We start from the raw sequence: 126,059 nt of genomic DNA on the forward strand, positions 1-126,059 counted from the left end.
GTAAAATATAAGGATATTATAAGTTACCGAGGAATTGCATGACCATATAAAAGCACAAGGCCGACATAAGTCATGTTACTTGACATAGGTAATGTTACTCCAAGGTAACTTCTAATATCCCCATATTTTCCAGCAGGGGGTACATTATTTATTGTAATACACATATCTTGTGTATTATAACACAAACAACACATTTTAATGCTATTAACAGAATATTATTTTTGCATGCTCCAGCTGCAACATCTATGTAAAAAACTATAAAGAAAAATAAACAATACAAGAAGTGATTTGGCAATTCCCATTCAGGATTTATTCATTTAGAGCCAACGCTGATTTTTACTTACTGAGAAAATATATCACCATGAGAGCCTTGATGTCCATCCTTTAAACCCTCTTCACCATATGTATCATATTGCTTTCTTTTTTCCTCATCTGAAAGCACCTATGTGAGAAAATCATAAAATCCGAATATGTGAGTTTCATAGGTCAACAGAATCTTAAAAATACTAGAACATATACAGTGATTAAAGGGGAGTTCAGTTTTGTTCCTCCAACTTCAGTTTCAAACATAGTATTATCAACATATTCCACAGCTCTGTGCAATAAATGGATGTATACACTAAACACAGATTATATAGAAAACTACAACTTATACAAAAGGTAAAGGGGGTTCTACTCAATAGAGCTTACAATGTACAAAAAAAAAAAAACTATTTTGGGCCTTACGCATATCACCAATCACTTGCATTAAAAATGTTGCTCCATTTAAGAAATAACTGCTAAAGTTTGTTCTGCTTCCCCGAGAGCCGTTTTATCTTTTGCCAGCTGTGCTCAGAAGGAATTTCTGGAGCTACAACAACACTGAACTTCATTTGTCATTTATTATATTTACTTCCACTCTTTGCAATCGATACTATAGTCCATTTTCTATCCAAGTACAAATTAAAAAATAGAATATCACATAACTTTAGTATCCTGTGTGCCGTACGCCCTATCCTTAACATCCAGTGAGGACATGGCACTTGTATGATCCATAAGTCAGTGAAAACAATACATTTTCTTGGTTGAACTTTTTCTGCATAGTGACTATGTACAAAGGTATCCAACAGACTCTTCAACTTTTTTTGCTGCCAATCAAATGAAATCTCATTCAGAACTGCACACTATTTTACCAATATCTCCCCAATTTCTGTTTACTGGTAGTTATAAGTACCTATGCACCTGATGAATTTCTCAGGTGTTGATTTTTCTATTTTCTTTTAATAGTTCAGTTCTCTAAGACTTAATGGCCATTTGAAATGCTATTTTCAGCCAATTATTAGGGTATCCTTATGTCTTGCATCTCTATTGCAACTCTATTTTGCTTTGAACTCCTCAACATCAGAACAGTTATGCCTCAGTCTTAGATATTGTCCTCAATCAAAGCTGATGAAGTGCCAGAAGGGGGCATGAAACGCGTCAGGTGATATCACATGTCATAGGGTAGGAGTACATCTGTTAAAGTGGACCTGTCACCCAGACACAAAAATCTGTATAATAAAAGTCCTTTTCAAATTAAACATGAAATCCAATTTCTATTTTTCATTAAAGCATTCATAGCTGTTCTAAGCTCATTTAAAAGTCTCAGCTGTCAATCAAATATTGTCTGCCCCGCCTCTATGCCATGGGCATAGAGGCGGGGCAGACAATTACTTTCACTTTCCATTCAGCACTTCCTACATGTCACTGCTCTCCCCACATTCCCCCGTTCTCTTTACCATTTAATTGTGTAACCAGGACATGGGGATGGACATCAGGTCCCCCATTCTGGTGCACAAACAAGATTCTGAGATGATACAAGGCTTGTCTTAATAACAGTGTCCACAAAATGGCTGCTGCCTGCTTGTTATAATTATGAATTCCCAGACTGAAGGAAACAAGATTCAAATAATTTATATAGTGTAATTAAAGTTCATTTTGCTTGACTGATGTGATAAAATAGGATTTTGAATAATTTTTTTTGGGTGACGGGTCCCCTTTAAGGATGCCTGTTTGTTGTTTTAATTTTTTCAATAAAGCTGGACAGTGATTTTTTACCCCAAGTGTGTGGAATGGCTTTCTCACCCACCAAACCCCCTACATATGATGTCCACTGGATTGGAGACCAGTAAGAGGGAACCAGCACACTATTGGGACTGGACACAACGAAAGAGTGGCCACGATATGGACCTGTGAGTTTTTCCTTTTTCTCAATCAAAGATGATACTAAATATAACTTTATTGAGACTTTTACACATCACATGGAAATAGCCTGCCTTACCCAGCAAAATTATATATAGATAAAAATACATCATGAAATAAATCATTCTGATTTTGTAAGAGGAATGCCATACAATAAAATTAGCTTGCGTTGTTCATTTTGTAAACCTAACCAGATATTCACATTTAAATGCTGATCAAGTCTATTTTCTTGTGATGTGTAAATGTCTCAAAAAAAGCAGAAAAAAGTTGTTTTGTATCAATTTTGCCAGAGGGTCATATTAAGTGTCACAATAAATGTCAATAAAACACCTGCTAATTAGCTGCAGTGTTAGATTTGCCGCGCATCCCCACTAGTGATGGGTGAAATTCGCGAAACGGCGAAAAATTCGCAAAAGGGCGCCGGTGTCTTGTTTTTGACGCCGGCGCCCGTTTTTGTCGCTGGCGTCCATTTTTTCGAAAAAAAAACAACAATTTTTGACGCGAATTTTCGCGGGCATTTCGCGAATTTATTCACTGGCGGCGAATTCGCGCCTGGCGAATAAATTCGCCCATCACTAATCCCCACTACAGTCACGTGGTTAAGATGCAGAACACCCCCAACAACCCTAGTACAAAAACATTGTATGTAAATGTACAACATTCAACTTTTTTGTTGTTGGCAACAGGAGGGACTCACCACAGTATCCAAGAATACTGGCAAATATATTATATGCTAATGAAAAGCCAAACACGCACAGACCATTTGTAAATATCTTTATAAAAAGATAGACAATGTATGGGAAGAGGGGTTTTCCATACTTCTTATGACCTGCCTTGCCAAGATCTCAGGAACATAAATGTGCAATACACCCCATTTTTAACTTGTGTTCAATGACTAGTGCTAAATTACATTTTGCCTATTGTTTAAATTGCAAAAAATGATGGTATTTGCCATTTGGTCATTGCAAGATAGATAATTAGATTACCAATACAGAAAAAAACAAGTCATTATGCAAGGTGATTGGTTCTTTCAAGGTAGATAATTATATATGACCAAAACACAGACAGACAGAGTAGTTTCATTTTACCAGTTTAGTTTAAAGGGGTGGTTCACCTTTGAGTTAACTTGCAGTATTTTATAGAATGGCTAATTTTAAGCAACATATCAATTGGAACTTCATTTTTCCTTTTTTTATAGTTTTTGAATTATTTGTCTTTTTACCGACTCTTTCCAGCTTTCAAATGGGGGGGTCGTTGACCCCATCTAAAAAACAAATGTTCTGTAAGGCTACAAATGTATTGTTATTTCTACTTTTTATTATTCATCATTCTTTTTGTGGCATCTAATATTCATATCAATGCATGGTTGCTAGGGTAATTTGGACCCTAGCAAATCTGACTGCTGTAATTGCAAACTGAAGGGTTGCTGAATGAAAAACTGAAAGAACTTAAAAACCACAAATAATAAAAAAGAAAACCAATTGCAAATTGTCTCAGAAAATCACTCTCTACTTACTAAAATGTAATTTAAAGGTGAAAAACTCCTTTAAAAAATAACAAATTTTTCATGCATTTTCATATATATTCAACAAAAGCCGCAATCATTGAACTTATGTTGAAAAGGTATACTGTGTCTTTAAAGAGTATCCAAACATGGCCTTTAGTTATAGGCTATCTTCAAATCAAGGGAATAATTACATCAGCCTATTTCTGTGCTCTCTACTTAATAATAAAAACTGTGACCTAGCTGAATACTAAAAATAATTATGAGTTCCTGCTCTCACACTGGCCTTTAACTAGTAGTTTTCCAGTTGTAGCCCTTGACCATTATTTTGAGACACCATACCATACTAAATGATATAGATAGTATAGGCATGTGTATATATAATTTATGTGAGGGTATGGAGGGTGTGTGTATGGATGCTGGGTTTTCCTTTGGAGGAGTTGAACTTGATGGACTTTGTCTTTTTTGAACCCAATTTAACTATGTAACATCCGTTGACTACTTGACCAGATCATTCAACTATTTCAGTTGTGGCTATTCTTCCCCTATAATGCAGCCCCAGGTGCAGTCTCACCTTGTTACCCTGCATATTGACCATATGCATTATATTTTAGAATACCTTGTTCCAGCTTGTGTAACTGCCCAGCATTTTGTCTAGAGACAAAAAAATAGCCCAGATTTCACCAACTACAGGGGTACCCAAACCTTAAGGAAGAGATTTATCAACATTATAATAATAATAGACTTTAGGCAAAATGTGTCTTCTATTAAGGAAAAGCTATAATTTGTGTGGGGGGAGAAGGATCAATTTTTACAAACCTCGTAGGCAGCCCCCAAGTCTTGAAATTTGTCTTGTGCATTAGGATCATCAGGGTTTCTGTCTGGATGAAGCTGCAATGCGAGCTTTCTATAAGCCTTCTTTATCTCCTTTACAGTAGCTCCTCGTGACACACCCAAGATTTTATAAAAATCACGCCTAGAAGAATAATAGGAGTGGCCAATTAGATTGTAGAAGATGGGAAAAATTAAACTAATACAAAATAAATGAAATGCAAATTGGAAATCATTTTTGTGTAAAAAGTGTGTTAATTACTAAACATTTCATTTTAGGAATTTACTTCATATACAAGTAACAGTTCATTTGTTTTGTGGTAGTCTAGGTTAGCCTTATGTGGTGATAAAGCGCAATGCGAAGATTGTCAGGAATGTCAGTTTATACTCTTTATTCCATGAAACCTGTTTTCTAGCCAACCCCCTCACAGTATATGAAACTTGTTGCTTCCACTTCAGCCAGTGACAGGAAAAAGGACCTGAGAAATGACTCATACATAAAGAATTAAAAGAGAGCTAAACTTTAAAAATGTATGTTGCTAGAAATGTTGTATTTTATATACTAAACTTACTGCTCTGGTCTAAAGGTTCAGCATCCCTATAACAATAAAAAATCAAAGCCTTTAAAGCTGTGCACAGGAGATCTACTTCTTGGTGTGTCAGTGACCCTGCACATACTCACTCTGCTCTGGGCAGTTGTTGAGAAGCTACGCTTAGGGGGTCATTGCAAATCATTAAGTGAGGTTTGTCTGTCGTAGCTAATGCTACAGAGCTGCTTGTTAAACTGTGATACACACAGTGGTTTCAGAGCTGCTACGTAATGAGAATCTAAAGAAATTACTAATCATTCTTGTATTATGACTTTTAAATTATATATTTAGATATATAGTGAATAAAAGTACACCCTTTTGTAAATTATAAGGATATTATAAGTTACCAAGGAGTTTCATGACCATATAAAAACACGAGGCGGAAGGCCTTTCCATAGTCGGGCGACTATAGAAAACGCATCGCCGCGTGTGCATTAGCGCAGGCCACTTTACATTGTAAACTATGGGGAAAAACGCTGAGGCAGTTCGGGAAGATAGTCGCTCAAAAGACGAGCCGATTAGTCGCCAGGCGACAAAATATCCCCGAATCTCCTCGTGAGGCCTTACCCTAAAAGTTGCATTTCTGGTTACAATTTCTGAAAAAAAACCCTATTAGTCCAGCCCATCTGTTCCACTTCCTGCTGCCTCCTTTCCCAGGCTGTGCGGGGGAGCCAGTGGCACTCAACACTGTAGGACAGGAACCAATCGGCAGCTAGGCTGACCTGATAGGGAACTGAAGCCTGTCAGTGCTTGTGTGACTGCAGGACTGTGATTGGCTGTCCCCCTCCTACTGTGCTTCTGGCAGGGACCGTTAGGACACGTCCACCTCTGGACAGGGACCAGAGAACATTAATGGGGAGCTCCAAAATTTTGAAGAAAATATTAATTTACAGCCAAATCTAAAACCAGCACCATATAGTATATATAGGTGTCTACAAAATTAGGGAGGGTCTCATTTATCTGTCTCCTTTATGAAGAGCACCCTCTGGGAGAAGGACACATTTCTGTCACACGAACATGTAATGTACTGTATATAAATCTAGAGCAACAACATGAATGGATAATAAAATGAAGACAGAAAAGTGTAAAGCAAAGAAAATACACAGTGAACATGTCAATAAAACGTGAAAAGTGAGTGTGCAAGGGAAAATAGGGGAGAGCTTAGGGGCAGGTGGGTCTGTGAAACACACGGTAAGACACACGTGAAACTCTAGTAAAAACAAAAGCCAAATGAGACACGAAGGGTTAAAAACATAAGCCTAATTGAAAACGAAAAATATGACTCGAGGAAATGTACATGTTATTGAAGGAAATATGCTCTTCCTGTTAAATGAATGGGAAAGCAGTGTAAATAAGACCAGCCTTACCCTCCACTCACAACCACCATCAGGTAACATATTAAGAAGCCGACGCCGGTAACTGAGGCGAACTTCATGTTTCAGATCATATATACTGTATAAATGTCTCTACGGTCCGCCTAGGACAATCACTGAGCTGACTAAAACGCTCGCGGAAGGAAACGTACACACGGTAGCGCCGCAGCCAATGACAGTCGAGGACGTCAGCAGAAAGGCGTACAGAAACTGCCAATGAGAGGATTTCGCTGTGCCGTTTCCGCGTTCTTTAGCCCAATGGCGTTGATAGACATGGCACATGTACAGGCTTAGTGACACAGCCAATAGTCGCACGTACGTTGTCACGCTTATAACCCGGCCACTCGGGGAAATGATTCGTGATGCCAATGTTATTGATACAGAAGAAACATAGACTGAACGGAAGGATGATGCATATTTCTATAGCTAATTCCCCAGTATAACGCCTTTCCTTATTTGTAATAAAATGTGCAAGTCCATCGCTTTGGTTCTCATTAGGACCTTTCTCAATAACATAAACATCAGTGTTCAACTAAACATTACATAGCAGTAACCATACAAGAAGGTGACAAAATGATGTCATTGTGCTAATGTGTGATTATCCAATCAGATCATGACATGTCAATCCATTACTACTACCATTGAATCTTGCATTTCACCAACAGGTGTCGCCATTACACCCCTCTTAAAGGGGTTGTTCACCTTTGAGATGAATTTTAGTATGTAGAGAGTATATTCTGAGACAATTTGCAATTGGTTTCAATTTTTTTGTTATTGAGTTATTTAGCTTCTTGTTCAGCAGCTCTTCAATTTGCATCTTAACCAATCTAGAAACTAGGGTCCAAATTCCCCTAGCAACCCTGCATTGATTTGAATAAGAGACTGGGATATGAATAGGAGAGGGACTGAATAGTAATAAAAAATAACAATACATGTGTAGCCTAACAGAGCATATTTTAGAAGGGAGTCAGTGACACACATTTGAAAGCTGCAAAGAGTCAGAAGAAAAAGGCAAATAACTATAAAACTATAAAAACATAAATAATGAAAACCAAATGAAAAGTTGCTTAGAATTGGCCATTCTATAACATAATAAAAGTTACCTTAAAGGTCAACCACCACTTTTAAAATGGTGTACATTTAAAAAGTCTATTTATGACATTACAATGTAGTGACACATCTCAGCATAAATAGAAATATCCTAATAAAAGTGTAAATCTCAGATAATTTCCGATCTACATGGCTATTGATTGGAGAGAAAAGTATCCCTTCTTTATCAAACAAGACATATTGTAATTCCTTAAAAACTTATGTAAAGCGACTTCTTAAGAAGAAAAAGGATGATATATAACACTTATTAATAAATCATTATTATGTTCAACGATTCGAGAGGTTATCTCCTTCCATACTGCTTAATATCAAAAAAACTTTTATTTAATAAAGTGCCAGTGCATTCAGTTAATTCACTTGAGGCTTAAAATGGCTAAGGGGCTGATTCACTAAGCTCGAGTGAAGGATTCGAAATGAAAAATACTTCGAATTTCGAAGTATTTTTTGGGTACTTCGACCATCGAATTGGTTAAATTCGTTCGAATTCGAACGAAATCGAACGAATCGAACGAAAAATCGTTCGACTATTCGACCATTCGATAGTCGAAGTACTTCCCCTTTAAAAAAAACTTCGACCCCCTACTTCGGCAGCTAAAAGCTACCGAAGTCAATGTTAGCCTATGGGGAAGGTCCCCATAGGCTTGCCTGTGATTTTTTGATCGAAGGATTTTCCTTCGATCGTTGGATTAAAATCCTTCGAATCGTTCGATTCGAAGGATTTAATCGTTCGATCGAACGGAAAATCCTTCGATCGATCGATCGCAGGATTAGCGCTAAATCCTTCGACTTCGATATTCGAAGTCGAAGGATTTCAATCCGAGGGTCGAATTTCGAAGTATTTTTAACTTCGAAATTCGACCCTTAGTGAATCGGCCCCCCAGGTGTACAGATAATGGTTAAAATGGCTTAGTGCTGAATTGATAACCAACTAAAATAAATGAATTATAAGTTTTTAACGAATTAAACCTTAACAAAAAATCCCCCCCCCCACTGGGTGCAGCTTGAAATATGCAGTTAATAAATATCAATGAATACATTTTAAAGTGATTATGTGCCAGATAATTTAAATTTCCCAATTCATCCAATGAAATTAATGTAAATGCTCAGATTTCATCAGTATGTAGGAAAAATTAGAACGTGGAGAAGTCTTTTGCTACCTTCGGAACTCTACAAAGATGGAGAAGTCAGGGCTTCTGGGACTGTGGTCTTAAAATTACCTTGTCTAACTAGTGGGAAGAGCTAACTTTCCTGTAAAACCACAAATCCCAGAGCACTTAATAGGGAAAAGAGATTGGTAGAATAAGATTTAGATTTCTGAGCAGAAACAACAGAGAGCAAAAAAATCGCTTCCAGAAAAAAATGTTAAAAAGACCCCCCTAAGGTTTCTAGTAAAATGGTATGAACCATCAGTATAAAAAATCAGAGGCCTCTGATTTTTATACTGGCGGTTCATACCATTTTATTAGAAACCTGTTATTAAGTAGTATCGAAGGAGACAACCTCTCCAATTGTTGAACATAGAAGTTGCTTTACATACGTTTTTAAGGAAGTATAATATGTCTTATTGAATAAAGAAGGGATACTGTTCTCTCCAATCAATAAATTTGAACACACTCACGTAAGTCAGATCCCTTCTTTAATCAATCTAATAAATATATCAGTGGATAGATCTTTCTCTCAACCAAATAAGATATACATGGCTGTCAACTCCCCTGGGTTTCCCCGGGGTTTTAGTCCGCCTGCCTCCTGTCACTGTATGCCAGTCCCCCAAGTTTTTACGTTTCCCTGGATGTGTGCATGCACAGTAATTGTGCACCATGGATGGGCTTATGCAGGGCCAGATCTCAAGGTGCTGTGCCCCACCACCACTTGCACCCAACCCCACTCACATCCCCCCAACCTCCCTCCCATGGCTCACAATCCATGCACCAACCTGGTTCCCCCACCAGCTCTGCTTCTTAGGGTCCACTGCAATCTCCACTGAGCGTGGGTGGGAGATCAAAACTACTGTCAAAATCTTCCGTCCAGACCCCAGTGGTGATGTGGTCAGCGGGCAGCATGCCCTCTCCAATTTCTAGGTCCGGGTTTTGTGGCCTGCCCACATATCTGGGCCTATGCAGTACCTCCGAATTGTCCCATTTTTTGCAGGACAGTTCTGATTTTGAGAGCTCAGCCCGCAGGCCTGGTTTCTTAGTGAAATGTCACAAGTTTCCACTGACTCCAGAAAAAGATAGAATGTTTCTACTTAATTAAATAAGAGACTTTTTGGCAGAGCGTAGAACATGCAGCATCTACACTTAGATACATTTGTAACTATTAACAATGAGCAAAGATACAATTGTAACTATTTAAGATAAGCAAGTCTCTTGGTAGAACTGAACCTTTCAGTTTAAAGTGCAATTCACCTTCATTAGCAAAACTGTAATAACACATAAAACATTAACCTGCCAAATTTTTTAAACTGAACATGGTATTTAGGCGGTGTGCCCACAAAATGGGCGTGGACAAAAAAAATTGCTTTTTAAATGTTGGGAGGTATGGCCCATGTGCATGTACATACATTAATCATTCTAGGATACTAGAAGGGTCCTGTGTGCACATGCAGTGATGTCACATTAACTGATTTTGCTAAACCACTCCCATAGTCTTTCATTTTTCTGTTAATCACTCACTGCCAGTTGAAGTCTCTGTCTATATAATATATTTATATAATATAGTAAATAATGTACCCCCAATTGTAAATTATAATGACATTATAACTCACCGAAGCGTTCCATGTGTTTTTATACACAAGTTCCAGTGAGTCATGTGACAGAAATGACATCACTAACCACAATCTATAAGTATAATTGACATGATATGGCTCTTGTGTATTATATAGGGTTACCAGATCTCTTGAAAATTCAGGGACCTTTCCAGAATCCAAATGGGCTGCAATTATATTTAAGGCTAAGGCCACACTAGGCGATAGCGCCGCGATTTGACTCACGGCGACTTTTCGCCGCGACTTTTAAGCCGCAATCGCTGGGGAAACTTTTGCGCTGGCGTCTATGGGGAATCCAGCGTAAAAACACACGCGGCGATCTTTTTTCTATTGTCGCTCGAAATCGCCTAGCGAGGCAATTTCGAGCGACAGTAGAGAAAAGATCGCCGCGTGTGTTTTTACGCTGGCGATTTTTTGCGATTCCCCATAGACGCCAGCGCAAAAGTTTCCCCAGCGATTGCGGCTTAAAAGTCGCGGCGAAAAGTCGCCGCGAGTCAAATCGCGGCGCTATCGCCTAGTGTGGCCTTAGCCTAAATGCAATCAGTGCAGCCTTGCAAAATGCATTTGTTAGATGTGTCCCTAAATTTACTAAAGGTGATTTTGTAACCCTATTTGTATAGATAAATACAGATAAATTATTTAAATTTTTATACCAAAAAATATTGGCACCTTTGCAATTTTTTTTCAGTCAAAGTAAGTTAAGTTAAATGTAAGTTAAAGTAAGTTAAAATAACAATGCAGTGGTATTATACAGTAATTTAAATACTACGCTGTCCATTAAGTTCACTATTTTTGTCTATATGAAACCTGCCTAACTGCTAGTTGATACCAAAAAAAAGACATCTAAAGCCTCTACAAAACAAGATGGTAAAAAAACAAACTTAAGTCAATACAGCACATCCACAAAAGGTTGTATATGCTTTTTTTGGGGGCAAAGAAAAGTATTCACAGAGCTCTAAAGACAGCGGAATACAGAAAAAAAATAGGAAAATTACCAGCTGTGAAATTCTTATGAGCATAGCGGGAATTCAAGGCCACATATTTGCTTCACATGCATAGATCAAAATAAAATAAGAGAAAAAAACACTTCATCCATTGCTACTTTAACCCCTTCTAGGGTTGTTTAACTGTAAGCATATGATATAATCTAACTTTTCATTAGCCATTTTGTTCGGTGTACTGCACATGCCAGTATAATCACTATAGAAAATGAACAATTAGCATATTAACTCCAGACATCCCAATATAACAATAATTGGCGGGTTAAGAACAGGGGCGTGCGCCAATGAGGCGAGCTGAGCCGCTCGCCTCAGGCGGCAGCACCTGAAAGGATTCCAGGGGCGGCAAAAAGCCGCTCCTGCACCTTTAAGAGCCGAATTTCCGGTTTTTGAACTGGAAATTCGGCTGTACTATTGCGAGAGAGAGCAATTGCGCTCTCTGCAATAGTGTTTCTACCTCCCCTCCCGAATCGTAAATTGGTGAGGGGGGGCGGCATTGCAGGAGCCGCCTCAGGCGGCTCCTTAGTCAGAATCGGCGCTGGTTAAGAACACAATCCCTTTTTAAATATTGAAATTACATCAGCTTTCCTCCAGTCCACCAGATGCCAGGAAGTCTAAGAAAATCAGATAAAGTGGCCTGGCTAAAGTTAAACTAAATTCTCTAAATACTTGAGGATGTTTATACCATCAAATCTTGACCCTTTGTTCGTATTTATTTTGCTTAAATATTTAAACACTGGCAGGACCAGAACAGCTTGACTTGGGCATAATCACTGTAGGAAAATGACAGTCCACTGCTGCTTTTGTTTACAAAGAGAATTTCAGTAAAGTGTGCCATTCTCCTGGTCTTGTGGCAGCAACTTGCATTATACAAATGATTATCCTGCTAAAGACAGTTTTTTCAGTGTTCCCTGCAAATATGAACAGAAAACTAACATTTCCATTATGCCATACATGTACCAATACATGTCAGGGTATACCATGCTTACACACTGATGATTATACATTGTCGGGCACGTGGAGCACAATTAAATGTCTAAAGTCATTGGCTGTGGGCTGCAGATTGAGGAAAATTATTAAAATTAGGCACTTGTACTACTGTTATGCTTTTTGAAAAACTTGACTTAGAAATCAGTTTTTCTTGGTATTGAAAACCGGTAGCTATGGCACAACCAAAATTATAGGTAAGAAGGCTTGCAAATGATCATGAAAGAGAATTTTTCATTCTGTTCACCAATGAACTTTACTTAGGTCGGGGGCCCTGACCACCAATTTTTTTTAACTTGTAAGGGAACATGCAATGTTTACTTCCATTTCTAATGCACATGTGGTCTTGCCCCTTGGTCTTTTGCATAGTCTGACTCTTCCTCCTCCTAAAAGACCTTGCAGCTCCTTCTCCATGCATTTTATTATTGAGCTCTCACCTTCCAATTGCTTTAATACTTTATTCATGGTGGCTCATCTCACTTTATTCAGTATTCACAGCTGCCCTCTGTTGTAGTTACAGCAGACATGTATCATGGACCCTCCACGTGGTGGTGACATAGACCCGATGCTGCTCCAAAGGGAGGCATTTTGGACTTATGAACTTAATTGCGTTGCCCCAAAGGGCTTGAATAGTTCTCTAGCTTTGAATTGTTTTCTGTATGCATATCTGTCCTATATGAGTTGCATAAGATTTAAAAGGATTACGAACAGAAAATGGTATCCATATAGTAACTCTTTCTTCGTTTTGTATTAATCTGTAGTATATGGTATGTGGCCTAACGTATTGATGCCTAGCTGTGGTTTAGGTGTTCTTATCAGTATATCCTGAAGGGCTGATCAGTATTTGTTTCTTGTCTTTCTTGCATATGGTGCATTAGATGTACTTTAGTTATTGATATGATTTTACTCTACAGCCTGAGGATTACAGTTTGTTTGCTGTATTATTTATACCTCTAATGGCAATTTGCCTGGTTTTAAGATTTTTAGTATATGCCACACATTGCACAGTATATGAAAGTCTGAGACATAATAGCACTACTCTTTTGCAATATATATGTTACATATTGCACAGTAGATAAGATTTGAGACAGAGTAGCACTTTTTTGCAACAAATAAAATACACACATAAATTGTTTTTAACATTTTTTATTACAAATGTTTATCACGTGACTTATACTGTGGGACTTTGGGCACTTTTACAGAGATTTTGACACTTTATACACAACTCCTATGAGGCTTTTAACGATGCTGATGTCACTTCCTGTTCTTGGACCTTTGGGTTCATGGGTATTTAAATGCATTTGGGGTTAAACATGGTTGCCTTGAGAAAGGTCCCTGTGTGGACCGAAACGTCATGTCGGCTTGCATGTGATTTCACAATACAGATTTGAGTATATCACAAGAGATCACGGTGTTGCTGGTCTTCTTTTTGCTTATATATATACTGTATATATATATAGTTGGTATTGGCACATGTGAAAAACATGGGACTTTCCGAATAAGTTGTATTTTTGACACATTAAATGATACATGTTTATAATATGTGTCTGTATTATGAAAAAATATAACTTTTTAGGTATTTAGCCTATACGTTGTTATAGAAGCAGAAAAAAATGCTTAACAAATGCATAAATCACATTTAAATACACTTTCTGCCAGCAGTTAACTGGCTAATTAGCATTCAAATTGACTTTTCCTTTCAGTACACAAAGGGGCACATTTATTAATGGTCAAATATCGAGGGTTAATTAACCCTCGATATTCGACCCTCGAAGTTAAATCCTTCGACTTCGAATATCGAAGTCGACGGATTTAGCGCTATTCGTTTGATCGAACAATCGAAGGAATAATCGTTCGATCGAACGATTAAGTCCTTCTAATCGAACGGTTCGAAGGATTTTAATCCATAGATCGAATGAAATTCCTTCGATCAGAAATTGGCTAGAAAACCTATGGGGACCTCCTTATAGGCTAACATTGATGCTCGGTAGGTTTTAGGTGGCGAAATAGGGGGTCAAAGTTTTTTTTAAAGAGACAGTACTTCGACTTTCGAATGGTCGAATAGTCGAATGATTTTTAGTTTGAATCGTTCGATTCAAAGTCGTAGGCGAAGGTCGAAGTAGCCAATTCGATGGTCGAAGTAGCCAAAAAAAACGAAATTTGAAGTATTTTTTATTCTATTTCTTCACTCAAGCTAAGTAAATGTGCCCCAAAGAGTTGACACACACTTTCTTCTAGGCAGGGATCCCAAAAGGTAGATCGGGACCTACCAGTAGACTTTTAGCTGGTGATTAGTAGATCTGAAGCCACTGCCAACAAACAGTTGTCTAAATCACCCTCCTGTTTCATGCTTTTCATTCAGATATTTATTTACATTAAAGGGGTTGTTCACCTTTAAGATAACTTTTAGTATAGTGTAGAGCAGTGATCCCCAACCAGTAGCTCACGAGCAACATGTTGCTCCCCAACGCCTTGGATGTTGCTCCCAGTAGCCTTGAAGCAGGTGCCTAGTTTGGGATTCCAGGCTTGGAGACAAGTTTTGGTTGTATAAAAAACGTGTGTACTGCCATACAGAGTCTCCTGTAGTCTGCCTGTCCACATAGGGGCCATAAAATAGCCAATCACAGCCCTTATTTGGCACCCCAGAAACGTTTTGCATGCCTGTGTTGCTCCCCAACTATTTTTATTTTTGAATGTGGCTCATGGGTAAAAAAGGTTGGGGACCCCTGGTGTAGAGGGTGATATTCTGAGACAATTTGTTTTCATTTTTTAGTCAGCAGCTCTTCAACTTGCATCTTAAGCAATCTGATAACTAGGGTCCAAATTTACCTAGCAACTAGGCATTGATTTGAATAAGAGACTGGAATATGAATAGGAGAGGGCCTGAATAGAAGGATCAGTAATAAAAAGTAACAATAACAATACAGAGCATTTGTTTTTTTTAGAAGGGAGTCAGCGACATCCATTTGAAAGCTGCAAAGAGTCAGAAGAAAAAGGCAAATAACTATAAAAAAATAATAAAAACCAATTGAAAAGTTGCTTAGAATTGGCCATTCTATAATATAATAAAAGTTACCTTAAAGGTGAACCACCCCATTAAGGTTACATAACAAATAGTTATTTGTTAAATATAGCAATTCACATTTCTCATAAATCAATATTTAAGTACTATTCTCCATGGAACATAATGCTAACTATGCTTTTATGGATGTAGAACATATTGTCACAACATCACTAAAAGTAGACTTTACAATAGTAAATATGGGCAACTCCTGCATTAGAGCATATTGTTTAGTATTATTAGGAAGCATGTGATCTAAACCAATACATGAGGGCCCTGTGTATAACATGTGCTCTATCAGGAGTTGCAGGGAGTTGTGACTGGGCAAGTCTGAGGTAACCCATCTAACCCCATCTTTCTAAATAACATTAAAGGAGACATATAAGATAAATGAAAAAACCCTAATTTTGTAGGCAATTATAAGTAATATATGGTGTTGCCCCTTTATCCCTATAGATGTTCTCTGGTCCCTGTCTGTGTTTCAAATGAGGGTGCGTGTGCCTTAACGGTCCCTGCCAGAAGCACAGTAGGAGGGGGACAGCCAATCACAGCCCTGCAGTCACACAAGCACAGACAGGCTTCAGTTCCCTATCAGGTCCTGCCAGCTGCTGATTGGTTCCTGTCCTACAGTGCAGTGAGCTGAGAGCAGTTGGCTCCCCTGCACAGCCTGGGAATTCAGGGAGCAGGAAGTGGCACAGCCTGGGAATTCAGGGAGCAGGAAGTGGAAGAGAAGGGAGGAATTATTAGGGTTTTTGCAGAAATATTCAATAAATCAGCCTGAAACACTACTTTTTTAAGCACAATTCTTCTATATATAAATGAGTATAATGTACTGGTACATTCTTATTTTTTAGACAAAATGTCTCCTTTAAGCACAAATATATATATTTTTTTTATAGAAGACATTCCAACCCTAACTTCTGCTCTTACAGGCCACTTGGCATACAAATAAACAGAGGTTCCTTTCCTCCCCGCCCACAGCGCCACCCGGCTGACACAAGCGCCTATAAGTCCAAAGCCTTGGCACTATTAATTCGTAAATCTGCACGGAAAGTTAAAAAAAAAAAAAATGAAAGCATTGCGCTCGCATTCAAATCTGCCGCTCATTATGCCATTTCAATTATTACCGCAGGCTTCACATTTCTTGTTGGCTGCGGGGTCACGTGGTGCCAGTGATGTCACGGGCAAGGTTGCTTGATCCGTTCCAGTTATCGGAAGTAGTTGCTGCCTAGGTTACAGGAGTGGGGACAGGTCGAAAGGGACTTCAATCTGAATATAAACTTTTTGTTGTTTGGTTCACATCTGCAGACAGGCTGATGGATGGTAGTAGGGTCCAGCTATGGGCGAAAACCGATCCTTTTCTGTTGGGCGCGTTGCAGATGCCTCCCCCTGCTAAGTTCAGCATGCATTATTTGCGGAAAATGGCTTCATACGTGAGAACCCGTGCCACTGAAGGCTGCTATCCAAGGCTCTATTGGGCCATGTGGCGGCACATCGCCTGTGGCAAACTGCAGATTGTGGAGGAGACAGCCTGGCTTTACTTTGAAACGTTTCTCAGCGTTTTTGAGCGCAGTGTCGCTCAGAGCCTGGATTGGGCTGAAGTTGCTTCTACTTGTCCATCGTCAGAGAAGTATGAGGAGATAAAGAGTCAGGTAGAGTGAGCAGGCACTTCCTTCTACTCAATTAACTATAGACTTGCAAGTGCATCCAACAGGGAAACCTCACAAAGCATATTGGTTCTGAAAGAAATGGGGTCATGCACAGAGAATTATGGAAATGGCTGTGTAGTGATTCTTGCATTTGTTTTATATGTTGCTTTTATGGACTTGCTTGCCCCTTTTTTTATATGTGCATCTACTGATGGGTAGGTGGATATCGCTGCAGTGTAACAGCTAGGACCTCCAAAATTGTTAATGTCAAAACTTAAAGCACAACTAATGAAATATTTACATAAATGTTGTACATTATGTGTTGGGCTTCTGTACCAACCCAAGGCAGCTCTTTAGCAGTAAAGATCTGTGTCTCCAAAGATGCCCCAGTAGCTCCCCATCTTCTTTTCTGCTGATTCACTGCACGTGCTCTGTGCTGCTGTCACTTAAGGTGGCCATAGGCGTAACAATTGCGATGTTTCTTGGAAAAGATCTTTTCAAGAAAGATCATTCGATTCAATGCAGACGTGTAGAGCTGAATTGTCAGATATACATATAGAAACAATAGAATTCTAACAATAGATTTCTACCTGTATCCGACGATTCAGCACTAACAATAGGTGATGTTTGGGTGTCGTCAAAGGCGAGCCAACCAATATCCAAGTCTTCTGCCGATATCGGTCGGCTCGTTTCCCAACATACACACACCGAATATCGTACAAAAATTAGTTTCCTACTATATTATCTGTGCATCTATGGGCGTAGGGACCCACTCACACTATACTGAATAAATGGAACATAAATGTCACAATATGAGGCTGATTTGTAATTAATTCACGTTATTAGTACATTGTAGCTCTGAAACCAGCTGAACTAACATCAGAATTCAATAACCAGCCCTGTAGCATCAGCTTATATTACAGACCAACCTCATTTTCTGCTTGATAATGTGCAATGACCCTTAAGTTTAGCTACTCGACAGCTGCTCAGAGCCCACTGAGCTTGTACGTGCCACTGACCCTTGTAACAAAATCCAAGATGGGAAACTGCTGTCATGTACCAGATAATTGCTACTATAAAGATACTGAACCTTTACGCTGGTGCAGTAAGTTCACTATATAAAGGGTTTTGTTCTCCTTTAACAGTTTCTCCTTTTCTTACTGGTCATTTTCTTCTCTTGTATTTTCAATTTATTCACGTATAAAATCCCTTGGCAGTGGTCCATGGGCTGAGCTTGTACTCTATACCAAAAAAAAAGCAACCCCCAGTACAATCTACTAGATTTATTTTTCTTTTACAAAAGAGCATGTGGTAGCTATAGTACTGTATCTAAAGTTAGGTTTACACGTCATCTTAAAAATAAATAAATAAAACATTTTTTTGCTAATAGAATACATGGGAAATGTGGACTTTTACAGTCATTATGATTTCATGTATACAAAATATTTTACCATATATTTTTCTATTTCTGAAAATGTGTAATTTTAAATGTTTAGGTATTTAGAGACATATATAAATATGCCATATAACAGAAGAAGACTTATGCACAAATTCAGGCACATTTATAAAGTTGATGTTGTCCTGAAAAATATTTTCTAAACCTTCTCTCCTAAAATAAAATAACTTAAAATGCTGAAAATTACTTATAGCTGGTCATACTTGGAATACTTGGAATACGCCAAATACGCGGATCTTTGCCTGTGGGTGATATCGGGCTGATCCAGTCGTCTGGTTCTAGGCACAAGAGATTGGGTATAGGCTTTCAGGATGAGGACTGCACCAACAAGCCAATGTGGTCCTTGCCCTGATGGGATTTTTAAATCTGCCTGATTCTTGGCCGTGTATTGATTGGGCAGGCCCATTGGAGGACCCCACACAAAGGCAGATAAGCTGCCTATTTGGTTCAATTATTTGTGGTTTATGAGTTATTTAGCTTTTTATTCAGCAGCTCTCTAGTTTGCAGTAATCTGGTTGCTAGGGTCCAAATTACCCTGGCAACCATGCATTGATTTGACTGGGGTCTGAATAGGAGAGGGCCTGAATAGAAAGAGGAGTAATAAAAAGTAGTAATAACTATATATTTGTATCCTTTCAGATGGGGTAAGTGACCCCCATTTGAAATCTGGAAACTGTAGGCAAATAATTAAAAAAACTATAAAGAAGAAAAAAGGCCAAATAAAAAGTTGCTTAGAATTAGCTACTCTGTAACATACCAAAAGTTAACTTAAAGGTGAACCACCCCTTTAAATACTAACTACATGGTAAACTAATACTGAGTTTGATTGTTTAAAAATGAGCGTGTGTGTGTGTGTGTGTGTGTGTGTGTGTGTGTATATATATATATATATATTAAAAAAAGATACACACACGTGTAATTTTTTTTATGCAGCAAAGTAATAGTGCAACATATTATATATTTTATGCAACAATGTAATGGTGCAACATAGTACAAATGTCATAGGAATCTGGTTTTAAAGGTTATAATAATTTCATGCATGCACTGAACATTGAAAGTTCTAAAACATACACAGGATATGCATTTCCCAAAAATACCTGCTTTGTGAGTGTTTTGGATTAGGACTAATTTATTTTTGAAATTTCTCTTTTCTTGTTAGCTTTCTGTGGATACCCTGAAGTTCATCCTTTTCCTCTACATTCAGCAAATAAATAAAATTTCTTTGCGGGCACCTATGATTGAGAGTGAGTGGCCCAGTCCAAGAAGCAGATCTCCTACTCCTGATTTTGTTGCACAGTCAAGCATCTATAATAAGGTAAAATTGAAGTTGATTATCCTTGAAAATGTTTTTACTGTATGTCACTGCTACTTGAATAGATATTTTTTGTAGGGTTTGGTGGTGCAGGAAAATTGCTGATATTTATGGGGTTATTTACTAAAATCCAAATTTATCTCATAATTAATATAAAAAAGCTCAACCAAACTCCCATCCCTGAATTTTCCTTATTTATTAAAATAAATTGGGGCGGGAAAAAACCCAGTAAAATTGAGCAGACTTTTTCCAGAATCTCTCAAATTAGTTTCTGTTTTTTTGCCTGAAAACCCCGCATTTATCAGATTATCAGATAAACTAAGTGCAGACCACGATATCTTCCAGTTGTGATAAGGACATCTCCCATTGACTTAAGCTCCCCATAGACGCGACGATTCTTCTTGCCGAACGACCGATTTTAGGGAAGCCCGACCAATTATCGTGTGGTTAGTGGTATTCGAACGATCGTACATCTTACGATTTTTCGGCCGACATCTGTCGGGAAATTGATCGGCCAGGTCAAAAAATCTTTGTCGGTCCCAGTGCAATCTCTCTATGTTTGCAGGGCCAAGCAGGCAGCTCCCCTTTGTTTTCCTGGTAAATTGGTCTTTTTAGTTGATGGTAAATTCGTACGATCGTTCTGAGAAGATCGTGGTCTCACGATCAGGATCTGATCTTTTAAAAATCTCAACATCTATGGCCAGTTTTATACATGGCCTCGACAGGTCTGAGATGGCAGGTTTTTGTTTTGTTTTTTTCCACAAAAAATTCAAGTTTTTGCCCAAAATGGAATGTAAGGTAATCAGACCTTATATTATATTGGACATTACACCCCATCACCTATCACATCAAAGTCTAAATTAGCAAATAATTGCACTCCTCTTCACTGCGTTTCAGTGGACCAACTGATATTTTCCATCCGGACAGATAACTATCTGGATTATCTCTCAAAACAGCTTCCAACTTGCCATACAAACAAAGGTGGTTGGGCACTATGATCAAAATTACCAAACTACCCAACCAAATCTAGGCTTGATGATACAAATAGGTTGGTTTGGGAGCACCTTCCACCACAGAGAAACAACAAATAGTGTGCAAGATCAAATGAGTTAATGTAAGATAAAGTAGCTAGAGAAAGGTTGACCTTTAGAACTGCACCACCAATTCCATTTCCAAGATGATATTAAAATTTGAGTCCAGAGTGAAGTTAAAATTACAATTAGGACAGAGCTTAATCCCACATTAAGCTCTGTCCTAATTGTAATTTTAACTTCACTATCACACTGGACTCAGATTTTAATATCATCTTATTAAAAGTTATGTTTTAATTTCAATTTGGTTTTGTTCAAGGGAATCATTGAATAATGGAAGGGTGGTGCAGTTCTAAAGGTCAGCATTTCTCTAGCTACTTTATCTTACAAATCTAGGCTTGTACTGCCACCTTCAGCCCTTTTACATTCACCTAGCGCCAGTAGGAACACTTGATAAAGAAGCCCTACCATTAGATGGATTACATGCCAATCATAATATGAAACAAATTTAATCACCACTGAATTCATACTTTTGATACCAGAAATGGAGATTTGAAGAAGAGAAAGTTGAACACCACTGTTTGGTTTTTCTGAAACCAGCATAACATTTTATGAAAGCTGAACATATTGTAATTGCTCTATGTTGCTCAGATACAGATTGTGTTACATTATTGATTTAGTTTCATTATTGATTTACATTTCACAGTTCATGAAAAAGTACATCCTTCCATAACCTCTGGAAATAAAATTTTCTGTGAAATATAAGGGTGGCGCTATGGATACTTTTTAGAAGTTCTGCACAAGTACCCCATGAGCAATGGGCAAAGTACTTACCAGGGTTAAAAGGCAAAGCCCTGAATGCTTTATTTGATCATCCAACTGTTTGGAACTATGATGCTAGAAAGAATGCTCTGATCAAAAGGTTTTACTGTATTTCAGGGTTATATATTTCAACAATGGATTAAAGAACTTTGTGTTACCAACTTTAGAGGGCTTGGAAGAATCTGATGATACAGTTTCTGTAGTATGATAGCTCATTATGGACCTTGAGCAAAAACCAGCAGACCAGGCATCTGAGATTACAGATACATGTGCTGCTAGTAGGATATCTGACCGTTGCAAAACATATATCTGTAGTTGGAAACAAACAGACTCATCACCTGCTATTTTATTTGTTTCTAGAAAAGAGGAAAATGCTGACCAAAAATTTGGAATTTACTAGTGGCACAAAAACAAGAATGGAAATTGTTGAAGGAAAGGCTTTTTTTTCCCACTTCTAAAGCCAATAGCAATGTTTACATTTAGGGTTGTGTCACATGGGGCTGATTATACTCAGGCTTAGAATCAGCCAATCCGCAGGCCTCCATTTGTTGGTGTGTCTGCACTCATAGACACTGCACAGGGTGTACAACAGCCTGTAGCAGAGGGGGGCCCTAGGGACACAAGTATCCAAAATGTGGGCTGGCAAGGAGCATAGTATGAGGGGGAGAGTTAGGTTGCATTGTGTGGCAGGTTTTCTCGTAATGGGGCATGACCAAGGTGAATGTGTAGCAAGGTGTGCAGGGGATATTTTTTTCTATATTAGTGCCACCCTCTACTTGTTAGCAGGGCCCACTGCCGAAGGGGCCCAGGTAACCATCCGGCTAGTAATTTGGGCCCCCTGCTAACTTAATAGTGGCAGGCCCCATCATGAAGGCAACCCTGATTGTCAAATGTGTTTTCTAAGGTAGGTAGACTTCACAAATGCCAAAGTTAGGAAAAGGGTAATAGTATAGGATCTTTAGAGAATAGGAGCATTCTTGGCAATCTTTGAAAACAAGTTTATTTTCTGGCAATAATGTTTATTTAGAAATGTGAAATGAATGCTTTCTGTTTTTATTTTCTGTATATTTTTCTCCATTCAGGTCTGGGATGATTATAGTCATTATAACTTCATACACAATCATTTAACGTATATCCTGGAGTTGTTGATGGAACCTAAACAGCTCTCTATAGTAACCCAATCCTCTCACTGCATCCTGATATCCGCTGAAGTTGTTAATGCCCTTGGATTTCTAATTGAGGGAACAGTGGACAAGAACAGGGCAGTTAATCATTTTTTGGATTTGGCTGTGTGGCAGCCTGTGCAAATCAAAAGTGGCTTCATTGAAACCTCAGGTGCATTTTCCTTTCAAAAGTTACAAGCATGGATTAAGGAATGCCTTGTAATTAACCCATTTGGAATAACAGCATGTATCAAATCAGGAACAAAGTTGTCATGGGCTCAGCAAGGTAATTATGGCTACCCTTATCCAAGTATTAAATATATTGTGCACTATAAGAAGAAAATATTGTGTTATATACTGTGGTTTATGAAGAAATAGGGTTATGCTGATAAATGAATAAGCGTCTACATTTTTGAATATGTGTGTGTATTAGTGTTTTAGTAACAGGGCTAACTCATCTATGTGGAGGTGCAGATTGTGATGAGATAAGGCTATACATTTAAAACTCTATCTTACTCTTTCTATCCAAACTAGGGAGGTGTAACTTCAGGAACCTGGCCCCTTCTGGGACTTTGGGAGGGGGGTCTCGGGTGACTACTGATGAAACAGGGCCCCCTCTGCAGTAGTTACACCACATGATGTGGCATGTATGAATGGAAAGATGTACATATACATTTTCCTGACTGATACTTTGGGACACATTTATTAAAGGGGTTGTTGATTTTTAAAATAGTATTTAGTATAATGTAGAGATTCTGAGACAATTTGCATATGGTTTTCATTTTTTACTTGTGGGTTTTTGAATTATTTAGCTTTTTATTCACCAGCTCTCCAGGTTGTGAATTCAGCAGTGTAGTTGCTAAAGTCCACATTGCCCTAGCAACCATTGATTGATATGCATAAGAGACAGGAATATGAACAGGAAAGGACCTGAATAGAAATGACTTTGACAGGTTTTAGCTGGAGTATTTTCAGATTTGGGCTTTTAGCAGCTTTGGTGCATAATAAATAACATTCGTGGTTTATTTATCCTGAGAAATATGAGTTTTTAGTGAAACTGTCCTTGAAAAACTACCGTATTTTTTTTGGGAAAACACAGAGCATTTTTTAAAAGGAGTCCGTGACCCCTATTTATAAGCTGGAAATTCAAAAATTCAAAAACTGTAAAAAAAAAAAAAGAAAAAATGAAGGCCAATTGAAAAGTTGCTTAGAATTACCATTCCATAACATACTAAAAGTCAATGTAATGATGAACCACCCCTTTTGGTTATAATGGCTAATCTTGTATTCCTATGACTATTGAATTCCATTGCTCTCGGTATTACGGTGGTTTTATCATTTCACTGTTTTTCTTTTAGAAACAAAATGCACAAATTCAAGATCTCACCAGATTTATGATAAAATAAAGGGAATTGTTTGGGTGGTTAATTTCTACTTCTATATATAGATATATAGATGTAGATGGACCCATTTATTCTACATGTTTAACAGCAATGTACATACTTGTTATCAAGTATAAGCACATAATAATTTCACAACCTCATATACTGTATTGGGCTACGCCATCTAGTGGTGGAGTCCTTATAAAACAGTTCAACAGATGTAACAACCACATTCTGTGAATTTGCTAAAAGGCACCTATAATAGAAAATAGTTTCACCCACCAGATGTGCATGGCTGCCCACATGGGGGAGCTCCTTTCTGGTGTGGGTCGCATAGTACTCCCTTGGAGCAATTTTTGACCCAAATATTAGTGGCTACGGTGACCTATCTACAACCTGATGGACACATCAATGACAAGAGCAGTTATGTTATTAGCATGTCAGCTGCTGTGGTTTTTAAATTCAGACCACCAGTGTCATGTTCGTCTTCTCTGCTGCTTATGGATGTCATAGGAGCATTACTGCTGTTTAGTGCATACCAGTGATCCTTGCTAATGGGATCTGCTAAGCAACCATGCTACTTTGCAGCGGTACTGCAGTTCGTTAAAGGAATTGTTCAGTGTAAAAATAAAATCTGGATAAATAGATAGGCTGTCTAAAATAAAACATGTTTCTAACATAGTTAATTAGCCAAAAATGTAGTCTATAAAGGCTGAAGTGACTGGATGTCTAGGAAAAGAACACTACTTCCTGCTTTTCAGCCCTCTAACTCTGAGTTAGTCAGTGACTTTAAGGGGAACCACATGGGACATCATTAATCAGTGAGTTTGCAATTGATCCTTAGCATGCAGCTCAGATACAAAAGCAACAGATATGACCCATGTGGCCTCCCTAATAATTAAGAGATTTCGTCTTTCTTTTTGAGGTTTTTTTCCCTCAACTTTACTTTTGACATTGTTACTGTGATGGTGTTTTAAAATTGACCATAACTCCTGTTTAGGCCTATGGGTGTCATTTATTTTTCTGTTTTGTTTAAATAAATGTTCTAAAGTTCCCCAAGTATGACAGTATATATTTGGGCAGGGCCCTCTTTACTTGTTGTATTGGTTATCGTTTTTTTTTTCTTTTTATAGGTTTGTATGTTATGTTTACACCGATTTATTGTACAGCTCTGCGGAATATGTTGGTAATTATTTTTATAATGATAATCTGTGATATTGATAATCTTGTTGAATGTACTAATTCTTTAAACAAAAAGCAAAAATGAAAAGGTTTTTGATTGGTTGTCACTTGTTTGGTATCGGGAAAAGGGATAATCCTGCAAGGGTAGGATTTAGGTGGTGTAGGAGCCGGAAACCCCTTGAGTCACCGGGGCCCAGTTAACCTTTTGGTAAAGATTTATCAGTTGAATTTGTAAGTGGTCATATTGAAAACTTGGGTTCATATAACAAACACGTATGTAAGTGAACAACTGTACAACAAAGATTGTTGCCTCTGTGTTCCCCTCTCCCTAAATTCTCTATTTTCTTCTCATCACTTATAGTAGATTCAATTCTGGATCAAAAAGGTTCAAATTCAGTAGTGTCATTTTATGGTGTGTATGAAGGAAGGGCTTAGCATCCTTTTTGTAAAGTAATCCCTATGGCAGTTCTGTTCCACAGTTGTAAGTCTTGGACCAGATCATATTAAGGAAAATTTAGGAGCCAGGATTTGCATCATCTGCCCAAGTCTAAGTCAAATGAGTCTAGTATTCAAATTTAGAAATAATTTTCCATTTGAAAAGTATGTTTGGGTCCGACCAAAGAGGTAGGGTTTTCTGAGCCGAGTCTTCATGTTTTTTCAAATTTACTTTGTACTAATACTTGTTAATTTTTCTTTACCAGTATCCAGTTCATTTTATTCTTAAGCTGTTGAATTTTGTTGACAATTGGGATTTCCCATGCTTTGGCTGACAGTTTGGCAGCTGTAAATATTTTTGTGGCAAGATAAACTTTGTGTTGCGTTTGTTATAAACTCTCTTGATGTTATCCTATAGCATTATCAGTCCTGATGGAAATTTTCTGTTGGTTAGCCAAAAGGAAGTAAAGAGAGGCCGTAGCTCTGTGGTTTCTCTTTACTTGTTTTAATCATTCATGTGGTCGGTTGGACAAACAGGGCAGCGCATAGATGGCCATACACACAAGTGACTCCTAGTACGATATCCGTCCAGTCAGTTGGAGTACAGTGGGAGATGTACCACCCATCTTTAGGCAGCACATTTTCACTTTTGGAAGCAGTGACAAGGGGATTTGTCTTCCAGCCCCTTCCAATAATCTAGTCTACTTGCTCCACCACATGTCAAACCCTAGCACCAGACAAGCAGCAGTTCAGTTTGTAGGGTTCAACAGATTACCTTATCCACCTAATAATTTAAACCGTCTATAACCACAACCTGCTTTTCCTTCCTGTCACTCATCTTCCCTGTTGTAGTAGAGCAGCTGCCCACCCATGGTGCTTTCAGAGTCGGCTTGCTCCAAAGTTCAGAGCTGTCGTCCCTAGCATCTTCAACCAAAATTAGCAAAATCTGTTGGAATGGAGCAGAAGATGTGGATCAGCCACCCTGCTCTTCTGTCCCCTACTCCCCCTTTTAAAGTGATACTGACACTAAAAAATTTATTTTAGCATATGAATGTACATTAAATGTTACCTATAGGTCATGTTGATCATTTTTTGCTGAGAGGTTTGTTTTTGTATATAATTGTTAGTTGAAGTTCCTAAGCCTGACTCTCTGACACTCTGACTTTGCCAACCTGACTGTCCCATCTCAGCCTGTTAGTTACAGTTTCTAATGCTAACGGACTCCTGCTACACAAATATGGCAGCCCCCTCATACAGGAACATGTGGGATCAGACAGGTAATGGAAAAGCATCATGCAAATACTTTATGGCAAAGTTAGAAGTAGCTTGCAAAGCCAATATTATAATAGATGTAAAAAAAAGTTTAATTTCAGGTGTCAGTATCTCTTTAACTGTAACAAATTTGTCTGCCTCATTTACCTTAACTTTTCTGCACCCCCCCAACCACACTTCGCTGACCCCTTCCAGTGCCTGCCCATGTTGAACTAATGCAAACAGTATAGTATGCAGTTTATAAAGTTCTTGGACTGTAATCAGTTTTCTGGACTACTGCTTAAAGGTGCTGACAATTTAATATACATATCTTCACCAACTATGCAATAATGGGATGTCCATTTTTCTTTATATATACAGTACAGATGCCATCTTAGATGCAATGTAAGAAACATATCTGTACAAGATTACTTACTCAATATTTTCTTGTTTTGTTTTCAGTTGATGGATTAAACAAAAGAGCAAAAGTTGCGTGCAACACGTACAAGGTTCCGCATACTCATCGCATGGTGGTTATGAGCCAGATCTCTAAGCAGACTTTGGCTAAGAGCTCCAAAACTCTGGTTGATGCGCGAGTTAAAATTCACCGCTGCAGTGATTGCTATATATATCTTTTATCTCCATTAAGGTACATTTTGTCACACTTCTACATTTCATTCTTTTGCCGTTTTGTTTAATGACCACATTTTCCTGATTTGTATTACAGTAGTTAGATGTTTGCATATTTATAAAGTTAGATTTGTAATCTGTGGTTCATGTAAAGTATAAGTAAGCTTTTTGTTTTAAAATCCCCTAAAAAAATTCCAAACAGAACCCCAGAATAACATACTTTGCTCAGTCTTATTTTGTTTCTAAATATCAAGCAGCTACATATGACTCTTTCTCCGTACCTTTTTTTTTTCTTCTGATCTCTCCTTCTGTCTTTAACTGTGAAGACGGTCTGTCTGTAGCTATGTATTGTGCATACCTGCTTGTAATAGAGAAAGTAAATACAATTGAATTCAGGGAGAAAGGTATGTTATTCTGGGCACTAGTTAGGGCAGGAGTGCCCATACTTTACTAATGTGGGGTCTACTTTTTTGTGATTTTGTCCCTGTAACAATCACGTTGTCTGGAACCTTGAGAGGTAAACAGTACCTTTGGATGCACAGGTTCCGGTGTTCACCGACGCCCTTTTGGGGCCCTGTGCTTTCTGCTGCGGAAGCTAACAGGAAGTGCGTAGCCAAAAGCAAGGTACCGGCAGGGATGAAGAGAAAATGTAGTCAGGGTCAGGCGAAGCGTTCAAGGCAGGCGGCAGAAGTCGGTAAACGGGCAGAAGTCAAAACCAGGAATAACAAACCCGATCAGATGCTTAGGCAGGAACAGAAAACTGAAACCAGCTTGGGCATCAGCAAAATGGTGGACAGGCCTGTTACTCAACGCAGGCGTCAATACACCTGTGACTCGACACCTGTGACTCGTCAATACGCCCAGTGTCACTTTGAATGCGGAAGTGCGTGCATGCGTGTCATCATTAGGGGAGACGCACCGGGAGGTAAGAAACCGAAGGAATCTCCCGGCTCGTCTTACAGTCCCATTATGATCTACATCCATAAAAGCATTGTTAGCATTCTGTTCCATGGGAAATATTACTTAAAGGAGAAGGAAAGGCTAAAATTAAGTAAGCTTTATTAGAAAGGTCTATATAAATACACCAGTAAACCCTCAAAGTAATGCTGCTCTGAGTCCTCTGTCAAAAGAAACACAGCATTTCTTTCCTTCTTTTGTGTACACATGAGCTTCTGTATCAGCCTTCCTGTTTTCATCTTAAACCTCCAGGGCATGGCCTTGAGCATGCTCAGTTTGCTCCTTTCCCCTCCCTGCTGTAATCTGAGCCCAGAGCTATGAGCGAGCAGGGAGAGACTCAGGTAGGAAGTGATGTCACAACAAGCCAATATGGCAGCTGCTATCCTAAACAAACACAGAACACTTCAAGAGCTGTTTACTCAAGTATGGTAAAGCATTCTGCATAATAAATATAGTGTTATAGCTTGCACTATTGTGGCTGATCTACTGGCAATAAACTGCTCCAGTAGCTTTCCTTCTCCTATAAATATTGGTTTATGAGAAAATGTATATTGCTATATTTAGCAAACAATTATTTCTTATGTAACCTTAACATATTAAATATCTGAATGAAAAGCATGAAATAGGAAGGTGATTTAGACAAATTTGTTTTCTGACAGTGTCTTGTCCATTTCCGGATAACGGATCCCTGAACTGTGGCATGTTCAAAAGTTTAGTAATTCATTATTTAGTAACTCATTTGGAACAGATCTCAACTTGTAAATTCCTTTTGTATCCAGCTAAGCATATTTTAATTCTTGTTGTAGGGATTTTTGCCCAATCTTGTTTGGAGATCACTTCTATTTCCGAGATTCTTGGCCCATCTTCCATGATTAAGATCTACCCACAGATTTTCAATGATGTTGTTTAAGTCAGGGGACTGTGAGGGCAATTCCCAAAATTGCAGCTTGATTTTCTTCAGGTAGCTCATGGTGACTTTAGAGGTATGTGATTATTACCCCCTTTTCACCTTCTTGGCTGACTGTTGCTGATATTTATTGAAATCCCCTCAACATGCACAATTATACATCTTTTATTTAGAATTGTTGACCTCAAATGTTGACGTTGGTGTTGAGATTTCAGGCAAGGCTTTCTTCTTTTGACTCTTCCATGCAGATCCTGGTTGTAGAAATAGCGCTGCGTCCTGGAACGTTGCAACACCACTCTTGTGTCAGTCATAATTTTATGCAGGTCCTTTGCAGTCATATTCGAGTTTTACCTTTCTGGCCAGCACATGGACATTTTTGTCTGAAATTTTTTTTGTTGTTCTACCTCATGCCTTGCCTGTTACAGTTGCCCTTAGCTGATGACATTTAGGACAGTGGAAATTGCAATCTGAAAGTGTTTTGCAATCTTTTCCCCTGAATTTTTAGGCATCAGTTAGTTTCATTTTCAGATCCCCACAGAGGTGCTTAGAGAAGCCCATGGTTGTTTTCCAACAGTCCAAAGTTTGGGGTGTTAGAAAATATAATTACAATTTGCAATTAAATTAAGCTTCCTTAAGGCCTAATAAGGGAACTGTGGTTATGGATCCTGCAAAAACAGTGTTTATTGCAAAGTAGAAGGGTAGCCAAACTTTTGCACATGCCACAATTCATATTTTCTTTGTACCTATGTTATAACATTTGTGAAATAAAATGTAACTGTGCATCAACATTTGCACATATTTTGTTAATAAAGCAAGGGTACCAGTAGGGCACCTGAAGAAGCAGTACCAGTTCCTGTTTTGGTTAAAACATTTCTGCTATTGCCTATGGACTGAATTGGTAAGAAGGTTTGACTTGTTAAAGAGTTGATAGGTTAGCACTGAAATAGGGATCATTTTGTTTAATTAACATGTAATATTATAGGACATAAAAATAAGAAAAAAAAAACTTCTCATGGTTTATCATTCTTCTCCATTCAGATCTATGTGAAAATCTGGAAGTGATTTTGGATGTTTGTCCTCAAATTTTCAGAGTAATTGAATTCAGTTTTTTGTGTTACTGACTTTCATATTCTTCTGTATAAAAAGTTTTTTTTGTTTTTTTTTGTTTTTTATTTCTGGGGGGTTGCGAGACTTTTTTTTTTTTTACATTTACTGTTTTTATAATTGTTTCTTTGCAGATCTGTGACTGTTGAGAAATGCCAAAATTGCACAATCATCCTTGGGCCTGTGCAGACTGTTCTTCATATTCAGATGTGTTACAATGTAAAGATCATTGCTGTTTGTCAACGTTTGTCTCTTTTATCTACAACCAACTGTACTTTTCATATTCTGACTCCTACCAGACCTCTTTTTTATTGTGGGAATCAAGGTGCTGTACTTGCTCCTTTTCATATTCGGTATTCAATGCTAGAAGATCACATGGCACAGACCGGACTAGCTACGGTACCAAACTCGTGGGATAGACCTTTCCTTTTTTCTACAGAGAGCAATAATTCCAATATTTGGAGACTTATGCCACCTGAAGATTTTTTTACTTTTGTTGTACCTTTTGAAATGGAAGGCGACACAACTGAAATTCCTGGAGGCCTTCCTCCAGCCTACTCAAATTCTGTGCAGCAAAGACAACAAAAGATACACACATGGCAGAAAACAGTCAAAGATGCTGGTTTAACAAGGTGAGTAAACTTTGATATATTTGTGTTTTATAACAAAAATGTTACATATATATTGTCAGGATCGCTGCTCGGCGCTTTACCTCTCGGCGTCTTCTCCAGTGGGCGCATACAAGATGGTGCACCCATGGCCGCCACGTTGTAGTGGCACAGGCGTTTCATCACAGGCGCAATGACGTCACACCCGGCGCGAAGATTTGAAATAAAAAGACGCTGAGGTCACGGGTTTGATGCCCGATAATAGGAATTCCTGCTTTGTGTTCCTGGGTTCCCTAAATTCCTATCCTTCTGTCTCCTGGTTTCCTGACTCCTGCTTGACATTGATTCTGAACCTTGCTGCCTGCCTGATTGAATACTTTGTCTGAACTGACTACGATTTCGCCTGACCCCTTTTTGGACACCACGAAGTTGGACTTTTTACCCCTAACTTCCTCCTTGGTCCTTACTACTCCCTGGCGGGAGCTGATGGGCCCCTGACATTTATTACCCTGTGATAGTGGAAGTGCTCCACAGCCACCAATGCGGGCAGGAATTTACATTGCCCAGTAAAAGTACAGTAAATACAATCCATAAGTACTCTACCAGATGAGAGCAAGTCTGAGAAAATCAGAAAAATAGGCCTGGCTAAAACTGAACAAACTTTTCAAGGTACTCGAGGGTGTAGTCCATCAGGCCCTGGTGCCTTATTCACAATAATTTTGAGTAAACTTTTATTTACCATATCCTGCTTCAGCCACTGACTTGATTCAGCTGAGTCATCTGTACCCTATGAAGTGGGTCTTGAAACATCTCTATTGTAGACACTAAAGAAAAAACAGATTTAAGCCCATTTGCTTTTTCTGTATCCTTTATAACCAAATTGTTTCCATTGTTTAATGGCGCTACACTCTCAACCTGCATCTTTATACTATTAATATACTTTAAATCATTTAATGGGTTAGTCTTAGCCTATTCCTCAATTAGTTCCTCATTTTCTATTGTTGCCTGATTGCTGTTTTACAACACAGGAGAAGTGCAGGTAATTTAAGAGACTTGAAATATTGCAGGTAATTTAAGAGACTTGAAATATTGCAGAACTTTCTTCATACTATAGAGGTGAAGTGGAGATGTAGCAGAACTTCTCCAACTTTTGGATTATATTATTTCCTATCCCAAGATTATTTGGATGCAGACAGGTATCCACATTTGGGACTCCCCTCTCATTTTGAAAACAAAGAAAGGGATACATTGGTTCTATTTTAAATGTTTGTTTTTTTTATTCCGCAGGGAGCAGAGAAAACAGTTTCAAGCAGTCGTGGAAATGAAATTTAACGAATGGCTTTCAAAGACAGAAAATAGACACCAGTTGGACAGCCTTGTTTCCTGATCCGATATTTGAAAAGCTGTCTAGTTAGCAGAAAAAATATAATTATTATTTAAACCTGAAAGTATATTGTACATTTTACCAAATAAATCTATACATTTCTAATTAAAATGTCAAAATATGTAAACCTTTTGCATTAAAGGAAATTTGTGATCTTATTTTGAGTACTGTGTAGTTTTATCCATAACAATGTTTTCTTCTTTATTTCGCAAGCAAGAACCGTTACTACAAGTATAGTTTATTTTGGCATTTACACACATTTCTCTCTAAACTTACCTAGTGGAAACACAGGTGATGTTTTATCTGTAGTTTAGCTTATTGTGCAAGGGCCCTAAAGCTGGCCATAGATGTTGAAATTTTTAAAAGATCATATCCTGATCGTGAGACCACGATCTTCTCAGAACGATCAAACGATCGTACGAATTTACCATCAACTAAAAATACCAATTTGCCAGGAAAACATGTGATTTGTCCTGCTTACTACTTTATATTAATCTAAATTGCTAGTTGTAGGTCAGAAGATTGCCACGGACGATTATTCATCCTACACAGGCTATAATCTGTACGTCTATGGCCAGCTTTACTGTAACTATTTGTTTCTTATTTCCTGTCCATGTTCTCTATAATCTAGAGGCATGAGATGTTTTCTTAATCTTGCCTTTAAACATCTATGTGGCCTCCCATCATATAGTTTTGCATGGCAAGGTACACAACACATTTGTGTAAAAATGTATGTAAATCCTTATACTAATTTTTTTTTCTAGCACCTGCAAGGACAGGATGAATAACATGAGTACTACTCCTGCAATATTGGACTGAGGTGTACCATGTGGATAGCTGCTGTGAGCATGTAGCAATGTTTTCTCCTATCTGTGTGATGTACCAGCCCAGTAAATAGATTTACAAAATCACAAATATGCATAATTTTTATAGAGGACTTAAATTCATTACCGGAATCCGCCTGCTGGTTTAATTAAACCTGACTCATTGCCACTCCAAATTAAAAACAATTTGCCAGTGTACCAGCTATAAACCCGAATGTTGCTATATACTATAAATTGCGTTTCATGAACGAGTATAAAGAGACTAATTGATCTATGAGTGACATTTGATCCTATTGGGGTAACAGTGGTTTAAAGTGAGATGTACCTTCAAATATGAAGTCATTATTAGAGAGGACTTTGTCCAATAACTAAGACAAATGAGTTGTTCAAAATGTTGTAAGAAAGGAGTCTAAAAGAGCCAAACCCTGCTGCATGTAAGATAACTTGTGAAGGCTATGAACATCCATTGTCATTAAATGACACATCAGGAAGGGTAGGAGAGCACAAACCTAACAAGGTTTTAGTATGAAATCAAGACATTGTGATCCCCTAGTAGAGAATATTGGGGCTGAGGTGGGAACTGATTTTAATGTATTTTAGAGAGTATAGTACTGGGCATACCACAACCTTGACTTTCAGAAATTTGACCATTTTGTCATTAAGCCAATGATTGGAATGTGCATTATCAGACCATTAATGTCTTAAAGGAGACATAGGATAAATGAAAAAAAACAATTTTGTAGGCAATTATAAGTTATATATGGCGTTGCTTTTACATGGTGCTAAAAAATAATGTTATCTTTAAAAAAAAACCCTTTATTGGAGCTCCCTATAGATGTTCTCTGGTCCCTGTGTGTGTTTCAAATGAGGGGTGGGTGTGTCCTAACTGTCCCTGCCAGAAGCACAGTAGGAGGGGGACAGCCAATCACAGCCCTGCAGTCACACAAGCACAGACAGGCTTCAGTTCTCTATCAGGTCCTGTTTGCTGCTGATTGGTTCCTGTCCTACAGCGCAGTGAGCTGAGAGCCGCCGGCTCCCCTGCACAGCCTGGGAATTCAGGGAGCAGGAAGGGAAGGATTATTAGGGGTTTGGCACAAATATTCAATAAATCAGCCTGAAACACTACTAATTTTTAAGCAAAGTTCTTCTATTTCTAAATGAGTATAATGCACTGGTACATTCTTATTTTTTACACAAAAGGTCTCCTTTAAATTCCAACTTGGAACACTGATCACAAACAAAAATATAGTTCACTTGTAATTAAGTTCACTCACTTGTATTACCCAATTTCAGGCTCTGTAGAGGTATATAAACCAGAATAGGGATACTAAAAACAAGAAAAAGCAGTAAAACCCCACACTACCTTACTAAAATGAATTGAGATGTAATTATATAAGTGCTTAGTGCTATTATAATCATATGCTCAGTTCTCAATCAATTAAGCACCAACATACAATTAATGGTATTTCAATTGATTGTGTTATATACAAACAATTAAAATGATTGAAGTGCTTAAATGCTATAAATTAGGTGCTGTGACTTTCAATTATCTACACACAATTGATGAATAATCTAAAAGTTCATGGTTCTTATATGAATTAAATAAGGTGCTAGTGCTGTAGTTATAATTTTAAAGTGAGTTCATGGTATCAAACAATTAAAAATAAAGCGTCAGCAATTCATGAATAAAAGTTAGAAATGAGAAAATAGTATAGAGGTGGAGTTGTCCCGAAGAAACTAGCTGCGTTGTGCTAAGCCCTGGGACACCACACGTGGGAGAACGGCAGAACACTGAGGACTGTGGTCTCGTTACTACGTTTAACTGTCTTGTAAGGAGAGCTCACTTTGCTATAAAACCAACAAATCCTCAGTGCCTTAGAGATAAAAGAGAATAAAAGGAATGAATGCTGCACTAGTAGCGATGCAATTCCATTTAAAAAAAAAAAAGGCTCGCCGACGCACGTTTTGCATACGCTTTATCAAGATGAATGGGCTTTTCATCTGTCACATGGCTTTTTAAAGCTTCAGCGTCTGACATCATAGAGTTCTCGTGGAGATAGCGCGAGATTCTCACACGGTGGAGCCTCATTGCTGCACACCTGTCAGCATGATACTCACAGCTTTCCTAACATGTCAATCACTCCAGTTTGTACAACCGGGCTCAATGATTAGGTAATCTCCTCCCATAAGGGGAGGATGTCAGGGTACCCTCTTTGTTTTAATCTGGCTTTAATTTCCCCGGCCTGTTCCTTAAATATTTCAAAGGAAGAGCAATTTCTTTTCAGGCTTAGGAATTAGGGATGCACCGAATCCAGGATTCAGCCAGGATTCCACCATTTTCAGCAGGATTCGGCTGAATCCTTCTGCCTGGCCGAACCGAATTTGCATATGCAAATAAGGGACGGGGAGGGAAATTGCGTGTCTTTTTGTCACAAAACAAGGAAGTAAAAAAGGTTTTTCCTTCCCACCCCTAATTTGCATATGCAAATTAGGATTTGGTACGGTATTCGGCTGAATCTTTCGCGAAGGATTCGGGGGTTCAGCCGAATCCAAAATAGTGGATTCGGTGCATCCCTAGTAGGAATTCACCTATTGGGAGGAATATCATCAATGTAGCGAAGCCATTTTAATATCTTCTTAGTATAAGCAGACATCATTTTTCCATATACTATTGTCTCCTCCCAAAACCCCAGAAATAGATTAGAATATGATGGGGCACAGGAAGTTCCCATCGCGGTCCCCTGGGTTTGTAAATAGAACTTCCCGTTCAAGGTAAAGTAATTATAGTAAAGGATAAACCGTATTAACTTCTCCAGAAATATAATCGTTTCATCTAGTTCTCCCATATATTTCATCAGAAAGTAGTGGAGAGCACTTAATCCTGAAACATGCTTTATAGAAGTATATAAGGATTCTACATCCAATGTAATTAACAATGTTCCCTTCAGTACTTCTAGTTCTTCTAACTGGTTTAAAACATCCATCGTGTCTCTGGCATAAGATTCTAGATTTTCCACTATGGGTTTGATTCTATCTAGATACTGGCTAGCCTTTTCAGTAAGGTTGCCATTGACAGAGATGATTGGTCTTCCTGGTGGTACTTCAATGTTTTTATGTATCTTAGGTAAAAGGTGGATATTCTTGGGTGATCCACAGTCAAAAACTGTTTCTCTTTTCTATTATATGTGCTTTAAAAGCTTCATTGACCATTACATTGTAGCATTGTTTAAAGTTATCCTTTGGGTCACCCAAAATTTCTTTAAAACTGTTTGTGGAAAGTTGTTTATAAGCTTCCCTTAGATACATATCATTCGGCCAAATAACCACATCGCCACCCTTACCTGATACTCTGGTTCATTTTCTTGTTATAATTCCTTTAGGTCCTGTAGGGCTTGTATCTCTGGGGGTGTGACAGGTTCAACACAATTACCCTTATCTAGACCAAAATGTTTTTTCAGAAGTAATTTTCTAGTAAAAAGATTAAGATCCTTAATTATTTCAAAATTGTCGATTTTGAAAGTGGGGGAAAAGGAGAGTTCCTTATTGAGCATATTGATGTGATTTGGGGTGAGGGTATGGGAGGAAAGGTTGACTATATTTAATGTGTGTTTCTCTCCAGGTATCTCCTCATGGGTGTATAGTTGACCTTCCTCTTGTCCCTCAAGTTGAAATTCCCCTTTGTCTGATTCTGTCCCTTCCTCATCCTCTCTTCCGGGGGTTTGCGATGTGTCTGCTAATTCCCTCCCTGGTCCTATAAAAATAGGGTATTGTGAGGTTGAGGGGTTTGTGGGTTGTGTATTGCTGTTTTTGGGGGGACTGTTGATGGTAACACTGGGGCCCCCTGTATGTTGGGATAATATATTTCTATTGTCGTTGATTCCTGTGTATCTCGTGGAAGAATTGGTTTGACCCACTTTCCCCCTTCCTCCTTTTGGTTTGTTTCTTCCATGTGACCATCTATACACCTGTTGATTAGTAAAGTCTCGGGGAACACTCTGTAATGCTTTGAAAATGTGGGCATGAGACAGCTGTAACAATCTCCATGCAATAATATTCCCTATCAAGTTGCATCTACTTTATTGGCTGCACTGGTCACTATAGGAGCATCCTTGGCCAAATCATATCGAACTAGCCAATCTTGTTCTGAGAAATGAGATCATAGCTTAGCATTAACCGTGGGAGAGGAGTGATCAGAATGAATGACCCTTGTGCAACACATGATGTTATTATTTATGGAATTAGGTACATATGAAGGTATATGGTTACAATCAGTATCAATTCCACAAGTGTCAAAATATGGCTAAATCTTAACAACAATAACTGAGATGTTAATTGGATCAGTCTTATGTGAAGATACAAATCTTAGCCCCCTTGTAAAACCTGTAAAAGTAGTAAAATAAAATACTATTTCTGGACTGTCTGGGGGCTGGGAAATATATTAGTGGATTGGTGTCCTTGACAAAAATAACTACACTATTTACATTTTCCATTCACAAACCAGTCAGAGGACTGAAGTGGATGAGAGCTGCAACACCATAACATGAAGTTCACAGTTCATCATTTATTTTTTACCGAACACATTTATACTGTATGTTTAAAGCACTGACAATTCTTCTTGTACGTTTTATGTCTGCATTGCCCTGTTCTGGAGACGTAGAAAGGGGATGGGAAAACAAGGAGCAAATCATCATAATTACCTGTTTTCAGCAATAACCTTATTGGTATTTCTGGGGCTAATGTCTATTACCCATTTAGTGTAGGGATTTCTGGCATTTCAGGGTATACAGTTGATTATTCATTTTCTACAGTGTATATTAGCATAACACAGTTATTACTAGCACAAGAAACATATGCAAGAGGGGAGACCCCTGTGTTTATTCAAGTGAAATGCAATGTTTTGGGGGCACGCCCCTCCATAATGCTTGACCAGTAATATGCCCACAGTTCTGTATGGTACACATATTTAGCATTTGCACATTAATGGTAAAGTCTTGGTCCATGGCCCTTTGTATATGGTGCAATACACAACTGTAAGGCAAATGCCAGACAAGGGCTAAAATCAGCCTGTTGAATTCGATGGAAAATCAGCACCTCTCCTGCTTGCACTCGTAAGCATTGCGTTGGCTCAGCTTCAAACACACTCTGCAGATTTCAGGGCGAGAATGCAAACTCTCACCAGAATCGACTCATAAGGGGGCAGGGACACGCATCTGACGCAATAGTGCCGGGTGCAGGTGTTGTTTGATATGCTAATTCAGCAACACCTCTGACATTTGAATTGGTCCATGACAGATATTGGTGTGCAGGGCTCCTGTATAATACCACTTAATCCCTTTAATATCTACCATGTATAACATTTTCATATTGAATGGCATAACTAGAGAAACTGGGCAAAGCTTGATGTCAGCTTGATGACAGCCCTACTTCAGAGCTTGTTTGTATGCCGCTGGTCTAAAAAGAGCAGGGTTGAACTGCACCAGTGGCTCACTCCTAGTCCATGAGTTGGGATTATGCTTAAGTTCAGCAAGCAACTAATAATAATGCAAGAAATGTAAAAGGGGTGGGAGATGTAATCACTCAGATTTCACCAATTGCTATGCAATATCTTTGTTTGCACTGTTCATCGCTAGAATTCATGGACAAGGATAAACTGAGCACAAAAAGAAAGTAAAGAATAAATAGGTGAAGGCACAAAAGAAAAACCAAAAGAATGGGGTGAAAGTGTAAACAAAGTGCTAAAATGGCAGAGAAAAGTAGAAATAATTGAAGGCACAAGTATATAGGTAGGGTGAAATAAAGAAGAGAACATGTCAATGACAATATTATAGCTTTTTTTGTAGAGCATATTATCTGTTTGTTTACAGAGGAAAAAATGAAAGCTTCAAAGCAAAGGACCATCCTTCCAATCACAAATGGAGGTACCTTGTTGATGTTTTGGGGTGCTTTAACTCTGTTCATGGCACAGTGTCAAAGAGCTAGGTTTTGGTCTCTGTCGCAAATCATAGGTATTTCGGCTGGACAATGACCCAAATCACAGTTCATAAGGCGCCCACAAATCATTAAGAAAAAAAAAAAAAGCTGGACATTCCGAAGTAGGCGGCGTTACATCCAGCTCTAGATCCCATTGAAAACTTGTAGAAAACTGCAGTTTGTCTATTTGCAGGCACAAGGCAACCTCCAAATCTGGGAAACCTGGAGCAGGTTGTTTAAAAATAAATAAATAATAAAAAAAAAAAAGTGGACTGAACAGTCAGTAGAAAGATGAAGAATGCTCTTGATTTCAGTTATTCTTTCTAACATGCATGTGACCAAACATGAAGTCAAAGGTGTCTGATCACTTTTTTTCAGATCTTAAAGGACATATTAAGTTCTCCAGATTGTTACAGTAGATTTTAGTCTCACTTACACATTACATATTTTTTGGGCCACCATTGTAGGAAAGCTGACACAAACAAACTTTTAAAGAAATGCTCAACATTTTCAGCCACATGAAATTACGTTTATACAGTTATCTGTCAAATAACTAGAGGTTCAAGACAAACATGGTGAAATGGAGAATATACCTGGTGATAAAGTATTAACAAAAGGGTATTTTATGGATATATTCAGGCCATAAATGAAAGAATTTCTTTAAGGAAACAAAAGATTTTGGTATACGAGACTTGTTAGGTGGAGGATAAAAATGTACAGAAAAATAAACTGCTGTGGAGGCGGCAATGACCAGTTGATGAATAAAGCATATATTAGAACACCTCCTATAAGAGAGAAGTTACTATATTCAACAAGGACTACACTGAGCGCCCCAGCACTATCTTTAGCTCCATTTTATTGCCAATTTAGCACACAATAATGAAGCTAATCTCAGCGGACATTACCTTCTGACTCATAGGTTAACACACAATTCAGCCCTTTATAGATCCCACCAAATAATTTATATTTAGAACATGATGGAAGATTTTTAAGCATGTCTCCGTTTGCTATGGAATATTGCTATGCAACAATTAAGTGGAATTTGATTCAATCATACCAACAGCAACCAAACATATACAACAATCTATTTAAGAAGTGAATGACCAACCAAACATTCATAGAAATAGGTTAATCGCCATTAACATTTGCAATAAATAAGGTGAATTAATTACAAGTTGGGCATTTATTCTTTCAAGATGGGTAAAACAGATGGCCTTTATTTCACTCTGATAAAATAAACTGATGGGGATCTGAAATCGCTCCAGAAAGGAAACTGCTATGCATAACTCTATACAATGGCAGCAACAAGGCAGATCATGTTAAGAGTAAAAAAAACCTTTCCAAAACAGCAGAACTTACAGGAATCGATACTATTTGTAATGCAAAGAAATTGATAATTTAAATGCTCAGATTCTGAGAAATGGATCACCAATAAATTTGACTGAATGAGCATGTCTCACTGGATTTTTTATTTTGGAATCCCATAAAACCCTTAAAAGATGCCGTTACATATTTAGATATATATATTTTTTTATGAGCACATTAAAGAAATTTGATCCTTAAGAAACTGTTAAAGATTTTCTTCTAGGTTTTTTCAATTGAAAAAAAAAAAAAAAAAAAACCCCATTATTTTTCTAAATCAAGTGTGTACAGTTCTTCCTCAAGTTCATCCATATCCTCTCCTGTAAACAGGTTTTCATCGACAGGAACGGCATCCACAAAACCATTTTCCAGATCACCCTCTTGCTCCTCTTCACTCTGATTTTCATTTTCCATTACGCCTCCTGATGCCACACACAACTTGTTTTCTGTGGGGGAAAAAATGAATTGTTTTGAAGATTAATGAAATTTCTTTAAAGGACATGTAAAGTATTTTTGTGGTGCCAGTCTGTGTGCATAGAGCACCTTACCCTGACCCCAACCGCATCATTTTCGCACCCCCATTCGGATCCTACGTCCTGCACCGTCGCTTTGTGTGTAACTGCATTAAACTTTTCACCCGGCGGCCATTTTCCCTGCCCGGCGTCATCGCTTCTGGCTTCCTCTTCTAAATGCGCATGTGCGCATAGTCCCTTCTGCACAAAAACTTGATAACGCAAGCTTCAGCTGTACTGAAGCAGAGAAAGGGCGCATGCTCCCCACGCCAAACGGCAAGGGGAATTCTGAAGGGAGGGGGGAGAGGGAGCGAGCCAGCTGCCGATATGCAGACAGATCAAGGGAACGGAGCAGCGGCTCTATTATCTTCTCAGTGACCGCAGAGGCAGGTATTTAAAGATCACAGTGGGGCTCTTTACAGATAAGATTTTTGGCTGGGTAACCTTTAAGCGGTATAAATATGCCTTAAATTTTACTATTACTTAAAGGGATTCTGTCATGATTTTAATTTCTAAATGTATACTGCAAATAATTCACTACAATATAACTTAATTCCTGAACCAGCAAGTGTATTTTTTTTAAGTTGTAATATTGGTGTGTAGGTGCATCTCAGGTCATTTTGCCTGGTCATGTGCTTTCAGAAAGAGCCAGTTTAGGATGGAACTGCTTTCAGTTAAGCAATTGTTTCTCCAACTCAATATAACAATGTGATGCAGTGGGACCTGGATTTTTCTACTGAGTGCTGTTCTTAAAGCCCTCATATACAGGGAAATAAAAGCTGCAGACAGACCGAGTCGGCAGCTTATTGGCCCATATGTGGGGCCATCCTACGGGCGTTGATATCTGGCCAGATGTCGATCAGACAGGTTAAAAAATCCTGTCAGAACGCGGCTGCATCTGTTCATTGATGTGGTCCCTCGATCCGACCGCCCATATTGTCTCCATTCTGATCCAATCGTTGTGCCCTAGGGCCCACAAATCGGATCAGCACGATATCGCCCACCTCAATGTGGGCATATCAGGGAGAGATCCCGGTGATCTGTGTATGGTCACCTTTAGATCTACCAGGCAACTGTTTTGTGTTAGGGAGCTGCTATTTCGTAACCTTCCCATTGTTCTTTTGTTAGGCTGCTGAGGGAGGGGGATGATATCACTCCAACTTGTAGTAGCGCAGTAAAGAGTGACTTACGTATATCAGAGCACAAGTCACATGACTTGGGGCAGCCAGGAAACTTACAATATGTCCAGGCCCATGTCAGATTTCAAAATGAAATATAGAAAAATCTGTTTGCTCTTTTGAGAAAGGGATTTCAGGGCAGAATTCTGCTGGAGCAGCACTATTAACTGATGCGTTTGGGAAAAAAAATGTTTCCTATGACAGTATCCCTTTATAAAAACAGTGCAAGGTATTATGGTCACACGTCAATGTCTGTCATATTTCCTCACAGGTTCATGAAAGAATGTAAAGAAAAGGTCATCTTTTATTCTATTGTATTTTATTACATTTTTCAGCAATAAATAAGTTTTAATACCAGTTTGAGAAACAAAGATAGGTTTACACTGTGGTTGTGCCATTTCTAAGATAAAAATGAAAAACAGGGTAGATAATGTGTCCATCTGCTAAACATGTGGGGTCTGCTCATGTGGGGATGCTTAGGTCAAACGTTATTGCAGATGCCCTTGACAAGCCCCCTTTTTGCAATATTTCCAAAATTCATACCTTTCTCTACAAGGATCCACTTCTGCCCCTATTAGAGCCAGTGCCTGGTCATACCTGCAACATCTGTACCCCCTGTAATTAGTTCTCTAAAGTGGCCCTGGTGGTCATTACATTTCGTCCAATGCAACTGTAGTGCTCTATGACAATTTTTATGCTTTACTTTCATTTTGTGGGTCTCTACAGACCACATGCTTTCATAAAGCTTGGTGTATTGGTTCAAAAGATCACTGTTACGGATATTTATAATGTTTTATCCAGTCGTATAACTTGCCAGAAAAATATAAGTGGTTTGGCAATCATAGCCCTGAGGTCAGGGTGAATAACATCAGGGTCTGGACATTTTTTACGTAATCTTACACAGGTAAAAATGCCATTCATAACTCTCTCTAGTGCTATGGAATGAAAACCTATTGTAAAAAAGTAGGACATCTGTAGCCAAGAAACAAGCTTTTGAACATTTCCCTTCACTGGTTGAAACCCGTGTTGAAGTTCAGTGGTGTCCTGTGGCAATTGCAAGTGGCCATATCCAGGTACCTTTATTTGCAGTTAAATGGCATTTCTATAAATTCTTATGAATACATTGTATGAAGCTTGTATATGCTGGACACTAATTTAACTTACTGGCTATGGAGCACTTCTAGTCTCTCTTAAAGGGCAGAATACTTCTTGTTCAATACGAGTTCAAAGAATAGAGCTTGCGGTTTTCTTAGTTTCTATCTATTTTATTCATCTTGGAAAAGCTATTTTTGGGGAGGGGGGGTAGATTATTAAATTATATTCAAGTGTCTCAAACTTTCTGCTAATGAGTGATCTTTTATCTTTACCAATCACATGAAGATCAGGTCTAGAATATTTTGCACTTTATTTTTGCATGCCACAAAGGATTTATCATTTCGTCATGTTTGTCACCAATCATTCATAAAGCATTCTGGGTCTACTGCACACTTACACCACGGAAATACCCCATAAACAACTTATTAGCAATTAACCTGAACTGGTGCGCAGCACAAGTCTTACATCAACATCAACATAAAGGCTACATCATCTCTCCCATTAATAATTCAACTTAAAATAATTGCAATATTTGTTACTAAAACATTAAACATAGATACCCTAAAGATATACATTTCACAGCATAGATAGTTACAAAACTGAGTTATTAATGAAAAACTTACCATCTTTTTCTGTTGAGGCAACATATGAGCTAAATCGTTCACAACTTGCCACTGTAATACCAGTTTCATCTACGTCTTTAAGAACATACCGGCTTAGATCAATATCTTGAACGTCATCAATTTCTTCAGCCTATGAAGAAGGAAAAGAAAAAACATGAAATGCTCAGCATTAAGAGCAGCTTTTTCTGGGGCTAAAACAGAAATTCCCCTTTATAAGCACTACTTGGAAAACAGTCCTACAACCCCAGCTTTCACTGGCTATTTGCAAGCTTGATACAACAATAATAAACAGCTCTGCAGTACAGTGGTCTTTTTGTTAAAGCCATAATTTGAAGATCACATCAGTTTGCTGACCAGGCCATGGGGTGTGTATTAATGGATATCACAATACATATATCTTGTGGCATATTAGTTATAATCCTGAGCAGTGGCTGTATGAAATCTGTCCATCATTGGGCTACAGATGTTTTCAAACCTGTCTGGGCATCCTCTGCTCAAGAATGTTAGCTTGTATAAGGGGAGAGCTTCATTTTAATTCCGTCGTTTTAAGTATGGAGCTTAGGTAGCTTCCAGAATAGGGTGAGTGTTTTCCTTGCGCAGAAGTAGAATACTCGGATACTTGTTAGTATTTATGTTCTCAACCAGACCCAGAAGGCATACTTCAGGGGTCCACACATTCAGCATATTGATAGTTTGTGATACAAAATGTACTACCTTGCCCCAGAATTCATCAGTGGGCATGTCCAAAAGGCATGTAGGTACGTGCCCAGATTCATCCTGCATTTAAAGCACAGATTATCTGCTCTAAGGCCCATGGAGTGTAGCCTCTCTGGAGTAAGAGATGTTCTGTGTGTCATACTAAATTAAGATGTCTTTGCTGCCTATTACAGAGGCTAAGTATGAGTGTGTGATGTCGGCCCATTTCAATTTTACAGTTAAATCTCAGCTTTAACTCAATACTTAAAGATTTAGGTATAACAAGTTACATGTGGAGGAAAATAAGCATTGAGCTAGCAGACCCAAATTTGTTGGGTTTTTATTTGTATTATATTCCTTATATTACAGTTACCCACAGTTATCCTTACATGTATACATACATATGAGTAAATTACCTTTAATTGAATAAACTAGTACCCGAAAATTCGAATCGCTTTCAATTCGTACAAATTAAGTTTTTGCAAGAAAAAGAAAAATGGAATTTCAGTAAGCCTATTAACATCTCCAAATGGCTCAACAGACCTCTGCCGTGGACTTGTACATGAACTTGGCAGTTTTTAGGTGCAGAATATTTGAATTAAGACTGATTTCATGGTGGAGGTGTGAAAAATCTCACATTCAAATTTACATTCGAATAGGGGAATTCAATTTAGATATGTGTGAATTTACTATTCGACCCATGATAAATCTGCCCCTAAATTTACTTAAAACAAAAAATTGTGTAAACATTAATTTAACCCAGTATGATTGTTTTGCATTCAATAAGGATTCATTATATTTTACTTTGGAGCAAGTACAAGGTACTGTTTTGTTATTACAAAGAAAAAGGAGAGGACTTCTAAAATTTGGATAATTTAGATAAAATGGAGTCTATGGGAGAAATGCTGTCCAGATAACTGGTTTCCAGATGACTGATCCCATACCTGTGTTATAATCAGGGCCATATTTATATCAATAAAAGAAATGATACATTAAAGGTTGTACTTACCTCACTGTCTTCTAATTCAAATGTATAACTTGCGTCATCTGCTTCTTCATCGTCGTCATTGATAAGCTCAGGACGGAACTCAAACACTTCACGACCGCTTACCTGAAAAGAAATTTGATAGAAAAAAATAGTCACAAAACAGTAACAGGAGAGGGTTACATAGAATAAGAGCATATTTTAAAGTAAAATATATATGGATAGAATACTAGTTATATTTACTTCAAAGGTTTCCTGGGTTCTTGGTTACTGGTTGTGTTCTTTCTAGGTTAATTTACCCATCTGTGTGTTCTAAACAGAAGATTAACTACTCAAGAGCAGAAACTTACCATACATATATAAGGCCCAAACGTCAAATCTCAGAACCAACTTATTAGTGAAGATATAAAAGCAAACCAAAAGCTTCAATACATTTTTATACAATAAAAATCACCAGCCGTATTGTACTGCAGGGTCCAAAAATATTATTTATGATGATCTTTGACTTGTAGTTTGCTTCCATTGCAAGGAAGTTTAAACATCCTACTTTTAGCTATTGCATTTTGATAGTAGTGATAAAAGTAATAGTAATTATAGCAGTCATAATACAAATTTATTATCACCGTTTTTAAGAGCAAATATTTTATGAAAAAAAAAATACCCCCAAAGATTTTCCCGATTTGAAATCTTCTTTTCTTTTTTCCATTTCTTCTTCCAATTTTAGAATTCGATCTGCTCTTTTTCTTTTCTTCCATTGTAGAAAGGATTCTAAGGTAATTCTAGTTACATTAGGTCCAAGTGCAGCACGCTAACAAGAAAACAAAAGTAAATTTAATTTGCTTGGATTATTTACAATTATTCTAATGCCTGAAATATTGAAAGTAAAGCACATTCATAAGCATAAGAAGCTTCCTTATCAGATGCTACATTTTGAATTAACATTTAAGTAGACAATATATCAAGTTTATAAATCGGAACAAGTGATAAATCGGATGGTCAAGTTTATTACTAGACAATTTGGTCTCACACAGGAATCTCCATCTGGAGCAACAAAAACTTTTTATTATTCACTCCAGATGAAGGTTTCTTTGAGAGACCAAAACATTGGGTAATAAACCTCTTTTTTTGTAATTAAAAAGTTTCTTGTCCCTGTATATTTTTGTAAGTAAAAATCTAATGTAAAGTGTAATAAAGCAGGGACCCGTTTATTTTCTAATTATTTAATCTCTATATCTCATTGCAAATGGTAAAAAGACAATTTTGAAAAATTGTTGAAACTGAGAAATGATTTTCTGGAAAATTATATACTTGCTTTAAATTCAATGCCAGCAACGTGTTAAAATAGAGCATTTTCAGAGACTGAGTCTCTCCGAAGTAAAGATGTAATTAAAGACGGGGAGGGGTACACCATTCTGAGACACATTGAATAGGGGGCTAATATTTCAACAATTTAAGAATAACGCTCCTCAACTTATAACCGCAAATACTGCACATAATATTAAAAGAAAATCTGGAGAAATCTTTGTATACAAGGGTAAAAGCCAGTATTGGATTGTTGTTGGGCCCTGCATTAAAAACAGACACTACTCTGTAGTAGAAATTACTGCATAAGCTCAGGGCTACTTCTAAAAACAAGGAAGGCTATCTCCCCATGGCTCAATTTTAATCAAATAATTCACATTTTTATTAAGGATTTTTTACTGTAAGAAGACCGTACCTTATACTGTATCTCAAATAATATATAATGAATCCTTACTGGTGGTAAAACAATCCTACTGGGTTTATTTAATGTTTAAATTATTTTTTAGTAGACTTAAGGTATGAAGATTGTTGTGCCAGTGGTACAGATTTAGTTTTTGAGCAGGTTGCTACTCCTGTTTATAGATCTGTATAATGTGTTTTAGTGATCACTATGGTTACTATACACTCGGGGACATAGTACCACTAATCTAATAGGCGGCATGGATCTAAAATATACTGTGATATTAAAAGAACAAATCATGTTTAAAATACGAATATAGAGACAACAAACCTCTTTTTCTATTAAATCTTCCAAAGAAATGTCCTCATCTTTATCTTCTTTTACTTTTTCTTTTTTAAGTACAAATCCAGGAGGCAGGGCATGGCGATACATGCATGTATCACCTCCACCAGGACAAACCCAAAACCACCCATACTTGTTGTTTTCTATAGCTTCAAGAAAAAACTTGCAAACCTGTAAAACAAATAATAGATGCTTAGGGGTAAAATGCTATGTTACAGTTCACACACGATAGAAGACCAATGTGTAGCAATCTTTATCAATTCCACAAACAAAAACAATAAATATCAGAAGCAAATTACTGAGAACTAGAAACTACAAAGTTCATGAAATGTGTTTAAAATGATTAGACTATTTTTGAAAACCTATTAAGCATAAAGGACTTACAATCTGAGTTTTGGCTTTTATCTTTTCTGCCTCGCCATGTTTCTTGTTCACCACCTCCTCTAATTTCTTTTCATCCCAATTTTCCATTGTATCTAAATAAAAGAAATTACATTTCAGCGGTTTGTTCGGGTAATTACATTTGTTGTATCTAAGCATTATAATGAAAGCTTGGGAGGCTAAACCTCCCTGAACAAACACCAGTGAATTTCCTACAGCAAGCAGGATAGTTATAATAAATGAAGTTTGGAATGAATTTATCCTAAAATGCATTCTGGTGTATTTGATTGATTGATGCTATAATTGGAATGGAAACTTTATTTACTCTACCACGTTTTCTGGTAGAACATGCAACAATCACCCTCCATCATTTATTATTCTACTCACCCTTTTCAAGTTCATCATCCCTTCCATCAACATAGACACTTCTTTTTTCACATTTTCTTTCCAATGAGAGATCATGGGAGAATTTGCACTTATCGCCTTTGGTGCACTGTCCTTGTTTGAAGAATGCACATACTACTGATTTTGGATCGGCACCTGAAGAGGAAAAACAAACAGTATTTTCTACATGGATTAAAAAAAAACATTTACTCTATCTAACAAGGATTTCCATTTAGATTGACATGAATTAATATTCAAAAGTTTCCCAGTTTGACTATATGTATTTGGAGTGCTTGCTTTGTTTTTCTTTCAGTATCTGGAAAGTGATAACCCAATTCATTTATGACATTATGGACTTCTCCGTTCCACTGGACCCGACCGTGTTCCTACTGGCTATTATAGAAAACCACTACCCTGACAACTATGTGTGAACTGCACTGCAGAGCTACTTTACTGGGCCAAAAAAAAAAAAACATTACTAGCAAACGGCTCTCTACACAGACGTGGAGCGATGGACATTCTGCAACACCCTAATTTTGCTGACTGTAAATCAGAGCAGGGCTGTCCAACTGGCGGTTTGCGGGCCGGACCCCCCTTTATGCGGCCCTCCATGTCAAAGTCTGCCTGCTGTGTTTGTTTACCATATGCAAGATTTAAAAATTATCACTAAAGAGATTAACTGGCCCCTCAATAGTTTAAACCCCTCAAATTCACACTGTAATTCGCTGTATTGTTTCACACCTGTGATCCCCCCTGCATTGTTCACGCTTGTGACACCTCTATTGTTCACATCCTAAAATCCTGTACTGTTCACACCTGAGACCCAGACTGAAACTGCCCACATTGTTCACCTGTTCACACTTTATACAAAATGCTAATGGGGCACCAGCACTGTGTCACTGTATGTAGTACATATTAGAGTGGTCCTGATGGGTTTCCCTGTCTTCTGCTCTGTTCTGTCTTCCCTATGCTCCCTGTGTGTCATACTTTGCCTGCTCTTTGCACCCTGTGTTTGCCATACTCTGCCTGACCTATGGTCCCTATGGAACATAAGCCTGGAATTTGTTCTGGGTTTTTTTTAGCATTTGAAAATGATTGTTAGGGGGCCCTAAGGTGTTTAATCATATGCTGGGGTACTGTATTATACACAGGGGAGGAGGAGGCATATGGATTTAAGGGTATGTCTTAATAGGACAACTTTTTTCACATAGGAGTGGCATCCCTGCTGGTGCCGGGCCATGGTAGTTTGGCACCCTAGGCAATAGCTTCACTCAGTGCCCCTTGTCCTGCATTACCATTTACCTCCTTACCATGATGGTTTTTAAATAAAGAAAGCAAGAAAATGTGCAACACTTTCATTTATATTACTGCCCCCTGTTCCTGTACCAGCAAGCAAAGCAGCCATCCATAATACAGCCCCCCTTGTACCTGTGCCACACCACAACATCATCCTACTTGGAAATGTTTTACTCTATCTTTACTCTACATGGGCACTTTCAAGACTGTACCAAATTATATTGGAGGCGTATTCCCCACCTGCTCTTCCCTATATGAAAGCATGAGAAAAGCACATTTGTTGCGATTCTTGCTCTTCCAAGCAGTGACAAAGTGGGATTTAGCAGTCCATAGTTCAATCAATAATTCTCTACTTGAGTTGGGATACAAGACCCTTCTAGGTTGGTGCTTGGTCCCCACCAGATTGCATAAAATAGCCATTATAGTACACTATGCTTCAGGGGCTGTGAAGAGGAGGACATGGCTTCGAAATATGACGGCAATGCACCAAGTTCAAATGATTCTTACCATAGTCTACATCTACAATATAATTTTTGCAGTTACCAAGCTTAAGTAAGATAACCTAACAAGCATTGTTGGAAAACAAAATTCCAAACAGAAATAAGCATGCATGGTTTCTCATTACAGTAAATTTCCTATTGGCCAAAGTACTGCCAAATCATGTAAATCTCCAATGTAACTCATTCAACAACTTAATGAATGAATTGGATCCTAGACAATGAAAAGCTTACTAGCATACTAAATAATAGACAAATTCAGTTCCAAAGAATTTGAAATCCTGGAACACAGCATATTGCCTGCATGTCTGGAAAGGCCCAGTGGGCGGGAGGGTGCTGTAGGAGGCACCTTAAATTCAAAACTATCTGCATTTTACATCATTTTTATACCTTTACTGACAAGTCGCTTCTCCTTTTACATTTCTCCCCACTTTCTATTAAGATGCAAGACACAAATTGCTCACAACCACTTATTCATGTACTCAACAAAGTATCATTATTGTTTTTCCCTCTGTACTTTACAATAAAAGCTTGTTATTCTTTGAAAAAAAAAATAAAAAAAAAATTACCAGTGCATATATACTCCCCTGCGTAAAGGACTCCAGGTAACAAAAGTTGTAGAGGGGGTTGTATACTGGTAATCGAATGATCTGCCTCGAAGGACCGAATCCCAGAGGACCTTCATTTTTTCCAATTTGCCATGTTTACCTAATTTAAGGCATCTTAAACAAGGGGTGTATTTCCTCTTTACCATCAGCTGTGTAATGCAAGTGAGTACAAAGGGTTTTTAAAAAAATCCCTGTAAAAAGCAACTTTCATGGTTTGTTTTCTGAGATTTAAACACTTGAATCCCCTCCATAAAAACATAAAATATGCAGCCTTTACCTTTGCTGACCTTTTGTGCAACAACTACTGGTTTAAACAGATCATTCAGTTCTTGCAACTCTTTCATCTTATCATCTTTCTTGTTTTTCTTGTCACCTTCAGCCTGTGCAACCTATGAAGCAAAGCAAATGGAGAGAATAGATGTGAATTGAAATGATAAATATTTTAAAAATAAATTAGAGTATGTGCTTTCTATTGCTTCTCCTGACTAATCAAGAGGCTTTTTGTGATAGTGACCGTGTAGTGCAACTTCGTAGGCAAGTAACAGAAAAGGTTAAACAAAAAGATAAAAACAAATAGGGTTTGTGCCAAAAATGCTTTGTCTAATCTTTTAATGTAAAAAATAAACATTTAAAAGTTGTTTTTTCCTCAGTTTGGGGCCATTTTAAAGCATTAATATTTACTTTTTTAACTAAATGTCCTCCCCCTTCTCAGATTATAAACAGGGCAATTTGTTCAGAGCGTTTGCCTTGGAACAAACAAACCCTTCTCTTGAGATTCTCGTTAATAAAGTTTTTTTTTGTTGACTGGGAATGGTTCTTATTAGAATCCAGAAAATAGCAGGAAGTGCTAAAATGAAACTGCTTAATTTTCTTCTCTTACGTCAAATTATTTTTTTAATGAAAACAATAGACAAATGGTATGTGCAGCACAAGCCGTATTCTTTAAACTAGGGTTGCCACCTTTTAGTCCTGTGGAAACAGGGCAGGGGGCGGGGCTGTGACATGGAGGGGTGGGCTGTGACACAGAGGACGGGGCCTGGATGCAGAGGGGGCGGATCGCATCTGCCAGTATAACAATAGTAGTATGGTTGAGTTTGCGAAAAAAAGGTATTTGCAGTATCTGCATGGCTCAAAAAATATCTTCATAAAGAGGTTAGACCTTTAAGACTGTACTATAGCCTTGGTATGTTATAAATGTAACATAGTACTGATATGTTAAATGTTAACATTACTGCTGTGTTTAATTGCACATCTGAACAGACTCTGCTTCACTGCATAGCCATGGTAGGAAAGTACAGACATATTATACTCTGTATCATAGACTGGTATTCAAAATTAGCATATGCAGTTCCTAACTAATTGTATTCCTTCCTCAAAACATTTGAAAATATTGAAAAATATAATCCAAATCAGTACATCTATTGCAGTCTGGTTCTTACCAATCTAGGGTTTTGTTGTCCACTTTTAACTTGATGAGTGACATTTTTTATGAACTTTTGTTGTTTAGCACCTTTCTTATTCTTCAGTCCAAAGGTCTTGTCCTTAAGAGTAATAAAAATGAAATTTAAAACAATTTCTGCATTGAAAAAACAGAAAAGAATTTAAGGTGAATATGTGTGTCTCCAATAAGTATCCGCACTCCAAGGCAATATAGAAAAGAGAGGGGTGCACGGTAATTTTGCATACACCAATAATTTCGAGACCAGCACTCCCTGCAACTTACTTGCTGCTTTCAAAGTTTGAAAGCAGCAAGTAAGTTGCAGGGAGTGCTTCCATCACTGTTTACTATCTGGATGTAAATGCTATTCTTAATTTACATATCCAATATCTACACTCTAAAATGAACAAGGCTAAAATCAGCAATTAAAACAATTGCTGGAAAAAAAATAAAAAAAAGAATATGGCTAAACATGTCATATTTAATATACTGCACTTATTGCACCAGCCTAAAGTTTCAGCTTCTCAATAGAAGCAATGATCCAGGACTTCAAACTTGTCACAGGGGGGGTCACCATCTTGGAAAGTGTCTGCGACATTCACATGCTCAGTGGGCTCTGAGCAGCTGTTGAGATGCTTAAAATATAAATTCGAATCCCAGAGCTGCGATATCCCCAAGTCCAGCAATTTGGTAGGCTCTGCCCGTGCAAAATACTCTTCAAAATGTAATTGCTGTACTCCTCAAAAACCGAGGTTTATCGAGGGGGAGATAACAGAAAGTTTATATAGTGTAGTATTTCCACAATTCAAAATTGCACCCTTAGTGATCTCTCTCTCTCTTTCAATCACAAAAATGTGCAATGGTTAAAAAAATATTTCACCTTCTCAATGATATAAATACATTCAACATAGCAGCTCGTGAATTAATTACACCTTAAAATACACCTTTAAAGCACACGGCACTTTTTAAATGCGGTTTCACATAGGATTTCTGTAAGTGTGATTTTAAATATTTATTTAAATTGATAAAAGCACTTCTGCACATGTCCATTTATCTCTCCACACAAGTGAAAAAGGAGGAAGCACAAGAACGGAAAAAACAGTTTTTATATCAACACCCACCTTGTCTCACGTCTAGTGAGTATAATATACCACTGGGAGCATTAGGATTTCAGTGGTTGGTTGCTATTCCACTATCTCCCTAAGTTACATGTTCACATTGTGGGAATCACTGCACGTAGAAATATATGTTCCCAGAATCAAGCTATATTGGATTAACCATTTCACATTTACGTTTGTAAGGTGTTTTACATTAATTTATGAGCTGCTATGTTGAATGTATTTATATCACTGAGAAGGTGAAATATTTTTTTTAACCAATGCACTACTGATTGAAAGATATAGAGACCACCAAGGGTGTAATTTTGAATTGTGGAAATACTACACTATATAAACCTCGGTTTTTGAGGAGTACAGCAATTACATTTTGAAGAGTGTTGAGATGCTTAGCTTGGGGTCGTCGCACACTATCAAGCAGAAAATTAGGTTGGCCTGTAATATAAGCGGATTCTACAAGGCGGATTATTAAATTATCATGCTATTTGCACTGGTTTCTATGCTGCCATTAGCCTTATATTGTGACATTGGCAGAAAAGAAGGTGGGGAGCTACTGGGGCATCTTCAGAGGAACAGATCTTCGCTGCTAAAGGGCTGTGGTTGCCTTGGGCACAAAACATAATGTACAACATTTCTAGCCTTTAGAAAAACTTTACTTTTCCTTTAAGGAGGCAGGCACAAGTTATGAAACGGCCCTTATTTTACACTATTGAAATACATTTATGGAAAAATCCACTTACCATTTTGCAGAACACTAAAACATAAATTATTAATTTCTTCACTGAAAGATTGATCAGTGCATTAACTATAAGAACAATAACATTAACTTAATCCAGCTTTTTTTACCAGTCATATCAGAGGTTACCTGAATAATAAGTAGTAGTGAATTGATCACTATTGCTGCAATGGATCCTGGGGGGCATACTCCATCTGCTTAAGCAAGGTCCGACAAAGCAAGTATAAAGGGCTTGTTTCCTTGCCGGCTTTCCAGATCATACCATGCAGTATGTTGTACAGTATTTAGTGATAATTGCCAAATTTTTGGAGGGCAACTAAAAAATGTATCAGTCCGAGGGTCTGCTGATGCTTCAGTCAATCCATATGAAAAAAAAAGTGTAGTTTGTTTAACTTGGTTTATGGAGATGGTCGTCTACACAAATATTTCTGTAAAGGCTCGGTGTGTTCTAGTTAAATGCTAGTTTCCATTTATTTTACTCAAGGGTGGGCCAGGGCAGCTTCTTTCTCTTGGCATCTAAGACAAGAAGGTGATTCTAGTTGGCCTATTTTGAAGTGCCACAGTGGCGTTAAACTGGCATTAAAAGATACGGACATCCTGATTTAACAACGAGACTGGACAATAAAAGGAAGGCTTTACTAAATCTATGCCTTCCTTAAGAAAGAGAATTATTTGGCTTCGTTGGCTTTGGGCAGTAACAGTAAACCTTGCCGTGTGCTGTGTAACAATAGGTGTAGGGTTGGCATTATTGTTTGGCACTAGTATTTTATTTGCCTTTTGTATTTCCTCCTCTGTGATAGGTGAATTGAGGATTTCCCTTTCCTTAACAGTCATTTAGGAAGATTTGCTTTGTGTAGAATTCATGTACAGGTATGGGAACTGTTACCCAGAATGCTCAGGACCTGGGGTTTACAGATCTTTCCATAATTTGGATCTTCATACCTTTAGTCTACAAGAAAATCATGTAAACATTAAATAATCCCAATATGCTGGTTTTGCTTCCAATAATGATTAATTATATCTAAGTTGGGATCAAGTACAAGCTACTGTTTTATTATTACAGAGAAAAAGGAAATCAATTTTTAGGAATTTGCATTTAGATGAAATGGAGTCTATGGTAGAGATTTTAAGTATTGGGGCATTGCGTAAATTTTGGTTTTTTTTTTGCATCTCTAACATCTGTAATCCAACCCTGTTGCCCTTAAAAGTTTGTTCTTGTGATTGTACCAACCAACAACTTGCCTCATCAGACCTGATTTTTATTGCTTAATGAATATTTGGATGACCTTTCATGTAGTAAAGCATGATAACTTTTAGATCTAGTTTTCCTGTTTTTTCTTTTTTTTTTTGCGCATCTCCTTTATGTTGTGTATTTTGAAAGCTATGTAGAGTCTGGAATTATTCCCTAAAATGTTTCTACTGGTGGCCTAAGTATGTGATATGCCCCGTAAGGACTGGCTATGCTCCTGCCAAAAGGCAGCCTGGGTCTTCCCGCAAAATCAAGTTAGCATCTACATAGTTAGCCCATAAAGCCTGAATGTACTGTTTGAAATCCTAGTTATATAATTAAGAAGGGGAAAGCCAGTTTTGGCATCGAAATTGAGATTGCAGGTTCTGTCAGATATTATGTCTTTTACATCAGCTAGGAGTAAAGTACGGGATAAATATATATGCGTGAAAATGTTTTATGGGCTCCAGAGACTCTTTGATGGTGGGATGCATGTATTTTTCAGGAAGGATAGTGTTTTAAGCTCTTTTGCCTTGCCCTTAATGTAGCAGTCGTACCTGAATTATCTAAGTAACTATCCCACGTGGGTTGTATTCATGTCTCCTGCAAGTTGAGATTTACTGCCCCCCATGAATCCAGTCACTGCAGCAGGTCTGTAAAGAAACAGAGATCAGCATCATTTGAAGTACACAAGTTTACTATTATAAGAGACATTAGAACTAATAAAATACATCTAGCACGTCTGCCTTTATAGGATATTGTATTGTAAAGATTTTATTAAGTAGGGTTGCTACCCCTGGTCATCTTAGTGTAGATGGCATCATTACAATCCCCTATCCAGTTGTCTTTTAAGCTGTTTTCATCTCATTAACACCAGTGGGTTTCTTAAAGTAGGACTATATGGGGGGGGGGGTTCTTTTTTGATTTTATAGAGGATTTTCCTTCTTGAGAGGCCTCCCACATTCCAAGACAAGAGATGATTTTAATATAACTCATTGTTAACATGTTCTGTGACATCAGATAACTTGTACTATGCCTGTTTTCCAGAAATATAGTGACAATCTGCCCAGGGAGCAGAATCCTGGCCAGTTTTATTTACAGTGCTGGAAACATGATACTGGAAAAAAAATATATATAGTAGATAATATGGAGGCTATCATACCTCACCTCATCTTAAGATTTTGATGTTTACAGGGAGAAGAGAAAGGGGGTCAAAAAAAAAAAAAAAAAAAAAAAAAAAAAAAGGTGGGGTTTTTGCCCATTGCCATGTTCCAGTCCAGAAAATCACTGTAAATATAAGATTTTTAAATGTCCTGATCATTCGCATGACGATGAGCACCAATGGGACTTTTCTAAGCAATAAGAACAGGCAAAAATCAAATTTGTTTGATAAGCCAAATCCACATCTAATTTGTAGAATTTTATAAATATAATAAAGTACAAATCTGTGGGTCTGCAGACTTCCTCTAGTGATACTTGAGCTTAGAATGCCCAAGATACAGCCCCAGGACACGTAGTGTCGGCACGTAAAACAAAAGGCACTCACACTGCATTAACTTTGTCCAGATACTGGGTTTAATCCATTGGACGATATCAATTTTGAGGAGGTTTTCAATCCAGATATGCATGGCCAGGGTACCTACCTCCTTCATTGCTACTAACTTCTCAAATAACCTAGCCTAGTTAGGGTAAGGCTAGGTTCTTTGCTTCGCTACTCCACAGGTCCTACCCACTCAGAAGCCAGGTTCCATTAACTTGCACTGATGAGAAGTAACAAGATCGAAACAGGCTGCCTGCAAGTTTGGATATATGTCTCTGAATTATCAGGCTGTATCTGTGCTATAAAACCCAGCAGTTCGGGATCCATAGTTGGCCAAATGGACATAAGAGTGATTTGCATGTCTCCGCCCATAATGATTTGTGTGAGAACTTTTATTTATGGTATTAAGGCAGTGCTATGTATATGGCACGAGACAAGTAAATACCTTCCATTTTCAGAAGGCTTTATGCTGCATAATGCTGTTTTAAACAAAGCATGTTTTAAAAAAAGCTCTCTACTTTGGGGAATTCTTTTTAATTACATATTTTGAGCACAAAATTGACCAAAATGAACAAACCAAGCTTGCACAGATCTGACATGTCTTACATCTTTTGGGCCTTACTTTTGGACCTTATACAGTGAGCAATTTATTTTCTCTCTTTTCAGTCAAAGTAGAAACCTGCCTAGTGCCCCAAGAAACATTTCATCAGTATGACTGGGTCACTCACCAACAGGAGGTTATTCTGGGGGGGGGGGGGGGTTAAGGGCATTCATGAACTTTTAGGAAAGCATTTGTCAGTTGAGGGTCTGCTGCTTGGTCATTTCCATTTACCAGACAGACTTTCACCGTTCTTTACCAGACTGTTCTACATGCCAAGGGCTCCTAAAGAGGTGACCAAAGCAAGTGTTTTCTGCCAGGTTAACAAACAGCTCCATCTGGCTCAGGTCTTGGTTACAATTCCAATCTAGCAACATTTCTAAAGTTCTACTCTAATTTGTTAAATACCCCCAAGTGGAACAGCTCCTTAGAACCAGTTCAACGTAAAAAGGATTGAACCAGGTAAGTCAAATTAACGAAAGAAAGTCTGCAATGAGTTAATGGAGAGGAATTCTTAGAAATGGGATATGTGAAGGATATTATCTTCACATTCAGATTTGGTCAGATAATCAACTCTCTGTATCTCTAGATAAAGAAACCTTTGATGATGTTGCGCTGGTTGCCAGATGCCCGCCTAAGGTGCAGTATTTAGTCATAGGAAAAGTCAAAGAAAAAAAAAAAAGTCACAACAAGAGGCACTATAACCCATTAACATTTAAAAATTAAAGGTGAATCCTTGTCATCCTGCCTATGTGATTTTTCTGATATACATAAATGAGCAAGGAGGCACCCACAGCACAGCAGCCATAAAAAAGGTTGAGAAGAACCTAAAATGGGCAGAGAAGTTAGTTTTGCTCATATCACTAGTCTGTCTGTGGGAAAGTTGGGCCCTTCAACAGGAGGATCAGATTGTCATGTGATGAATCATGCTGCATGAAAGCAGACATGAAAACTTCGAAAGAGATTTCCAAAGCCTGTCTTCTTTGTGCTGTATTTGGGATTTCAATAAGAAGGCATGAACACCTGGTAGTATGGTAGTGTTCTGGTCTGATTTATATTTTATTTCCCATATCATTGATTCCAAGATTGTTAAAGAAAAAATCAAATGGGAAAAACAGTGGTCTTTGGTACAATTACACATTTTTATAAGGTGGACGTTTGAGGTGGCCAGATTTGACAGAATGGCCTCAATTTGCTAAGTTCTTTCATTTCTCCTGTTGTTCAACTGAGGGTGCAGAGGGGAATCTTTAGGACCTCCACATGGCGCCTGGGAGAAATGGAGAAAAGGGATTTTAGTTTACCATTAAAGAAGTGGAACACAGGGCTTCCCACCAGACAGAAAATGGCCAATCATGGTGGTTTATAGCATGGTCCTCTTTGTCCTGTAAGGTGTACATTCATGGGGGGGGGGGGTGGAGAATCCCCATGTTCAGGCTTGGTTACCAACTAAGGAGGCAGTATAAAGATCTGTTAACTAGGAACTTGGGTAACAGAAGAACCCCTGCAAGCACATGTCTTCATAAATGCCCTTTTGGGACTCTCAAACCTTCTGCAGTTGGAATAAAGGGATACTAATCCAGAATACAGGGTACTGAGACAAGGGTGAAGTAAAACAGTAGATGGGAACAGGCTAAAAATATGGGCAGGTGCCGATTATCAAGATGAGAAAAAAAAAAAAAAACAGAAATAATCACACTATTACAGGATAGAGAAACATTTGTAATATTAGTAAGTCAGTTTAGTTAAGGAAGCAAAGCAGAATTGGATATTTATAGGCAAAAGTGAACCAAACAGGAAAAGTCAACAAAAATGATGTAAAAAGGCCAAACATCATGTGCTCCTCATGCATAATTACAAAACACAGGGGTGGCCTTGCCCAAAGGCACAGATTGCCATGGCAGCTGGTAAGAAGGCATGTCTGCTTTACAGACAGGTCATCATGCCTTTTATATAGATGGCTGTGCCATTTAAAGGAACAGTAACATAAAAATGAGTGTTTTAAAGTAATAAAAATATAATGCAGTGTTGCCCATGCACTGGTAAAACTGCTGTGTTTGCTTCAGAAACACTACTATAGTTTATATACATAAGCTGCTGTGTAGCAATGGGAGCAATCATTCAAAGGAGAAAACAGGCTCAGGTTACACAGCAGATAGATAAGCTCTGAAGAACATAATGGTGTTATCTGTTATCCACTATTTAACCTGTGCCATATAGCCTTTTTTCAATTTCTGCCATTGCTACACAAGCAGCTTTATAGGAACTATAGTAGTGTTTCTGAGGCAACCAGATCAGTTTTACCAGTACATGATATTTTCATTACTTTAAAACGCTTTAATTTTTTTGGGGTTACTGTTCCTTTAAGGGCAACGAAACATGGGGTGTAATCGTCTGTGCGTTACTTAAAATCTAAATAGATCATATCCACTGCCACTCCAAGTCAATGTTTCTGTGCACTGCCTTATAGAAGGCAATTTAATTTATTTTATTTGCAAGATCTATTGTGTGTAAAACCAAGTTGGCACAAATATCATATCCCTTACTTCTCCTCCCAAAATCCTTCCTATTACCAACGTGATATTAACACGATACTAACAGGCCAATCATTTTCAGGCTGACCCCATGGTGAATTACAGCACAACATTAGCAATTTGCCTGGGGGCCAAAAGATCAGAATAGCCTGATATTTCCCACCTCAAGATGTGTAGGGTTAAAATCCACTCATTTGGCAACCAAACAAACAGTAAGCTTTATTGCAAATCTCTTCTTTGTCCTAGCTATTATCAACTGCCTTTTGATGATAAAGGTTTTTTCATCCTTTATCTTAGCTCCCGATTGGGTTTTTGCATGCTTTATTGGCCACTGTACCTAATAATATTTTCAGCCCTTTTAACTAAATTGAAATGCTTTAAACACATGCATTTACCAAGCTCAATGCTAATCTATCAAACCATAATGCTTTCACTTTGAGAAGTCTTTTTTTGCATACTAACAGGTGTATTTGTTATGTAGCACTTTTAATACATTTTCCATCTGTGTTTAACTCTATGAAGTATTTCCCAGTTACATGGGTAATATATGCTAAACATTGAACCGTATTTGCCAGCTTTACCTTGCACTTAACAATGCACCTCATGTGCCAGTTTACAGCTCAGTTTTCGTTAGTCAAATTGCTCTGCAATGTGGCAGCATCCTGCATGGAACATAGTTTTGCATAGTTTAGCAGCTTTAGCATTAACAGCATTTTCAATGGCAAGTTCAAGGTAATTAAAAATCAAGCTAAGAAGCAAAGGGCAAAGGACACACCCCTGGGGTACTCCACTGATGACCACTGGTCTAATTAGAAAATACTCAGTTTACCAGAACTCTTTGTAATCTATCCGTTAACCTGTTTAGCTCAAGAAATTAAAACCTACAGAATTTTCAAAGAGTGCAAAGAGTATGTTCAGCACAAGCCCTATTCACTGAACTCACATTGAACAAAAGTTATGCTGCAAACATGGTTTGCCAAAACCAGTGTCCAATGACCTTATGTATCAATGAATGAAGGCTGAAGAGAAAAGGGAAAGTTGTGCTCATCAGTAATTTTAAACCATTAGGAGTGAGTACAATGAGGCTATGACCACAAAATGTACACAAGAGGTTCTCTGCACCCATAATCAATATGCTAAGGACATGTCACTTTGTGCATTAAAGTACCAAAAATGCCCCAGATAAAAACAATTAAAACAATGCATTAATTGCAATTACAAAAGTAAATTTTTTATTTTTTGGAGAAAACATGGCAGAACTCAAAACCTTTAATAAAATTACATTCTACTTTCTGGATCACTATAAGCAAGGTAAAAACCATCAGTCTTGTATGGTCATCTGTGTAAACATCTCTTCCCTTTCCCAGCTTCAGCCTCTGTTAGGCATTGAGATAAGGATCAGCTGATTATATAGAAGGCTTCTCTGTGGACTTGTAAGGGCAGAGACATGCTGCTATTTCGGGAGATTAGTCGTTCAGCGACAAATCGCTTCTTCTTCTTCGGGTAACTAATCTCCCTGAACTGCCTACCGGACAGGCTAGAATGTAAATCGCCGGCGGGATGGCAATCTTAATTTCAACATGCAAAAAGCATGTGCAGCACAATCTCATGTTAAAACACAGCATTGCCCGAATATTATACTATTTCAAGAAACAAAATTATGGTATTTTTACAGAGGTATTGGACCTGTTATCCAGATAAAGGGTCTTTCTGTAATTTAGATCACCATACTGTAAAAAAGGATTTATTAGAGAGAAGAGGAAAATTATTTTGAAAATGTGAATTTATTAAAATTGGGAGCCTTCCCAAAATTTGTAGCGTTCTGGATAACGGGTTTCCGGGTTAACAGATCCTACACCTGTATTAGCATTTTAAAGAGAATAACAGGGACTTATCAGGTTACATTTTCATCCTACTCACATGGAGTCACACGATTGGTCTCTACCTCTCACAAAGCATGTGCCATGTAAAGCAATCAAATGTATTAAGCATCGTATCCATTCTGCTTAAAGGTTGTACACTTTCCATTTTAAAGTTTGTCCAAAATTGAAGTTTAAAGTTTTTAATGTTCCTGTCTCTAGTGTTTCAGTCTGGTACCTCAGTAATTCAGTTGTAGGTTCTTAACGGTTACAATTTGCTACATTTTCTAAGCAGTATCTTTGGAATATAAGCAACTGTGGTATCTATTATAACATCTGCCTTTAATAAAACTCAGGGATTTTGCTCAGCTGGGCAAAAGATTAGAAATGTATCAACTAATGTATCAATTTAAAACAGTTACAGAGTCCACAACACCCCCCCCAGAGCTGCTTTAGGATGTGGGCACACAGGCTGCATATTGTTCCCCTGCTCCATGTATTTGAATCTGATCAGTCTGCAGGCTCATACACACAAAGCAGAGTGGAGTTTAGCCCAGAGATGTCTCCTTTTGTGTATTTGGGCTCACCTCCACTTCAACGGCGATGTGTGTACGCACACACAGGCTGATCAGATTCAAATCAATGGAGCAGGGAGCAGATTTCTCTCCCTGCACATTTTCTCAGACTGCAAAAATATCCAATCTGAGAACAGCCAAGACTTCAGCCTGTTTGCCCATAGCCTTAGGATTCCCCACAGGCCAAAAAGTCTGCTGCCCTACTGCTCCTCTTCTAGGGTATTGAGCGGAGGTAATGACTGCACGTGCAGGAAGCGAAGAAGAGGAGCAGCAGATACTTGGCCTGCATTTAGTCGCAGGCCGAGATGCACGTCATGTGGCCCTTGCCTTAGAAATACATAAGAAGGTGAAATTAAACTTTCCACTTCATTATTGGAAAAATAGTCACAAATAAAAAATAGAAAGTAATTAGAAAAGGTCTTCATTTCTAGTGAACAATCTGATTTAAGATGTATATGTGAAGGACTAATAACCTGAACAATAGGATTCTAGAGTCCTTAGTGCACCAAACACTATTAGAAATTGGTCTAATTCTTTTCATACATTGGCACATAGGTGCAATACCGGCACAGGTACGTGTTGGACAACTTTCCTCAGTAATTTGCACTCTCAGAGAAACTGTTCATGCCACTTACAAACAATGACTACCTTCCAAGTAGGCCAAACATGTATAAATGGATTAACAGTTTCAGACAGAGAGCTAAACTACGTGGGAGATTTTGATCAGATTCTAAACTTTATCTGTCCCATAAAACTTTGTCATGCAACAGCACACATCTTTTTTGTGGAATTCTACAAAATATGACGCTCCCTGCAGAAGTGTACAGATAGACATCAGTTAACATATGTATTATCTTTCAGCCAACACGGAAGAGATACCTTAACCATATCGTTAGTCACTGAAGGATGAATCATCTGTTAAAATGATCAGTTAAGCTGGCCATAGATGCAAAGATCCGATCATTCGAATCCTCGAACTATCGGACTTCCCCATCTCACGACCTGCCATTAACCATTCAGATCAAATAAAAGTAGAAAAGTACAGATAAGCCAATGTTCTGCCCCTGACAGCAATCGTACGAAAGTTATGTCTGACAAAAGCTAGTGACAGTCTCCCACTGAAAATCGTAGGATCGGCAATACATGCAGAGATATTATTGGTAGCCGACAGATATTTTCTAACTTGTCCGATCGACTAAACGTCTGATCACTACCAAATGCAACACCACATACAATACCACATTTCTCACCCAGTTAATTCGATCTTGCCCATTCCCACACCTTGTGTATTACTCCCTTCCCTTTAAAGTGTATGCTCTTTTGCATAGGGCCTTCCTCACCTTTTATACCGGTATTGATTGTGATGTATGTAACTCCATATGTTTATGTATACAATTCATGTGATTTAGTTGTATAATCACATTTACTTTACAGTGCTATGCAATATGTTGGCGCTATATAAATACATAATAATAATAATCTCTGCCGGACGAAAAATGTCGGGACACCCAGGGGGTGGCGACAAAATCTGGAGGTCTATGGCCAGCTTCATTCGGATCAGATACTGTTGGATGGTGTGTTTTGTTCATGCATCTAACCTGACAGTCAGTATACATCAATGAGAGGGGGGGGGGAACCCTTGAGCAGGAAGCTTAGTGGAAATGTAGCCTTTTTTTTAGGGTGTAACAGTGGGGAGGCGTTAGGCACGTGCCTGTTGTCACCCAAGTGGGCCCTTAACCGCTTGTCATTTATCTCCCTCCACTGAGTTTGACAGCGCTTGCCTGCACATGGTCATTCGCTCATATGTTTGCACTTTTTATTTGGCACACATGTACACACAGCGTCTGGCCTGGCACTGTAGATTATCAATTGTTCTTGTGCATCATCCCTAATATAAAATATAAGACTATTAAAATTCATCAATGAGTTTGCAGTAATAAACATGTACAGCATAAAGGTGGCCATACACGGATAGATCCGCTCGTTTGGCGATGTCGCCAAACGAGCGGATCTCCCTCCGATATGCCCACCTTGAGGTGGGCAATATCGGGCTGATCCGATCGTGGGCCCTAGGGCCCAACGATCGGATCCTAGCGTTCGCCAAACGGGCGGTCGGATCGCGGGACCGCATCAACGAACAGATGCGGCCGCGATCCGACGGGATTTTTAACCCCATCCGATCGAGATCTGGCCGACTTTCGGCCAGATCTCGATCGGGGAAGCCCGTCGGGGGCCCCCATACACGGGCCAATAAGCTGCCGACTTGGTCTGTCGGCAGCTTTTATCGGCCCGTGTATGGCCACCTTAAGTCTCCTATACTGAATCACAGTGAGTTTTATCAGTCTAACTAAAAATAGAATAGACTGCTTTCTCCTGATGAACCCGGCCTCCAGTAACCAAATATAATCACTGACATTTTGGCACCAGTCCCAACCCCATGATTATCCCTTTCCTTTTGCTTTAGGGTTACATTTTACAGGTTATTCAGGGTTCGTATGTAGAACAAAACGGTGAACAAACCCTACTTACAGAACTTAGCCCTCCCCCCACAGAAGTCTCTCTTCCGCATCCTGAACCACATCTCATGCAATCCCCAATGTGGCCCCTCATACCTGCTGACAAAGGGCCAATCAGCAGCATGCATAGCTGAATCCCATCTAGTCTTTTACTGTGCGTGCTTATGGATGCCCATGAGCTAGGGAGAGAAATTCAAGAAGCCAGACACGGCAACTGCTAGCCCCACTGTGCAATTCTGCCTTTAATCAAGAGGTAAAAGCTGTACGGGGGGGGGTATATGTGATGCAGTTTAAGCAGCATCTGCAAAGGACCTATGTTATATAACTGGGGTTTGATCTACTTTAATGGGCAAGGAAAGTACAACTCACTGTGGGTGTCTGTTTTTCCTAATAAATAGTGGCGGTGACTATAATATGTATACAAATTACAAAAAGCAATACTGAGGACCATAATATAAAGAGTAGATAATCTATATAAACAGTAACCACCATTGTGTTCTACCTTCCATGTAGGCCAAGAACTTTCCCTTCCTCTCTAGCTACTGGAATTTAAAAAAAACAATTGTTAGTTTAGGAGATACAGACAACAAAAATCCCACCTTTGTTAAGTCATAGGGTTAGGGAAAGTGTTTTGTTTTTTTTATTAATATTTTCACACTGAAAGACTCTTCCGGCGAGCAAGGCCATGAAAATTCCAAAAAGCATAACGTGTATGCTCCTATTTCATATACGATACACGTATTATTACCTCGATAATTTTCTCCTTTTTCTTTTGTTCTGTTTTCTTACTAGCTTGCGGCGCTGCCGGCGCTTTCTTAGGCGGCATTATAAGACACGCTGCTGTTACCCGATGATACGCGTGGAAAAACCATTCGCTTTACGGCACAATCCAGTGCTGAACTGACGTAGTGATCCGTCTTATTATCGCGAGATGTCGCGCGGCGTGGTGCCAGGAATCAATTGCGTGTGTTCCTGTTTACGTCGTTACAATCTTGCGTTTACTAAATACATACAGTTCGCAGTCGGTTGACTGTGGTTATTGTTAATAAAGAAAAATAACGTCACATCTGTAAAACAATGTGGATGTTGAATGGGGCTCGGGTTGGTAATAGCGCTGATAAATGAGTTCACTTTCTGTCAGTTTTGTGCGTTCAGGTGAATGGTCTCTAACTGCCAGAAAGTGACCCTGGAGAAGAGTGTGTCGTTGCGTTTAGAAGTCACAATAAATTCGTTCATAAATGTGAAACGAAAAGTTCACAAGAGCTTCTTTCCAGTCAGGATAGGTATTTTTCCAGTGGGCCGGGTTGCCAGGTCAAAAGTAGCCCAAAAACAGCACAATATGTGCAGTGAAAAAAGTTCTTAAAAAAGAAAAACATTTATGTGAAAATACGCCTTTTTTAAATTTCACATATTTTTCCATGACGCAAAATGGGACAGATTTGCCCATTACCAGGGGGCGGCCCAGGAGTTATAGGGCAAGAATGTGAGATAGGAGACTGAGGTAGTACTGAACCCAATATCTGATAACTTACAACTTCAACACGTCAGTCCCATTGCATGCTGGGTATTGTAACATAGTAAGTAAGGTTGAAAAAAAGACACATGTCCATCGAGTTCAATCTTTTTTTTTTTTTTTAACTATCTATCTGCCAGTTGATCCAGAGGAAGGCAAAAAACCCATCTGAAGCCTCTCCAATTTGCCTTAGAGGGGGAAAAATTCCTTCCTGACTCCAAAATGGCAATCGGACTAGTCCCTGGATCAACTTGGACTATGAGCTATTTCCCATAACCCTGTATTCCCTTAAGCTGGCCATAGATGTTGAGATTTTTAAAAGATCAGATCCTGATCGTGAGACCACGATCTTCTCAGAACGATCGTACGATCGTACGAATCTACCATCAACTAAAAAGACCAATTTACCAGGAAAACAAAGGGGAGCTGCCTGCTTGGCCCTGCAAACATAGAGAGATTGCACTGGGACCGACAAAGATTTTTTGTCCTGGCCGATCAATTTCCCGACAGATGTCGGCCGAAAAATCGTAAGATGTACGATCGTTCGAATACCACTAACCGCACGATAATTTCGAAGGATTGGTCGGGCTTCCCTAAAATCGGTCGTTCGGCAAGAAGAATCGTCGCGTCTATGGGGACCTTTACTTGCGAAAAAGCCATCCAACCCCTTCTTAAAGCTATCTAATGTATCAGCCTGTACAACTGATTCAGGGAGAGAATTCCACATCTTCACAGCTCTCACTGTAAAAAACCCCTTCCGAATATTTAGGCGGAACCTCTTTTCTTCTAATTGGAATGGGTGACCTTGTGTCAGCTGGAAAGACCTACTGGTAAATAAAGCATTAGAGAGATTATTATATGATCCCCTTATATATTTATACATAGTCATCATATCATTGTAGTCTTGCATTAACTTGGTAGTGGGCAAATTGTTAAACAAAAACTACATTACCCAACATGCATTGGCTTGCCACATTATAGCAAGAAAAAAAAACTTCAACTGGTTTCCAAAGTACAAACCAGCCAAAAGCCCAAAAGTAGTCCAAATCTGTACCTTGTACTTTCAAAACCCACTTAAACTTTAAATTAGTAGCCCAATTTGGCTGGAAACCTGCCAACCTGGCAACCCTGCCAGTGGGGTTTCTACAAGCCCACCCAAAACGTAGAGCCAATCCTTATTTTATTCTCTGCCATTTTACTGAGCCCATGTTGGACAAATGCTAAATACCAAGCTGGCACAGGAATGATCTGCTTTAGGCAGCACTGCTTAGTACTACATAGAATGGCATTGGGGTGACCAATAGGTGCATTGGGAATGAAGTACTAGAAAACTACAGGAGCTCAGCATTGTAAAACTAAGCAACCCTTCAGGGTACTTACAGCCTAAGATTTTTAAAAACAGTGGCTTAACAACTGGATGTTGCTCACTAACTTCTTGCTTTTAGTTGGATTATAAATTTGATGCAGTAAACTATAAATTTATAAAAAGGGTTGGCACCTTTTGCTCTGCATTGTACCATCCTTTGGTTCGGTGGTGATGATGCCACAAGGAGGAGAAATAGGCAGCACGTAAGGGGGTGATTTATAGGGTATTACAAATTTTTAAAGAATACATTTTCTGAAAAAAATAAGAATGTAGCAGTGCATTATAGTCATTTATATATAGAATAAGTGAGCTTAAAAAAGTAGTGTCTCAGGCTGATTTATTGAATATTTCTGCAAAAACCCTACTAGTCCCTCTTTTCTCTTTCACTTCCTGCTCCCTGAATTCCCAGGCTGTTCAGGGGATCCGGGGGCTCTCAGCTCACTGCACTGTAGGACTGGAAACCATTCAGCAGCTAACAGGACCTTATAGGGAACTGAAGCCTGCCTTTACTTGTGTAACTGCAGGCTGTGATTGGCTGTCCCCCTCCTACTGTGCTACTGGGAGGGACCATTAGGACATGCCCACCCCTCATTTGAAACACAGACAGTGAACATCTATAGGGAGCGCTAATAAAGGGGCTATTTTTAAAGATAATATTAATTTTTAGCACCATGTAACAGCAACACCATATATTACTTATAATTCCCTACAAAATAAGGGTTTTTTCATTTACCCTTTATGTCTCCTTTAATATCAACCTAGCTGTTACTTTATGGGCTAGGCCTGTCAAATACCAGCTGGTTGGCAACCCTAGTTGTAAATTAAAGTAGGTTTCTCGTCACCAAAGCCTTGGCACCCCTAAACTGCTGAAAATGTTCTAACACTGTTGGCATAATTTATGGTGTTTGCTGTGATGTATGAGCTCTATACTCATACCACCTAGCAGGTTTTTTGTGAGACAGTCCCAATTTTCTTAACACAGCCCACAGCCCTGCAGTGTTGTTCAGGTCCAACTCCTTGATGCCTTCTGGATAGTTTATCCAGACATCCCAAGGACATGTATATAGTGACAAGCAAGGACAGAGCACATCAGTGTTTAACAAGCATAAGCAGCAGGAAACGCTCATCGTTCTGTGCTGAAAACAGCAGGGTACTGTGAATGCTCACTAACATTTTCTCTCTCTGCTTGCAGCTCCTATTTTTGTCAGAAAACATAAAAGCAATCTTTTTTCTCTTTGTTTACTCTAGTCCTAACTCAAAAAGGTCTGGCGCTTCAAAATATTGTTGGTGAAGTCGGGTTCACCTTCGCCGAAGTTAGGGTGAGCCCAATATTCCCCGACCCTCAGGGGCGATCCTGCCCAATTTTCTGCCCGAGGCGGCCTTTGTTTTTGCCGCCCCCACCTCCCCCACGGCACTCACCTTCAGCGCCGGACGGGGGGGGGGTCCATGTCTCTAGTTGTAAATTAAAGTAGGTTTCTCGTCACCAAAGCCTTGGCACCCCTAAACTGCTGAAAATGTTCTAACACTGTTGGCATAATTTATGGTGTTTGCTGTGATGTATGAGCTCTATACTCATACCACCTAGCAGGTTTTTTGTGAGACAGTCCCAATTTTCTTAACACAGCCCACAGCCCTGCAGTGTTGTTCAGGTCCAACTCCTTGATGCCTTCTGGATAGTTTATCCAGACATCCCAAGGACATGTATATAGTGACAAGCAAGGACAGAGCACATCAGTGTTTAACAAGCATAAGCAGCAGGAAACGCTCATCGTTCTGTGCTGAAAACAGCAGGGTGCTGTGAATGCTCACTAACATTTTCTCTCTCTGCTTGCAGCTCCTATTTTTGTCAGAAAACATAAAAGCAATCTTTTTTCTCTTTGTTTACTCTAGTCCTAACTCAAAAAGGTCTGGCGCTTCAAAATATTGTTGGTGAAGTCGGGTTCACCTTCGCCGAAGTTAGGGTGAGCCCAATATTCCCCGACCCTCAGGGGCGATCCTGCCCAATTTTCTGCCCGAGGCGGCCTTTGTTTTTGCCGCCCCCACCTCCCCCACGGCACTCACCTTCAGCGCCGGACGGGGGGGGGGGTCCATGTCTCTAGTGCAGAGAGCGCAATAGCGCAATAGGTTGAAAACCGGAAATTCAGCTCTTAGTTACCAGGAGCGGCCTCTGGCAACCAGGGGGTCGCTGCCGACTGAGGTGAGTGCCTCAACTCGTCTCATTGGCGGAGCACCCCTGCCGACCTTCCTGGCACACAAGGCGCAGACAGGGGGCTAGGGTCTTTGGACTCCCCTTCGCCTTGCAGCTAGGGGGAGTCCCATCTACCCTGTGTTCTGCAGAAGCTTCCCCCAGTCCCGAAGGACTGTAACACCCATCCAGTGAGAAAAAAAAGTGCACAAAAAAACCACACACAAACACAAAAAAAGGTAATGGAGTGTCAAAGTGCAAAGTGCAATGCCATTATTGGCATACTTGAAGCATGACTGCCACTGTCCTGCCATTACACGTTCTCTACCATATTTACCAAATCCATAATAGTGTATTGTGCTTTTGTACTGAAGGAGACATGGATTTCAGACTTAAAACAATTAATTTGAATTCTTTATTAAGTACATGTTCACAACATTTTTGTAACAAACCAATATTTTTTTCAGTTTTGAAATCCTATTTTAATAATTTAGTTCCCCTTTTGTTGTGGCTCTAACCTATGCGTGACGACTGCTTTGCATAAAGACCAGGAACACATTGCTTATATTTAAAGCAAATAAAATGAGCCTCTCTAACACTAAAGCACGCATATTAATGGGAAAACTCGGCATTCTAATTGTACTATCACGTCGCCCGCGGAACCTTATGACCTCACTCACACTGTGCAGGAACTTAGCCCGGAAACATAAACAGAAACACCAAGACGTTTCATGACGCTTTTAGGTGGCCATCAATAGAGACCGCCTATTAGTTGACGTATTAACAGCGCATGCGCCTGTGGAGGTGCGCTTAGCGGAAGCTTTGGTGGCGCGTTGTCTCTTCTTACGTTTATAGAAAATGGCGAAAATTGCGAAAACACACGAAGGTAAGCCTTGCATAATGATATTTCCGTGAGAGTAGTCATTTATGGGTGCAACTATGAAAGCAGCGATGTTTATTTTAAACGAGGAGTCTGTAAACATTCGGGAAACGTGAGAAGGCCTCAGCGGCTGTTAGTGCTGCCTGTGCTTACGGGGGGATAGCCATGTTGTGTAACTATTTCCCTATGAACGGAATAATGATGCTATTGTTCGATAGAAACAAACAGAATTGCAGTTGCTCGTTGCACTTCTATACGTACATTTATTGTTTCATTTTATGTACCCGACAGAGGCTTAAAGAGCGTCATTTAGAACTTGAAATCGACGTCATTGTTTTTGGAGTCAAAAAGTTTGTTTTACTTGTGTAGGAAAGAGCAAAGCTGTGCTAGGAAATTCAGGGAGTTTGATTGCCCATGTGTTATTGGCCAGATAACAAAAATATGTGCAATTGTGTAATCCACTATTTTGGATTCTGCCGAATTCTTCGCGGAGGATTCTGCCGAATTCTTCGCGGAGGATTCTGCCGAATTCTTCGCGGAGGATTCTGCCGAATTCTTCGCGGAGGATTCTGCCGAATTCTTCGCGGAGGATTCTGCCGAATTCTTCGCGGAGGATTCTGCCGAATACCGAACCAAATCGGAATCCTAATTTGCATATGCAAAGTAAGGATGGGAAGGGGAAAACATTTTTAACTTCCTTGTTTGGTGACAAAGTCACGCAATCTCCTCCGCCCCTAATTTGCATATGCACATTCGGATTTGGTTCAGCCGGGCAGAAGGATTCGTCTGAATCCTACGGAATCCTGGATTCAGTGCATCCCTAGTACTATACGTGGGGATCTATGAATGCTCTCGTGGGTTCATGTTATTGCCACTCAGAAATGCAACAGGCATCATTTTCCAGCAGTTGTCCGATCTCTTGTGATCATTTTGTTGTTTGCTTCGTGACTGATCCTAGGCTTACGCTGTAAGTCAGTGTGTAGCATAGGGGCAGCCATACAAGATGTATAGGGCAAAAAGGTACATTAACATAGCAGCATATGCTGTGTACAATACAATTAGCTTTTACATGGTGAGATAAACACAGGTCAAATGTCATTCATGGCTTTGTACAAGACTATAGATGGAGAAGCTTTCTTAAATAAAATAGGATGTTTGTTGCAAAGAAACGTTATTTGTAGTTGCTGGATGAACTTTAAATACTGTACAAAAAAAAAAGTAAACACCTCTTCTCCAGTGTAAACAATCCCAACCTGGCCAGCTTTTCTTCTAAACAAAGACCTATCGTATTCTACACTAGCTAAGTCGCTTTTTGGACTTTCTGTAATATTTATTTTGAGCATGGAGATCAAAATGGCACTTCAAAATCAGACCTTAAAGGGGAAGGGTAGATGTAGATGGTGAATAACAACTATCTCCTCCCATAAACATATACCAATTTTAATACAAATTAAATAAAATAAATCTTGATAGCCTTGCTGCTTACTGTCATTGCTTGCTACAGCCAAGTTTATTATCAACAAGTATCCCAGGTCCTTCTCCATCAAGATTTTGCCTGACATATTCCAATTAAGGGTTGCATATTCCCAATACCAGTTGGATGAACTTATATTTATCTATGTTGAATCTCCTCTGCCCCTTAGTGGCCCATATTGACAGTCCAGATCACTTTGTAAGGATGGCGCACCCTGAATGGAATTGATTGGCCTGTATAATTTTGTAATTTGCAAATACTGATACCTTACTTACCATGCTCACACCCTAGTCATTAAAGAACAGAACCCTTCAGCACCTGTCCAAGAATCCTACTCCAAGCAAACAATGTGCTTACATTTATAGTTGTGTCCATGTCAAAAAGGACACTTTATACTCAATATTAGAAAAACTGTCACACATAGAAAATATACAGCAATTGGAAAACGTCTCTATTTCTGGTGAACTATCTGAAACCAACTAAACAGGAATAAGTGTTGAAAAGGTGAACAACCCCTTTAAAGAACTAAATTGTGGGTGTTCATTATTCAAGTCTCATCTTAAAAACAGGTCAGTGGAAGTGTTTCATAGTGAAAACAAAGAAGATTTCAGAGGTCCTCTGAAAAAGTTACTAATGCTTACCAGACAAGAAAATGTTACAAAACTATTTCTTAAATATTTACACTCCACCAGTTCAATGTCAGACAGATTGAATATAAATGGAGCCAATTCAACATCATTGTTAACCTTTCCAGCAGTGGTCAACCAACAAATATCACATCAAGGTTAAGGCCTTTAATACACCGGGAGATCTCTAAGAACCCTAGTCTAAATTCTATAGAGTTTAAAATTCTCTCTTGCATTGGTGTTCTCCATCGTTATGAGAACACTGAAGAAGAATGGTGTTCATGACACGGTTTTCCAATTCTGCCCATCTACAGTTGGCTAAAGACCACATGGATAAGCCAGAAGATTATTTTATGAATGTAACTTTTCGACTTCAATAAAAGGTTGTGCTAGAATGCAGTATTTTCATTTTGCCAACTACAATACCATTATCCAATCTGTGAATCGTGGTGGTAGTATGGTTCGAGCCTGCTTTGATGTCTCTGGACCTGGACGTTTGCTTTCCTTAATAGAGTTCTGAATTGTACCAGCAAATGCTGCAGATAACTGTCCAGCTATCTGTCCATAAGCTCAAGAGAAAGTGGGTTATGCAGCATTACAATGACCCTAAACATAGTTTAACAAAGTTGTTTCTAAAATAGTTATAGCCAAACATGTAATGTATAAAGGCTGGAGTGTGTGTAACATAGTAGCTAGAACACTACTTCCTGCTTTTCAGCTCTCTTGGTTTACACTGACTTGTTACCAGGCAGTAACCAATCAGAGACTTGAGGGGGCCACAATATTAAAGGAACAGTTCAGTGTGAAAATAAAAACTGTATAAAGATAGGCTGTACAAAATCAAAAATATTTCTAATATAGTTAGTTAGCCAAAAATGTAATGTATAAAGGCTGGAGTGACTGGATGTCTAACATAATAGCCAGAATACTACTGCTTTTCAGCACTATAACTCTGAGTCAGTCAGCGACTTGAAGGGGGGCCACATGGGACATACCTGTTCAGTGAGTTTGCAATTGATCCTCAGCATTCAGCTCAGATTCAAAAACAACAGATATGACCCATGTGTCCCCCCTCAAGTCTCTGATTGGTTACTGCCTGGTAACAAGTCAGTGTAAGCCAAGAGAGCTGAAAAGCAGGAAGTAGTGTTCTTGGCTATAGAAATATTTTGTATTTTGCACAGGCTATCTATTTAGCCAGTTTTTATTTTTACACTGAACAATTCCTTTAATCTTGTAGGCAACAATAAATAATATATTGAGCTAAAAATAAATATTTTAAAAAATTGCCACTTTATTGGAGCTCCCTATAGATCTCCTATGGTTCATTGTCATCACTGGAATGGCCCTCGCTTTTACAACTCAAGGCTTGATGGGATTTAGAAAGCTATCCTCTTAGGAACATGTACACAAAGCCAATAAAAGAATGAGAAGACAACCATGCAAACAGACTTGGATACAGAGCTGCTAGCGTAGCAGAAGAAAAAATGTGCTGTGATATTTTTTAAAGATATTTTTTTTTTTTTTAAATGGTAGGAAATTATAGATATATTTGCAAATGTAATCCATCACTCCAACTTGCAGTAAAGAGTAATTGAAGTTTATCAGAGCACAAGTCACATGTCTTGGGCAGCTGGGAAACTGACAATGTCTAGCCCCATTTCAAAATTGAAAATTAAAAAAAATCTGTTTGCTCTTTTGAAAAATGGATTGCAGTGCAGAATTCTGCTGGAGCAGCACTATTAACTGGTGCGTTTTGAAAAAACATGTTTAACCATGTCAGTATCCCTTTAAAATAAATTATATTTTGTTTTAAAAATGTATAAATAGAATATAAACTTGAAAAAAATTCCTAATGAAACATAGAACATCCTAATGTAAACATGTAATAAAGCTTTATTTGTGGAGTTACTTTTATCTCCGTATACCAGGGCAGAACTCCATTTTCATACTGGGCAGTGCAAGCATATTCATAATGTAGGTGTGAGCAAATTGTCTGAAACAACAAGCCAAGGATGTTGTATCTTTAGAATGGGGGTTCATATAAAATCCATTTGCTTTATAGGTCTTCGGCAATTAATAAAAGGAAAAAGGACACACACAAAAAAAAACAAGAAATTGACAAGGACACCGAAAATTAAACCTTTTTTCATATCTATCTATATAGAGCATTGTCTTTGCATGCTATTTATAATGTCATAAAAGTATTTGCCTGATGCTTTTATATAACCTATCTGATCCCCACCCCCCACGTTTCTTTGTGAGGAGGCTGCCATATTTGTGCAGCAGTAGTCTGTCTGCATAGGAAGGGACAGTCAGGTAAGCAAAACTGTCAGGTTTAGGAACTTAAAGTAAGCATTGTCCTGAGCTGCCCCTAGAATTCCTTTTATTGAATACCTATCCTTACATACATCTAACATTATAACTGAGCTCTTTGCAAGCTTCTTTTGTATGTTATTTTAGCTCAAGTGACATACTTCTCTGTGGTTTCTAGTTGCTGTTAGATGGTCAAGGCTTCACACATTTTAAAATATTTAACTCTCTAATGTACTATTAAATATTGTAATATTTTTTTTATCTTCTCCAATCAGATATTGAAGCACAAATACGTGAAATTCAAGGGAAGAAGGCAGCCCTCGATGAAGAGGAAGGAGTTGGACTTGATTCTACTGGATATTTTGATCAAGAAATTTATGGTGGTAGTGATAGCAGATTTACTGGATATGTCACATCTATAGCAGCAAATGAACAAGAAGATGTGAGTTTGAATAATGTTTTCGTTTAAAGAAAATTTTGGTAATTTTGTTGTTCTAAGGAATTTGAAAAATCGAGCTAATCTTCGGAAACAATTTAGAGAGTGAGTGGAATCCCTGGGGAGAGCAGATAAGAAGATAGCTTATATGACAGAAACAGTGCAAAATTCTGAATGCAATTATATTTGAGAACTCCGTTTATATTTTAATCTAGAACAGTTTCAAAAAGAAAGGCGTTTCCCATTTATTAAAGCACAAGGAAATCCTTTTTAATGGGCAGTAGAGCAAAACTTGGCAAGTAAGGAATTAAAAGGCAACTGGTATTAATATACTTCATATAAAGGATCTGGTCCCATTGCTGTTAATTCCTTTTTTCTTTTTTGAATTTAGTGAAAGTAACAAGTATGGAAACTATTATCCAAAATTCTTGGGACCTGGGGTTTTCTGGATAAGGGGGCTTTCTGTAATTTGGATCTCCATACCTTGTCTAATAAACGTCTATTAAACCCAATAGTATTGTTATGCCTCCAATAACAATAATTATATCTTTGATGGGATCAAGTACTAGGTACTGTTGTCTTATTACAGAGAAAAAATGGTTTAAAATTTGAATTATTAGATTAAAATGGAGTCTATGGAAGACTGCCTTCCTGAAATTGTGTGCTTTCTGCATAACTGGTTTCCAGATAACGGTTCCTATACCTATATTAGAAATGATTAAATAAGAGTCACAGTATGCTATGAATTTATAAAACAGAAGAGTCTGCTTATGTGTGCTATCTGAAACTCAAGAAAACACCGGCACAGCATGGGTTGCTTCTAGCAGGGAGACCCCTTGCTCATTTATTGCGGATGCAACGTTTCGGGGCGTAACCCCTTTGTCATGATGCTTGACAAAGGGGTTACGCCCCGAAACGTTGCATCCGCAATAAATGAGCAAGGGGTCTCCCTGCTAGAAGCAACCCATGCTGTGCCGGTGTTTTCTTGCTTTTCATGTAGATCTTGAGGTTGCCAAACGCCTCCTTCACTGAGCACCTGGCTTTCGTTTGTGATTAGGAAGGCCAGGGTGTGCTAGGGTAATTTCTTTTCTGCTATCTGAAACTGTCATATTAATTTACCAAACACCTTAAAATTGACTGGTATAGCACAACACTTTAAGTTGCTACTATCCATAGATTGGGATTGTCCGCTTACCGTGCTTATGTCTTGACTCCATGATATGATAAAGTTGCTCTTAATTGCTTTATCACTGGCTTTTTCATCCACTACTTCACAATCCCAAAAGGAAAGGCAGACTGGTTGTTTACAATGGTGATTTCTCTTTGATTTGTGATTTTTTTTTTGTTTTTTAGGATGATGATGATGTTTCATCAGCAACTTTTGAACAGAAGAAACCAGGTTATCATGCTCCAGTTGCATTATTAAATGATATCCCTCAGTCCACCGAACAGGTAAATGGTTTTCAGAAATTATTAAATAATATTCAGATCATTGTCAGTTGGCTGAAACAGAAAATGGAAGAGAAGGAATAGTAGCTTAAGGTTTTTACATTATATACAGTTGTATATTGGTAAAACTGTGTAATTGTTTTATAGTTTTTTGTTTTTTTTTTTTAAAAGGGGTTTGGGGGGGAGTTTTTACCTTTTTTCCTCCATCCTACTTATGACTGCATAATGATCTAGTGCTCTCTCTCTCTCTCCCAATATATAAATTTATTCTACGCTCCTAGTCACTGCCAGTGTCTAAAGAAAAAGGGAGGTTCGTTATACCGTGGGTTTTTGATTCTTCTCCCGCAATCTCTCAAGAGCCAAAGAGGTGTTAGATGAAAGCGGTTTCAATATTTTCTCTACTGTTTATGTAAAGGCGACATATTATATTATTATTAATAGAAAAATGCAGTTAAGCTGGGTTTTTTTTTTTTTTCAGTATGATCCGTTTGCAGAACACAGACCACAGAAGATTGCAAATCGTGAAGATGAATATAAACAGCAAAGAAGAAAGATGATTATTTCGCCTGAAAGGCTTGATCCTTTTGCAGATGGTAATGTTACATCACACATTTTTCTTTAAGTTTAGTTTCTGGAATCACTTAAGCTGGCAATATTGGGTTCAAAGCATTTGCTTTAAAGACATACTAAAGGTACAGGTATTTTACTATTGCTTTATTTTTTCAGGCGGCAAAACACCAGATCCTAAATTAAATGCAAGAACCTTCAAAGATGTTATGCAGGAACAATATCTAACAAAGGAAGAGGTAGGTTATCTTTTTGCTTATGTTGAAAATTATTTTATTAATTGAGACGTTAAGGAAATGCTAATTCCCTGGGTGTATGCTTATATCTCTATTTTTTTCTTTTTGGTAATAAATGCTCTGATATGGGGGACTTTGTCACAGTTCCACCAAATGACCAGGCTTCTCATGTTATGTGTAGACAGTTTAGAAATATTGTTTGATTTAGCTTTTCCTTCCCTTAAATAAATTTAGCAACAGTGACCTGTGAAGCAGAACATGTATTATATTACTATTTTTAATTACTATATTTTTTTTTTTTTTTTTTTAATTTTTTTGCATTTCTATCCATTTTTCTCTATTTACCCTTTCTCTCCAATCCACTGTTTTCATTTTGATATTCTCTACTAAAACAGAAGGAACAGATGCCAGGGGCCAGTATGTGCACTACCACAATAACAAAAATTGCAATAAATTTTGCATGCAAGCAAAAATTTGTTTATGTGGTGGGGGGGGGGTATACTCACAGTTCACCCAGTCCACAGGTGCATATCCACAAAATTGCAACAATAGTTGTGAGTCCCTCCAAAAACATAAGCCTTTTAGGGCCCTTACTCATAGGCTTGAGTAAGTGCCCTAACAGGCACGAATCGCGTTGGGCTGTTTTCTACTATGTCCTAGAAAATATCTTTGCATTTTTTTTAATAATCTTGCTTGTTTTTGGAGGGACTCAAAACTATTGTTGCAAACTATTATTCCTGTCCAATGAGTCTATTTTATTGTTTTTTATACGTGTAATATTAAAACTTAACTTAGTGATGTTTTTCAAACAGGCTGGTGCCTGAATAAAGCAGCAAAAAAACTTGGTGAAAGCATATTATATTGGCAGTTATTTTAAGTTTGGGTGGTTTGTTGAAATATTATTTTCGCAGGGGCTAAAGTGGTTAGAGCAGGTTTTCTAAACTAATATATTTTGCAGTAACATTTAGTTTATTAATTAAAACTGAACTTTAAATATAAAATAACTGCTTTGGCGTTACCACCCGCCATTAAGAAATGTAAACAAGCATAAATCAAAATAGAAAAAAATTAACAAAATGTACTAGTTCATGTGAATACATTCTTCACAGTAATAATGTAATGCTAAATGTACTTTTGCTGTACTCTTGATTAATTGATTTTATTATTTTGCACAGCGTGAAATACGACAGCAAATAGCAGAGAAGGCTAAATCTGGGGATCTTAAAGTGGTTAATGGATCATCTGCATCTTCTGCATCGCAGCCACCTTCTAAACGCAAACGTAGATGGGATCAAACAGGGGATCAAACACCCGGTTCTACACCAAAGAAATTATCAAGCTGGGATCAAGCGGAGGTCGTTGTACTTAATTCTTTGTATTCTTTATAGTGATTGTGCTAAACATACTTTTTTCCTATTGTGTTAATCACAAAAATATATACATTTAATGTCTTGCACCAAATGGGGAAACTAAAGCTACTCCATGTTTGAGCCTTATGAGGTAGTATGACCCAGTGTATGACCCACCTTCCTTCATCCTGTGTTGTGACTGTTTTGTTAGCAGCAGAGTACACTATGCTGGGAGATTATCTCTGCACTGGTAATTATCTACCTCACAAGGATCATACATGGAGTAACTTCATTCTCTCTGATTAGCTCATGAACGAAAATAAACCTACCATTTTCTTGATTTTAAGCAGTATGCAAAGAAGGCGGTTTGGTACAAGCTCTACTAGTTGTACTCTTGTTTAAAAGTGGTATACCGCACCCTAATTTATTCGAATACGTTCAACATTAAATTACCTTTTAGTATGATGTACATAGTGATATTGAGAGACCATTTGCCATTGGTTTTTAATTTTAGCTTTTTTTGTAAAGCAACTCAAATTTGGAATTTCAGAACCTATCTGGTTTATGATGGCCATAGACGTGCATATTATAGCTTATGTTGGGCGAACCATCGTTCATGCCAATCTTCTGACCTGCAGCTAACCAATCAGATTAATATAAAGTAGTAAAAATCAGATGCTGTTCTGGCCATTAATTAACAGGCAGCAATAGTACTAAAGTTATGTCTGACAAATAGAAGTAACAAACTCCCATTAATATCATCAGATAGGAAATACATGCAGAGATCTTGTTGGTAGCTTATATAAATCTTTTAATTTGTCCGATCAACTAAATGACCGATCGTCATGGTATGAAAAATGTCGGGACGATCCACACACGGTCCGAAAATCATACGAACCTTTGTTCCTACGATGGTATCTTTGCATCTATGGCCAGCTTTAGAGTAATTTGGACCAGTGATTTGAATGAAAGACTGAAAGATAAATAGGAAGATGAGTAAATAAAAGTAACTAACATTGGAGCATCAAAAGAACAATATTCTTTTTGCTGGTTTCAGTTAACCCTATCTAAAAGCAAGGAAGTCAAATAATTCAAAATCTACCAAATATTCTATATTATTCTAAACATTTACTTAATGAACTTAAAGGAACAGTAACACTAAAAAATTTTGTATTAAAAAATCAATTTCCCCCCCAGTAATAATAGGTCTACCCTGCATAAAGCTTATTAAAATCAATGCTTTATTAAAAAAATACTGTTTGAAAGCACTTAAAGTCGTGGCGGAACAGAAGACCCGGGATAGCTGGCAACAATCGCCTGCTCTTTACAGTTAGAGCCTCACGCATCAGAAGAAAAAAGCAGAACCAGAGCCGCCCATTACCGCACAACCTGCAGAGCCACTGTTTGCGACACTTCATCATCCTCAGCTGCCCAATATGCTGAAGCAAAGTCGCTCACCAGATAGTAAAATGGAGGCAGACAGCACACGGAGGCTGGATCATGGCTGTGAGTTGCTGCATTCTCTCTGGAGGATTTTGAAGTATCGTGTCTGCGCTGGCTTTGCGAGGTTGTGGCGGTTGTGCAATGGCCGGCTGTTGTCTTTTTGTGGCTCTAACTGTAAAGAGCAGGCGATTGTTGCCAGCTATCCCGGGTCTTCTGTTCCTCCACGACTTTAGGTTCGCCGGGGTCTTCATCTCTGCTGCCAGGGGCTTTGAGGGCTCTTGTCAGAGTTAGGGTAGGAGTTGCTGCGGACTCGGGTGCGGGGCCGTGGTTCCGACTTCTTATTTTCCTCAGGTACCACGGGCTTGTCATCACCTGCCTGCCAGCATGGGAAAGAGCACTGGGGCAGCGCTCAGTGTTCCACAGTCCTGCCACTACGAGGTAAGCTGGGGGGAAAAAGGCGATCGCTGCCACTTCCCACAAAATCCGACTTGTACACTGTGTAATAGAATGGGCTGCTGTCACAGTTGTAGCGCTTAGCTTCCAGTTTTGTCAGAAGTCGGGTTAGGGGAAGATGCAGAGCTGCAGAGTGAGTCGCCCTATCGCCGTTTTGCAGTACACAGGAAGTAGTGTTTTCAAACAGTATTTTTTTAATAAAGCATTGATTTTAATAAACTTTATGCAGGGTACATCTGTTATTACTGGGGGGGGGAATGGATTTTTTTAATACAAACATTTTTAGTGTTACTGTTCCTTTAAAGGTATACTAACTCTTAAACTTACCTGTGATGAGTTACAAGTGCCTGCAATATAAGAAGCACATGTTCAACCAGTTAGAATTATCTGTGTGCATCACACTAAAGAAGAAAAGAGCCATTAAGTGTTTTGTTATTTTTGCAGGTGCTAAATAGCAAAGTTTTGGGCTAAAGTAGTTAAGAGGTTTTCTAAACGCTGTTGAATATTTTGCAGTGATATTTAGTTTATTTGTTGTTCTTGAACATAAAGTATAAATAAATGCCTTGGCGTTACCACAAGGCATTAAGAAAAAAATAAATCTCTTTAAAAAAAAAAAAAAAAAAAAGAGGTTTACTAGTTCATATGAATGTTTCACGGTAATAAAGAAATTAACTTTTGCTGTACCCTTGATTAATCAATGTTTTGCACAGCGTGAAATACCACAACAAATAGCAGGGTAAGCTACATTTGGGGATCTCGTCACATACTTATAAAGATATTAAACATATCCATAGCTAGTTAGTCTTAGGAACCTGATTCAAAAGATTATTTTCTGCTCTGTGTGAGGGATCATGGTGTATAACCGCTTAAAAGTAGAGGCAACTCCCAATAGTTGCATCATAAACTGCATTTGCATTTAAATTTCATTTCAAATATTTTTAATTCATTTTCGTGACACCCTTCACAATTTAAAAAAGCTGTTTTACTTAATTTAAGATATACTTAGTACCCTTTAAAGGGGCAATTCTCTATACTGATAAATTACTAAATCTCAAGTATAATAGCAGAGAATGCGACACCACTTAAAAAGAAAAACTTTTAAAGTGACAGAATTACATAATCAATTTAAAAGTTATCACCTGTCGTTATGCATTTATATGATTGCTGAACTCCACAAGTAATTAATATGGAAACATTTTGAGACATTGCTTACTGGTGTACTTTTTTCTTTTGGTAAGACACCTGGACACACACCTTCGTTAAGATGGGATGAAACTCCAGGGCGTGCAAAAGGAAACGAGACTCCTGGAGCAACACCAGGTTCAAAAATTTGGGATCCTACACCTAGTCATACACCATCTGGGGCTGCTACACCTGGCAGAGGGGATACTCCAGGTCATGTGACACCAGGCCACAGTGGTGCAACATCCAGTGCAAGAAAAAATAGATGGGATGAGACTCCCAAAACGGAACGTGGTGAGTAAAGCCTGGCTAATGAAAGTGATCACAATAACCTGATTATTGAACTTATGCATGCTTAGCACTGCACTGTTAGACAAGGATGAAGAGTGGGCACTTGGCTACAGTGAGAAAATAACAAGCAGGCAAAGGCGTACAATGAGGGGCACATTGCAGGATGAAGGGGGATGCAAGCAGACTGGAAGTCATGGAAACACTTGCTGGGCAGAGGATACAGCTTAAAGGGATACTGTCATGGGAAAACATTTTTTTTCTTTTTCCCAAAACATTACTTTATACTGCTGCTCCAGCAGACTTCTGCACTGAATTCCATTTTTTTAAAAGAGCAAACAGATTTTTTTTATATTTAATTTTGAAATCTGACAAAATGCTAGACATTTTGTCAGTTTCCCTGGTGCCCCAAATCATGTGACTTGTACTCTGATAATCTTCAGTCACTTTTTAGGGTCAGGGCACACTCTCCGATTCGGGAGATTAGTTGCCCAGCGACAAATCTCCTCTTCGGGGAACTAATCTCCCCGAACTGCCTCTCGCTGGCGGGATGGCACTTAGAGTACTTCGTTTTCCGAAGTTGCCTCAGGAATAAATTTCAGCGACTTCGGAAAACGAAGCGCTCAGAGTGCCATCCCTCCAGTGATTTACATTCTAGCTGGCTGCCTGCACACCAATTTTACAAATAAATGACATTTTACATGGTAGTGACTTGTTTACAGTGTAAATAGTGTAATTTTAGAATAAAAACGTCATGAAAAAATCATGACAGAATCCCTTTAAAGTCCCAAAATTAGTTGAACTTCTAAAGAAAGGGCTTTGAGGTGGTTTGGGCCATTTTTGATGTCTTACCCAAGTGGGAAGTTTGGTAGTTGAGTCATGGGTCTTTCAGGTTTTTTTTTTTTTTTGTAAAATCTCAGTTTATTAAACCTTTTTTAAATAGGGGTGTAGAGACAAACCGTTCCAACAGAAACTTCTTTGGAGAGGAGTGAAGGTAAGTGTTCATATGCCAACTTGAAGGTACACAATAGCAAAATACCATTCAGTAGGAGTATTACCAGGCCGGAAATGCGGCATCTAGTGTTTTGCTAATCATTCAGTCTACCAAGCCCTAAAAAAGTAGATAAGAAAACAATGGATTTTTTTGTTTATTTTTATAGATACTCCTGGTCATGGCAGTGGATGGGCAGAAACACCACGCACAGATCGTGGGGGGGATTCTATTGGTGAGACTCCAACACCTGGAGCAAGTAAAAGAAAATCTCGCTGGGATGAAACTCCTGCTAGTCAGATGGGTGGTAGTACTCCAGTTTTGACTCCAGGAAAAACTCCAATTGGCACGCCTGCTATGAACATGGCAACTCCGACACCAGGTGAGTAGGAAATTCAAATTGACTAGACACTGCAGCTAGATTTCATCTATCTGGTAGCTCCACATTAGCTGTTGCTTAATACAAATCACTGCTTCTCAATTTCCTATCTAACAATGAAGTACCTTCCTTTATATCAGCGCTGATTGAAAATAAAACTATATAGATTTATTTTTATTACTTGTTTTTTTTTTTTTTGTTTTTTTTTTAGAAACTTCAATTTTACATCCCCCTGATTAAAAAAAATAAAATAAAAAAATAGTCCACGAGGTAGCCAGCACTCTCGATAAAAGGTTTGAGTCGCCTGGGTGCAGTATCAAAATATAGATATATACCAAGCAAGAGAAGGATCCGCACTCTCAGGTCTTAAATACTGTCAAAAAAGTTTTATTAAAACATGCGAGTCTGACGTTTCGGCCTCCTCCGAGGCCTTTCTCAAAGTATCAAATTGTTTGTGAGAATGCCTTAAATACAAGAATTGGCGGGAATCTAGACAAATAGAAACAGACGTATTGATTACATCACCAGAACATCACTGCCAATTTAAATATCACTACTAACATCTCAATAAATATATTAAAAAGTGCATAGCACAAATATAAATAGCATTATTGTTAATAATCTCTATATAAGGAAATATTACTTACTAACTGTTAAAATTATCATGTAATGTAACATTGTTTCAATATACTACTTTTACTCTCACTTGTCACTATATTTGTCACAGTGTTGAACAATGTTGCAAAAAGTTTACACAGAAAATAATGAGCACAGTTGACAGGCCTGCTCTGGAGCTCAGTCCATCCTATATGTTCAGTATAAAAGCTACCACTCGTTGCACCCCTAGGGAATAATAAAATAATAGAGACTTACTAATGTATAGAAAATCACGCTTGTGTGCTTCCCAGCTATGTGATTTAGGACCTATTATCCGGTATGGAAGCACCCATAGTGGATCTCACACCCTTTCAGCTATCTAGAGACCCCCATTTAAGTCTATTCCTACTTATCATGAGATTAACGGGCTAAAGACGTGTAGCGTGCGTAAAGACAATTTGTGTGTAATAATTAACCCTACATGCCCAGTGATCAGTCCTCCATATTCACCTAAAAAGTTCCCAATGTCAATGTGTCATGACTACATCTGTGTAGGAGGAAATCCCAAATCACCAATTCACTTATTTTAACCCTTAGTGCATGTCTATAACATAACATATTAGCGTGATTCCAATATTGACATATTAGCGTAATACAGATATTCATCCAGTGTTCCTTAAGACCACCCTGCTGTATAAATAAACCCAAAAAACAAACAAAAAAACAAAACAACAAAAAAACAAAAAATACTTCAAAATTATGTATGCAAAAAAAGTCTATATATATGCAAGTGAAAATATTATTAAAGTTGTATAAAATATTATTAAAGTTATATAAAATATATGACCAAGTCCCAGTGTCCTGCACAGTTCCAATCCGCATCTCAAGAAATTGTAATAGATTCTCTGTTTAAATCAATAGTCAGTGTTACTGGGGGATGTTTAAAGGTATAAAGTCACCCATATCTATGCGTTAACTATGCGGCCAGTCCGCGGGGTAGTGGGAAATAACATGCTCATATCCCCACGATTTGTACGAGCCGGGCAATGAAACCATCAGGGAGCGGCCCACCAGCGATGAGTATGTGTAGCATACAGATAAACCCTGCATCGACCCGGCAGCCTCCAGCGTGGAACAATGTCCACTTATGCCAAACACAGTCAGATGTAACAAGGAGGTGCATTGATCTTACCCAGACCATCCAGATAAGCGAGGCAATGGTATACAGATGAATGTGCGCCCATATGAATCAAACAGCAGCCAAAGTTGTATAGCACGCAGCGCATCCAGACCCAGGTGATGTTAACGCGTGGGTCCGCCCTTCACAAGCCGTCCAGGTCTTCAAAGCAATCATATAGCGAGTATGCAAACTGAACTAATACCAACAGGTATAACGTAAGTAAAAGCCTTCAGAAATTGCTGCATCGGTTAATACAGATTAGTTTTCTCTTAGTAGATCGCCGAGAGATTGCTGCACCGGTTTAGGGACATAGCGGGCATCCATACATTTATATTTTAGACGTTTGTTTTTTTGTTTGTTTTTTGGGTTTATTTATACAGCAGGGTGGTCTTAAGGAACACTGGATGAATATCTGTATTACGCTAATATGTCAATATTGGAATCACGCTAATATGTTATGTTATAGACATGCACTAAGGGTTAAAATAAGTGAATTGGTGATTTGGGATTTCCTCCTACACAGATGTAGTCATGACACATTGACATTGGGAACTTTTTAGGTGAATATGGAGGACTGATCACTGGGCATGTAGGGTTAATTATTACACACAAATTGTCTTTACGCACGCTACACGTCTTTAGCCCGTTAATCTCATGATAAGTAGGAATAGACTTAAATGGGGGTCTCTAGATAGCTGAAAGGGTGTGAGATCCACTATGGGTGCTTCCATACCGGATAATAGGTCCTAAATCACATAGCTGGGAAGCACACAAGCGTGATTTTCTATACATTAGTAAGTCTCTATTATTTTATTATTCCCTAGGGGTGCAACGAGTGGTAGCTTTTATACTGAACATATAGGATGGACTGAGCTCCAGAGCAGGCCTGTCAACTGTGCTCATTATTTTCTGTGTAAACTTTTTGCAACATTGTTCAACACTGTGACAAATATAGTGACAAGTGAGAGTAAAAGTAGTATATTGAAACAATGTTACATTACATGATAATTTTAACAGTTAGTAAGTAATATTTCCTTATATAGAGATTATTAACTAATGCTATTTATATTTGTGCTATGCACTTTTTAATATATTTATTGAGATGTTAGTAGTGATATTTAAATTGGCAGTGATGTTCTGGTGATGTAATCAATACGTCTGTTTCTATTTGTATATATATATGTATCAACGAAAAAATAGCCGCACCAACAGGACTTTCGTGAAAAACAAATAGTGTTTTTATTCAACGTTTCAGCCCCGTACTCGGGCCGTCCTCAGGAAGTGAGGACGGCCCGAGTACGGGGCTGAAACGTTGAATAAAAACACTATTTGTTTTTCACGAAAGTCCTGTTGGTGCGGCTATTTTTTCGTTGATACATGTACTATGGACATAGGACCAGCACACAGGCATTGCTTCTTGTTATTGCTGTGCACCAGATATATATATATATATATATATATATATATATATATATATATATATATATATATATATATATATATATATATATATATATATATATATATATATATATATATATATATATATATATATATATATATATATATATATATATATATATATATACAAGTTTTCAAGTTGCATAAGAAATAAGGTTAAAGATCAATAGTACAATAGATACTTTTATAACATCCTGGTATTCGTCATAAAAGCCAAATTATTATTATTTTTTTTTTTTTTTGGTTGTGTGGGCTAGGACACATTATGAGTATGACTCCAGAACAGCTTCAGGCTTGGAGGTGGGAGCGAGAAATTGATGAAAGAAACCGTCCCTTATCTGATGAGGAATTGGATGCCATGTTTCCAGAAGGATATAAGGTAATTTTCTTTTTATAAAGGGAAAAAGAGGCAGGGCACAGTGCCAACCACACGTGTACATGCCACATTCTCCAGCTCTTCTGTGACATTTATTGCTTTATTCCCTGATATCATTCTTGAACAGATTTTTTTTGGGTAGTTAGACTATCAGCCTTACTGCCTTACCAGGGTAAGACCTTTAGTTGTGTGTTCAGGGTATTATTCTTTGATGTTTTACATCAGTTATTGTTTGATTAGAAACAAAGTGTGCCTATTGATACATGAGGCGAGGTTTTGAATTTTGCAGGTGATCTGTATGATGTACACTAATAAGCAGTGGTTCCAGCACAACTAATCATACACTAGCATCTGTTTACAAACAGATGTATGATCGGACTACCTAAACAATGTAGAATACAATTTAGAGTTGAAGAAAACCTCCAAGTAGGGTTAAACAGTCAAATCACCAATCATCCATATAATTGTTACCATCTGACTTCAGTGATCATGGACCGGGATTATTGTTTTCAGTATAATAAGCTGATCACCCATATCTGTGTATAGTCAGGTTAGATCTTACTAATAAATATCAATGATTCAGACGCCATATATATAGTGAATAAAGTACCCCCTCTTGTAAAATATAAGGATATTATAAGTCACCGAGGAGTTTCATGACCATATAAAAACACGAGGCCGAAAGGCCGAGTGTTTTTATACAGGTCATGGAACTCCGAGGTAACTTATAATATCCTTGTATCCGAGGTAACTTCTAATATCCTCATACTTGGGGGTACTTTATTTATTATAATACACAAGTTTCAATGAGTCATGTGACAGAAATTACATCAGAACTCACCGTTTATAACTGATGACATCAGAACTCACCGTTTATAAGGATATAATTTACAGGATATTCATGGCTTTTGTGTATTATATATGTCTTTACAGCACTGAACTATTATCCAACGTCATTGTAAAGAATATTGTCTTTATATGCTTAATACGTAGGGCTTTCTCACTGCTGCATTTCTGAGCAGTATCACTGCTTTGATGTTACAAGTCAGTAGAGGGGCAATTCCCAGGCTTTTGCTGCCCAGCTAAAAATTGTCATGGCCGCAAAATACTGGCAATTGCTTTAAGTAAAAGCAAAGATTCCACCCCAGTTGGGGGTTATTTATCAAAAATCGAGTTTGTGAAGTTTTTTTTTCCACCTCGAATAAACTCACGACTTGAATGTTTGTTTATTTAAAAAATGTATATCAGTCTTTACTGCACTGTACTATTATCCAACATCATTGTAAAGAATATTATAATGTGTTTATATGCTTAATATGTAGGGCTTTATCACTGCTGCATTTCTGAGCAGTATCATCTGTGATTGCTTTGATTTTACAAGTCAATAGAGGGACAATTCCCAGGCTTGTGCTGCCTAACTAAAAATCAGGGCAGTAAAATACTGGCAATTGCCCTAAGTAAAAGCAAAGACTGCACTTGGGGTTTATTTATAGGGATGCACCAAATCTACTATTTTGGAAGGATTCGGCCGAATTCCGAATCCTAATTTGCATATGCAAATAAGGGGTGGGAAGGGTAAAACATTTTTTACTTCATTGTTTTGTGACAAAAAGTCACACAATTTCCCTCCCCGCGCCTAATTTGCATATGCAAATTCGGATTCGGTTCAGCCAGACAGAAGAATTTGGCCAAATCCGAATCCTGGATTCGCTTCATCCCTAGTTATTTATCAAAGATTGAGTTTGTGAAGTTTTTTTTCCATCTCGAATAAACTCACGATTTGAATGTTTATTTATGAAATAAGTCGAATGTGAAAAAACTGGAATCAATGCAATCGGGTGGGGGGGGACTTGAATACTCTAATTGATGGAGCGAAAAAAGCTCAGATACCTCAAATTGATTGAGTTTTCAAGCGCAAACCCCCAGAAAAAAACGAGATAATCATGAAGGCTAAAAAAATCTTCAAATTGTAAAAGGGATCTCTGCCACTGACTTCTTCATGATGTCGTCAGGTTTTAGCTGGAGTATTTTTGGATTCAAGCTTTTTGCAGCTTCAGAGCTTAAAAAAATCTTGGGAAAAAAAAAATCAAATTTTTTTTTTTTTTTTTTTTCTATCCTGAAAAAATTGAGTTTTTATTGAAACTACCCTTGAAATTTACATTTTTCTAGTAAAACACAACTTGACCTTCAATAAATAACCCCATCGTTGTTTGTCTGGATTCTTTAATGTAGAACTGCAGAATATTTCTTGTATATGAAATAATGCTATTGCATTCTTATGTATACATCTGTTAGGCAAAGTGTACTCTAGTCCAGATACTGCTAGCAGGTTTCATTTCATTAAGCCACTTTTGTGTCTTTCAAACATATAACTGGTTGATTCCCACAGGAATGATCACACTGCCCAAATTATCCTAACCATCCTATGATAACCGATATGTTGGTGGTTGGACCAGATGCATCGTTCATTTTCATTATACAGCAGTCAAACATAAAAAAAAAAAAAACTGAGTTTATGATGCGTCAGCCCAGGATATATATGAACCATAGCACTTCTGGTAATGTTGGCACAATTAGCAGTTTCAGATATTTTGGGTTCAACAACCACTTCTGCGTCCAGTAAGAGTGTGGTTCCCACACCGCACATTCCAGGATTTGATTTATGCAAAAACATATATAAATTTAGACCTAGATTATCATGTTGATCAACTGCATTTTTTAGCCTTAGATGCTAATATATTCCAAGATCTACTGTGAATAACTGCATGGAAAAAGTAATTAACATTTTTCTTTTAATTCCTCAAAAAAATAAAAGGTCCTTCCTCCTCCTGCTGGATACGTACCAATTCGTACACCTGCCCGTAAATTAACTGCAACTCCAACACCATTAGGAGGTATGACTGGGTTCCACATGCCAACAGAGGATAGGACCATGAAAAGTGTTAGTGACCAACCTTCTGGCAATCTTCCATTCCTGAAACCTGATGATATTCAGTACTTCGACAAATTATTGGTGAGTCTGTGGTGCTATTTTACTTTTTCAAGAAAGCAAAGAACCTCCATGCTGTGTTTTTTTTTTTTTAAATTTTATGTCACAACAGGGAGGTAAACCCCTCCCTCACTTATCGATATACTGTCCTATTGACCTTTCTAGTTCTTGCAGATGTTGGTTTTCCTTGGCAACAACACTGCCTATGCATGTTGCTTTCCTTGCCCACTTTCTGATCTATGGCTTTTCCTCTTTTTTGCAACTTACACAAGTGTTATGAAATGAATGCAATGACCGTGAAATGAGCATAGGGCTTTTGAACAGCTTTGTCAACCCCTCCAAATGAACCCTAGTGCACATATACACATACAACATAATTATATATATATATATATATATATATATATATATATATATATATATATATATATATATATATATATATATATATATATATATATACGTACAAATATAAACTGTATATAACAGTACTTATATGAATTGTAGATTTTAGTGTCACAATAGCTTTTATTGCCAAAGGGATTAGAGAGTTGTATAGATGATTCAAGGGTGGGGGGCAGAGTTGTATTCCTTTTGGCATTACTATTGGATTTAAACTGAACTGCCACCCACCAATCATAAATATAGGGAAGGAATGCACAATACCTCTGAGAGCCCATCTCTCCTTGCCAGGTTGCCACACTGTGCCTCAGATGTTAACTGGAAGACATGGTACATCAACCCTTTTCCTGTGTGCAGTTGGATAAGGGGTTATAAAGGTAGGCTCCTGGCTGGTGAGTGAAATGCTGTAGGGATCCCCTTTTCTCAATGTGCCCAGTGGGTGTGGATATTGGTGTTAAGGGTTTCATGGGTTGTTGCTTTGGGGGAATTATGCATTGAGCCCATCTTCCCCATCTTTATCATGTTAATAATTCTGTGCCCAGGTATGTAACTTTTTTTTACCATACACACAAAGGTAGTTTCATCGGGACCCATTAAAAAATATTACCCTTTTTGTTTTCTCTCACACATAGTAAACCAATGACGCATTTCTGTTCCCCAAGTATAAAGGGATGGTAGTGTCACATAAAAGCCTTTGTTATTTAGACTGAGTGGCTTGTCAGAAGTTTCACCAAATGTTGCTTAATTTACTGATTGCCAAGTCAGATCTTAGTGTTCGTAGATACTTTAAAAGGGCTAGCATTCACACTGTCATTTAAATGGGCAGTATACCACCTTCTCAACATTATTTCATTGAATAGGCCTTGTGCTGAACATACTTTTTTTTTGTCTGTTTTATACACAAAAATTCAGCATTCATAGCTGTTGTAAACGCGTTTAAAAATCTCAGCTGTCAATCATATATTGCCTGCCCCTCCTCTATGCCATAGGCATAGAGGCGGCCAGGCAGTTACTTTTTCTTCATTCAGCACTTACTAGATGTCACTGCTCTACCCACATTCCCCCTGTCTCTTTACCATTTCATTGTGTAACCAGTACATGGGGATGGACATTGGGTCCCCCATTCTGGTGCACAAACAAGATTTTGAGATGATGCAAGGCGTGCCTTAATAACAGTGTCCACAAAATGGCTTCTTCCTGCTTGCTATAAATATTAATTCCCAGACCGAAGGAAACAATATTCAAATAATTTATATAGTGTAATTAAAGTTTATTTTGCTTATGGCTCAATCAATACATTTTTTATGGCTCAAGAAATGACAAAAACATAATTTTTTTTTCATATAGATTTGTCTATAAAACAGTAAAAAAAAACTACTTTCAGGAAAAGTCATATTCATTGAATGATTTAATGTGTAGACATTTTGAAGGCCTGAGTAAAGCTGAGACTATTTGTGGTGTAGATTTAATATGACAAAGCCCGAAACTTCCCAGTTACTTAAAACTTTCAGTAAAAAATTGTGCAGACTGCCTCACTGAACTTTACTGTATAAATAAATATAAAAATCGACCCTTCTGCTGTCCTTACCAGTATAAACAGGTGATCATGTTTGCTTTTGATAAATTTTGGTTTTATACATTCTCTTTTTCAGGTTGATGTTGATGAATCTACACTTAGTCCAGAAGAACAGAAAGAGAGAAAAATAATGAAATTATTGTTAAAAATAAAAAATGGTACACCGCCAATGAGGAAGGTAAGTGTTACATTTAGCAAACAGTTGGATATTTTTTATACACCTTTTTATACAACAATTGGTTTTAGTAAAATTATAAAAGCAAATTTATGAAAGGTTAGGTCTTTTTGCATTCTGTAAAGCTCACTCCGAAGATAATAGAAATGTGGAAAGTATAGTAAATGTGTTTCTAATTGAGCTTGATAATGTATTTGTAAATGAGCCAGATTATGAACATTTTTTGATTCATAGAAGAGTCCGGAAAAGTTTTTAAAATGTCAGTGATGCTAAATGTCAAAAATAATCAACCAAACATAAAACTAGTTTTCAAATGTAGTCTGATAACCGCTAATTTAGCCTCCCTCCAGCCCAATTATGTGTGCAACATGCATAAAGTAGATTTCAGGCCATAAATGTAACATGCACACAATATATTTCAGGCCATAAATGTAGGTGGGATGGGAGGAGAGCCTTAAACCTTAGCTTACCAACAATGTAGCAAGTGTTTTTGGCAGGCATTTTACCTGTACAAGATGCCAGCAGTTAAAGTTGAGTTTAATATTTGACAATTGGGATGTTTATATCCAACCTTTTTTTTTTTCTTTTTGTCTTTGTACAAGATTCCTTCCTTTTGTCCATACAGAACATATACAGTTTACAGCTTATCTAAATCATGTTTCACCCCCCCCCCCCCCCCATGGTGCATTTACATAAAGAAAGAGGATACACATAAAATGACAGGTGCAGGGAATAGTTAGTTATACAATATTATTGTGTTAAGGACTCTAATTGCTTGTGTGAAGAAGCTTTTGCAGGGCCTAACAGTTCTAGTTTGAATGCTGGGGAACCTTCTTCCAGATGGCAAGAAAGAAAACAGAGAATGTATTGTATTTGTATTGTAATCCTTAATGTGCACATCCTGTTCTACAAAAAAATGAATTGGCCTAGTATTTTTGAGGCATGATTTGATATAATTGTTCATATTATAAAAGTTAATGGAAGCTGTGATGGACAACAGTCATTAGGCAAACATATAACTACTATAAGTTTTCTAAAAGACTAGCAAACTTTCTGCTATTAATTTACTTGTGAATAAAGTTGTATTTTAAGTTTTAGTGTTATAACTTGGAATGTTAATGCATGTGCCTTGTGAAATTTCTTGCTATAAATTTTGAGGTCTTAAAGCTGTTATTACATGTCAGTTTTTTTTAATCTATTTATAATTTAGGCTGCCTTACGACAAATAACTGATAAAGCTCGTGAATTTGGAGCAGGTCCACTATTCAATCAGATCCTGCCTCTGTTGATGTCACCAACACTTGAAGATCAAGAAAGACACTTGCTTGTTAAAGTTATTGATAGAATTTTGTACAAACTTGATGATTTGGTCCGCCCCTATGTACATAAGGTATGATTTGTTTAACTGTGTTTGTATTTATTACTTATTTTCTGCTAGTACATTGTTTCTTGACTCCTGGGTTGTGAGCCATACTTGGTTATCATTTTAGATGTCGCAGGTCCTGTTGGGGGGAAAAAATTGTCTTCTTGTTTAGTCAGGAGGCATAGCTACGTAATTCAGTGCTTTCCGGATAACTGCTTTCTGGATAATGGATGCTATACCTGTAATCAAATAACAAAATTTTTATTTTTTTTTTTCAATCTGAAACACTTTTGCAGTCTCAATGTCAAAGGTGATAAATAAATATAAAGCTTTTTCGATGTAAAATAATAACCCCATATGTATACATGTGAATAACATTGGGCCATCAAACAGGAGCAATGCGTAAGGCCAGTTTTAGTTTAACTATTTGGGGCTGTGTCCAAGTCCACACCTTGAGCTTTGCAGAAGCAGTCAACAGCAATGCCAAACTGAAAATGCAATAACAGTTCAAATAAAGCATTGAAAGTACAATATTTTAATTGAAATGCACTAAATAACTTAATGTAGGTCATGCTTGACAATAAATGATTTTTTTAGGGCAAAAAAAAATGTAGAAAGACTTTGTGTACAGTTGACAGTGATCAGCAAAATCTCTTTAATAAATGCCAGGTTACTGATTAGAAAAGAATACTTTTATGTTTGGTTAATATACCTGTTATGTATTTATAAAGCCCTAGCCCTGTAGTGATATTTGCTTTTGAACAGAGGTTTATTTCTCTTCTCTAAACCTCTATAATTAAGTTCTTCTTGTTTCAGGTAGCAAAAGTTGTATGTAGTTTGTTTCATTTTATTAATGTTTATAAATGTATACCTTAAAGGAACAGTAACCTCAAAAATTAGTTTTTTAAAGTAATTAAGATATAATGTACTGCACTGGTGTGTTTGCTTCATAAAGCACTGCTTTGGTTTATATAAATAAGCTGCCGCACAGTGGTAGTTAGTTGGAAAAAGGAGAAAAGGCACGTCACAAAGCAGATCGGTACCTTTTAAGAAATTAAATTTAGAAGAACTGTATTAAATGTTTATCATGTTTGATGAATCAAGATGACCAGAGTCCCTGCAATGTGTTTATTGTATATTATTTGACTGAAATGAGTCATTAATTTTGATACTGTAATCTGTTCTTCCAGATTCTTGTTGTTATTGAACCACTTCTGATTGATGAAGACTATTACGCCAGAGTGGAAGGCAGAGAAATAATCTCTAATTTAGCCAAGGTAATTTTTTTTTTTCTCCTTTCATTTTACAAATGTTGTGTATCTACAGATACACGCTTCTGATATTATGTTAGCTAAAAACTGCAAAAAATGTATGCTGGAAGAGCAGAATAACATGGTGCCAGGTTGCGAGGGGGAGTGGGGCGACGGGGGGAAAAAACATCTTTCTCCCCCATACTAAGAGCAGATCGTCTACATCCTGCAGTTGGGGCACATTTTTTCATGGCTCAGTGGACGTTTTACAGGATAAACCTATTCTCCACAAAGTTCACACATCCGTTCCAAGACAAGTGATAAGGGTTGTATACAACGGAAAACCAACAAGCCCCATAACAAGCACTAGCTAGCTTCATTCACTGGGCAAATCTGCTTCAAACAAAACGTGTGTGCGCGCGCGTGTGTGTGCGCGCGTGTGTGTGTGTGTGCGCGCGTGTGTGTGTGTGTGCGCGCGTGTGTGTGTGCGCGCGTGTGTGTGTGCGCGCGTGTGTGTGCTGTGTGTGCGCGTGCGTAGAGCGACTACACCACCACAGTACATAAATCATCAGGAAGGAATGGACAGCAAAGCAGCACTACATAGTTAGTTAAATCGGGTTGAAAAAAAGTCAGTCCATCAAGTTCAACCCCTACAAATGAAAACCCAGCAACCATACACACAAGCCTCCCTTGGGTGCAAGGTGCTACACTCTGTGCTGAAGTAATGCGTCCACACCAACTTGGCTCATTTCCTCTGTACTGTTATGGGGCTGCTTTATGTCCCCATGTGTTGACCACGTTGGTCATGTCTGGGATAATTCCCTGGTTTACATGTTATGGTTGCTCTGTTATTTCTGTCAAAGGGCACACCTCCTTTATAATTATTCAAGTGTCCTGCCTCCTGGAGGGTGGAGTTTAACCCCATCCGTTTCCTGTGCCCCCCCCCATTAGATTTCATTTACAGATTTAACTGTGAGTATCAAAAAACCATGTTATTTGTGTTAAATACACATTTCTTCTGAATCTTAAATGTGAAAAAGTCAAAAGTTTGTACTTTTGCAGATTTGTATGGCATATTATTGTTAATATAATATGGATTTTTATCCTTTTAAAATTCACCTTTTTATAGGCTGCTGGATTAGCTACAATGATTTCAACGATGCGACCAGATATTGATAACATGGATGAATACGTCCGTAATACAACAGCTCGAGCATTTGCAGTTGTTGCCTCTGCACTTGGCATTCCATCTCTGCTTCCTTTTTTGAAAGCCGTATGCAAAAGCAAAAAGTCTTGGCAGGCTCGTCACACTGGAATTAAAATTGTGCAGCAAATTGCCATTCTGATGGGATGTGCTATTTTACCACATCTAAGGAGTTTGGTGGAAATTATTGAACATGGTAAGCATACCGGTTTAGTGGAATTTACATAATGCAAGTACACATATATATGCTTCTGTTATTGGGGGTGGGGCTAGATAAGCATGCATTGAATTATATAGTCATCCTGAATTAATAGGGTTATTCTGGCTTTTTCTGAAAGTACATGACCAGGCAAAATGACCTGAGATGGCTGCCTACACTCCAATATTATAAATTAAAAAAAGGAATGAAATTTTACATAGTAGAGTAAATTATTTGCAGTATAAATAGTGTCATTTAGAAATAAAAACTACACCATAAAAATTGACAGAATCCCTTTAAGGGTCTACATCCTTGATTAGTTAAGTTGGAAATATGTAGATGGTGAATAGTATCCATCAATGATATGTAGGGATGTGGTTTTAAAAACGTTGTGCTCTTAAAGGAACAGTGACATCCGCAAATGAAAGTGTTTTAAAGTGATACAAATATAATGCAGTGTTGCTCTGCACTGGTAAAACTGCTGTTGTTTATATAAATAGACTACTGTGTAGCATTGGGGGCAGCCATTCAAAGCAGAAAAGGCTCAAGTTACACAGCAGATAAACTCTGTTCCGCCATTGCTACACAGCAGCTTGTTTATATGAACTAGAGTAGTGTTTCTGAAGCAAACTTTACTGTTTAAAGGAATTGTTCAGTGTAAAAATAAAAACTGGGTAAATAGGCTGTGCAAAATAAAAAATGTTTCTAATATAGTTAGTTAGCCAAAAATGTAATGAATAAAGGCTGGAGTGATTTGATGTATAACAAGTCAGTCTGAACACTACTTCCTGCTTTTCAGCTCTCTTGGTTTACACTGACTGGTTGCCCTGGTTACCAGGCAGTAACCAATCAGAGACTTGAGGGGGGGCCACATGGGTCATTTCTGTTGCTTTTGAATCTGAGCTGAATGCTGAGGATCAATTACAAACTCACTGAACCATGTACCATGTGGCCCCTCTTCAAGTCGCTGACTAGCTCAGAGTTATAGAGCTGAAAAGCAGGAAGTTGGATTCTGGCTGTTTTATTAGACAGCTGTTCACTCCAGCCTTTATACGTTACATTTTTATCTTGCACAGCCTATCTATTTACCCAGTTTTTATTTTCACACTGAACTGTTCCTTTAATGCTTCCTAACCCCTTGATAAACCATGCATGTGCAACGCGTGTAGGGATGAACGACAACTGTATCTTTTGGCAACTTCTTTCTGATATTTATACAAAGTAGTTGTCTTTGCCCAGAAGTCTGAATGGGGGTGCATATTCGATAGTGTTCCAGGCTTGGGTCGTCTTTTATATATGATAACCAATGTGGTTTCAACAATATTTAAAATTTAACAATGTTTTTTTTTTTTTGTTTTTTTGTTTGTTTTTTTTTAAGACTGCATGTTTCTAAATACGTCCCTTGGCTAAAAAATGCCTCAATTTTTAGGAAAATAACTTGTTCACAGCAACAAGTGTTTTTTATCAATAATTATTTTGTGTTCCCTCTTATACTTGAAATGTGATTGCTGTTATCTGCAATTTATCTGAAGAATATTTTTCACCCCTACTACTGTATCTCTGTAATTGGTGTATGCAGCGTTTGTGGCACTAAACTTGTATTAATGGAATTAACTGCATTTTTCTATTTGTTTTCAGGTTTGGTTGATGAGCAACAGAAAGTCCGCACTATCAGTGCTTTGGCTATTGCTGCTTTGGCAGAGGCAGCTACTCCTTATGGTATTGAATCATTTGATTCCGTGCTGAAGCCCCTTTGGAAGGGAATTCGACAACACAGAGGAAAGGTACAGATATTTCTTTATTAAATTTAAACCAGAAGTGGTGTCAAAACACTGAGCATGTCTGATTATTATTTATTACTTAGGCAGGCCTTGAAGGAGAGCTAAACCCTATAAAATTAATATAGCCATAAATACCATATTTTATATATTGAATTTATTGCACCAGCATAAAGTTTCAGCTTCTCATTGCCAACAATGATCCAGACCTTAAAATTTGTCACAGGATGTCACCATCATCTAAAGTGTCTGCGACACTCACATGCTCAGTGGGCTCTGAGCAGCTGTTGAGAAGCTAAGCTTAGGGGTCGTTGAAAATTATCAAGCAGAAAATGAGGTTGGTCTGTAATATAACATGATGCTACAGGGCTGATTATTAAATTCTGATGCTAGTTGCACTGGTTTCTGTGCTGCCATGTAGTAATTATCTGTATTAATTACTAATCAGCCTTATATTGTGACATTTCTATTCTATGTGTACTGTATATTGTGAGTGTGCCCCTAAGCTCAGTAAGTGACAGCAGCACAGAGCATGTGCAGTGAATTGGCAGAAAAGAAGATGGGGAGCTACTGGGTCATCTTTAGAGGCACAAATCTTCCCTGCTAAATGGCTGTTGCCTTGGACTGGAACAGAAACCCAAAACATAATGTACAACATTTCTTTAGTGCTTTTTTTTGTTAAGCTTTAGTTCTCCTTTAAAATGTTTGCTTTTTAAACCCTTCCCTGACTACTAATTTGATGAGTTGAAAGCACTTCTGCAAAAGCACATAGCTGTGCAATGCATTTCCATGTAGCGTAACCTTTAACTCCAAAATATATGTGCTACATTTTTAACACTTTACTGCTGAGGATATTAAACGTCATTAGCAGGCTTAATACACCACATGCTATTTTATCTAAAGGTTATCTAGATGAATAAAAACCATTATCTTGTTTTTGTTTTTCCCCCTTCCAACAGGGTCTTGCCGCCTTCTTAAAAGCTATTGGCTATCTAATTCCACTTATGGATGCAGAATATGCAAACTACTACACTCGAGAAGTAATGTTAATTTTGATTAGAGAATTCCAGTCTCCTGATGAAGAAATGAAGAAAATCGTGTTAAAGGTAAGGAAGTGTAATTAAATCCCTCTGAGCTTTTCTATTAAAGGTACATTAAACAAATTGCATAAACTGTAGGCATTGGGCACAAAGATCTTTGCTTGATTGACTATACTATCAGAAGCTTAAATGGATACTGACTTTTTTTAATCAGTAGGGCTGCTGTGTGCATCCTTAGGTACAAGCATGTAGCAACCTGACTTAGCTCTGTAGTAACTTGAGCCCTGATAATGTGTGACGTTTATATGGTCCCAGTCCGACAGATTTTTGCAGGCCCAGCTTGATGATCCAATCTATTCACGACATGTAGGTTATATCCTCTGGTGATAAATTTGTTCTTAAAGTGTAGCCAGGTGGAGTGTTAATCTGGGAGCCTATGAACCTCATTGGTTTTCAAGAAATGTCTGAATTTCAGGATTTATTTGTAGAATTTGATTTTTAATTAGTGTTACTCTTAAATTCCAAATTAAATTCGAAATGGGACATCTACACACATACTTTATGAGCTCATATTTGAGATTTGTGATAAAAAAAAGCACACCAGCCCAGGATACGGTTTGCTGGTGCAGTATTAACGGTGTACTTTATTTCCCCTGGCTTTCTAGGTGAGTTGAGACGCAGTGCAGAACTTTGCCCAAGATTTCTGTGCTGCACACTCGACCACATTTCCAGGGCCCACCTGGAAATTAAAAAAAATGGAAATGCTTTGCTTAGCAACCATTACCCTGGGCCCGTGGCTAGCGGCAGCACCATACCTGCTACCTCAGGCTGTTCTTCAAAAACACACAATCCTGGGGTACTGTTTTCAGAGCATCACTCTGCACATGCACAGTACAGAAATCTTGTGGAAACATCTACTGTGCATCAACTTGTGTGGAAGTCTGGTAAAATGGAAATTCAGCAAACAGAACCCCTGGCTGGCGACTCCCTGGGAGAGTTGGTATAGAATCGCTAGTTGAAGCCAAACAAATTGGTACCTACAAGTGATTTTACAATTTTTTCCTTTAAAGAGGTTGTTCACCTTCCAAACACTTCTTTCAGTTCAATTGTTATCAGATTGATCACCAGAAATAGACCTTTTTCAGTTACCTTCCATCTTTTACTTTTTACAGTTTTCCCAAAATCTACATTTAAATGTTCCTGTCTCTGGTGTTTGAGTCTGGCAGCTCAATAATTCGGATGCAGACTCTAAACTGTTATAATTTTGCAACATTTAGTTGATATATTTCTCAGCAGTATCTCTGCAGTATTAGTAACTATTCAGGGATTCTGCCCAGCAGGGACAAAGATAAGAAATGGATCAACTAAATGTATCAATATAGTACGGTTAAAGAGTCGGCGACCCCCCCCCCCTTCCCAGAGCTGCTTTAGAAGGTGGAAAATTAAACTTTACACTTCAAAATTAGAAATACAGGCACGCATAAAAAATTAGAACGTTAATTGAAAGAAGTCTTTATTTCTGGTAAACTATCTGAAAACAACTGAACTGAAAAAAGTATTGGAAGGTGAACAGCCCTGTTAAGGACTGCATTGTTTTGTTCCTTAACACACACAAGCTGGTAGAGCTAAATGAATGTGGACATTCTTAACTGTAAGACCTTTAAGCTGTGATCTCACTAAAAATGATGACTTGCAGCTTTTCTGGTTTTATTTAAGGCAGCTGTTTTGGTTACTTGTTGGTTTCATTGACTGGATTTGCTCTATTTTGTTTGAATACAACCTACTATACTTCCAGCATCAAATAAACATTTTATTGTACACATACAGTGCAGAGGAAGAGCATCTAAAATGTTGTTATTATAGTAGTAAACACTTGTGTACCATTCATTGATGTCACTTGTCTGAACTTTATAATTTGATTCATAATGACTGTTGCCCCTGTCTAAGGTATGATTGTTTTTACAAATGTATGTTAGTGCACCCTCCACCAATACATTTTGATACACATGCTTTATTCTCAAATAAATCGGACCCATTTAATACCAATAAAGACTAGTTCAGCTTGTGTTTACTGAAAAACAACTTGCTCTTTAATGTTGTGTTTTCCTTTCAGGTGGTTAAACAGTGTTGTGGGACAGATGGAGTTGAAGCAAATTATATCAAGACAGAAATTCTCCCACCATTTTTTAAACATTTCTGGCAGCATCGAATGGCTTTGGATAGAAGAAACTACAGACAGGTACACAAAGGTTTTAACCCTGTTACTAGTTTCTGTGTAGTGTGCTAATAACATATGAGGGTGGACTAAAGTGGAAACCCCAAGGATGTTACTGCTGATGTGATGTCCTGGCCCCAATCATCATGTTGGCCAAAAAAAAAAAAAAATGGTGTCTGCTGATTATGTGCTATAGAATGCAAGCAGGGTTATCCAACATTGAATTCTTCATGTATTTTCGTGCATATAGCAATACAAAAATGTATTTCAACAATAGTTTGGTATAAAGAGCATATGCTAGACACAGTCCTGCTATTATATAATCATACTTGTTGCTGAATTTTCAATATCTTAAGTCATCCATGACAATTTGGTTGTGGCTGTTTACTTGCTTGGCTTTTAGTCATATTAAGCATTTCAAATCTTTTTTCTCTAAGTCATCTTGGGGGACACAGGGACAATGGGGTATAGCTGGTACATCCAGGAGGGCAGGACACAACAATAGGAAAAACTTAGCCCCTCCTCTACTGGCTATACCCCCAGCAGGCGGAGCTTAGATCAGTTTTTGTTGTGTCCTCAGGAGGATAGGACGTCCGAATTGTACTCTGTTTATTATTTTCAATTTTGTCAGTTGCTTGACACCAGGGAATGCCCAGACCCTCTACACTGAGCAGAGGCTACCCATAGGCATTCCCCAACGTGGGACCTGACTCCGGGGCCATTAATTTGCCATCCAGTCTCATAATAGTCTCCCCTTTTTTAGGTGGAAACTGACTGGCCGGAGGGCAGAGGAGAAAGCGCAGGACTCTGTGAGTATATCGTGCTGTCCTACTCTCCTCTCTTCTATCTCTCTCTCTGCATATTAGAGGTGAGATCTGTCTCCTAAGGAAGCACCAAAAAGACGAGCGCTGTTCAGCCACGGCGCTGCCAGAAAGGAAGTGAGACTAGCTGTGAGCAGGGCTCCCACACCCCTCCTTCATGTTCCCCTCCCTCCTCCTATAGGGAACGGAGCTGAAGGGGCAGCGCTGTAATAATGTAAATGCGCACCTGTGTGTGGGGAGTGTCAGCTGTTTTAAACAAAGGGCGGCCATAGCCGCAATGGCAGAAGCCTCCCTGGTGCGCAGGAACGATCCGCGCTAGTTTGGCGCGTCTTCCTCTAGGTCTCGCGTGATCTGAACGCTCCTTCAGTTCACGGCGGCCATTTTGTTTCACCGCACCGGAGCTGGGGGCAAGAGACAGTGCGCATACTATAGCGCAACAACAGCGCAATAAGAGCGCCTTTGGGGGAAGCGTTTTTCAGCTTCTAGACCTCTGCAGCCTCCTTCATATTGAGACAGCAGCAGACACAGGAGACAGCTGCGGGAGACACCATAGCAGCCTGCCTTCGCTGCCAGTCCCCAGGGAAAGACTCCTCTGCTGGGTTTACCACAGCACGGTTTGAGCTAAGATATTCATTGCTGTATATTATATATTATATATATTGCATATAATACTCTGTAGTGTATCTGCTACTAAAATGTCTGAGGGACCTAGTGACAAGCCTTTTTCTAGGGGGGCACCTTCTGCCCAAGTCAGATATTTAGCTTGTGCCACATGCCGCAAACGTTTGCCCTCTGGGCATAAAGAACCTTTATGTGCTAAGTGTAAGCCACCTGTGGTTGGTCCTGGATCTCCAGAACCTGTTCCTCCCCAAGTAGACCAGGGGGGCCAAGGGGAACCAGCATCTCGAGTCTCCGCCTCACCTCCAAGGCCATCTCATATACAACCATCTACTCCAGAGTGGGCAGCGCAGTTAGCTTCTGGGATACCTAAGTTAGCACAGTCTCTGGACAAGTTGCTTTCCCGTCTAGACAAGCCAAAGGGGAGAGTTTCAAAGCGTAGAGCTCCTTCTCCATCTGATGAAGAGAGCGATTCTCCTTCCAGATGTTTTTCGCCATTCCTACCTGATTCTGGAGATGAATTCGGGCAATCAGACGGCGAACTCTTATCAGACTCAGAAAGGGAGGATGAGGATTCGCGCAGGAATTCCTCAGAGTCTGTGGATGCACTCATTACCTCTGTACTTGAAACTCTTCATTTTCAGGACCCAGGGGCATCATCTGACACAGCAAAGAGCCTGTTTAAACGTCATAGTAAGACTTCACCTGTTTTTCCTGCACATGCTCAACTTGATCAGATCATACAGCAGGAATGGGATACTCCGGAGAGACGTTTTCAAACAAATAGAAAATTTCAAAGACTCTATCCGTTTCCCAAGGAGCTTACAGAGAGGTGGTCAATGCCACCTTCAGTGGATCCGCCGGTATCTCGGCTCTCTAAGAACACCGCACTTCCTGTCCCGGATGCTTCGTCTTTCAGGGATTCGATGGATAAGAAACTCGAAAGTCTTCTACGCTCTGTGTTCTCTGCTTCAGGCACTTCACTACGACCTGTCCTAGCCATGGCATGGGTCAGCAGAGCAGTCCAGTCCTGGTCAGACTCCCTAATTACTGCCATTGATGCTGGGACACCCCGCCATGAGCTTTCCCAATATGCTTCCCAGATTAAGGAAGCAAATGACTACATTTGTGAGGCTTCACTAGATGCACTTCAAGTCATCAGCAGATCATCGGCACTCTCTGTGGCAGCCCGCAGATCACTTTGGATGAAGCTCTGGTCGGCAGACCTTTCCTCAAAGAAGTCTCTAACCTCCATTCCCTTTAAGGGAAAACTTCTGTTCGGTCCTGACCTGGACAAAATTATCAGCCAAGCAACAGGGGGCAAGAGCACCCTACTACCACAGCCTAAAGCTCGGCCCTCCTTCCGCAGGGGAAAATTTTTTCGTGGCTCCCAAGCCAAGCACACGAGATCTTCTCCACCTCGATCATCCTTTGCAAACAGAGGACGTTTTAGCGGAAAACAGAGATCCTCCTGGCAAAATAAGAAACACATCCCTAAGGCTGGGGACAAGACTGCCTCAGCATGACTACGTCTGCACTTCGGCAGTCACCGGTCCGATAGGGGGCAGGCTCGGCAAATTTTCCAAGGCATGGACCACACTCATACAAGACTCATGGGTTCACGAGGTAGTAACCCAGGGCTACCATCTAGAATTTGCCTCAAGCCCCCCCCATCGTTTCTTCATGTCCAGACTGCCACAGAACCCAGACAAGAAGACAGCCTTTCTCAGCGCAATATCAGCCCTTTCGAAAGAGCAAGTCATCATTCCCGTACCGGTCACAGAACTTTTCAAGGGCTACTATTCGAACCTCTTTGTAGTGCCCAAGAAGGACGGATTGGTAAGACCAATTTTAGATCTCAAGGAATTAAACAAATTTCTTCGTTATCGAAGATTCAAGATGGAGTCTCTCAGATCTGTCATCGCGGCGATGTCCCCAGGACAATTCCTGATTTCTCTAGACATAAAGGATGCCTACCTTCATGTTCCCATTTTCCCACCGCATCAGAAATATTTGAGATTTGCCTTCCAAAATTGCCACTATCAGTTCACAAGCCTTCCCTTCGGGCTAATGTCCGCTCCGAGGGTCTTCACAAAGATCATGGCAGCAGCAACTGCAGTGATTCGCAATGCCGGAGTTTCCATCACACCCTACCTGGACGACCTGCTAATCAAAGCACCCTCCTCCTCGGAAGCTCAGAGATCTCTCCAAACTTCCAGGGACAAGCTCCAGGAGCTAGGCTGGGTCTTAAATCTAGAAAAGTCTTCCCTAACGCCCAGCCAATCCATGGTTTTCCTCGGCATGCAATTCAACACACAAACACAGAGAATTTATCTACCTCAAGAAAAGGTCTGTCATCTCCAAGCCTTAGTAAGGTCGCTCCTTCAGAAGCCTCAACACTCAGTCAAGTTCTGCATGAGGGTGTTAGGGGTCATGGTATCCGCCATAGAAGCAGTACCTTTCGCCCAATTCCATCTACGGGAACTCCAGTGGAATATTCTGAGGTCTTGGAAGAGGAAATCCCTCCTTCAAGAGATTCGACTTTCCAACAAGACAAGAGCGTCTCTCCTCTGGTGGTTGGACCACACACATCTGTCCCTGGGCAGACCTATGGGAGAACCGACATGGCGCATACTCACGACGGATGCGAGTCTATTCGGATGGGGAGCAGTCTTCGAGGGTCTCTCGGCTCAGGGTCAGTGGAACTCACGGGAAGTGAGACTACAAATCAACTTGCTCGAGATTCGTGCAATCCGCCTAGCCCTAATCCATTGGCAACAGATCATACAAGGTCAGGCCGTAAAGATACAGTCCGACAACGCTACAGCGGTGGCCTATATCAACCACCAGGGGGGCACAAGAAGCAGAGGTGCACTAGACGAAGTCAATCTCATTTTCAAGTGGGCCGAGGCTCATCAGACCCATCTGTCAGCCATTTACATCCCAGGACTGCTAAACTGGGAAGCGGACTATCTAAGCAGACAATCCCTAGACCCAGGGGAGTGGTCATTGAAGGACGAGATCTTCCAGGAGATAATACGGAGGTGGGGCATCCCAGAGGTGGATCTAATGGCGACCAGGCACAACCGAAAGGTCCCAGCGTTCATAGCTCGATACAGAGATCCACTAGCCATAACAGCAGACGCTCTGACAGCCAAATGGCAGTTCCATCTGGCCTATGCATTTCCTCCCTTACCTCTCGTACCCAGGACTCTCAGGAAACTTCAGCGAGAGCAGACCACTCTCATCCTCATAGCACCGAGGTGGCCGAGACGCTCCTGGTACACAGACCTTCTCAGCATGTCCGTGGCAGAGCCTTGGACCCTACCTCAAGTCCCGGATCTTCTAATGCAAGGTCCAATCCGCCACCCAAACCCAACCAATCTAAATTTGACGGCATGGCTCTTGAAACCAAGATTCTGATCCAGAAGGGGTTTTCCCAGGCAGTAGCTAACACCATGTGCGCGGCCAGAAAGCCTGTCTCGGCAAAGACCTACCATAGAGTCTGGTCTACCTACCACCAATGGTGTGTACGTCACAAGATGCAGTTCAAACGGTTCTGTATTCCGAACATTCTGGAGTTCCTGCAAGAGGGTCTTTCCATGGGGCTATCCCTTGGCTCTCTTAAATCACAAGTCTCCGCCTTATCTGTCCTTTTTCAAGAACGGATTGCTCTTTTGCCGGACGTCAAGACCTTTATGCAGGGAGTATCACATTTGGCTCCTCCAGTTCGTGCACCAGCTCCTCTATGGGATCTCACCTTAGTCTTACGGGCTCTTCAAGACCCTCCTTTCGAGCCACTAGGATCTGTACCGCTTCTCTGGCTTACCTGGAAAACTGTCTTCCTTCTGGCCATTGCCTCTGCGAGACGTGTTTCAGAGCTCAGTGCACTGTCATGCAAACCTCCCTTCCTCGTTTTTCACCACGATAGAGCAGTCCTACGCACCATTCCATCTTTTTTGCCTAAGGTAGTATCTGATTTTCACCTAAACCAGGAAATTACAATACCGACCTTCTGCCCTTCACCTTCCAACCCTAAGGAGAAGGCTCTACATACACTGGATCCTGTTAGAGCTCTAAAGTTTTATCTACACAGAGTCCAGGATTTTCGCAAAGTGGATTCCTTACTTGTCATTCCTTCAGGCCCCCACCAAGGAGGGGCGGCCACAAAATCATCCATTTCACGCTGGATCAAGCAAGCGATTCATCGAGCCTACGTGGCACGTGGAAGAACGCCACCAGCTAGACTCACAGCCCACTCTACTAGGGGAATGAGTACGTCCTGGGCGTTCAGGAACCAAGCATCAGCAGAGCAGCTGTGCAAGGCAGCTACGTGGACCTCTGTCCACTCCTTTTCAAAGTTTTACCATTTCGATACCCTTGCGGCTTCTGACACTCGCTTTGGCAGAAGAGTGCTTCAAGCCGCTGTGGTTACTTCCACCTAGGCCTCACTCTCCCTCCCGGAGATTTAAGGGGACAGCTTTGGTACGTCCCCATTGTCCCTGTGTCCCCCAAGATGACTTAGAGAAAAGGAGATTTTGTGTACTCACCGTTAAATCTTTTTCTCTTTGGTCACTTGGGGGACACAGGGCTTCCCTCCCTAGACTGAGGCCCTCATTTTTTCCGTCAGACATGTTATGTTTAATTCTAAGTTGTACGGTTAATAAAAATTTTTCCTGTTGACTTTGGAACAAACTGATCTAAGCTCCGCCTGCTGGGGGTATAGCCAGTAGAGGAGGGGCTAAGTTTTTCCTATTGTTGTGTCCTGCCCTCCTGGATGTACCAGCTATACCCCATTGTCCCTGTGTCCCCCAAGTGACCAAAGAGAAAAAGATTTAACGGTGAGTACACAAAATCTCCTTTTTTTTTTTTTTTTTTTTTACCCAAATACTATGACGTGTGGGTAGTAGCAAACAAACATTCCTTACAGTTTTAAAAGAAAGCAGATTTCTAGTCTATAAAATGAATCACCCTGATTTATTATTAGTCACGAAACTCCCATACATTATGAAGGATAGCTTCTCCAGTCTGAAAGGGGATCTATCGCGAAAATAAAAACTTTATATAAGCTTCATCTTTAGAAATAAGAAAATTTCTAAATATAAGCAATTAAAAATTCTGTACCATAATCAAGTTACTTTTCAATCTCCCCCTCTGAGCAACCTGTCTCTCTTCATTCTATCTTCATGCAGTAGGTGGAGTCAGTTTTTGATTCACATTTAGGTCTTCTAGAACCTTCGGGGGGGGGGGGTTGCACCCTTAACCTAGGTGCTCACTCTATATAATAATAAGTAACCGGCTCTTATGGAAATCCTGTTTCTCTGTGTGCAGGGGGTTTGCCAGGGTCTGTTATTATTTTATCTTTTGTTATGTGCTGGAGTCGGTTATTTTGAGTTATTCTGCTAAGAAAAGGAGCCCCCTAAAAGACATATTAGACCTACCTGTCAATTAAAAGTTAAGGTTGAATAATTAAGTCGCCTATTAAAATTCTGGTCACAATAATATCATATTGTATCTTGTTGCTTTTGTAACCTGGAGATGGCTTTATACTCTGATAAAGTGAAGCTCTCTTATTAAATTAGATGGCAAGCTTTAAAACTAAAACCTCTGTAACATGCCCCTAGCCTCCTCTCCTGAAACTCTGCCTTATGAACTTTTAAATTGCTACCATTGTGGTGCAGTATAAATCCCAGCTGTTTTGCACCATATTCAGCTATCTGCGCCACTTCCTCTCCACCACTGTAGTGATACTGCGGAGGTATAACAATTTGACAACACAGCGTATTTTTTTTTTTTTTTTTTTTTTTTTACAAATGAATGCTTTATTAGTACAGACCTCAATATTGCCTGAACGCTGCTGCGATTTGGCTGTCCCCTGCTTCTCCGCTTGCTTGCCTGCTGAAAAAAAGCTCTAGGCAACTGGGAAGCTTTAATCTTATTGGTGCATAAGAGAATGCAGATGGGCAGAGAGGTCATAGATCACGTTTGGGTTGGTCATGTGACCCGAACTTCATCATTTAACTGGGAAGTAAGAAGAATACTGTGCGTTTGTGCAGCGCGCAACTGACAATAACTGCGAATGCATGTGCCCTGAGTAGATGGATATTTGTACTGCAGCAGGGATATTTTTTTTCAGAACAGCCTGGCACTTATTTTAAAAACAATTAAAGCTCCAGAATTACTGAAACTGCATGATGAAATGACTGCTGGTAAGTATATATACACGTAATGGGCAATAATTATAGCTTGATGTAATTTTAGCTTTTCCTTCTCCTTTAAAACATGTAGTTACTAGCACAGACTAACAAATAAGTAGCTGTGCACTAAGTTGCATGTTACAAATTTGAGTACTGCTCAACACTATCAAATATATATAGCTTTTTTATTTATTTATTTTTATTATTGCTATTTCTCTCCATAAACCACAGCATACAATTATATATTTTTTTGCATTACATTAGACTGTCTAGCAAGCAAACATGGCCTCAAAACACCTAAACTGGCATTCATTGCATACTACTGTTAGGTGATTTAAAACAATCCATAGTATTGTTAAATCTCTGTCCAGTGGAGCTTTGAATCTCTCTCTCCCTTTCATACAGCACGCACATTAGGGTCTTTGTTATCAGAATTGTGTGTTAATATACCTTCCACACATTAAAAGTAGGAAAAATAAATGTATCATCACAGTTTAAGCTTAAAAATTAAATCAAAGGGTACAGAAAACGAAAAACTATATAAAGCATAAAATACTTGGTATGTTAAATAAGGCTAATTTATCTCTAAAAATTATACACCAAATAGTTGTTTGCTGCTGACCACCTACCATACGAACATTCCTGGGGCCAGAGCATAACACAGCTTTGGACATCGTAAACACCTACACTCCCTTCATGAGCTTAAAAATTAATTAAAAAATGTTTGTACTTCTGCCTACGCTGCCAGATCTGCAGTGGGCAGAAACTTTTACAACACTGTAACAGAAAGTGAAGGTCTGGACCTGCTTACACTTTTATGACTTGGCAGAATACCTATTTGCCGTGGCTGATAACCACTATTCCAGTGAATCCCCGCTCCTGAACCAAGTCACTGACTTTGCCACAACAATAGCTAAAAAGAGTATTTCTATTCTGTTTGCATTGACAGAGTCTATTACATTGAAATGGCAGGGGCACACAGCTCTGGCCATAAGGTTTTGAATGAACCAGAATACCTTATAAAAACATCTCTAGGCTGAAGGATGCCCTGCAAAATCTTGTCCCCTTGGCTGGTCAAACACAGCCTAGAAGGTTTGATCTAAGATCACCTTAAAGGGGTAGTTCACCTTCAGGTTTAAATTTTAGTATGTAATAGAATTGTAAGCAACTTTTCAATGGTTCTTCATTATTTTTTTTAATATAGTTTTTGAATTATTTGCCTTCTTCTTCTGACACTTTCCAGCTTTTAAACAAGAGTCACTGACCCCATCTAAAAAAACAAATGCTCTGTAAGGCTACAAATGTATTGTTGTTGCTACTTTTTATTATTCATCTTTCTATTCAGTTCCTCTCCTAGTCATAGTCCAGTCTCTTATTCAAATCAATGCATGGTTGCTAGGGTAATTTGGATCCTAGCAATGGCTGAAATTGCAAACTGGAGAGCTGCTGAATAAAAAGCTAAAAAACTCAAAAACCACAAATAATAAAAAATTAAAACCAATTGCACAAAATAAATTCAAAATTGAACAACCCCTTTAAGATGTCTTAACACCCAGTAAACAGAAATGACTACACAGCCTCCTCTTTTCATCCTTATTGATTCTGTGTGTCCCAGAGCAGATCTCTAGTGGTAGCTCTATACCATTTCTTGGAAGAAATGCACAGTGTGCATATTTTAATTATTGCAATTTAAAAGAAACTGTGATGTCTGTGGGATAAAGGAAGTTTGCAGCTTGAATGATTGCATTCTTTGTTTTATATAATACAGTTGGTGGATACCACAGTTGAACTTGCAAACAAAGTGGGAGCTGCTGAAATAATATCAAGAATTGTAGACGACTTAAAGGATGAAGCTGAGCAATACAGGAAAATGGTTATGGAAACCATTGAGAAAATAATGGGAAATCTCGGAGCTGCAGATATTGATCATAAGCTTGAGGAACAGCTTATTGATGGCATCCTGTATGCATTCCAGGAGCAAACAACAGAGGTATGCAAAAGTACTACATTGTTATACATTATTTTTGCTCTACATTGATTTGTAATGACTTGTAACCGCTTCAGTATGCATATGCTTGCTGGATACCCTTAAAGTGATCCTCTACCCAAAAAAAAAAAAACCTTTTTCGTTTAACTGAAGAAAAAATAATTCAGTTTTGTAACTCCTTTATTGTGGAATTTGGGGTTGTTCCAATTAAATCGAGCTCTTAAGATTTGAAATTTTGGCTTAGGAATATGATGTATATTAAGATTTTGTCTTTTGGAGAGAGTGGAGAGTAATAACAGTAGAACCCCATTTTACATTTTCAATGGTACCAAAAAAAATGGTGTAAAATCCAGAAAAAAATTAAATTAGGGATATGCATTATATGTTGGTGGGACAACAAAAAACTGGAGTAAAATAAGGGAAAACTTTAAAATTAGGTATGTAAAATAAAACAGATTTCATTGGATACGATAATTTACTTGCAGCAGTTGTGTGCTCTGTTCTAAAAATATATATTTTTTTTTTTTCTGTCTCATTTTAGGATTCTGTGATGTTAAATGGATTTGGCACTGTTGTAAATGCTCTTGGAAAAAGAGTAAAGCCTTACCTGCCACAAATTTGTGGAACAGTCTTATGGCGGTTGAATAATAAATCTGCTAAAGTGAGACAGCAGGCTGCTGACTTGATATCACGTACTGCAGTTGTCATGAAAACTTGTCAAGAGGTGTGTGCTCCTATCTTAATGACACTTTTTGGATTTGTTTTTATTGTGCTTTATATTTTTGTGGGTTGTGTTTACTTTGCTAAACAACCTTTCCCTGTTTAATTATAGGAAAAACTGATGGGACATTTGGGTGTTGTGTTGTATGAATATCTTGGAGAAGAGTACCCTGAAGTACTGGGAAGTATTTTAGGAGCACTTAAAGCAATTGTCAATGTTATAGGTAAGCATTGGATCAGTGTGTTCTTATTTATGTGTCCTTATTAGTGTGTTATTTTAATCAATGATTGTTCTACTCACTCTTTAACTTTGGCACACTAGGCATGCACAAGATGACCCCTCCAATCAAAGATCTTCTTCCAAGGTTAACGCCTATCCTGAAAAATAGGCACGAGAAAGTACAAGAGAACTGCATTGATCTTGTTGGTCGTATTGCAGACAGGTAATGGGCTTAAATGATATTTTAATTTTAAGTCTTGTTTGTGTTGCTGCCACTAACTTCATATAAACTGCAAATAAGCAGCCTGTCAGAAGCTGTGTACAAATTTGAAAAGCCTTAAAGGGCAGTTTACTCTTTGTTTAACATGAGTCGAATGAATAGCACTTTGTACTTATTATATATTTTCCTTTTTATTGTATATGTATGGTTTTTATTTATTTCTTGCAGTAAAGGCAAAATCTAAAATTAAAAAGAAATCGCATTCTACTATTGTAGAACATATAGTTTTTACCTTTATAAGGCAGTATGCTTGTTCAACATGTCTTTATTAATAGGGTTTATGTTGAAACTACTTTTGGACTTTCATTTATAAGAATACGATGATGCTGTTATTTTCTTGTGCTAAATGGGCAAACAGAGAAAATTAAACTACTTCGTGTTTCTAAATTTTAATCAGATTGCCAGTACAGAAAGAACCCCCCCCCATTCATAAGCTACAAAGACAGTCACAACTAAGGTGGTGATAGGGAGGGGATTCATTCAGATCTGATTATCTGTATTTACTTACTCCCCTTTCTATTCATTTAGGGCTAGTCCACACGGGGAGATAGCGACGCGGTCGCGGCGACAAAGCGCCGCGACCGGCGCAGGCGACAGTTTTGTATGGGCGCCTATGTAAAAACGCCTGTGCTAACCACACGAGGCGATGCGCTTTTCAACAGTCGCCTGAAAAAGCCTGGCGAGGCATTTTCAGGCGACTGTTGAAAAGCGCATCGCCTCGTGTGGTTAGCACAGGCGTTTTTACATAGGCGCCCATACAAAACTGTCGCCTGCGCCGGTCGCGGCGCTTTGTCGCCGCAAACGCGTCGCTATCTCCCCGTGTGGAATAGCCCTTAGGTTTATTAAACATGTAAACAATTAACAGAGTATGCTTCAAAGAGTATATGTGTACTGAAGTAACTTTTTAGTTTAAGGCCAGTGATACATGATGCTATTTGTCACCGCAAACAAGATGGATAACGTTTTTCTGGATAACGCATCCCATACCTGTATTTGCCATCCTTCCCAATCAGATACTTTATTGATTTTAAAATATGTACCTAGTGTATGGCCACCTTTTAAACAAGTAAGGACATGGGCCGAGTATGTTAAGGACAAGTTAAAGTATAAAGCAAAGTCAGACAGACTAAATAACTGGGTAGGCAGGACAACAGGAAAGACAAATGAGCAGGCAAAGTGTAAGTGGAGAATAAGAAAGAAAGCCACTAGAACCAGGGACTTGCCCCCCCCCCCCCATGATCTTACACAGTGATAAGCCTGCAAGTTGCTGACCAATGTGACATCACAAGCAAAGTAGAGAGGAATCAGGAACAGAAGAGACTTGCAACAAAAAAATAGCACTTTAATCCTAAAATAGCCGGTATCTGTTAGGTAAATAAGGAAAATTATCTACATTTATGTTTTTAATATTTTCAGAGGTGCAGAATATGTGTCAGCAAGAGAATGGATGAGGATTTGTTTTGAGTTACTGGAACTGCTAAAGGCGCATAAAAAAGCAATTAGAAGAGCAACTGTCAATACCTTTGGCTATATTGCAAAAGCTATTGGGTAAGTACCGACTGTTACTCAGATATTTAACCTATTGAGCAAAAGGGTATATTTATTTAACTTGTCTTTTAGCTTCATATATTCAGCCCCTCTATTGCTCAATATCTTTATACCTTAAGCGAATATTCTCACATAGCCAAAGAAAGTCAATTGACTACTGTAAAATATCTTGGTTCCCCATGATTTGTAAAATCTAGACAAAATTGTGTGCTTTCTGACCTGGGTTGTATAGCTCCTCATATGTAATTTCATCCGATAGTGAAATTAAATTAATTTTCTTACAATTTTAGTAGGGATGCACTGAATCCACTATTTTGTATTCGACTGAACCCCCAAATCCTTTGTGAAAGATTCGGCATATGCAAATCAGGGTTCGGCTGGCTAGAAGTATTCGGTCGAATCTGAATCATTCTGCAAAATTCCGAATCCCGAACCGAATCTTGGATTCGGTGCATACCTACATTTTAGCATATGTAAAGAGTATAGGGAATTCTGGAATCAAATTAGATTAAATCACGACAGTATAAGCGGTAGCATGCATGTTTCTATGCATGGCAGTCTTGTCCGCAACCTTCCACGGGCATCACTTGAAGTCCAGCTAGGGTGCACAGCGCTTACATGTGCTTCAGGCAGTGCTGCTTTGAAGGCTCATAAATGATGCGCTGTATAAAACAGCACTGGCACTTAAAGCACTATATAGCCACACCATAGATTTTATTTTGTATTGCACTTAAGGCATTAAAGCAATGGGGCAAATAAAGTCAGTTGTAGAAACTGTTTTAATAAATGTACCAACTATTGTTCCACTGGCAGTAATATAAGCTTCAGCATACTGAAATAAGTTTTCTATATATAATCAGTTAAAAATTCTGTACTGTTTCTGAAATAATCAAGTTCATCTTCACTATCCCTTTTTCCGTATCTGTTGGTTTCAGATATTCATTGACCGTTAGATCCAATATATCTTATAGGGGAGCTCCTTTTGTCTAAAGAATGTATTAGAGCTCACACTATTAATAAAGTCGCCAGACATCATGTCTCTCTACATGCAGGATTTGTGCAAAATGCCTTAATTGTTAGATTTTGTTTGTACTGGAATTAGTTATTTGAGTGAGCTTTAATACACCTGCTAGGAAAGGAATGAATGACACCCATCTGCTGCATAAAGATAGAATGAAGAGAAACAGATGCTGAGAGGGATAGTGAAGATGAACTTGATTATTTCAGAAATGATACAGAATATGTAATTGTATTTTATTTCAGTAAGATGAAGCTTATAGTAAATTTTCATTTTTGCAATAGTTCCCCTTTAAATTCAGGTTGCCTTTGTTTCTTTGTGTTAATGGAACATTTTTTTCCCTTTTAGACCTCATGATGTCCTTGCCACACTTCTTAATAATTTGAAGGTTCAAGAGAGACAAAACAGAGTTTGCACCACAGTCGCAATAGCTATTGTTGCAGAAACCTGCTCACCGTTTACAGTTTTACCAGCACTGATGAATGAATACAGAGTGCCAGAACTCAATGTTCAAAATGGTGTGTTAAAATCCCTCTCTTTCCTTTTTGAATACATTGGAGAAATGGGAAAGGATTATATTTATGCAGTAACACCATTGCTGGAAGATGCTTTAATGGACAGGTAAATAAATTCTTTATTGGGGAAGGGGGATTTTCTTTTTTTTTTCTTTTTTACAGTCTCTTTAATTTCCCCCCCACCCTGTTTTATTTTTTGTAGAGATCTTGTGCACAGACAAACAGCCAGTGCAGTTGTTCAGCATATGTCACTTGGCGTATATGGATTTGGATGTGAAGATTCTCTGAACCATTTGCTGAACTATGTTTGGCCAAATGTGTTTGAAACTTCCCCTCATGTAATCCAAGCTGTTATGGGTGCGCTTGAAGGCCTGCGAGTTGCCATTGGTCCTTGTAGAATGGTGCAGTATTGCTTACAGGTATTTTTTTGTTTTTCTTAAATTCATATATTTTTATATTACAAATAAACATCTTGTTTGTCCCAAGAACATGTTGCTGTTCCTAGTGGTATTAGAAATCCATTGTGGTGGTACATTTTAGTAATTCCTTTTAGTGATGGATGAAACCTTACTGGGACATTGAGCCATACTTGATTACCTCTGCTTTCTTTATTCTTCAGCAGGGTGTATACTCCACCCGTGTCATGCACATTAAAATGTTATCCTATGTTTGTAAGATTGGGGCAGTGCGTGTTGCCTGTAAAATGATTTCTATTTATCCAAAATCTATTTTACTGACCTAGTAGTCCGTGCGAGAATAACAAAATTTGTATGAAACACTTTGAAGTTGAATCATTGTTGCTGATCTTAAAAAAAAAAAAAATAAAAAAAAAATTATACCTGTATGTTATCTCCAAACCTCATACTTTGCTCTTTGTTTTTCCTCTAGGGCCTCTTTCATCCTGCCAGGAAAGTGAGGGACGTATATTGGAAAATATACAATTCGATCTATATTGGCTCGCAAGATGCCCTCATTGCTCATTATCCTCGTATATATAATGATGAAAAGAACACATACATTCGCTACGAGCTCGACTACATTTTGTAAAATATTTAGTATCACGTTCACTTAACTGTTCTGAATATTATGTGAAGCATTAGTAATGCACAAAGTTCTGCAGCATGATTTTTAGGAGAGCCTGTTTTTGGTGTAACCTGTTAAAACTTAGAAGTGACTAGGAAAGTTTGACTATTTTTGATCCAAAATCAAATACCAATGCCATTCATTATCTCTGAAGATGTGTATTTGTGAAATAAACATTTTATGTATAAAATATTCATGTTTTTGTGCCTTTGCGAAGAAACACCAAAAATTATGAGGTGTTTTAATATAATTAAAATGTACATCTGTCAATTCAGCTGATCTGTTGGTTCAGAAACACTACTACTGTATGTGTGTGTCAATTTATATGTGAAATATAAATGGTGTATAACGACATTTTATTCTACAGAGATAATCTGCAATGTAATTTAAGCCTTTTCTCCTTTGAATGGCTGCCCCCACAGCTACACCGCAGCTTATTTATATACCACTACATATAACCAAGTAGTGCTTCTGAATCAAACACACCAGTTTTATAAGTGCAGGGCAACAGTATGGTATGTTTTAATTCTTTTAAACCCATCAAGTTCATCCCCTCCAGTGTTAACAGCAAGTATATATAAACACACACACTTCATTTGCCAGTTTGCTGTCAAACCTCTAATAGTCAAGTCTCTAATAGTTTTGCACAATAATCGGCAAAAATACAGTACCGTTTCTAACCTCAAGGTCATTTAAGAACCAAGGACAGACCCCTGTGGTACGCCACAAACAATACTGGTCCAATTTGAATATGTTCTATTTACTGTCATTTTTAGAAAATTATATATTAAAGTACAAATATTTTTGTTCAGGCCAATTTTTATTTGATCAATTTACCTTCTGTGTGCTACTGTATCAAATGCTTTAGCAAAATCTAAGATCACATCCACTGCCATCCCATTGTCTAGGTTTCTGCTCTTCAAAAAAAGGAAAATTTGTTTGACTGGCAAGATCTACTGCATGTAATAGCCATGTTGGCACAAGTACAGGTATGGGACCTATTAACCAGAATACTTGACCTGGAATTTTGGATCACCATACCTTCTTATGCCTTTTCTCATGTTAAAGTAGGATGGGTGCACGTAAAGTATTTTAAATGTAATGATCAACATTTTTCTGTGGGAAAAGGGGTATTTGGTAGTTACCTGTGGAAGAGGCAATGACTTGTGGGAAACAATGCCCTGCATTTAATATTGCCGTAAACTGTTTCCCTGTGTTAGAAGCAAAGTAATTATTGAAATCTCTGTTTTTTATCAATTGAACTGGCTGAAATATAAAGTTAAGTTTTGATAATGTGATCAGTTAATACTGATTTTTGTTTTGCAAGAAGCACAAGGAGCAAAATAAATTAGAGGCTAAACAAAATTATTAGTATGTAACAGCATTACAGAAACATAAAGGGGTTATAAAAGTTTCTTTACATTTGCCCATGTAGTATGTCGATAATGCAACACAATTATTGTTGTATATATACATGTATTCATCCTGGTGGACAGTCCTGATTTACATGATTGGCAACACGGGAGAGAAAGAGGCTAAATTAAAAGTAGGATGTTTGCATTTTATCACTTTCTATCCAACAAGAAAATAAGGCAAAGATATTAAAATTAACTTTTAGAACAAAGTTGATAGAACAAAGTTGATTCAAGGTCTGGTCTAATTGACGTCTTGGAGTCACAAAGGAATTTTTGTTCCCCCTCTGAGGCAAATTGGAGAGGCTACAGATGGGGGTTTTTTTTGCCTTCCTCTGAGTTAGCCAGCAGTAAGGTTTAACTCGGGCAAAAAGATTGAACTTCATGGACAACATGCCTGTTTTTCAACCTCATCTACTATATGTAACATTGAATTTAATTAGTGGTGAAGTAAAATATACGAATAGTAAAGTTAATAGACCAATTTCTGAAACTTTGAAGTGAAAAGTTCCAACACTGCTTTCACTATCTTTATTCTTTCTCCCAGCATTTGTGAAAATATTATTAGCTGAGCTTGCAGTTTTGATTGTTAGATGTTTTTATGTTTTCCACTGACTTTTCAGCTAGTGAAGAAGCACATAAATATGCCATTGTCTGGCCCCTTCCAAATAGCTCATCACAGTATGTTCAGCAATTTTAGATACTGAATTACCCAAAACCAAAGGTTTTAACCCTTTAAAGGGCAACCAGAAATTGCAATTCATTTACATTTTCTTTTTTTTTGTATTGTACTCGCCAATGCTAGAGGACAATAGAGGCAGCAGCAAACATGTTTCCACTTGACTATGCCAAATGTAAACTTTTTTTTTTTTTTAATATAACGAGCTGTTATTTTGTTGAAGTATTTTAGCCAAAGTATGGATGCTTCTCAACTTGAGCCTTCACGAAATACTGACTAGGGTGGTGAAGTTAGTGAAATATTTATTTATATATTTACTGTCTTAATTGTGAGGAAATTGCCTTTTAAATAAGAACATGGTGTCAATGGAGAATTAGAGCCTGATAGCATCTTAGTACTTTTTAGTTTATATCCCTATCCCCCACCCAGCTCTCATGCATCAATATCTCTGCACCCTAGGACTGCACACTGTGGGTGCTGCCTGGTACTAGTACATTACAGCTTATCACTAAGGCCATGATTTTATTTGCCTGCTGCTCTCCCCCATCATCTTTAGTCAATTTGATCTGTCTATAGTAGAGCAGAATAGTCTCCTCTTGCCTTATAACAATGGAAAAGGCTTATTTGTCTACTAGTGGTCCATAATTTTCTGCTGGACACCCAGCCCATCTTTATAATAGTGGCTTTCTGCAGCAGAACACACAGTATACTGAATATTCATGCTGAATAGTCATAGATGGCTTGCACTGCAACTTTCGAAACAGCCTAAAAGTCAACCGCCAATAGTGACAACTGACATACTCCATATAAATATGCTGACTAGGTATACATAGAAGACAAGACCAGATTTTCTGCTATACCCAGTGTGTATGTGTGTATATATATATATATATATTACACAGTCTGTTCATTTCCCTATGGGACCAGACTGTAAATTATACCCTTATAAACGGCTTGTTCTGACGTCACAACACGTCATTTATAACAGGTCCCCAGCTGCCGAATTTGACGCAGCACGTCCAATTTATACATAGCTGGTAACGAAAATGCAAAATTGCAACCATCCACCTGGAGAGACATGAAAACTAACAAGAAGGTATGAATAGTGTTGAGAGGATGAGCTTGAAGAGAAAGGGTTGTGTTTTTGGACGATCACAGGCAGGATTCAAAATGGTGTTAATATAACAAAAGCAAGTCAATTTTTGTTTCAGGTTGATGGTTTTGCTGCCTTTTAAATGATGATTAAGCATGGGGATAATTCTTGTAATACTGGGGAGGGGAAATTGGCTTAAAATATTTTGGCAAAAACTTCTAGTAAAGCTATTTGATCAGTTTAGCTACAACTTCAGCTTGGCATAAGTTGTACTCCAGATCTGAAATAACATGGGTCCCTCTACAGGAGAGGGGGGGGATAAGCTCTTGATGAGTATTTCATATACAGCGGCATGAGCTCTCTACTTGTGTAGTGCCTTGCATTTGTGACCTATGACATTCTCTAAGGTAAAATGAGAATGCAGAACAATTACAACTGGGAACTGTAGTTTTCTACATAAAATCTATAAAAAAAAATAGGATCTTTTGATAAAATTCTCCATTCTGTATTTAAAATGTATATAATCAAATTTTCTGCTTTAATAGCATTTGTAACAAAATGAACCAATTCTTTGGTTATAGATGTAGGTTTAGAATGTAGAATGCAGTATCTTTTTCTTTTTGGTAAACCTCCCTTTTAACAAAATCACATCGCAGAACCTCGCTAGTGGCTACTTTGCCATTATATAGTGAGGTCACACTGCTGTTACAAAGTGCAGTCAGTGAGCTATTCCATGCTATGTAGCAGTAGAGGCACCATGTATATTTTTAGCTGTGCTATAAGCCAGAGTTCCTAGATATGTGGTGTGTCTGGCTTACTTCCTGTGTACGTTATGGTGATTTCATTCCTTCAGCATTACTCACAATCAATAGCAAACATTTAAATCTCTTCTCAGAGCTGCACTCCTACATTAGCCTTAGCACTTCTACTGTTCTTCCTCTCATTCTGTCTCATTAATCCTCCATGTAGTCTATACCTCCAGCTTTCACAATTCCTCGCTCATTCCTCCACCCTGTCCTCTTCATCAGCTGCCTCCTCCTGGCTAAGCCCTCACCCTTCAGATATTAAACTACATCATTTGTTCCTGCTCTCTGTGCCGACTCCCTCTTACAAATGCAGTGGCCAGAGCATTAGAGCATTTCATGACTAAAAGAGCCCAGCGATATAAAACATTTAAAACAAGTATAAAATTGAATGGAATTTCAAACAGCCTTTATTTTACACACACGGGGAAATCAGGCAAATGTTTTGTAAACTGCACTGTTAAAGGAGAATTCAACACTAAACTTAAAAAAACCTCTAGCCTACATACACCCCCACCCTCCTCCCCCCAGTCTAAGTGTTACCACGGGCAAATGCACCTAACATTTTACTTACCCCTTGGTGCAGATTCAGGCATCGGAGTTCACGGTGCCATCTGCAGCCGATTCGGTAATCTTCGTAATGAGACTGGCGCTTCGGTAATTTTCGTGAGTTTCGGCGCATGCACAGTCAGGCCTGGACTGGGAGTCAAAATAGGCCCTGCCATTCCAAGTACGTAGAGGCCCAAACAGTCCCCTACCAGCCCCCTATATGGTACCTTTCTATTGAACCATACAGCAGCCCCTCTGGCATTTGCCAGAACCCACAGATTGCCAGTCCGGGCCTGTGCACAGTTGTTGCGAAGCAGAAATTTGCTCCAGCTGCCCATGCGCTGTCACGCCAGTTTCATTCAGAAGATTTCCCAAGAGAAGATAGCACCCGTGAACTCCGATGCCTGAATCTGCATCGAGGGGTAAGTAAAACGTTAGAGGCTAACAGGCTGGGGGTAGGGGGTATGGTTTTTAAAGTTTAGGGTTGAAGTCCTTTAACACAGTTACCCTACAATCCAGTGCATACACTATGGGGCATATTAACACTGGAGACAAACGTGTTGCCCATACCAACCAATCATTTAGCATTGAACAGTCACCTACAAGTTAGAAAACAAAACCAACCATCTGATTCAGAGTTGCCAGGGTGGCGATTTTCCAGCCAAATTAGCCAATAATTTAAAGTCCAGGTTGGTTTTAAAAGTACAAACTAGCCAAGCTACGGAGTTGGGCTACTTTTTAGGTCTTTGGCTGTTTGTACTGTGAAAACCAGCCAAAGTTTTTTCTTGCCCTAATGTGCCAAGGCATGTTGGGTAATGTACTTGTCTCCCAAGGCATGTTGGGTAATGTAGTATTTGTTTATCAATTTGCCAACTGCCAAGTTTAACGTAAGACTACAATTCCTAGCATGCAATGGGACTTGTGTAGAAGTCGGGAGTTAACATATTTTGGGCTCTGTACCCCAGTCTCCCATCCAATTCTCCCCCCTCTGTAGTTACACCCCTGGTGACGGGCAAATCTGACACATTTTGCTTCATGGAAAAATTTGCGACATTGAAAATTTGAAAAAGGCATATTTTCACATGTATTCATTTATTTTTTAGACATTGTTTCGCTGCACATATTGTGCTATTTTTGGGATACTTTTGAAGTGCCTCATGGCTAGTTCTGCAGCTGACTTTGCTCTGGAAATTGCTTAGACATGATTGGCTGATCAAAAATAGCATACACAGTCCTCTTTATTGGGTGCCATTGATTATCCCACCCTATAGATAATGTTGATTGACTGTTATACTTGAAAGGCCTTTGCAAGGAATGACTAGTATAGTTTAGTGGATGGGATGAAATAATGATAATGTTTTGTTCAGTGTTGTGATAAGAAGGATTGTACATCTGTTAAATTGGAGCAGGGAGGATATGTAATACTAGGCAGGTAAAATGGCTGAAAGAACATGGCGGTAGTACATGGAAGGTACTTCTATTTAAGTGTAGTGCTATAGTAAATTGAGTGGCACCGTCTCTACTAAGAGCTTACCCATATATATATTTGTGCTCCGGATGAGACCTTTCTCTCTGGGGTGATGCCCTCGCAATGGTGTGGAGGCAGGGTGTAGTGAAACTGTAACAAAGTGTTATGCACAATAATTGGGCGCCAGTGGTTCTTTATGCTTAACCAGAGAACATAGTTCATTCAACAACCCTTCCACATAAGAGTTCACAGAAATCATCAAGAACATAGAGCAACAAAGGATAGCATACTGTATACTCACAAGCACCAATGATCAGCTTAGTCCCTGCAGGCAAGGGAACATACACAGCAGCAGTGGAGCAGCAATTGAAGGTACACCCAACTTTCAATTTTTTCCCTAAGTGGAACCCAGGGGAATCTCTACATCCCTAAGTCTATGCACTTAGTCCCTACTTCTGGGCAATTAGTACCCGGGATGTTAATCCTCATCGGAGCCTTAGGCTGCTCACCTAAATAACCTGTCTGTCACTCCTAGAGTGACCTATTATGGAGTATAGCTTATCCTTTACTAAGCTTAATGTACGTAGGTTCCACTACTCATTCCCTTCCTGCATGCTTGGTAAGGGCTAAAGCAATGGATCTCAAGCACATGGTTACCCAGTAGTGATGTGCAGGTCGGGTTTTTCCCGACCCGCCCCCACTCGATATCCAACCTCCCACCACCCGAGCCCGACTTCCGGGTTACTTTTATAGACCTGTACTGCCCCGCCGATGATGTCACAAAAGGGGGTGGCAAGCAGGCGCACGGCTTTAAAATCGGATCCCTGAAAGTCGGAAACAGACAGTGTAAGTGGGGAAAGCAGGAATGGGGGTGCAAGGTTGGCCCAAACCCGACTGACCTGCAGGTATCAGGCCAGCCGCACATCACTATTACCCAGACCTTTATACTACAGCACAGTTCCATCTACTGTACACTGTGAGAACAATAAATGGTATAGCTTAAACGAACAGTTCAGTGTGAAAATAAAAACAGTGTAAATAGATAGGCTGTGCAAAATAAAAAATGTTTCTAATATAGTTAGTTAATCAAAAATGTAATGTATAAAGTCTGGAGTGACTGGATGTGTAACATATTAACCAGAACACTACTTCCTGCTTTTCAGTTCTCTAACTCTGATTTAGTCAGCGACTTGAAGGGGTGCCACATGGTACATATCTGTTCATTGAGTTTGCAATTGATCCTTAGCATTCAGCTCAGATTCAAAAGCAACAGATATGACCCACGTGGTCCCCCCTCAATTCTCTGATTGGTTACTGGTAACCAGGGTAATCAGTCAGTGTAAACCAAGAGAGCTGCAAAGCAGGAAGTAGTGTTCTGGCTATTATGTTACACATCTAGTCACTCCAGCCTTTATACATTACATTACTAACTATATTAGAAACATTTTTTATTTTGCACAGCCTATTTACCCAATTTTTATTTTTACACTGAACAATTCCTTTAAGGCAGAATAAAGAAATAGGTCCCCCATTTTTTTTTTTTCGCTCAAAGCCATCCCGTGGCGATTTACATTCTAGCCGGCGCGATATTAGTCACCCCGAAGAAGAGGAGATTTGTTGCCGGGCGACTAATCTCCCCGAATCTGAGCATGTGCCCTGACCCTTAATTAACCCCAAATTGTGTCCCTAAATTGTTAAAATATAGCCCTTGTCTTCACATCAAACTAGAGCAGAACTCAGAATGAGTTTAACAGTTGGTGACAGCTGGTGTGGTCTAACTCCACAGTGAAACAGGGAAAGCCCCTGTCATCACTGCAGTCTTCACCAACATCACAGGGAACCTGCACACTTTCGGGCAAATTCACTAAGCGCCGAAAATGCGCTAGCGACGCCTTCACCGCACTCTGCCAGGCGAAGTTTCACCAGGGAGCCGCTAATTCTCTAAAATCCGAAGTTGCGCTCAGGGAGGCGAAAGGTAGCGAAGTTGCACTAGCGTTAATTCGTCAAGCAAAGCGAAGTTACGCTAGCGATGCCTAATTTGCATATGGCGCCAAGTTAAAGTACAATGGATGTATATGTAGCAGCAAATACATTACACTACACAAGCCTGGGAAAGCTTCATAAAATAAAATAGAGTTGTTATGTTGCCCTCTACATGTGCCCACTGTATAGTTTAGGTGCCATATGTTAGGAAATGTAGGGGGGACGGAGGGTACCCCCAAAAGAATTTACAATCTTTTTCAGCCTATAAAAGACACCAGCGTTTTTTGGGGTTTAAAAAAAATTTAAACTTTTTTTGAAGCAATCCCTATCTACTCTATTGCACTTCGGCTGGTCTGAGCTACACAAGTTAGAGAATTAGCCTAGTTAGGTTCTTTCGCCATAGCGCAACTTCGCCTGGCGTTAAGAGTAGGTCCACTTCGCTAGCGAATTTACGCCAGCGCCTGTTAGTAAATTGGCGAAGTAACGAAATGACATCATGCTGTCAAATTTTCGCTAGCGTTTGCCGATTCGCCCTTTAGTAAGTTTGTCCCTTTGAATAAATCACTTTTGGTCATTTTCACACAGTTTTCTCCTAAATGTGCCCATGTTTTGTCCCTAAATTGTGATCATAGCTATTTATCACAGAGTAAAAAACTAATGATGACCTAATTTCAGCTGACCCCAATAGGTACAAAAACTCTTTCCTTTTTTGGTCAAATTGGGAAGCACTGATTGTGCCAGTTATTGTTGGAAGCCAAGAAAACCAAAAAAAATTTCCCTGGAACAAGATGAATCTGAGCAGAGACAAAACACAAGGAAACTGTACTT

At 38.6% G+C, this 126,059-nt stretch overlaps 4 protein-coding genes across 6 annotated transcripts in view; 2 read left to right on the forward strand and 2 right to left on the reverse strand.

Moving 5' to 3' along the window:
• The window catches only part of dnajb11.L (DnaJ heat shock protein family (Hsp40) member B11 L homeolog), a 16,549-nt gene extending 9,905 nt beyond the window's left edge, over positions 1 to 6,644 (reverse strand). The window contains 3 exon segments of the mRNA NM_001097715.1: positions 345 to 442; positions 4,544 to 4,700; positions 6,513 to 6,644. Coding sequence (NP_001091184.1) covers positions 345 to 442; positions 4,544 to 4,700; positions 6,513 to 6,580 — 323 coding nt within the window. The 5' untranslated portion in view covers positions 6,581 to 6,644.
• Positions 6,645 to 16,598: 9,954 nt separating this feature from the next.
• On the forward strand, positions 16,599 to 32,869 carry tbccd1.L (TBCC domain containing 1 L homeolog). Of its 2 annotated transcripts, none has more exons than XR_005963983.1 (6): positions 16,599 to 17,090; positions 19,703 to 19,858; positions 22,791 to 23,157; positions 27,584 to 27,770; positions 29,515 to 29,691; positions 30,854 to 30,985. XR_005963983.1 is itself a non-coding variant. In NM_001127850.1 (6 exon segments), coding segments are annotated over 6 exon segments (1,644 nt in total). In that variant the 5' UTR covers positions 16,663 to 16,754; the 3' UTR covers positions 32,715 to 32,869.
• Positions 32,870 to 40,691: 7,822 nt separating this feature from the next.
• Positions 40,692 to 66,184, reverse strand: zc3h15.L (zinc finger CCCH-type containing 15 L homeolog). The gene is given in 10 exon segments (NM_001093492.1): positions 40,692 to 41,313; positions 44,276 to 44,405; positions 45,981 to 46,082; positions 46,618 to 46,764; positions 47,989 to 48,171; positions 48,385 to 48,476; positions 48,769 to 48,921; positions 51,444 to 51,555; positions 52,606 to 52,707; positions 66,051 to 66,184. Coding segments are annotated over 10 exon segments (1,281 nt in total). The 5' UTR covers positions 66,129 to 66,184; the 3' UTR covers positions 40,692 to 41,131.
• A 4,909-nt stretch (positions 66,185 to 71,093) lies between these two features.
• sf3b1.L (splicing factor 3b subunit 1 L homeolog) lies at positions 71,094 to 117,434 on the forward strand. Of its 2 annotated transcripts, XM_018236248.2 has the most exons (25): positions 71,094 to 71,252; positions 75,935 to 76,101; positions 77,449 to 77,547; positions 78,023 to 78,137; positions 78,271 to 78,350; positions 79,523 to 79,705; positions 82,831 to 83,068; positions 84,223 to 84,435; positions 87,928 to 88,049; positions 90,862 to 91,059; positions 93,090 to 93,191; positions 94,399 to 94,578; positions 95,742 to 95,828; positions 96,931 to 97,201; positions 98,843 to 98,988; positions 99,942 to 100,088; positions 102,136 to 102,261; positions 111,642 to 111,863; positions 112,402 to 112,584; positions 112,693 to 112,804; positions 112,903 to 113,023; positions 114,497 to 114,628; positions 115,995 to 116,267; positions 116,364 to 116,580; positions 117,050 to 117,434. In XM_018236248.2, exons 1-25 carry the CDS (start codon positions 71,225 to 71,227, stop codon positions 117,206 to 117,208), a joined length of 3,921 nt encoding a protein of 1,306 aa, XP_018091737.1. In that variant the 5' UTR covers positions 71,094 to 71,224; the 3' UTR covers positions 117,209 to 117,434. The 2 variants fall into 2 exon arrangements, 1 of the variants encoding a protein (XP_018091737.1); XR_001933188.2 differs by lacking the exons at positions 94,399 to 94,578; positions 95,742 to 95,828; positions 96,931 to 97,201; ... (9 more) ...; positions 116,364 to 116,580; positions 117,050 to 117,434 and adding an exon at positions 91,729 to 91,814 and having other exon boundaries at positions 93,090 to 93,155.
• Positions 117,435 to 126,059: the final 8,625 nt, after the last annotated feature.

This window comes from Xenopus laevis, chromosome 9_10L (assembly GCF_017654675.1).
Source record: "Xenopus laevis strain J_2021 chromosome 9_10L, Xenopus_laevis_v10.1, whole genome shotgun sequence".
Classification (NCBI taxonomy): Eukaryota; Metazoa; Chordata; class Amphibia; order Anura; family Pipidae; genus Xenopus; species Xenopus laevis.

Excerpts from the sequence above, each read along its gene's own strand:
- sf3b1.L (XM_018236248.2), top strand. The coding sequence starts at position 71,225 with ATGGCGAAAATTGCGAAAACACACGAAG. Across the intron at positions 76,102-77,448 it reads CAGCAAATGAACAAGAAGAT|GATGATGATGATGTTTCATC; the intron begins GTGAGTTTGAAT and ends TTTGTTTTTTAG. Across the intron at positions 114,629-115,994 it reads TATATTGCAAAAGCTATTGG|ACCTCATGATGTCCTTGCCA; the intron begins GTAAGTACCGAC and ends TTTCCCTTTTAG.